Source organism: Enoplosus armatus, chromosome 17, assembly GCF_043641665.1.
Source record: "Enoplosus armatus isolate fEnoArm2 chromosome 17, fEnoArm2.hap1, whole genome shotgun sequence".
Lineage (NCBI taxonomy): Eukaryota > Metazoa > Chordata > Actinopteri > Centrarchiformes > Enoplosidae > Enoplosus > Enoplosus armatus.
Genome location: NC_092196.1, coordinates 14289475 through 14419552, shown reverse-complemented (window position 1 = coordinate 14419552; position 130078 = coordinate 14289475). Strand labels below are relative to the sequence as shown.

The 130078-nt window shown below is 42.0% G+C and overlaps 8 protein-coding genes and 1 pseudogene across 8 annotated transcripts in view; 6 read left to right on the top strand and 3 right to left on the bottom strand.

Moving 5' to 3' along the window:
* The first annotated feature begins 8594 nt into the window (after positions 1 to 8594).
* rdh8a (retinol dehydrogenase 8a) lies at positions 8595 to 15323 on the top strand. Its single transcript, XM_070922841.1, has 6 exons — positions 8595 to 8711; positions 11124 to 11285; positions 12468 to 12647; positions 13607 to 13700; positions 13790 to 13973; positions 14132 to 15323. The coding sequence occupies exons 1-6, from the start codon at positions 8606 to 8608 to the stop codon at positions 14357 to 14359; spliced, it is 954 nt and encodes a 317-aa protein (XP_070778942.1). The 5' UTR covers positions 8595 to 8605; the 3' UTR covers positions 14360 to 15323.
* Positions 15324 to 47332: 32009 nt separating this feature from the next.
* notch3 (notch receptor 3) lies at positions 47333 to 73944 on the top strand. The gene is made up of 33 exons (XM_070923964.1): positions 47333 to 47393; positions 48535 to 48607; positions 59311 to 59453; positions 59557 to 59892; positions 60548 to 60670; positions 60762 to 60995; positions 61097 to 61252; positions 61365 to 61550; positions 62571 to 62684; positions 63816 to 63929; positions 64892 to 65125; positions 65427 to 65537; positions 65634 to 65826; positions 66004 to 66149; positions 66457 to 66690; positions 66803 to 66955; positions 67081 to 67309; positions 67447 to 67648; positions 67768 to 67924; positions 68025 to 68209; positions 68333 to 68465; positions 68581 to 68838; positions 68936 to 69045; positions 69169 to 69698; positions 69795 to 70121; positions 70214 to 70362; positions 70449 to 70677; positions 70822 to 70912; positions 71038 to 71206; positions 71332 to 71636; positions 71740 to 71887; positions 72021 to 72118; positions 72230 to 73944. The coding sequence occupies exons 1-33, from the start codon at positions 47333 to 47335 to the stop codon at positions 73709 to 73711; spliced, it is 7413 nt and encodes a 2470-aa protein (XP_070780065.1). The 3' UTR covers positions 73712 to 73944.
* A 2639-nt stretch (positions 73945 to 76583) lies between these two features.
* Positions 76584 to 77771, top strand: LOC139300004 (microfibril-associated glycoprotein 4-like; annotated as a pseudogene).
* Positions 77772 to 78236: 465 nt separating this feature from the next.
* Positions 78237 to 79720, bottom strand: LOC139300291 (retinol dehydrogenase 8). Its single transcript, XM_070923330.1, has 6 exons — positions 79624 to 79720; positions 79368 to 79529; positions 79097 to 79276; positions 78909 to 79002; positions 78575 to 78758; positions 78237 to 78446 (listed from the first exon to the last, which is right to left on the bottom strand). Exons 1-6 carry the CDS (start codon positions 79718 to 79720, stop codon positions 78237 to 78239), a joined length of 927 nt encoding a protein of 308 aa, XP_070779431.1.
* A 5011-nt stretch (positions 79721 to 84731) lies between these two features.
* soul5 (heme-binding protein soul5) lies at positions 84732 to 86636 on the top strand. Its single transcript, XM_070923706.1, has 7 exons — positions 84732 to 84760; positions 84864 to 84923; positions 85215 to 85296; positions 85393 to 85513; positions 85993 to 86129; positions 86266 to 86429; positions 86534 to 86636. Exons 1-7 carry the CDS (start codon positions 84732 to 84734, stop codon positions 86634 to 86636), a joined length of 696 nt encoding a protein of 231 aa, XP_070779807.1.
* A 1559-nt stretch (positions 86637 to 88195) lies between these two features.
* On the top strand, positions 88196 to 91604 carry nr5a5 (nuclear receptor subfamily 5, group A, member 5). Its single transcript, XM_070922561.1, has 7 exons — positions 88196 to 88295; positions 89102 to 89217; positions 89443 to 89584; positions 89904 to 90661; positions 90835 to 90954; positions 91059 to 91206; positions 91357 to 91604. The coding sequence occupies exons 1-7, from the start codon at positions 88196 to 88198 to the stop codon at positions 91602 to 91604; spliced, it is 1632 nt and encodes a 543-aa protein (XP_070778662.1).
* A 2611-nt stretch (positions 91605 to 94215) lies between these two features.
* Positions 94216 to 116006, bottom strand: camsap3 (calmodulin regulated spectrin-associated protein family, member 3). The gene is made up of 17 exons (XM_070922428.1): positions 115795 to 116006; positions 108891 to 109153; positions 101350 to 101490; positions 101019 to 101105; positions 99705 to 99843; positions 99480 to 99619; positions 99284 to 99368; positions 99145 to 99187; positions 98984 to 99039; positions 98654 to 98726; positions 96448 to 98566; positions 96227 to 96345; positions 95762 to 96054; positions 95556 to 95649; positions 94965 to 95089; positions 94761 to 94879; positions 94216 to 94632 (listed from the first exon to the last, which is right to left on the bottom strand). Exons 1-17 carry the CDS (start codon positions 115925 to 115927, stop codon positions 94333 to 94335), a joined length of 4329 nt encoding a protein of 1442 aa, XP_070778529.1. The 5' UTR covers positions 115928 to 116006; the 3' UTR covers positions 94216 to 94332.
* Positions 116007 to 118411: 2405 nt separating this feature from the next.
* xab2 (XPA binding protein 2) lies at positions 118412 to 125793 on the bottom strand. Its single transcript, XM_070923073.1, has 19 exons — positions 125696 to 125793; positions 125164 to 125312; positions 124747 to 124870; positions 124443 to 124640; positions 123865 to 123999; positions 123593 to 123757; positions 123263 to 123407; positions 123023 to 123174; positions 122733 to 122852; positions 122495 to 122626; positions 121830 to 121961; positions 121497 to 121610; positions 121225 to 121387; positions 120914 to 121104; positions 120166 to 120288; positions 119885 to 120056; positions 119544 to 119670; positions 119319 to 119431; positions 118412 to 119196 (listed from the first exon to the last, which is right to left on the bottom strand). The coding sequence occupies exons 1-19, from the start codon at positions 125729 to 125731 to the stop codon at positions 119135 to 119137; spliced, it is 2553 nt and encodes an 850-aa protein (XP_070779174.1). The 5' UTR covers positions 125732 to 125793; the 3' UTR covers positions 118412 to 119134.
* Positions 125794 to 128554: 2761 nt separating this feature from the next.
* Positions 128555 to 130078, top strand: part of LOC139300500 (myosin heavy chain, fast skeletal muscle) — a 10886-nt gene continuing 9362 nt past the window's right edge. The window contains exons 1-7 of the mRNA XM_070923618.1: positions 128555 to 128758; positions 128875 to 129018; positions 129179 to 129335; positions 129483 to 129510; positions 129611 to 129725; positions 129800 to 129892; positions 129978 to 130041. Coding sequence (XP_070779719.1) covers positions 128555 to 128758; positions 128875 to 129018; positions 129179 to 129335; positions 129483 to 129510; positions 129611 to 129725; positions 129800 to 129892; positions 129978 to 130041 — 805 coding nt within the window. The remainder of the gene's footprint in view (positions 128759 to 128874; positions 129019 to 129178; positions 129336 to 129482; positions 129511 to 129610; positions 129726 to 129799; positions 129893 to 129977; positions 130042 to 130078) is intronic.

Sequence of the window (130078 nt, the reverse complement as noted above, 5' to 3'; positions counted from 1 at the left end):
TCAAGTTTATTACTCGGGATAATTTGTTAGGTCCCATTTCGTAAAAGTGGCCATTACCCACGGAGGTGATGTAGAGCACAACGCTCTACCTGGTAACCTGTCAGTTTCCTGATTTCTGACGTGTATAGTCGTGTAGGCGACTGTATTATCCACAGGCTCAAGGACACAAGAGGCAAGGCACCTGAATGTAGCATCTTTGATTAAATTTGATTCGAACAAGATGTCTTGTTCAGTGATTGAATACAGTGACAGTTATCATAATATTAATGATGATGATGATGATGATGATGATGATGGAAAAATGTCAAATATCAGTATTTCATTCTTGTTATTTGGCCCTCACAGATTCCTTTCGTTACCTTTCATATGACAGTGAAGAGGTTTGACTAAATCATTTGAAGCTGGAGGATGTATCCAAGCTTTGAACTTCACACACAGCACTAAATACACCTCAACATTACAGCACCCCTGGCCATTTCAGAGAGTAAGGTTTTTGAAGACCAGGACAGGTTATCTCCACCATCATACTAATCTCAGCCCAGCACTGCTGCAGGTTCTGTAATGCTTGTTCAGGCTGGAGCTTGACCATTGTGAGGCTGGAGGCTGAAACACCTCAGGTTAAGGGTTGTGGACTGCTAGTGCAAGAGCAGTCACACCTGGCTAAAAACCATTATTTAAAAATAAATTATGTATTATTGCCAACCCCCTAACTTTAATTTGAGACAAGAAAGTTTGTACATAATTATGTGTTTTGTAATGAACGTGTTTTTGCAGGTATAACATAATATGAATTGAGTTTGCATAAAACAACAAGAAATCTTTTAATGGGGACACTGTGAACAGGAATGAGCAGAAATAATTGGTTGTGACAAGTCACCTACATCTTAATACTGCTGCGGACATCTGTCCCAATCATCTGCCAAAACTTAAGCCTGTACAGTGTTGAATACCTGTGGAGGCTGAATATAGTTCTGCCAGAAGCCTAATTAATTCTAGGAAGACTCTGGTATTCAGTTGAGACATGCTCTAAGATAAGACTCATGAAGACCTTGTCTAATTGGAAAATTACCAAAGATAACGTTTGTAGAGTCCAAGCTACAACAGGCCTTTGTGAAGTAACTGGGAGCTGAAATCCCAGAGAACATTCAGAGGAAATAAACCAAACTAAAATGTCTCAAGGGAGAAGAGTCTCAAACCACAGCAAGAGGGAGATGCACCCATTTAAAAGTCACAGTTCTCTCTTTTATCCAAAGATGCTGTTCCTTATTATTTCTAGCCAAACCCAGCTGTGAGCCACAAATTAATAGACATTAAACGTAAATGACCCACAGGCAGTGATGATGTGAATCCAAAAAATGTTAATGCTTCTTCATGGTAAATAAATTATGTCAAAAAGTTAGGTTCAGAAACAAGAAACAAAAATCTTCAAATTCTTCAAAATAAGAGACACTAGAAATATGAAAAAGAAAAGATACTTTTATTGAGCCTCAGAGAGAAAATTGTGGGAGGGTGATTAGACAGAACATAGAAAGCAATGAGAGTGAGAGATAGAAGGAGGTTCAACAGAAACATCCAGATAATTGGACAGATTGAGGTTGATCTGGTGGGTAAACAACAGACCCCCTGACCTCCCACCGTCTCCCCTCTCAGTACCAGCTTAGCCAGCCTGAGTCAGGGCCACATTCCTAGCAGCTTTTAGCAGATAGTTACTAAGAGTCCAGTGGGTAGTCTGAGCTTTGGGTGAGAAATATTTCCACAGCATGTGCTATGTACCTTTGTCCAACTACGGGACCTGTACTACTGACACATAATTAGTATCTAAAATACACAACAAACAATAAAACAAAGAACAACTCAGGTTTCTAATGTACGATGAGTTATTACTAATAAACCTGATATTAACTACACCCAGACTGTGGTTTTCCACATGATTGGCACCAAACATACATTGATTGAGCCTGGGACCCAACACATAGATTAAAATTATTACACATGACATGACTGCAATGCGCAGGAAAATTTCAATTAAAATCAAAGTCGACCCATTTGTCTTTTGCCCAGTAGTTTGTCAACTTTCATTAACCAAGAGGGTTTCATAGATCAGACTGATAATAATTCATTTAAGGTAAATAGACTCATTTTCAAGTTGATATAAACACATGAATGTTGCTAAAAAGTGCTTGGAAAATTAAGTCACGTTGGTGATCTCTTTATCCCGATAATCAATCAGCAGAAACCAACAGAGCCTCTTTGTTTTGTACACACTGTCAGTGGTGTATTAGCCATCTCTGCTAACACTTATAAATCATGTGGAAACGCCAAGATACTAGATTATTCTTCATATGTGTTTTGACATGTATTTATGGATAAGCATTAAAAAAAATCATAGATGGAGTTTGGCAGGAGATGAATCTATCACAGACTTTGTAATTTCCCCTATTTTAGCTTCAGTCTGTTGTCATTTTTATTTATTGATTCTCTAATTCCTCAGAATGGCATAAATTATGCTCACAGTATTAGAGTTTGACGTTTATCTCAGACATTTGATATGGTGTTTCATATTCGAAGTATCTCTCTCTCCCTCTGCAGGTCATTCTGTGCTGATAAAATATGGTGGATGTTTCTTATCATTTGATCACTGAGAGGATGGAAGGTGAAATGAAGTGATCTGTCATCACCATATTTTGAGCCTTGTGAAACATAATGAAACCTTATCAATCCTCAGGAGGAGCTGATGAGCATTTAGGATTAGTGACCCTAAGATGGGCTTTCAATTGAGTCTGCCTCCGGTCTGCTCGTGTGTTGAAGAACATGCCAGAACAGGACAACAGGCCAACTGTCAGGAAAAATATGCATGTGAAGTTTGAGAAGTAAGAGGCAATTGACTCTTTAAGCTTGCCAAAAAATTTATTTATGTCTGTTTAAAAGGAAAATTTGCTTTTTTTCTACGCATTCATTATGAAATAACCACCTCATGAATCATTTCAGTTCTAACACTACTGCTTCCTAATGGGCTTGTGATGTCATTTAGTTGTATATTGTGTGATGAACATTGTTATTACTTTCTGTCATTGTGATATAATGAGGATTTAAAGATCAGTGTGAATGATGATTGCGTATCTAAGTTTTGGGGGGGTTTGTGTGGTGTGTGTGTGTGTGGTTCATGTGTGTGTGTGTATGTGTGTGCGGTGGAGCCTGACAGCTAATCCATTGTCACTCCATTTCACCGTTTAAAGCAGTTTTTTTCTGCACATAGAGATTCTAAGAAACAGCCAACATCTGTCTGCAATACATGTCACATGCAAGAAAACTTATGTGGTCTCTGTGCTAATGGTGAAAAAAAGGTATTTTATGCAGGATGGTATTAAATGTGGGTTTTGTCAGTGACTTCAAAACAAGAAAGAAACGTCTGACATCTCTGACTTATCAAAAGTACAAGTATAAAGGCAAGAAAAGACACAGGCATTGAACAAATGCACATTTTGCTTGTGAGGGGAAATGAAGGTTAATCTGTCAGAAGCTGGTAAAACCCCTGATCTGTGAAAGCACCTCAAGAGAAATGTGACAGTGCCACCCACTGACTGCTGATGATAGTATCTCCATATATCAGACAGCATGTGTTCTTACATAAGAGCTTTCACCAAACCACATCCTGTGACACAAATCCACCCTGCAACAGGTGTTCCAGGTTTCCCTGCCTGCAGTACAGGAGGGCAGAGTGAGCACATCAGACTGGATACGATTGACTGCTTGGTATTTCATCACCACCGCACTTACCTTAACCAATTATGGCATTTGGAATTTGAAAAAGAGCTGTATATGCTTGAGCCTTGTTGAAAGGAGCAAGATCACCATTAGAACCAAAGCTGAGCAGGGACTGGATGCAGAGCTGTGTTATCAGACAGATCACTCCACACAGTCAGTAGTTAAACACTGTAGCAATTAGGTTACCAAACCAGGGATGTGACCACGAGAAAGCATGTGGAAATTTTCCCTTTTTGCACTGGGCCAGTAAGGGGAACTGCCAGTCTGGTGATAATTATAATATTTAGAGATGACGGGAGGCTAAGCTAATTAACATCTAAGGACCATGTCTGTTAAATGAACTGCTCAAACAAACAGACTAAATAAACTCAACCTGTGACCACATTCGAGCTTACCCTGCTGTGTACCCTCCTCTTCACTGTCAGTTTACAGCACAAAACACGCTTGTGTTTTGATCTCTAAACAGCAAGGCAATTAGGTTTCAGGGGCACATAAGGTGAATCCAAACACTGACGCCAAATATGATTCAAACCAGCATCTCTTTGGACTTCGCTTCTGTGTGGGAATACATGAGGACTTATAGAATAAGCAAATCATTTGGTCAGAAGAGTTCTGCAACATGGTGCCGTAGTGGCTAAGTGGACAGCCCCCTGGGAATCCATATGTGTACTAAGATCAGATGTAACTGGCACCATGCTGTTGTTTCTCTTTGCTCACTGCTCGGAAAACCTTTGAATAACCTATGAGTATCAGTGTTCTTTATGTTTCACCAACAGTTATAACTCCTCTCTTTCTCTGCTCGTGGGCAACTCTTTTAGCACTTTCTCTCAATTAACGGTGTTAACGCTGTCTGCCTCTGAACCCCACAAAACACTTTCCCAGCTCACTCATTTCTAAGTCTTTGCACCCATTCTTTCTCTGTTTTTAAGTCTCCCTCCCGCCCACCGACCCCCAGCTACTCTTTCCCTTCGTCCCTTTTATTCTCATGAAGTTTGCATTCCACACCTCCTCTGCAGACTGCACACAAAAGAGCAGAAAGCGCCACTCCTGACCTGTGGCAAACATTCCAGTCCTCTGGGCCCTTTCACACAGCCAGAGTCTGTCTCTTGTCCAATGCTACTGTATGGAGATGCCACCAACAGGAGGGACAGACAATTAGGGATACTCACTCTGATGCACTTGCTGTATGAGGAATATTACTGTAGAAATGTTTTGTACAATTTGAAAAAAAAATGAGCATGCATTAAGATTTAATATTTTGAAGCATAAAAAATGTTTGTTGAAGTATTAGATATGCAGTGTACACATTCATTTGCTATGAAAAATAGTTTAATGTGCATTGAACATTTAGAGCAACATCTCTACCTAATCACACAATTCCATCTTTAATTATTATGAGTAAAAACAGACATTGGCTTCATAAAGTCAGCTGGAAAAGCAGTGAGGGTTCCAGGAGCATCTGCTCATGTATCCCTAAGGTCAGACCACAGGAAATTGACTATTAAGCTATAAAAGTGGGTTTAGTGGGGTTGGGGGTGTCTATGAATTAGACTTCGATAAAGAAATTAAGGATGACTTGGACCCAGGTGTCAGGGGGAACAGGTGAAAGCTCTGAAAAAGGAAAGCTGATAGCTACAAGGAGTCGGTTGGATACTGTAGGTACAGAAGTTTGTTGTGAAAAGGGGAGGAGAGTTTACAACAAAACATTAAAGGCAGAGAAAGCACGAGTCATGGAAAAGCATGTATGGGCTTGTATTATCCCCACCTCTTTGTCTCTTTCCTCACTCCTTCTGTGTCTTAGTGCCTCAGTCTTCTGAAATTCCACAGCAATAGCTTGGAGGCGTGGTAGACATCACTGGCTGCCCAGCACCCCACCTCATCTCCATCCACACCTGTTCACTTTCTCCGGAGGCACAAGGGAAAGCATGCCAGGAACGGCCCTGACCTTACTCCACCGGCTTAGTCCGGCCCTTCTAGCAGCATGTGCACTGGTGGATGGTTATTTTTTGATTGTTGGGTCAGTGTTGGTGGGTTGGTCTGGGTCAAAAGTTCATGTTATTTTTCCTTCTCTGGCCATGACATTTTCTCAGACAAGCACCTGCTGATCTTCCATAAAAATACTAAAAGTAACATGTGGATCTTTGCACTCACATTAATAGTGTACAGGGCCACTCTTTTCATGTATGACTTTTTGGTTGCTTATGATTTTGGTGATCTATTCTGCCTTTACACTCAATTGTGGATTACTCAAAGATTGTCAGCCGAATGCTTAAAATCTGAAATGTAGCCAAATATAATTATATAAACTAAAATGTCACCGCAGTGCATGTTGTTTTTCACACTGTCAGCTTGGATTTAAAGCTGCTTTATCTGACAATGCAAATTATACTTTTATTATCTCATTGTAAACTTCTGCTTTCCTGTGAGAGAAATGGGTCATAGCTTAGGGATGTTTTAAATAAGCAGACATCAGCTTTGTGAGACAGCAAGAGGAAATTGGGCCTGAACTCTATGTAAGCTGGCAGTCTGCTCTCTGTTGTCAGCATAATAGACAGTTTATCACAAGCAGTGATGATTGGAAGTATATGAAAAAGATTTTTCATTATGTATTCTCATATGTTGGGTTATATATGCATCACATGCTCGAGGTTGCTTTTTCACAGTAAAGCTAAACCTGTCTTCACGCCATCAGCCTGCTGGCTATTGGCTGACCCTTAATGGATCAGGCCAAGACTCCACTCATTGTTAAAGTATGTCTTCCCTGTGGGAGAATCTCTCCTTTCAAAGTTATGACAGAAATGGATAGCTACTTTTGACGATGGAGGCCTGTCGATAAGTAACCTCAGTTTACCCTCAGAGGGGACAAACAGGCTAGAAGACTCGGTAACCCGTCCCTCCCACTGTTCCCTCTACTGGTCTCTATGTGTGTGAGTGGATACCCTCTGCTTTCACCTATTCTCTTGTGTTGTCCTCATAGTGACCTTGATGCTTCACACTGTGTTAACATGTTAAAAGGGGAATGTGGTTAAAGCGGTTAACCAGGGAGGATTAAAACGGAAATGTTTTGTGTCAGAAAATAATCATGAATGACATGCAAGTTGAAGCTGCATCAGTGGAAAAATAATCAGGTTTCAAAAGCTGGGAAGTAAAAATCAACAGAGAATACATCCATGTTACTTGTGTAGAGCAAATTTATAGCTGTATGTATCAGACTGATTATTATATTAACCAATTAACAGGTACCTGAGGTGAGAAGATCCGTCATATAATCCCAGTTAAATTCAATTCTTAAAAACAGAAACAAATGTTCTAATTATTACATTATTTAAAGAACGCATTAAATACATCAAATATTTTAAAGCATTAAACTTCTTTCACTCACTTATCTATCCAGAATGCTCTTTGGACCATCATTCACTCATTCCTGCTTGGGTGTTATGAGGATCACATGAAAAACATACATTTATAGTCCTCCACCATACCTTTTACAGTTTGCATATTGTTGCACCACATTTAGCAACATGTCCAAACACGGCAGACTCTGACTCACACTATGGCTTTTCATCAGAGAAACAGAAGCAAGTCTGGTTTAAGATCTTATCAAAGGTACTTTGACCCCTTATAACATCAGTCAAGATTAGGGTCCACTGGTCACCATAACATGCCCTTGCTAATGGCATCACTGACTAACCAAACTAAAATGATAACAACTCAAGCCATTCCTCTTACATTCTTATATATGTTTAATAATTGGATTACAGTGATGCAATTAGCATTATTTATTTGATGAAGGTGGGAACTGTTGGGTCTCTGTAATAACATATAAAGAGTCGGTCTAGACCTGCTCTATCTTGTAAAGTGTCATGAGATGACTTTGTTGTGATTTGGCGCTATATAAATAAAATTGAATTGAATTGAATTGAATTGAATTGAATTGAATTGAAGATGCTTTCAGTAAGCCGGAGTGCCTCTTAAGTGTGCTGCACATTTCCTTACCACCAGATGGCAGCACAACGCAGCGCATTAAGTTTCTATACTACTATATGACTACATTCTAAAATTAAGGTAAGCATGGCGTGACTAGTTTTATAAATAAATCAACAAGAACCAAACACCAAGTGCTTAATTTGGGTTAAACTATGGACTGGGCAACAGCAAAGAGCATAATAATAATAGTAATAATTATAATCATAATAATATGAATAAATATGATTTGTTACTCAATGATATGTGCAGCCCAAATATTTATTCACTCATTTAAAATAGTGTGATTTAATTAATCAAGTTTAATTTAATTGTATTAGATTTAATTATAAAAGATGAACTAATAATAAAAAGAAAAGTTGGGTAGACTACCATAAAATATATCCCGGTAAAACTAGTCCTAAGTAAGAAAGTCCTATTAAGAATATCAGCAGTAATGTGGTAGTGAACCGGAAACACCATTAGGTAAGAACAAAGCATTGGGTGAATACTGTATGGATATTACAGTTATTTGTTGTTGGGGTCACCAGCTCAGAAATCAAATAAGCACTGCCCCCTCTACAACACGCACGTGCGCGCATGCACGGCCACGCACTTTTTTAAGGAATTAACTTCACATTCAGGGCAGGCGGCACCTATCAAGTTTAAAATCTTGTCTACAAGGGGTGTTTTAGATGCCACGTCTTTCTCTGGTTACTGATTTTATTGAACATGTGACTGAATTAGACGCTCACATGGCTGCAAAGGCTGCATGATCCGCTTTAGTGCTTTAAAGTCCGGTGATCGGCAGCTCCCTCGGCAGCGACCATCCGGAGCAGAGGACCGCTGAAAAACACAGCGCCTACCCGGACAAATCATGGCGAACAGCGGGCAGAAAGTTGTGCTGATCACCGGCTGCTCCTCCGGCATCGGGTTACGAATCGCCGTCACGCTGGCCAGAGAAGAAAAGAAGCGTTACCATGGTAAATGCGCTTTCTTCTACATTGTTTCTTTGATCGGACCTGTTAGTAGCAATCCTGTAATAGTGTGGTTCGCTTGAAAACCTATTCCGTGTTTACTTTTCCCTGCAGAGCTCTGCTTCTGCCCCAAGCCTCCTTTACGCACAAAGTTCGGTTGAGTTTCATGCGCAACTCTTTAACGCTTTAACGCAAATAAGTGCTTTGGTGTAGTGTCCATTGAAATTGCTAACCCTAGTGATATCGGATCCATATCCTTTTGTAAAGACTGGGATTCAGTCGCCCCTTTGGTTCACCTATTATCATCTGAAAGCGCGGTTTCCAGGGTAGGGCTCTGCAAGGATGCCGCTTGCCAGGCGGAATCATAAAAGGAGTCTTGTCAGTTCTCTTTCAAGTGACTTCTCCAGCACAAAGCCCCCTTTTATCGCAGTGAATTGTAGACCGCCTGCTCCGGTTTAGTGCCGTGTCTAATGTGCCTATAGTCCCCTCACTGGAGCGAGTGTTGAAAGGGGGACAAAGTTTGAGACCTGTACAAGCGAGGGTTCACTCTAAAGCAAGGGCCTCGTTTGAAGTCTTCATTGGAGCACAGTGGAGTTAGGGTGTCCCACTTTGACATTGTTGGTCTGAGCGTCTCCTCTCCTGCATCCCAGCCATCATTAATGTCACTGTAGGAACTGGAGATCTAAAACCTTTACATGTCATGGAGCCTCAGACAGAATTACATTAGACCACCTTCCCACCCCCACCCCTGTTGGTGAGAGTTTGCCTTCAAGACCCCCCCTGTTGTTTGATCTGACTTTTTGCGGAATTACACAATTGGGTGTAGGCCTTCATTCAGTGAGTGAAACCCATGATTTCAGTAGTCATCTTATGTATTCTCTAAGTAAACTCATTTTAGCCAAGTTAAGTAATTACTGCTGTCCGTTTGCCACTTTAGGAACCACTGTGCAGGGGTTAGTTAAGGTTTTCTTTTTCTTTGGGGGTCACCAGAACCTGATGGGATTTATAACCGTGAAATAGATGAGCAAAACAATAGTGATTAACTGCTCCCTTAACACTGGTGTGAGCAGATTTTTTTCACATTGTGACCTGCTTTCAATAAGGCCACCTCTGAGCAATGAAGCTTTTCCCAGGGTCTTTAGGAAATCCAACAGAGATTAAGTATTGCATTGTGCATAAAGTAATAATTAGTTGCAGTAACATGCACCAAACTCAGAGAAACCCCCAAAAGCCCTCTGTGTGTGCAGTGCAATGTGGTTCATTCAAGAATGTTTAAGCAGCCCAAGAGTAATTCCTGAAGGAGCCCGAAGAACAATGGATCTCTTGTTCACTTCTCTACCAATACATAAATCTCTTAGTTGCTTCATGGACACACAGTTCTCAAATCATAAGATTAGACTTAATTAGACTTAATTAGACTTCATAAGACGTCATTAATGCATAGTGTGTATTTGACTACTTGCAAAGACACAAACATGTTACATGACACTTACACAACAGCATTCTCAAAAATTGGGCCTAGTTTCCTTACTATACATAATGAAATGTTACATCAATAACATGGCATGGTAGTGCAAAACCTCTACAGCATAGCAATCCCTCTTTTAATCTTGTTTATCTCACCCTGTCTCTGTTCAGACAAGAATCAGGTGAGGGTTTGCCTTTATCTGTCAAGGACAGCAGGTAGATTCAGATGAATATGTGTTGTTTACTCCCACTGATTGCCATTGTGCAACAGCACTGTCTCTCTTTTCTCTGCTAGATAACGTCAGTCAGCAAAGTGTTAGCACAACACACAACATGGAGGAAGCCATGAAAGCCAAGTCAACGTGGTGCTGATAGCTGCTGTCACTGGCCATGATAGATTCCTGTGCTGTATGTAGGTTAATGTTGGCCAGCGTGTAAAGTTCAGAGGAAATCAATTCTGTGTTCTGTAAACTGACAGGCGTGGTCATTGCTAGGAACTCTGACCTGCACGTCTGACTCTAACACAACTCTGAGTGTGTGTGTGTGTGTGTGTGTCTGTGTCTGTGTGTCTGTGTGTTAAGGAAGTCATTTAGTGGTGGACTCACAGATCAGAGGTTTCACGTTCTTGTGTGTCACTTCATTAGTGTGACAATGGGTCAAGAGTTTTTTCTTTTATCTACAGAAAATAATTATTCACTTTCTTAATGATTCCCTATCAGATGATGAACAGTGAAAGTATAGTGTGATATTAAAAAGAATGTACTGAAAGTGACTCAAATAGTATCTTAACTCTGACATTTGCTCCACACACTCCTAAGCATTTTTTTTGCGATTTTGCTGTAGAAGTCTAAAGAACCATTTTCTGGTATTATAGAGGCTCTTTTTGTGAAGTTTGAAGCCACGTCATTCAAGTAAGATAACATTTTCCACTTTTCTGTCTCCCTCTATCAGTCATTGCCACCATGCGGGACCTGAAGAAGAAGGACAAGCTGGTGGAGGCAGCAGGAGATGCATATGGCAAGACCTTGATGTTGCTTCCGCTAGACGTGTGCAGCGACGAGTCCGTCAAGCAGTGCATCAACAATGTTAAGGACCGCCATATTGATATCCTGAGTGAGTGGGACACACCTGAAACTAGGCCTGCATCTCCCATTCGAACCTTTCCACAGCTTTGAATGACATGGCGTCTTTGATCTATCCCCTGTATGCAGATGAATATATGAGTATCAATGTATTTTGTTTCTTTTATTATATATTTTAGAACAATTGATAAATAGATTTAGTGTATAACCTAAAATCATTAAGGAATGTATTGTATGACCTTATTCAATTCCTTATCTGTATGTAGCAATGATAACCAAATGCACAGAGCACTAACCCTCAACCTTCCTGCTATAGAAGCATGTATTTAACACAAACAGTAATGTCATACTTTCAAGAGAAAGAGTAACAGTAAAAATCACTCTACAGTGTTCTTCCTGTAATAATAATACAACTTTAGGACAAAGTTTTTGAAATGTTTTTAATCAGTGGTCACTCTCATGTAGCTCTGTCCCCCATGGTTTTGCAGTTCTGCAGACATTAAGAGTAGGTGGGGGGAGGAGATTGGGAGAGTCTTGAAATTCCAGTGGGCAGATAGATTCTGCACCAAAACAGAAATGATCACCATACTGTAATATATAGCTGTCTGCCTATGGCACATTATTTTGCTTGTTCTTTTTCTGAAGGGGGGTCCTTACAGCTAAAACAAAACCAAAGATGTATTTTGAAACCGAGAAATCTCAGCACATCACCAACAACTCATTGGGCGGTACTGATCAATCACTATATTAAACCCCATAAGTCATTTTATGGTCATTTTGTGTTATAGGGTCAGTAAATTATATGTTGCTAGAGTAATAACTTGTGAGTAGGTGAGTCTTTTCAATTCTTGTGTTTAAACCTAGTCTGGATAAAGGTTCTGTTTATAAGCCTGCCTCCATCTTACTCAAAATCCAGCATTACATCCCCCTTCACCTAATTACTCAAGACCCAGAAGCCATTCAACATGGACTGGTGTTACATCACACCTCTCAAATGTCAGTGTGTTGTCACACACTGACATCTGGTGGCAATATCAAGTAATACCATCTGTAATATATCAATTAGGAATCTATTTATTGTTGTAGAAAGGCCAAGTGAACAGATACAGATATCACTTCATATTGAGTCAACAATATCTGAAGTTTTGACACTTGACGCAATGTTGGAGATACAAGTAGTGTGTCACCTCTGTGCCTGTGTGTTTCCTGTCAGTCAACAATGCAGGTGTGGGCTTGCTGGGACCTGTGGAAAGCATCAGCATCGAGGAGATGAAAAGAGTATTTGAGACCAACTTCTTTGGTGTTGTTCGCATGATCAAAGAAGTGATGCCAGACATGAAGAAAAGGCGTTCAGGACACATCGTGGTCATGAGCAGTGTTATGGGTCTTCAGGGTAAGATGTGTGTGTTTTTAACAATACAGAATAAAACCTGCAATCCAGTGAAGTTTGATCCAGGGACACAGAAAAAGATAATAACAATTCTAACCAACTGTGAAAAGACGTGTTATAAGACTGTTTCAAACCAGTTTAGTGCATTTTCAGTTCTAAAAAATACTTTTGATTGTAACTCTGACACCTTTCGTTACAGTAGTCTGAGGCTCAGTTGAAAATCAGGAGAATTGAATTCTAAATTTCTGCAAGCTACAAAACAACATATGCTGATTATCTATGGTGACCTGCAAATGTTTTGGGCAGACCAGTGCAGAGTCTGCAATCTTCAAAATCACTCATTGAGCTGTAAATCATAGACTTTGTTCTGTGCTTTAGGATCTATTAAATTAGGGAATTCGGAAATCAGAGTTTATTGTACCATGTAAAACTATTTCAGTGTCACTTAACAAACTTGAAACATTATAACTGAATTAAGTTTTATTACATAACAGAATAATTTTATGGTCAATGCTAGCAAGCCGTTTTTGTTTAAGGTTATATGAAAATGCTTGACTGATATGTATTTTAAAAACATAACTTTATTTTATTTATTAGCTGCCTATGCCTTACATTTCCAGTAAAGGTCTGCCAACCTGATTTGAGCCAAATAGCAAGCAGTTGCAAAGAATTTTTGTGTTTGTTTGAACTTGTTTGAAGTGCCAGATGGGTGGGGTTTACCAGAACAAGTTAAAGAGTATCTGATAAGTCGTCAATCACTAGCAAGTAAGCTAAACTGACTTATTCTGTCTGGCAATTGTATTGTCCCATGTGACATCTATCTGTTACTTGGTTGATTCAAGTAGCTTAGGCCTTTATGTGTTAATGATGTTTGACTCGTGTCTGCTGTTAATTAAGTACTGTGAAATTTGATAATACTATGCAGTGATGCCGTCCTTAATCTCTCTGTTTTGTTGGTTTAGGAGTGGTGTTCAATGATGTTTACACAGCCTCTAAGTTTGCCATGGAAGGTTTCTGTGAGAGTATGGCCGTGCAGCTGATGAAGTTCAATATCCGGTTAGATTACCCTCTTTCCCTTCACATCTGTCTTTACTTTGTACTGTACATGCTCCCTCATGCGCCTTTCTGCATCTGACTCCCCACAGGCTGTCCATGATCGAGCCTGGCCCAGTGCACACTGAGTTTGAGACAAAGATGATGGAGGATGTGGCCAAGATGGAGTATCCAGGAGTAGATGCCGACACAGTTCGTTATTTTAAAGATGTTTACCTACCATCATCCATAGATATATTTGAAGCCATGGGCCAGATGCCAGAGGACATAGCCAAAGTAAGGGAAAAGGGTTTCTTAGTCACATTATATCGAATCTATCTCAGGATTCAAGAATCAGTGTTGTGTTTCTCTGATCACTAACTGGTACAAACATTCCACCGGCCTGCATAGCAATAAAATCAATCAAATCTTTCTTTTCCTTCTCATCTCTCCAGTGCACTAAAAAGGTCATTGAGTCAAGCAGCCCTCGCTTCAGAAATCTGACCAACAGCCTCTACACACCCATTGTGGCCTTAAAGTACGCAGATGAGACTGGTGGCCTGTCTGTCAACACCTTCTACAACCTGCTCTTCAATTTTGGCCCCCTCATGCACATCACCATGAGCATCCTCAAGTGCCTGACATGCAGCTGTCTTCGTAGACGCACCGTCTCACCTAACTGAAGAGGGTGTCCAATCCTGACCCTTACCCTCCCAGGTTGTTGCCCCACCCAGTTCCTGTTGCCTTTTCCTGGGTTTTGGGCTAAGCAGGTAGAGCAGAGCCAGTAACCCTGGAGACAGTTCAAAGACACTACCATGATAAGCTTTGCCAGACAACATGCACAATTGCACAAGACGTTGTATGCAGGATGACCTCATGTATTAACAAATACACACACAGAAACATACATACACAAAACACAACACAAGCAACACACGCATTGGATTATTGTACACATATTGTATAGCAAAGGTTATGCCTCAGTCATTGCCATATGGGAGGAAGTCAACAGATATAGTATAAGTGGTTAAATGTCTATATTGTTTTGAAGAGAATACACAGACAGGACTTGAGATACGAGCCTCATGGACCGACAACAAAGCACAAAAGATGAACTCATTTAGAGAGAGAAACAATACAATTATAGAGAAATGATAATGCTATAACTTGTAGCCTAGATAACAATACACTCAGGCTCACCAGAGTTATAACATGTATGACAGAGACAGAAAGAATATATCTGCTTTTATTGTGTTGTGCCCTTAATTTCCTGTTTGCCTTACCATAGTGTTCTCATGGTCATAACTGCTGTTAAATCATATTTTTTAATCTTTTGATAAACTGAATGTTTTTGGTTTTTAAGGGTTTGTGACGGGGTGGTTCAGATATTTTTAATCTAGCATCTTGATTTAGAAATAAAGAGATTTCTGATTTACCCTCAAAGGTATTTTTTTTATTTTTAAGGATATCAATAACTAAATTGACCATTTTGATAATGCTGATAATGCTTATTGATACTAAAAGCTCTGCAAGGTTTTTCTCTCTGATTGCAAGACTCCTTGGGTACCAAGAGGGGGCAGCATTTCACTGTTCTTTCCCTGGCAGCAAACCTTTGGATTTCACAGTATCAGCAGCAAGCTGAGTTGGAGCTGCATTGTGAAGGAATTTGTCTTCAGTGCAATAAAATTAAATAGTTTGAATCTTTAGATTGTGATTATACTTTGTTGCAAACACTGGCCATCGTGGTTTTTCTTAGCAGATTTGTTTCATTCATTGGATTTGTACACTACATATTTCAATACAATTGTCAACATCAATCCATACAGATCATTTTGAAAGGTTAATTTGGAAAGATAGATATTTCTTAGTGGTATGCATTATAGAAAGTTTTCATGCAGCTAACTTAAGCAATTGGGGCTGTATTCAGGTAAAGACCCTCATAATGCCTCTTGCAGAGCAAGTACTTGTTTTTGCATATGCATTTTTGGGAGTGTGCATGTCTGTGCACATACACACACATTAGCATGTGTTTGCATGCATGCTTATGTGTGTGTGTGTGTGTGTGTGTGTGTGTGTGAATGTGTTGTATGAGCATGTCTATGGGCCAAGTTAGTGATCTGTTGATGGATATAAAGAGGTCATGGCCTGCTCCCCATCAAAACCCCTCCCTTGAACCCCCACCCGTCTCACACACACCCTGCTTTGTGCCATGTGAGAGAATGTGACCTGGTTCCCATCCCTGAGGAGGGGTGAACCCTAATGACGGCCTCCTCAGACACATTGCGCAGCCCTGAGCCTCCCTCTCCAGCTGGCCCCCTCAGCCCATTGGGCCGGGACCCCCTGGTCCACACTGGGAGAGGCCTAGGGTCTGGCCTTGATAACCTTGTCAGTCAGAGTTTGTCCTTTCTGCACACACCCTGTCCCATCCCATCCTGCCATGCCCTGCCATGTCCTGGCTGGTTACACTCACCCGGTCCGACTGCATGGAGCTCATCATCAGAGGACAGTGCAACTGGTTGCAGACCTGTAGTTTCTGTGCAGTGTACAATGAGCGCAGCGCCTCCGCTCTGTGTATGTGTCTTCATCAGAGGCGACAGCTCCGCACAATGGAACAAAGACGCTGTCAATCACAATCAAATGGGTGTGTGTTCGGGGGGGTGGAGGGGAAGGGGGGAAGGGGATCCATGGAGGTTGGGGGAGGAGTCTGTGTGTCCTGAATGTTCAGGGGGATGCCAAGACCCAATGTGGGACGCTGAAGGCTAAGGGCAGGGGGTGGAGGGCTTTGGGGCACTGAGGGGTGGGGGTGTGCCGCATTTGGGAAAATGAGAATTGGGGTGCCTGAGCCTGAATGGAAGACCTGTTTACTAATTGAATGAACACAGGAGTTACAGCAAAGTCTCATTAAACAAGAGGTCTTATCAAACCATTGTTGTGTACCTTTGTTTCACAATCAAGAACGTAATTGCAATATAATGAGGGCAGCGGGTGGTTAGGGCTTCCCTTAATTGTAACCCTGTCATAATTACTGAGCCACTAAACATGCATAGGCTCTGTTTTCATGCACCCTTGCTGCGTATTGACTAACAAACCATTTGCATTTTTAGACAGTGAATTTGAGAGAGAAGAAATAAAGGGGAACTGTATCTTTGGCATGTTAGTATGATACATTTTTTGAAATCTGTCTGTCTTCTCTGTTGCCGGGTCATCCCTGGTTCAGCCATTTTACCGCATCCTCCTTTCACTGTCATCATCACCAGAGAACCACATCTAAGCCTGACTCAGAGAGTGACGAGAGAGACTATGGGGAGTGAGAGATCAAAAACAAAAGGGAGCTGCAAGGGTCAGAAAAATGTGAGAACTGAGTTGTGAAAATGGAAAAGAGAAAATAAGAGAGGGCAACAGATGTCTAGACAGGGTGCTTCAGCCTGATCCCAGGTCAGGATGGATCAAAAGCAGGCTGCACTTATCTGTTTCTGTTATTACTTCTCTTGCTATCAAGGATCCATTCTGAATAATTCTGAATAGTGTCACAGAATGGTAAACAGAACCACCATATGACTCATCCATGGATCAGAAAAATATTCATGGGGTAACAAGACAGATGAAAGCTGAAAAAAAGGTGGAGGTCAGCTTTCATTTAACATGGCTGCATGTGACTGGAGATGTAGCCACATGGAACATATTACTATCCATAGAACTGATCTGGAGTCTGAAGGGAGCTATAAATCTTTATATAGTCAACACAAGAGAAGCCCATGCCCTGTTGCTGGCCTGTGGCGGTCGGGTCTGTTAGGGCAGCAGAGGCCACAGGGAGAAACAAACATACAACGACTATCTCTCCTTCTCCCTCCCTCTCTGTCCATTCCCTTTCTCCTTCCTTCTCACTCACTCTCTGTCTCTCTGAGGCCCACTGTCTGTCTGCCCTCTCCTCCGTCCATCTCCATAACTCCGCTGTGCAGTGACCTCTCACAGACCCAACGTGGGTCACTTGTTTATTCACACATGGAGAGGGGGGGGGTCATCATCTCTCGTTCTGAGTGGAGCTGCTTGTTTGCAAGGCCATTCAGGATCGTTTGGAGGTCAGAATGTAAATCAAAAGAATCTTGGCTCTAGCTGGCCAGTCATACACATTGTTTTACAGACACAGAACCACTATTGTCACTATCATTACAACATTAGCGTTGTCCCCTTTCCTCACTGCTCTTCCAGAACATAAACAATCCAGCAGGAATTTCCAAACTGGGACTCGGTTTGCCCACTGCAGTATTGTTTTGTTCCGCTCTGTTCACTCTCTCAAAACTACCAGTTCCAATGACTTAAACTCTGTGATTAAATGGTTCAATCTGTGTACAAGCATTCTTATTCTCAAACAAGGGGATGATAGTAGATTATGCTGGGTTTAAAGATGATGTAATATGAGCAGGGGTAACATGATCCTCTTGCTTTTATTGTGGACAATGAGGTAAGATTGGTGTAATGTTCCACAAGAGGAGTCTGACAGCAAAGCCGTTGATGTCAATGCACAGATTTTGCTCAAAACCTGAAACTCCTGTTTTTGGGCAAGACAAGACGAAGGGGATGACGAAGTCCAAAAAGCAAAAAAACAGATGAACAGATAAGAAAAAAACTTCCACAAGCATCGCATTAGTGCACACAATGCATGCTAGTGCGCATGCACTCAAACAAAACACATTTTTCTCACCATTCTGTGCACTCACATTTCTTCCTGTAACGTATCATCTTCTTCTTGGTTTCTAACCTCTTCCACCACGGATCAGTTGTTTCCCTCTTTCAATGTTGTAATTAGATGTCTGGGAATCTAGTGCAGAGAAGCATTCATATTCTTAATTTACAGAAAAATAACCATATACTTTGCTTTCTGGTTTGACCGACACCAAGGAAGGAATATTCTCAACCGAGGGATGATTATCCTTTTAATTTGTTTCCCAAGGATGGCTGCGTTTTTCTCTTATGAACCTGGCAGCATGTGAGTGTTGATGGGTATGTGTGTATGAGTCAGACAGAGAGGACTCAAAGACAGATACTGAGTAGAGTGATGTAGATGGATAGACAGTTAGTCTTTGTGTAAAAGACAGTGACCTCATCAAACAGTCTATCAGTATTAAAGTTTGTCCTTGCCTGGCAACCCTGGCTGTACCCCAGCCTTATTTCCCTGCCAGAGAGAAAACCTTGCTCTGGACCCCATCAGCACTGCCATGGATCTGATCTATTCACTGTCGCCAACCATAAAGATGAGAAACCAAACAGGGTGCAGGCACACCCATGCCAGGAAGCCTGTCTTAGCCCAAAGAGCCCACATCATTGTTTATTCAGCTTGAGTGCATCATATCTTGGCAGTCAGGGTGAGAGTGAAGAGACATTCAAGTTTTTAGTTCATAAGAACATAATCATAACATAGCTTTTAGTAGCGGCTCACTTAAGCATGAGAAGTAATGAAAATGGCTCTTGTGCACACTTTCATGCCCATAGACTACAAAACCAGAAGGCATTTCGGTCATCTGCCTCATTCAAGAGCAGATGAACAGTAAACTTTGTGCTGCATTCATGGATCCACCGAGGCAGATTTTTTTTCCTTCATCAAAACAAAAGAATGCCTCCGTCTATTGACCGTGAAAAGATGTTCATAGATTTGTCTCCAGTGAAGAGATGTCTTTGTTGGTTATCTCCATTGGTGAGCCGCCTCCATTTGGCTCAGCCTAATCAGAGCACAAACACGCCTCTGTCATTTGGCTGCCGTCCCTCTCACCCTCCATCACTCCCTCTCTCTCAGTCTGTCTCTTATTAACTAACACTACAAATTAGATTCTATTTTCTCCCTCCTCAATTCATTTTCACTTATATTTTTTTATATCCCTCTCCTCCTTACTCTTGTTTATGGGCATATGCAATAAAAAGAAATCGCACCACACTGTTATTCTCTCTGGACCTCCTCCTCCCACTGCCTCTGATTGGTTTTCTCTCTTTCATCTTCCTTCTATCTAATCTACTCATCTAGATGGTGTGTGGCTCTCACTGAGGCACAGACGCTGAGGCCTAGCATACATTAACTTTGCTTGTCTGTGCACGGCCTGGTTTCGGTTGCCGGAGGGGAAGTGTTGCAATGTAAAGAGAATCCCTGAGGGAGAAGACCTGTGCTGGATTCCTGATGAATATGACATGGTCACAACCTGAATATGTTGAAGATAACAGTTTATACAAAAGAACCACAGTCACACTATACTGCTCATCTCCAGATCCAAACAACGATTATGTGCAGCCAAACATGGCTACAACATCAAGATACATTACAGAGAGAGAGAGAGAAAAATGATTAAAGAGAGTTTGTAATTTTTGGAAAACACTGCACATGTTTTTTTCACTTTGTCAAACCTTTGTTTGTAATTCAAAATACAACGTTACAAAGTACAGTATGTGCCACTGGGCCTGCACTTCTGAATCCTATAGAACAGTTCCTTTTAGGGTTGGAAGGTATATGACATCCCTATGCACACATGCCTGTTCTTAAGGAAATGGAGGGATGTGGTCATATTGATGTGGGAACTATCCAGAGCTGGATGTGTCACTCCAGGTCATTACAATATTTTTTCAACCAATTATTCTGCATACAGTGTAGTATAACACTGAAAATGCAAGCAAGATTGAAAAGTAGATTACTGTGTAGCTGTTCAGACCTTAAATATGACGTGTAGAATCAATAATGCATCTCAAAAACATATGTTGTAATAATACATATTTAAATGCAGGCTACTGTTTCTTATTGTGAGAGATACAGTATGTGGTGTTACTTTGGGTGAGCTTTTGAGACTAATCTTTAGAAATACATGTTACTATCCTCTTACTGTAAATATGTCCTCTTCCTCTTTCTGTAATATTTAAATATATCTTACTGTTGGTTATTTCTCAATACAGAGTTCCTGTTTTCAAAATTCATGAATACTTTACTCAGTCAAACTCAACCACCAGCAAAACCCCATGTTCAGTATCTAGAGCCCAGCTCTGGGTTCAAAAGATCCTTAAGACAGCAATTGCATATGAATACCTTTGTGAAATATATTCAAACCTAATATATTAATATATATATATATATATATATATATATATATATATATAGAAGAGGAGGAAAAGTTTATGATCATCATTCGATCAAATGTCTGATCTGGAATCAGTGAATACTGGATGCATGAAAATATTTGCCTAACATCAACAGGAAGCCATCAGGGACGCAAAGATATGAAGATATGAAGAAGAAGATATGAGGTTTAGGTATGATGTGGAAGAGAACTTGTGGCCAAATGTAGAAGAGAGTATTGATTAGTCTTGCCATGTATCTACAATATATTGTAAATGTATTGATCCTATGTATTTGTACTTTACTTGTTTAGTGCATAGGTTTTGAGTTGAAACACTCACTGGGGTCTTTTGGTGTGGAGTATCCATGTTCTCCATGTGTTCTTCTCTTTTTCCTCTGGGTGCTCCAGTTCCCAACCACCCTAAAATACATGCATATTAGGTCATATGAACACTCCTGCCATTGCCCTGAACTGCCACTGGCCGCAGAACTGGAATTGGTCCCCAGGCACTGCAGCTGCCCACTGTTCCTAAATTAGGTAAGGTCCAACTCAGAGGACACATTTGGCCGCAAGGACTAATAAAATAAAAAGACATGGTTTTTGTTATTACAGTCCTTGAATTGCTGTAGTATCATTTTGTATGTTTTGGAATTACTCTGTGCAAAAATGGCAGCAAAAAAGCATACCAAAGATGTCTTGTTTGTAATGGAATGATGGTTTAGGCAAAAACAAAAGCAGAGAGTCTTCTGTTGATAGTTTTTTTAGCATATTGTGACAAGATGAGGAAGCATTCTTGAGAGAACGTTTGTTCATGTGACGATAGGATAAGTATGCGTGTAATGCCCCAAATGTTTGTGCATTCAAAAGTCTTCAAAAATAGGCACATGAAATGAGACTGATTATATTGTTGTTGTTTTTCATTGTTTTTTTCAACCCAAAGCATCTTAGTTGGGGCCTGAAATTCAAATACATGAAGAGATTCTCTTTGGAAAAGCAAATGAATAAGATTAAGAGTCAGAGAACGATTAGCTAGATTTATATTTATTATTAAATAAAATAAATATTATTATTAGATTTCAGTCGTGATCTCACACAAATCACTACACTGTATTCAGAAAATGTGGCCCAACATGATTTTAACAAGACATGGAAATTATGCCAGTGTTGTTGGTAGTGCACTGTTCTGGGATGTTTGTGTGAAACTGTAACAGATTTTGATCTGTACAATATTTATGTCCACATCCATTAGATTTAAATGATATGATTTATATACTTGAAATTTGCTGTGTAAAAATCAACACATCAAATATAATTTGACTAATGTTATAGAATGTATATCCCATGTCTTGGAATTTAGTCATCAAATATAGCTGAAAATGAAAATATTTTGGATAGCATCAGAGCCAAATGTTTCTGTGCCATATTAGAGAGACCAGACCTTTCTCCCAGATCCAGGCCCTCTCCATATTTCCCCTGACCTGAGGAGAATGGCCTAACTGTGGCATTTGCTGAAGGTCAGGTCTGCCATGAGTACCGGGCAGGACCCCACTCATGTGATCGCCCACTTCCTTGGATTTTTGCCAGGAAAGAACAGAGTGATGTGTTTGGTTCATGGTGGGAAAAGCATCCCTTGGAATGTGAGTTTGAGGGAACCATGTGGGACCAGCAAGAGGGTCTTCCCTTTCTCAGTAAAAATGCCTCTCCTCCTGAGGTTGTGGGACTCAGAGGTCAAATGTACCCTGTGCCCACTCTCCGTAGCACACAAAACCCACAGCTGATGTTGCAACTCCACCCAGAAGCCCTCAGGGCAGCAGTGGAAACAACTGGCTACACAGCTAGACCCACAGTTCTTGCGCTTAGTCTGCAAAAACACAAATGCAGTGTGTTTGAGACTGTCACAGGGAGGAAAAGTCATTAACAATGTATGTGTTTGACACATTCATCTTTACTAGAGGTGTGATACCTCAACAGATGAGTAATGTCTACTCAGTCAGGTGAAACTAGGTCTTCAAACCGGCAGCCAAAATGTGCTAGTGTTCAAGGACTGCATGATGTAAGCTGGGATATTCTTGCATGTCTATTATGCACAGTGTATATGTGTTTTTTTTCTTTTCAACGCTTCTCCTTCATAGCTTTTTTTCTGTATCTTGTTGCCTGGGGTTAATGTCCTCCTATGTTTTGTTCCTAACATAAAGCAAACCAACCAGTGGAGCAGTCCAGGCACCTCACAAAACCACCTCCTTCCTAGTCCAAGTCTAGTAAAATAAAGGGCTTAGTATTACATGAACATTTCAGGGTCTTAACCAAAATCTGCTACAGAGAACACATGTTTTCCAGTTCTTTTCAGATTTATTTATGACTCATTTATGTTCAAAAACCCACCATCCCAGTCTCTAGAGGTATTGTCAATGAAACATGGGAGAATATTCCCTCCATCTTGACCTCCATACCCCCCTCCTTTCTCCTCTTACAACACAAGCCCTCACAGGAAAATAATAAACAGATGAGTGGGATGGGAACGGCTTCCAGCAAGAGCAGCCAGGTACTTAGGCAAGCAGGCATCACTGCTCTGGTTCCCAGGCTGGAGGGAAGAGGGCAGGCCTCAGCTTGACTGTCCCAGTCACTGAGTAGAACCAGAAAAACTGGATACAAATCACCGTTACCTGTCACTTTCATCCCCAATTTATCGGCTCTACACACTCCCTTGCACAAGTCTGGACACACAAACCGAGGAACTGGGAGTAAAACAACTATTTCTACAAAGAAACCGTCAGTGAGGATTAGTTGTTCTGTCTTGTGCAGTGTGTGGTTTTGTGACGACCAACTCTCCATGATTGGGTACTATGGCTGTTTGAGATGGGTTGTGCTCACAGTTGGGTAATCTTGGAGAGCGGTGGATTCTCCCAGGCTTGTGGGCCCAGGTCCTTGCCAGAGTAATCTGCAGACAAACTCAGACTATTAACTACTCGGTTTCACAGTAACCCCCCCTCCTCCACCACCTTTCCCGCTCCCTTGCGCACACCCACATACTGAAACATAGAACCACTTGCACAACTCTTTCCACAGCAGTTAGACAAAACCACTCGAAGGCTTAAAATGGATATGTCAGTCACACACACACATCTGAGAGATGTCCAGCCTCAGCCTTATCATTCGTGATAGAGTTCAGAAATGCAGGTCCGCTTGGCACTCAAACACACAGACAAAAGTACTGGCTTCACTTCCCCCACTCCCTCTCTCGCCTTCATTCTCTCCCTGTATTCTGGCAAGGTCCACTTTTGCAAATTAAACACAGATCTCCCATAGATGCTGGGCTGACAGCTCCAGCTACGTGCCAACACTACTAAACGTCTGGAGGTCAGAGGGTCTAGGAACACAGGATTATCCCTACTGACTCTCTTGAGCCAGACAAGCATTTCACTTGGCTCTAACTGTATATGCTTTTGTGTCACTTGGATCCATCTGTTGGCCAGTGACAGATAAACACGGTAATGATAGTGGGATGATGATGTTTGCGACAGAGTTGACATCATAGAATATTGAATTACTGACCCACACAACACTGTATAGACATGCATGCACACACACACACACAAAAACACACACACTATATACACACAAATGCAAATAGACAAGACCAAAGCGGTGTATACAAGCCTCAGAAGTGTGTAGAGACATGTAATGTAGGCGGCTGCAGGGACACCGCAGCAAAATTGAAGTGACGAAAGCAAGTGTGTCTGGACTTGATCAGTGTGTACTTGTTTGTGTGTCTATGAGTCATTCTATTGTCTAAAAGGTCTAGCTTGTGTGAGTCTCTGTCCACCAATGTAAACTGCTTCTGCACAGTCGAATTACTTCTCAGATTACTCCTTAAAGACTTACTCCCATTATCAAGAAACTGTTGCCATGTGCAACCTGCTGCTTTTTGTCTATTTGCCTAACTGTACATCTCTCTCTCTCTGTTGTTCTGAGTGTGTCTGCATGTTCGTTCCACAGCGTGTGTGTGCTTCATCACAATCAGTCTACCAGGAGCCGCTCAGTCCAGTGGAACCCAGGAACACATGCATTGAATGCAGATGCGCACTTCGAGAGAGCAGAAGAAAAGTCGGACGCCCCCACAAATACGGCTGAGTGTGCATTTAAGTGTTGTGCACACACAAGAGAGAATATCACAGAACAAAAGCACAAAGAAAATGTGTGTAAGCCACAGCAGTCTGGTCCCTGTGGCAGCAGACTGGTCACTGTGGTGAGTGTGGTGGAGGGTTTCGGCAGGGAATTGTGTACAGAGAACAGGCCCTTGTATGGTGAAATGATGCAGACCCTCATTCCTCTGGCCTTACGAAAGACTATTTTGGGTCATTTTGAACTCTCCCACGCAAGCACAACAATTTTGGGGTTAGTTCATTTATTTATCTTATATGTTTTCCATCTAATGAAGCCCAAGAGAGGGACGTGTATAGTTGTTTTTGGCCTTTAAGTCAGGGAGAGGAGGGGTGTGAGTGCGTCTGCATGCCTGAGTGTGTGAATGTAGCCTGAACAATCATTGCATTCGGCACTTTTGAGCCTTACCCCAAAGCACCACCGTGACTATGACTCAATTTTCATATCTGTAGTCTATTGCAAAAGGTGTGTCTGTTCTCCAACACCACAGAGCCTACCCCTGTTAGTGTAACAGAGTGAGTTTCCAGCTCTGTACTGGTCGAAGCTGGATGTATCTATGATTTATGGTTATTCTCATATATGGAGGAAGGGAATGGGGGTGGCGTGGGAGAGACCCTAGGGAAAGAAACTTCTCTCTCACAACCCCACTGCAGAGGGCCAAGGATGGGGTTATAACCTAAGTTTCTGTCCATGTTTTTTTTCTCTGAATGCGGGTGGGACACAACACACACACATAATGCACAGCATGAAGGGATAAAGCATAAGAACAGTACACAGTCATTGAAAAAGATCTTCTATTTTTGTAATTAATAGCTTTTGGCTTTTCTGCTAACGTTAGACTTCAATGACATGGAAATGCTTTGCGGCCCAACATTTTGGAGATGGTGACTTTGTTTCAGCGCCACTATTGTAGTGACAGCTATAAGGAGCACTCTATTATTCATTTAAGCAAGGTCATATAACTCTTCTTGGCATATTTATTTGCTGTCCTCAGATTGTTGGCGATTATTGGTGGTTTTAACAAGGGACTCCTGCATTAACTCTTCTCTACTGAGCTGCACAAAAATGAAAAATATAAAACAGATAAAAATATAATGAGGGAGAATGTTTTATTTATCATCAGTGTTTTTCCTCTTATGGACAATGCAGAATGTGTCAATGTAGCAATGCATCTTTGTCCAAAGGTAGAAAGATGAAAGGGTCACTACGGGCCATTTGGATTGTGAGTTATGGACCATGACAGACTTTATTAAATATTTCTGTTTGACTAAGACCCTCATGGAGTTGTGTGTTTTTTAAACAGTCAGCCAGATGAGACGAGGGGGGGCTTTCAGCAGCAGTGGTGTGTGACGGGCCGCTATTGGGGCTGGTGGCAGTTCTGCTGTAGCTACAAACTCTGACAGAATAATTCCAATGGGACTAGTAAACATAAATGTCCGGCAAAATGCTGACTTTCTCACCCTAGAGTTGATGATAATATATAGTTTATGAAGTGTATGACATGGTTGGTAACTATGTTGTAGTCTGTTCATTTCAGGTTATTTGTATGCCCATTTAAGGTGAAAACTATATAAAGCACGAGAACCAGGTATTTCAGCAACACTAAGCTGCACTAACACACAGCATCTGACAGCATTTGAAAGAATATGGAATTGGATGAATATTTTAAATATTTTAAAAGGAGGAAAAAGTACTCAGACACTTTATTATTATTGCATTTATGTATTTGTTTACTTAACAGAACAGAGACAGTGCACACTGCAAAAGATTTCTGTAAATGTGCCAGACTTTTCCAAAGGGCTATTTTTGACCTGTAATCCCTGGACAGACATTACAAAGTTGTTTTCATCTCATTGTTAGCAACAAAAGTACATCATATTACTGGAATATCACTGATGCATTCATGTGAAAGTAGCATTTTACTGTTGTAGTGGTTGAGGTGCAGCTAATCTTAACAAATATGTGGGCTGTTGTGTATTTTAATCTGTAACAGGGCATCATATTTTGTGAACTCATCATATGTTTCATATGGAAAATCTTAATATGAAAATTAATCAGTAATCAAAGCTTTCAGATAAATGCAGTAGAGTAAGAAGTACAACATTTCTGATTTAATTGTATTGGAGTAGAAGTACCTCAAAGTATAGTACTTGGGTAAATGGACATAGTTGCATTCCACCACTGCATGTTTTTTATATCTGAATCCAGCTGCACATTGCCCTTGCTGTTGTTCATGAAGTCTTCCTCCACCTCCTCCACTCTGTAATGTCTACTAGGGATGCTTATTCTGCTTCCTGGCCTGACCTGGCCCTTCTAGCATTAAAGCTTGTACACACTTCCATGAACCCTGATGTGGGCTTACTACATGGTACGCAAGATAAGACTGTGTTTGTAGTGTAGTCTTTCTGATGTCGACTTTATCAGAGAGGCCCATGAATGGGCCAGCATAGTTTCACTGAAAATGCAACAATAACACACCCATCACACTCCATTCCCTCTCTCTTTCTTTTTCTCTCTGCTGGGATAAGTGTGAAGGATAAACTGTCAGACTATCTCACAGAGATCAAGTTCCATACCGCACTATCAAGCCTAAAAAAACTCCCTGAGCAAGATAAAGCTTGCACTGTAGATACATTTACAAAGGGCGAGAAAATGACTCCACAATATCTGTACAGGTAAATTTTCACAGTAAGATTAATTGCTTGTACAATGACAGCCAAACTTTGCTGATTGTTTATTCAAGCTCTATATCACAAGCCATATACACAGAGTCCAGTTTCTTCTCTCCTGCTGTGCCACACTGTTGCCCAAGTTCTTACCACCCTGTAAACACTGACAGGAAGTGATTTCACTAAGTGGATCTATTTCATTCTGTGGAGGAGTCAAACTCACATATCCTCAGGGAACAGACCTCTGACCCTTTGTGCAGTCACCCAAGAGGCTCCTTCTCCATGCTCTCTTTTTCTTTTTCTTTCTTCATCCCTCCCCAGTCTACTTGTTTTCTCACTGGAAGTTCCAACTCAGTATGCATCCCATAGAACAACATTGCTGGCTTTTCTCAGAGTGTTACTGTGTTGTTGATGGGGAGAAAGACAGGTGAAATGGGAAATACGAGTAATTCTTTCACTGGAGAATTGAATTTTCCCAGTGTTTAGGACCCCCATTAGGATTGTAAGAGCGTGTGTGTGGGAGGAGGAAAAGAGAGAGAACTTATGGTTGCAATTTGAAGACGCTTTTTTTAGTCACTCTTAAATGTGGGAAGTCAAAGTCATTGAGCCTGGGGCGTCTGTGGGAAGGCAAGCTTGAGATCTGGGAGAGAAGGAAGTTTAGATCTCCTGGTGGAATTCTCTCACTTTCAACTGAGGGGGGCTTTTGGTTTTCGGGGGCCATAGGTTTGTTGAAAGTTAGGAATGCTTATTTACATTAGATTGATTCAGTTTGTCACAGTAAAGGGGGAGGCATACAAAGTTAATCTGCAGGAAACGGAACATGCAGCCCACACCACATGCAGTTCTCTGTAATGTGGGAATCCTGGACCACATGACGTGGTAAATGCTGGAAGAAGGCCTGGAACAGAACCACAGATTATAGTTTAACCAGGGGGTAAAAGTAAAAAACTTAGTGCCATTTGGTGTGATCTCGCTGTGTTTTTGAGTGTGAAAGAGAAAGAGAGAGAGAGAAGAGTGAGCAGTAGTAAGAATAAGAAAAAATAAGAATGAGATAGAGACTATGCATGGGCTTGTAGTGGTCTAAAATGCATCTTAGTCTTTCGCGCTGGTTCCCAGAGTCTGAGCCAACTGTTGAGTCCTTGCTGCACAGCTGCCCTCCAAACTGATTAGAGAGAGCTGGCTCACTTCACCAGCAGCCATTGTGCCCTTCTGTCCAATCTGAACTTGAGGAAAATGTGAAAACACAAGAAAGATTATTTTGGTGCTGTTTTTCACTGCCTATTGTACTTTGAGGATATCAGATGCGGCCAGGCGACCTACCCTTGAAATACTTGTGACTGATTGCCGTCTGTGAAGTTAGAATACCATGCGTTTGTAAACAGAGGGGATTAGTGTGAAAAATGATGCAGAGAGATTACATTTTTGAACATACATATACTTAAAAATCAACTTCAAAAGAATGTAGCTGACAGATGTGACAGTTGACCAATGACACTCCTGACATATATCCGATCCGTGCGCATGGCTTTTTAAAAAGTGGCTGAAATGCAATCTGCCCATCTGTACAGGGACCAGAGCAGTCTGCTCTCGCCGGAACACAGCACGATGAAAAGGAGCATCAAATCAGCGTGCTAATTCACAGTAAATCCTCTTAAAAGACTCCGTTCCTTCCTGTCACTCACACACATACAGGGGTCACAACCTCGAGAGTGTATGGCTACAGAAGTTTTAAAAACCAGAACGACAACGTCACAGTCCAGCCACAGGCCCCAAGCTGCAGCATAAGAAATAAGATATCCACAAAACGGACCTGCAGGGAAAAAAAAAAGCACAAAGGGGGTTTCAAAGACACAGACATGCGGATGAGGAGTCTGAGAGGAGTCATGTTGAGTAGGAAACGTGAGTTGGACTGATGTGGAGGTCACACAGGCTTTGTTGTAGAGAGCAAACCTGGGCACAACTAGGTTTGTAGCAGGTGGCAAGCAGATTTGGTTACCTGGAGCAGAAAGCGGTCATGATTTCAAAGTGCAGTTGGATGAAATTCTCATTGCCTCACCAAAAAAACAAAAAGGGATTGGACCAGGTGTAAACTTCCAATGATACGAACAAACAAGTCCACAAGGCTTGCACTCCAATGGTGTTTTAAGTTTGTTTGATTGATAGACAAACTATTCAAAACTAGTGAAAACACAAAATTAAAATGCAAGTCACATCAAAGCCAAAGGAAGATTAATAAATACCAATATTAGAAAATCAAACAAAGGAGCTATGCTACTTTTCACATTGCCCCGAAACCCACAGAGTAAATACTGATGCATTTATCACTTATGTGGTGAGAATCTAATTATCAGGTTGATGCACTGCGTCTTTCCATGACTCTGTCACTATCAGCATGCATGGTTGGTTTCAAGTTGGCTAATCAGATTCAGTGTTGGTCAAGTTGTGTTATCTGGGCTGCCACGGTCCGCCAGTCCGCCCATTCTGTGAGCTCTTAGTGGGAGTGCAGTTTCCATGCAGTCATGAACTATAAAGGGGAAGTCGTGTTGGCCTCCTGCAGTACTGTGGGAAAATGTCGCTCTTGCATCCTCTGCTTATTTGAACCAATCTGGTTATAAATGGACATTCATAAGCAGGCAGCCCTGCAAGGACAGCCCAGAGCCCTCTAGTCACATTAGCCTCCTTAATATTCCCTATCTCAAGAGACCAGAGTTCTGAGAGAGAGGCGCTGGGGGCCACGCATTTTTCCATTCAATCGAGCAGAAAAAAATCCACTTGTATGGTTTGAGTGGACGTTTAATCCGGCATGTTTACAATAGTAATTTAGACTGATTGTCTGAAACATTTAGTCCTCAGAGACCATGTCAGATTTCTGATTTACTGAGTTTTTTTTGCAATTCTTCTCTCTCCTTTTCCTCTCCTTTTTTGACTGTCGTCTCCCTATTTTTATCCAGCATATAACGAGATAAAGGGCACAAGAAAGGCTATGACTGAAAGATAACAAACAAGAGAATTAGATACAGCTCACAATTTGTGAATGTTCTGACACATGTTCTGCCTGTTGCACACTTACACAGTCTCACTGCAACTCCATAAGACTGTTTTGAAGGATTCTTGTGCAAGTTGCATTCCTGGAACCACTAGATCACCCCAGACCATATTCCATATCATTAGATTACAGGCCTGCTGAGGTCAGAGCACCGACAGAGGAGCTTCATTGTTATGTGTGGTGACAGATCAGAAGCCAGTGAGAGGGGATAGAGAGGGTCCTGGCCTCTGTTCCTGGCCAAGGTTCAGATTGGACCCACAGCTGCACAGGCAGGGTCCTGCAGAATCCTGGGCCTGAGCTGAGCCCTGACAGGTGCTGCATTAAAACTGCCCTGAAACCGCTCTCTTTGGCTTATAGTTGATCCAGTCTTGCAGACGCCTGTGGAATGGCACTTTCTTTGGCATGCTGTTAAACCTAATGCCGATCTGTGACCAAAGCACAGGCCAACATAACATCAGGCCTCCAGAAGGCCACTAAAGGAAAGAAGTTTGTACTGAGGGAAAGAAAACTGGTGCTGGCGCAAAGACACAGGTAAGCCTTGATCTAAGGATCATCCTTACTCAATTTTCCTGTCTCATCTTTTGGATGACTGACAGTGCACTCTTTCTCTGTGTGATTCATTTCATTCAGAAATCCCCATTATTTCATATCGACCTATTTATTCTCTCTTCACTTACACTTGTTCACAGTCTTATTTACTCAAACTCTGACTTGAAAAGACCAAAGTACAATTCCCCAGTCTTGTAGAGAAGTTTTGTCGATGTTCCTAGAATCCCTCAGTAGCAGCAGCTGTCACTGTCACTCTCTCTCTAGCCTGGCGCAAAACAGCATTATACTTTTAATGGGTGATTAGTGTCAGATATCTGGCTGTTGCCGCCTGGGCCTCAACTGTGGGAAATAGTCGTACTGGTTGCACCTGATGGGCTCAGTTTAGAGTTTCCTTCTATCTAAAGAGGAACACAGGGATCTAGCACACACAAAACCCGACTTAGAAGATTGACTCTACAAAATGGTTTTTTCATTAAGATAAGCACAGCTCTGCCACTCAGCCAAAGCCTTTTCAACCACCACTGGGCCAGGGGGCATGGAAAACAAGTTCACTCAAGCATTTTTCGGCCAAAAATCCCTATTTTCATTTGTTGAGTTTGGCTAGCCTTCTCTATGAAACTGCATGCATAAGGGTCAGGTGAGGTGAATTCCTTAGCCTTGATGTATGAATTCATAGCTGATGTTGAAATTAGACACTCATTCCACTCTGGTCTGTTAATAATAAGGAAAATAGAAAGGAACATTGTACACAGTCCTATTTTATTACAATTTCTTTTTGTGTTTTTGGCCAAAAGAACATCAGGGAAACTATCATCATATTAACCAGCACTGTTGTTGTTTGTCTGTTTCCTTTAAAGTTTACATCCTATTACAGATAAAACAATGGGATCCTATTGTTTTTTTTAATGTTCAATATTTAGAGGAGATCACTGTCTAACAGAACAATGGCACGGATATTCTGCTTTCACTTATCTACAGTATCAAATTTACTGGACTTGGCTTTCAGCCTTTGCATATTTCGCAAAGATTTGCAAACTCGGACCTCCAGTGTCTCCCCAACAGCAGTGGGCTGAGGCAATCACAGAATGATGAGGACCATGTGGAACAGCTCTGAGAAAGCATCGCCACCTAATCACCTGCATGTGGCACAACAGCCTCATGCAGCTGTCTAGAGAACACTGGGTGATGGAAACAGAAACACAGGCATTAATATATGCACATGCATATTGTTGTATAAGCTTGATCCTATCTCTCTGTTTTCAAGTATCTCTCTCTCTCTCTCTCTCGCTCTCTTTCTTTCTGGCTCTACTGGCACAGCAGCATGTGAATGATGCCCCTCACCGCAGCTCAGAGCGGCGGGTAGACGGCTGTCTGTGTGACGGCTGTGGTGTCCTCGCTAAGACAAAGGGAACTTGGCAAGCTGCTGGGTTGCGGCTGGATCAAACAGGCCTTGTTTATTGGACCTCTCCTTCTTTGCTCTGCGCTCATCAGAGGCTGTGTGTGAGACTGCAGTCTGAAGTGTCTGAGAGATCTGCTCACTCCTCAAAGACGGGAACCACTCAGACCACACACAGGGCCGCTTCAACCACCACAAAGGAAGACCAGAAAAGAGGCTGATACACTCACTGTGCTTATGCTCTCTGCATGACTCCTTCAGGTCACTCAGTTGGTATCTGTATTGATTTAATAATTAAATAAATCATTTCTTTCTCTTACTCTTGACCTTTTTTTTCATTTTAGCTCATGGTGTCTTATGGTCTAATTTTTTCCTCTCTGTCTCACTCGGCTCCCCTAACCAACCCCCTGCCTTTCTTTCTTTCTGTCCCTGTACTCACTCTGAGAACAATGTCCTTGCTCCTGCTCTGTGTTTTCCCATGGTGCTAGCACTGGAATGTGTGCCTGTTAAAGGTGATATATATTTGCTATCGGGCAGAGAGAGAAGACCTTCATTACTGCATAATATAGATAGAAGGGAAAAGCTGAGGTTGAACACCAGTTCCCAGAGGCATTATTCAACAGCCTTCACTCTGGGTGCAGGGATGATATCTGAGATTCATACAGTTAAGACTCCCAGTAGTAAATCTTATAACAACATGACAGCAGCAGGCAGTGAGTAGCATGCAATAAAGTGTGTTGATGTTTTTAAGAAAGTGAGTGTGATAAGTGAGAGATAATGATCAGCTTGAAGTTAGAATGGAAGATGTGGATGGAAAATCACGTATAGACAGGTTACTGTCTTATCCTTACATCTACCGCTGGGTTCCCAGAGACTCATTAGCACTCAAGGCTTACACATGTACAGTGCGAAAGATTAAAGTTATGACTTAAGGGAAGAGGAGGTTAGAGTGCCTTCCCTATCGGAGCCTCTTTCCTCTAAATGCTATGTGTTTGACTGACAGTTCTTATTCTCCCACATCCTCCTATCGCTGCCCTTGATTCCCACGCTAAGCACCAGCACTGATGGGAAAGGGACATTCTCAAATTCCAGGATTCTTGTGGTGTGTACAAATCTGTCACGCAGTTTTTAAAAAAGGAAAGAAAAAAGGACTAAATGGCACACTGCAAAAAAATGTACATTTTCAGTCTGAAAATCAGTTTAATGCATTCACAGAGAATTCTGGACATGGCAGGTTCAAAGTATTAGCGGCAAGTTGTATACAACTTTCCTCCTTAGATGAAGGAGCTTACAAGAACATATTAATGTATTGAGAGTCCTCTACCGGAGTCCTATAACACAACTACAACGTTTTAAGAGTGGGAACGTCCAAATGATGGATATTGGACTTGTATTGCACTTTTGGAACTAGAGCACAATTGTTTGGTTTCAGAAGACTCTGATTACACTGCATGGGCTGTCTGTAGTAGTTACATGGCATTTTTGGACATCTGCTGGTCACATCTGTTGTTATGGAGAAGACTGAAGTATAGCAGCAGCAATCTCTGTATGTTACTCTGACACACAACTTCACCAGTGCTTTAACAGATATGAGGGTATCTACATGATGGGAACAGTGCAATTTGTAGCTGATCTGTTCCTTAGCCCCTAAATGCTGTCCCATTTTTTGCAGTAAAGGGAGCAATTCTCGGGGTGACTTCACCACTTCTCATATTAAGGAGAAATTACAAAAACGGGGAGGAAGTTTTCACACAAGAAAAGGATTTTCATGCATGCTCAGCCAAGGCCACTGAGCACTCTTATCTCTCCCTCATCGATCCCAACCGTGGACACCAACTTTTCCCACAGTGAGTCCCCTCACCCAGCAGCATAAACAAATACACACAGCCTGCCATCTGCATGTGGAGCAGCAAAGCTAAGATGAGACGCACTGAGAGCTCATTCACTGAAACATCAGAGCTGCTGAAACCTGCACGGTGGCCTAGCTGTGATACGCCTGGTAGGGAAAGAAAAAGAAAGAGAAAGTCTCATCCGATTTTGAGGGAAGTAGTGAAGGGAGGATGTAAAGAGTTGGATGTGACTGAACAATGGAAAATATTAGAATGTGCAGGGTGCCAGGCTGAGTCACTTAGGGCCATAAAGCCAACCATTGCCCCGCACAAAGCATGTGTTTCTTTCATCAGGAGGATTGTATGCCCTGAGTGCCTGTCACTTCAGGAGTTCTTGTTGCTTTGAACATGGCAGCGTTCAGGCCACATCCCCCATCAGGACAGAGAGATGAAACAGGTTTTAGCCTTGTTAAAGCAGGGGTATAGAGCTTGTGTGAGCCACACATGTGTGTAGAGAAGACCAAACATCCAAATAACTCAAAATCCAGAGTGTGTTAATAATGAAACCCCCACCTGTTTAAAGGGTTCACTCAACTCAGTCAAGGTCAAACCTATCCCTTCCAAATATCACATTCAAGCTGCACTCTGCAGTATTACAACCAGTTTATACATTTCAATACCATTTCCCAAATGGAAAACATTGTTGGTAATGATGTTGTTGTGCTTGTGGAAGTGCACATGTCAGGCCTGGAATTTTACATCTTGCACAGCTATTCACTTTCACTCACTAAATTCAGCTATGCACTCAATGCTCCTTTGTCCAGGACATGATATTATGGAAAATGTCTTTTGTGAGGGCTGTGCTGAAAAGGAAATCCAGGCATTAGTCACTCAGGTCCCTTCAGTGCTGTCACAGGAGGGACTTTCTGACTTTCCTAAAGATTTGCCACATTTTGTTCTTCTTTGATGTCTCCTTCCTGAGTGTCAGATCTGATCACTATTTAAACAGTGCCCCGCATTCATTCATTTAGCCTTGATTTCAGCAACCACAAGGGTGGTGCTGCCTAATTGTGGTGTGTGAAATGTGGTTCGTTTTGTAAGCAAATTATAACAGATCCAGAAATTCAGTTCAGTGTTTCTGTACAATTCTCGATATTGTGTGCTGTGTTTGAAAATGAGCTCCCACTGCCTTATCCAGATCACTCCTACACACTGTCACTCGGATCCATGTTGCACATGGAAACATTAAAGTTGAGGGTAGAAACGGCACGCTCTGAGGAATGAGACCTAAACCAAAGAGTCAGGTTTCAGAAGAACTTCAAACAGTCTGGGACTGGCAGCCAATTTGCGTAAAACCACAAAAAGAACAGACCCCATGTGAAGGAGAGAAATTCCCTAGTATATGAGGGCGTGGGCTACCCACTTCCCTTATTTGCAACCCCCTCACTCCTGTGCCTCAAGCCCCACTGTGATTGCACTGACCCTCTTCCTCCTTGTGCCCCTAAGGTTGCTCTTATTGTAGCATTGTGGGGCTTCAGTGCTTCCTCCTCCCTGTTTGTCCTACAGGAGCTTGGAGAGACAAGGGAATTAGAACAAGCTGTCGAAACAGTACTTCCCTGGGAGCGCAGGTCAAGGAGACCCCCAAGATGGCCTTTCTCATATATGTGGGAAATCCACCTCCAAAGCCCACTTCTAAGCAGGAAGAAGTCTGTGTCCCATATATTTAAAAAGATGATTAAAAAAAATTTAAGTTCCAACAGTTCAATGTAGACGTTCAATGTTACTGATCTGACCACAGCAAACGCAACATGTACATTTGACAATTTGATGGCACTGCAAAATGAATTACATTAGTCACCTCTGACAAGACATTGGGAAATCTTGTGTTGTGTGGGTGACAATCTGCGCTGTTTACTGTATATTCAGCATGTTATTGTAGTAGCATGTCTGAGTGCATGCATGTGCATTGGAGGCAGGAGAAGGAAAATAAATCAGTTGGCATCCCCTAGTTTGAATCACGGAACGATTCCTAGCAATTATGTCCCTTAACGGAGCCAATAGTGTAATTAGGGGTTTGTACGGAGCAGAGCATGGACCACATCTAGGATCCCCCAGGGAATTCGTGTCTCAACATGTTCACCAGAGTGTGAGAACCTCAGCCCATAAGCACACCTAAACACACAGAGTTGTTCCAAACACAGCACCACATCATGATCTCACATAATAAGTTTTATATCAAATGATAGAGTTCAATTTTAAAAATCTTCCATCCAATTTACTCACATATTTATAAGATTCCGTTGGCACTCCAGCTACACTGTTTTTTTTCTTTCAAGTTAGGCTATGTTGGGAGGAAGCCAGGGCAATGTGAGAAGCCTCTGAGACACGGGATCTCATGACACACAGTGCAATCATGACTCTTTGCTTTGATTACAGGAATATGAATGAATCAAGCAACAGGTGATTCCAGGACTGTTTTCTTCTCAAAGCAGCAGGTGCCTGCCTCAGTCCAAACAATCCAGCAGGAGCCTTTGCTTTCCAGTGTGAGAACCACAAAGACGGTCCAAGTATACATGAGAGCTTCACTGCTCTCGGACATTTCCAGCAATCTCTGAACCTATTCTGATAAAGTTTGGCCATGCACACATTAATGCTGATAGACTTGAAACACAGTTTGCAAGTCAAAGGTTCCACATACAAATGGCAAAACAAACAAAAACTGCCTAGATCTCTTTATTTTTCCACCAAACATCTTACCACTGTTTCCATAGCATTTTGTTATTTCCAGAGCTAGTGTGAAGAACTGATTGTGCCAGCAGAAGATCCTGAACTATTAGACAAGAGGTCAATATTTTAAAATGGGGGGGGGGGGTTATATAATAAATCCTGAAGAAAGGTTACTTGATAACTGAGTGAAAAGGAACATTGGGAGATGTACTTCCAAATTATACAAATTAGTGTGGAACAGGTCTTAGTGGTTGATGGTGCCCAAAGGGTATAGGTGCATGTCTCTTATGAGGACCATCACTTAAATGACTCCTGTTTTTACTGCTGGGGCATGCAGTGACTATCCCCGGTCCTATAATCTAGCCTCCATCCTACCTGCCACAGGTGTTCTGCTGAGAGTCATTGCCGCAACCTTGGAAAGTGTGATAGGGGGCATCAGTGCTCCTCACACACATCGCCCCCACCTCCTTACCCAGCTTTGATGGTTGAGGGTTTGCAGGGCCTGACAGCTGTTCTTAAATTAGAGAGTAAGAGAGAACACAACAGGACCCAGGAATGTCTGGATTGCCTTTCTCTTCCGCAGAATCCTGGGAAGATGGCTGCAGCTAAGTCAAAGTTTTGTCAGGATGCTGGATAATCCAGTCTATGCATAACGCATTCCTGACCTTATATTCTGAACATTCCTTTGGAAATGCCAGCTGGCTAGGAAGCATCAGGGGGGCACGTATGCAGGCGGTGAATATTGGAAGATTAATAAAAATGAACAGCAGGGACAGAGGAATTGAACGTGTCAGTTATTTGTGACAGACTGATGATATCTGCCCTGGGCCCAATAGTAAGGCCATCCTGAGGTGAAACCTCCTCTCTCACGCATTATCACACCTCCTTCATTAGTTGCTGGGGAGACAGTGACCAGGTCACTGGGGTCAGTGCGGCCAGAGGCATGGTTGTAAAATTGCCCAGACAATAAAGTCAGCCTCAATAATGGTGTAGTCACCATTCAGCAGAGATTAGCACTACACAGCCTGGGATCCACCCAGGAACACAACCTTTACCTAAAGCCACAGGACGCCAGGCAAAACACAGGACAAGATAGGCAGTGAGGGAGGAGCATCACAGAGTTTCCAGACAGCAAAATCTGTGGGCTTGCAGTTGTGAGGAGCTCACATGAGGTGGATGAACATAGATAGCAAGGCCATGAGAGAGGAAATGGAGGAACAAGAGATTGACAGAGTGGGGGCGAGAGGATGGGCGGGATAGAACATGAAGAGATTAAAGGAGTGGGCTGAGTAGTGATGGCTGGGCAGCTGTTTGAGCAACAGTAGATGGAGTTGGAGAAGGAAGATGGGAATGAATAAAGAAAAAAATGGAATAAGAGCACAGAGAGGAGAAGATGAAACATTCATGAAAGCATCGAGGCACAACCCTCCAGATAGTGAGAGGGTGGTTGGATCCAGCCGTCATGCTGATTTTCCCCTCCTCCTGCCATAGACCAGCATGTTGTTTCTTCAATACATTTTAATAAAAGTGGAATTACTGCAAGCCCTCTTCTCTCCGCTGCCCCGGGTGGTGTGGTGTGGAATGTCTGCTGCTGTCAGCCACCCCTTCCACCCACTCTGCACCACAACCAAGCCTTTCTGAATAGGGCTACTATTTGCTTCAAACACACACTTGACCCATGAGACCCATATATAAAGAGCAAAATAATATCAGTAACAGGATAACAGTAAGCTGGACTTAAAATTCCTATGGCCCATGTTTCATCAGAATATATGAAAACAAAGCAATGAAATGAGAATTATCCGCATACAAACATTAACTCTCTTTCTCAATGAGAGAGGCTAAGAAGGCCCTGTCGCAACAGATAATCTATCAGGGTAGTTTCTGAGTGTGTGGATGGTGTATTTGAAATAAACTACAAACAGAGTCAAAATTCCTTTAAGAGTTTCCTTTTTAAAGCAGGATAGCAAGCCCTCAGGCACAGAGCACTTAAGCCATGTCGACCCCAAACACTTCACTCTAGTCCCACCCTGTTTTATTCCATTATTGCCTTCCTTATCACTCAAGTGTGCCTCTAGGCTAGCCATAGTTTGATGAAGGAATGTGGCATGCACCTTTCAATCTGTATCTAGTAAACCTGCCATTTATCAAATTCACCACTTTTTCTTGACTTGATCCTTGCATTCAGTCCCTAAGCTGCCCACAGAGCATCATCAGCCACTTTTTAATGAAGTACAACAGCTGCTATGGCGTGTCTGTGTACGATAACATCTTTGACCGGATCTAGTAGTGCTGCTGCCTTCCACAACCCATCCAGTGTGATGAAGAGGAGGATGGTGGGGGTAATAACCACACATGTAATCTCACACCGCTTCAGTGGGCTCGGACAAAAGGGCCGGGGGCTTCCATGACGGATTTAGCGATCAGACACTGCTTGGCCGACAAAGCAAGCAGTCCTGTTGATTTTGGCAGGGAGTCAGTCTCAAATTGGACAGTGTTGGCAAGATTCATGCCAGACACTCACAAATAGCCGCTGTCCATCTACAAACATAATAATAATAATAATAATAATGGTGATGATGATGATAATAATAATATCATAGAAGCATACAAAAAAAACAGACAGGTCACCTCGGCAAAAACACACAAACAAGAAATGTTTGGCCTCTTACAGTAAGACCTCAGAAAAATTAAATTGCTGTATGACATCTCTGATGTAGGGTGCATGGAAATGTATGTGTTTGTGGCAAAAAGCACTCTCATTTCAAACTATGTGCATGCATATGTATAGATGGAGGAGGAGGTGGGTTTGGGGGGTATGCAGGTACAGGCTAATTATCCCATTCTTCGTAGTTTTAGTGGTAATTATATCTTACTGGTGCACTGGCATTGTTACTCACTGGCTGTTGTTTTGATTGCGCACTAGCCAGGTTTAGTGTTTTCTCCCTGTCCTTTTCTTAAGGAAGATCCTGGCTCAGGAGTGCTCTGCTGGGACACGTAAAGGCACAGGTGGGGCTGCGGGTGCAGCCTCTCTCACCTCAGTGTGTAAGTGTGGGAACCACTCCACCGCCAGTAGTGCATGAGTAAGGACCCTGAGGGAGTGTGGCGTAATCTCCAGTCTCCTCTCTTTCTCTCACACAGTGGAACACACACATTCACTCAGAAGACACAGCCAGTACACTCATGCATTGATCTCAATAAGCATGCATTTGCAAACAGCAATCTTCAAATAGAGCTCATTCTGAAATCACATAGACACAGACATATTTGTATTGTAAATACAGTCACAGCCAGGTAAATAATACCTTGCGTTGGTTCCATTGTGGGACCAAAATCTCTGAACTTTGCTGAAGGAGTTTGCATGACAAATCACATCATAAAAATTAACCATTTAGCCAAGTATGTGACATAAATTTGGAGCTTGGTTAGATTTTAGTGGGAGCATCATTATCTCCAATACATATAAACCAACTTGAGATTGGACAAAGCGGACAAGGGGGTATAGATAATGTATGGATAGATTAAATAAATAAAACGGTCTAATAATCCTTGTCATGATTCTCTCATGTCTTTCTTGATATAAAAAGGATTACTGCTTTTCCAGATGGGAGAAGATGTTGTACTATTAAAGAATATTATAGTGTATAAATCAGCAGGCCATTAAGCCTTGGTTTCATCCTATCAGATTATACTATCATCTTCAGCTCTGGGAAGAGCACTGGAATAAGGCATCAAAATAACTACAACTCAGCCACCCACTGAGAGCAAAATTACATAATTGCTAGTCAAGTGCTAAGGAAAAAATGGATGATGAATAACATTTGCAAAACCATGTGCCACAGAAAATTACATACATTCATTTTTACACACATTCACTACACACAGTATACTGTGCTCCAGTGAAAATAATTGATTATGCTGTGTAATGTAGCCATCTTTGTGAAGGAATGTAAAGGAATGACAATAAATTGCTGTTCTAATACAGATTTTATAGAGCTGTGTTGGAGGGGTGGTTGGGGGCAGTGGGCTGGCAGCTGTTGCTGCTGTGCGGGGGCCCTCAGATCTCGGCCTACCCCTAATGGCCAGACCAGCTGTCGGAGTTCTGTCTGTAGCGGCGCAGGGCTTCAGGAGGCGGGGAGGGCATGAGAACTTCAACCCCCCTGTCCTGGGGGGCGGGTCCCCGCCTTGTCTGCCCTCCTCTGAAAGGAGGTGATTGATGGCGCAGGGTTGACACCATGCTTCCCCAACAATTGACTCAGGAGGGACAGAGGATGAACAGAGAGCTCGGGACCCCTCCACTTCTTTCTCCTCTGGTTTTCAGAGGCAAATGTGGGATCAGTCGCAGTTATAATTCAGTCATTTTTCTCAATATGTCTTTTATTTGACATTTTAGTGGAGCATATGCCACCCGAATCACTTTTCAAGGCTGTCACTGCAATAATTCTGCAGGGAAACTCAAGTTATTTTCTGCTTTATTTGTCAGATTACATGGATTTGAACATGGTTTTGTCAAATGGCTTAAATGACCCTCTGCCTTTCGTTAAGATAAGCCCTCTTGTTGCAGCAGGCCTTCAGTGCCCTCTTCCTTACACCAGTTCAATTAATCCTGACAACAGATTGGAGATCCATGGGTGACTCCAGGGTGGACAGCACCCCGGCCTCGAGCGTGTGTGTCGGGTCATCAGTGGGTATCAGCCCCAAGTCTCAGCACCGGGGCCTGCCAACACAGACCTGACCTTTTGCACTAAACCCCAGGATACTCCCTGGATCCCTTTCAGCAAGTCGCCAACACCTCCGTTCTCCTTCAAGATTTACAGCCCCACGGAGGGAGAGAGGAGGTGAAGGGGGGGGGGCACTGTCCGGCAGCTGTTCACAGTGGTCTTAAGTAGCTATTTCACACGGAAACAGAGTCATAGCTTTCTGAATTCCTCCAGCTGGCTAGTCTCCAGCTCTGTCTGCAATACATTCCTGCACAGAGATGTCTATTGCACTCTTTGCCCTCCATTCTCACTGCTCTGTGGATGCAAATGCCTCCAGTCCTTCCATTGAGTCTCAGTCCAGCCCTCCGTAGATTTATATCTCAAAGGGAACAAAAATTCTCCCATTTTGATTAGTGACAGAGGATCCTGAGCTTAGAAAGAAGGACATTATTCCTACAAATTCCATAAGATCTCTATGTGTCGTCCCACTGTCTTCTAGGGCAACACATTTTAGCAAGAAACACGACACTGAGACTGAGAAAACAAAAGATTCCCATAGGTAAAAATTCTATTTCCTTCCCTTCCTTCTCTCTGTCCCTGTCCTCTGCAGAAACAAGACTTGTGTACACATACAGGATCTAATAGCCGTTTAGAGAGCTTGTGTGAAAGTCAAACACTTTTTCCCACAATCCAAAGAAAGATCCATCATTCACATGTGTTTACTTTAGGCAAAAAGCCCCGGTCTGTGTGTGTGTGTGTGTGTGTGTGTGTGTGTCACAGAAAGTGGATGGAAGGAAAAGAAGAAAATAATCACGGTGAAAGAGGAAACAGAAAGTATGAATACACACACAAATCCGGTAGAAACCTCAATTTTTTTAGTGAGCTTGATGACAAATTTATTAATCAGGGACTGGGGACAATGTAAGCAAGGAAGATGTCCTGTTTCTGAAGCAAACTAAACAAGAAAATCCCATTATATTGAGAGAAAGAGATGTTGTTAAATGGTTTATTCAAAACATTTTGACTTGACAACACAATGACATCAGGACAAAATAAAACCAAAAGTGATATATTACATAAATACACACTTTTCACAATATCATCAAAAGGCATTAATCAAAATACTTGCTTGCTACATTCAATTAGCTTTTAAAATAAAAAACCTACATGAACACAGACACCACAGGAATATCTTCTTCAGGCTGTGTCTTTGCTGTGTACCTTTTTGTGTGGAAAGGGGGATGAACTAACTAACTACTAAAAGTGTAGAACAAAATTGTAGGTTCCAACTTCCCAGAACAGAGCAGACACACAGAGGAGTTATCACTGTGGGATACAGTTGAGCGCGTTGTGTGCATGTGTTCATGGGGGCTGCTTGTGCCTTTGAGACAACATTAGAAGTGTGCCGATTATCTCTTCAAACCTCAGAATCCCGCTACACTTGAAGCTGAAGCGCTTACCCACAAACCCTAAATGATAAAGAGATCATACAATTATGAAGCAGCGATAAAGAAGACAATCCAGATCATCAACCTAAATGCTGCGCTGCAATTGGCCCCGACATCTTTCTGTAGGGGGTCTCAGCTGCTGATTGGCCATGACCGGTTTTGAAGAGGGGCTTCTAATCCTCTCCACACTCTCTGTGGGTGCTCTTAGGGCTTTTCCCACATAAATCAGTCTGGCCTGGGTGGTAAAGTCATCACGTCCACTGTGTCCACAAACACTGCCTGTTAGCACCCCTATCACATGGAGCGTGCTAGCAGTGAAAGGCCACCAAGCATGAAAAGAGGACGCTGGCTGACCACACTATATGTGTAGGCTCATATACTCTATGAACATTTTGATTTTATTTTTTTAATAATTTTTTTTAAATTTCCATCTGCACAGCTAACATGAGCTTTATCTTATACCATGAGTATGGTATGCGAACTGTTACATTATGTTTGGTCTACGTGACCCCTGCAGTGTATGGACACACTCCCCTGCCTTGTGAGTGCAAAGCAAGGGTGTGTTAAAAAGGACAGTGAAAGCGTGAGTATACCATTTTGCCTTTCACCCATGGGTGGTCTTCATTTAATGGGCCCCTCAGCTTTCACTCTTGACACTGCAAACATACAGTATCATTCACATGCAGTTCTGGATAAAAGCCTTTCAGTTAGCAATGTGCATCACAATAGTGCATGTTATCCCAAAGTATCAAATGCTCAATGGGAGGAATTACAGAGTACTTTGTACAGCTGGGTATACAAAGGCAGAAAGGTGGTGCTAGAAAGGCAGGTTCTGAATTAAATGTGTACTCTAAGATGTCCTGATTAAATGCAGTCCTGCTATTTCTTCACATTTAGATCTATTAACTCTGAGCAATGCTAACAACTGTTCAAAGAGGAGTGCTGCTCACTTTCCAACAGAGAACAGAGTTATAAATCCTGACCTGTCACATCTTTGTTTGTGTGATTGGAGATTCCCCCTGAGTCCTGCGCGAGAACTTTGTCGCCAGGGCTTCCACTCTCACACTTTCTCTCCACTACAAACAAAACACTGACTTATTTCTTCTGTTGAGTGTGCAGAGAGAGAGAGAGAGATGGTGAGAGACAGAAGAGATAATGAGAAAAAGATCTGACATGATCAAGAATTCATTAAAATTACAATTTACAAAGTATGAAAAATGTCCCACAAAGAAACCAGAGGCTGTTGTTCACACAAGATTAAGTTCACTGTTCTCTTTCATTTCTGAAACAATCAAGGAAAGGTCACATTTCAGGAGGGAAAGGCTGGAGCAGTCACTTCCACTAATGAGATCAGAGCAAAAGAAGACAAACTGGAATTTTCTCAGTGGCTCTTTAGTTTCTGGAGTCAAGCAGCGTAGATTCTAATCCTCTCAAACAAAGCATTTTAGCTTGTGAGTGAAGAAAATTGGACGTCTTGTGCACCTTTCAGTAGCAATCTTCAATGCAGCATTGCTGAAATGCCTGACATTATTATTTTAATTATTCTATTTAATTTGATGCCTGTTTCTTTGTACTGTAATCAATGATTATTTTGTGCTCTTCAAAGAAATTGAAAGATACACATATCCACAATCCTGATCATGCTGGGATATTTAATACATTCTTCTCTGAGAAGTTGTGTTGCAATAATATGTTGATTGATAACAGCCTCAACTTGTGATATTTTTGTTGTGAAAACATTGTTAGACATGAAGAATCCAGCAGCTGTTTTTCATGGAATGATCAAGGCTTTCAGTTTTTCAGGAGAATGAGACACATGAGGCATTTGTAGACTTTGGGTGCCTAGATAGCAACATACTGTAAATACAACTGTCTGTCTGTCCCTGAGCACGCTGAGAAATCTCTCCCTGGGACCTTCTCCAACTGGAAGCCAGTCAAAATACTGCCAGCACTTGCCAGAGTGAGCTGGGAGTGCATCTACTACATCCCCGGGGGGTGAAAGACATATCTCACAGCCAGATGAAAACACAAAAACACAATTTGTCACGCCTATTTGTAATATACCTAAATTCTATTACACCTTCCTCCTTGTCGCTATCTAGTTTTCACTTGCAGGTGGAAACACAGTTAGAAGCACCTGCACGCATCATCTTGCATACAAGCCTGCGTTAAGATGGAATGACCTGGTGAGATTCTAAAGAGGATTTTTAATCAGTTGCAGTAATTTCCAAGTGCTAATGAAGAATACAGGACTAAGTAATCATGTCATTGTGCACTAAAAGCTGAATCCAGCTATAGAAAACTTTACACTGCCCAACTTTCATCACACGGTGGGTGCCAAATTAAGCAGGTGTCTGTGGGGCCTAACAAGCTCTTTTCACTGACCCCTATAGATGACGTCACATGCACTAACGAACTTCACTCCAAACCAGCCTGCTACATTCATGGCCCTACCCATGCCAGTAATTTATTCAAGGCCAGTACCAGGAATAGTGTGATTGAGAGGGGGAGACAGTGGTGTCGGGGCAGTGTGCTTGAATATTAGTGTGCTGCCCTCCCCTGCAGAGAGAAACTGTGTCATAATGCCGGACTCCTTTTATGATTCAAATCAAGGCTATTGTCTCTGTAAGCGACCGGCTCCGCTCTGTGCCGCAGAACAACCGAGACACTATACGCCGGCTGCAGAAAATGAGTCCACTGCCATAGGCTGAGGAGGTGCAGGCTGAGAGAGCAGGACTGCAACTCAGTACATGGGCCGTGGGGATAACAGGAATGTCTACGCTCTCTGCTATCATGTAAACACAATCCACTCTCGTATCTGCAATTCATCAACTGTAAACACACAAACAAACAAGTAAGCTTGCACATAATAGGAAACCTTTCAGTCGACTGCCATAATACAGAAGCTACTTCTTGAAAGACATAATCTAGAAGTCTTTGTTGTCTTCTACTACTAATTTTGAATCTACTCATAGATTCAAAATTAATGTAAATATTTGATTTGAAGCAATCACTTTTCTGTCAATGCATTAGTAGCATTTCACAGCCTACATTTTGATATTTAAAACTCTTTGAGCTCATACCACTGACAGTTCCATTAGTTATGTTGCTAGCATATCAAATAACCACCAACCTCCGGAGTCCTTATATCAAAACAGGTCCTCTGTGGTTCAGGATTTGCAGAAAAGAATCATAAATCAACATGAGATAGTGGTTTTCAGGTTTCAGGTGTTCGGGACAATTCTTGAAATGTTTGGCCTTCCTAAGGTTGTTGTCAGTTGCAGTTGTGCTAGGTCTATCAGCTTAACTTCTTAAAAAATAGTTCTATGTGTTCACAATCCCAAAACTGAGTTTGATAAAGTATTTCTGATTCTGATATATGGCTCTAAAATAACCCACAGAAACCTGTTGATTCAGTGCAGAGGCTAGAGAGATACGTTCTTTCTGTCAATTCTGCATGTTGTGTTAAGATAAAAGCAGCTTTTCAATTAATTTCTCAGCAATGTACCTATTTCTGTTGGTAGATTTTGTCCAGACTGTCTCAATTGTGGTTCTCTGATCAGTATATTTTCCTGGCTCCATTCTCTAAATTTTTTGGGAGTGAACTAAATGAAAGTACTCCGTTTTTGTTTGTGTGTGTGTGTGTGTGTGTGTGGTGGGGGTAGTGGTCCCTGAAGGGCCCAATGTTGGGAAGCTCTGCGCACGGACTATCTCGTGTGGGGGTGAGAGCGAGCGAGCAAGAGAGAGAGAGAGAGAGAGAGAGAGAGAGAGAGAGAGAGAGGAGGCGGAGTAGCTCCAAACGCTGGGACAGATCGGGAAGGAAAAGTTTTTCAAAAGTTTCAGGAGGTTTACCGAGAATCACAGCAGCCGTGGCCGAGCTGCGGAGGATAATACGGGATTGGGACCTAACGCTACGGTTTCCGGCTGACTTTATGAAAAATTCCCCATCGACTTTGGAGCGTTTATTTTTATGTGAACTCATTAAAGGATGTATTTCTACTAAAAGCCCAACTTGAAACGCTGGAAACGTTTCCATCGAAATGGAAGGGAATATTCCATGGATTATTTTGTCATTTTTATTGTTTATGCATATTTGTGAAGGTAAGTCAAATTCATTAACTTTAACAATCAATCGGCTATTCGTGTCATACATGTGGGCTCTACATCCAGGTACACTGGACATGTCTGGACAGTCCATCCCTACAGTTCCAAATAAAATTGGTGCTATCCTTGATTATCAAGGCTTCCAACGAGCACTGACATGTTTACGTGCAAAATTTATGTTTTACTTTTTATTTGTTTCTTTTATTTAGTAGTTTATTAGTTACAGATATCAACGGGCAATCTACAAAGTTTTTCAAAATCCTTTGGAACGATTGAACCGCAACAGATAATGGTAACAGACACCGTAGACGTTTACTTTCACTTTACGTTTAGTTTTTACGAACTTTTTCGGGATTAAACCTCACACTGCAGAATGGGGAAAGTAGATTTCTTCTTCTGCAATGGTTTGATTTCTTTTGTTGGAGAAGTCTGGTGGCTCAGTATGAGCACTGCTGCTCCACCGAGTTAACTAAACCCGACGTGAAGTAGCTCCTGTAACATCAGCAGCACTTTAACAGTGTCCGAGGAGCGTGGGCTTGTGCAATGATGTTTCACATAATACGTTTCCAAAATTGCATTTATTGTTTGTGGAGGGGCAGGGTGAAAATGTGTTTAAGCTAAAGCAGGGGCTGAAGAGCCGAAGTTACCCCCTCCCCTACTGAACAAAGACCTTTTTAAGTGAATATTTTTCCCTCGAAGCGGTTGAGCAATGACTGAGATATGATAAATGACTGTCTCCAAGACAAACTTGTTTCCAAGCAGAAACAATCTCTTTATATTTGCATGAAGCTCTGTCAAGGATACACTACATTTTGTCTGCTTTTGACAAAGTAAACAACAAACATGCCACTGTGTCTGCAAGATGCCACAAGTGGCAATGGCCTGCTAGAAAGACATGTTTGAAATCTGCATCAGTGAGTTTAAATGGGTTACATCCATTTGAGTGTCTCCATGGTCGGATATTTTACAGAGTTTATTAAGATCCTCTACACCTTTTACTGTTTTACATTATTTGTAGTTTTTCTGGGATTTATTGCTTGTAGGATTAGGCTTCATGTGCCTCTTCAGGTTAAAATGGATGACATCAAGTAATTTGTCACTTGTGTGGTTCTCTAACTAATTTTTCCACTTTCCACAGGGTTCCGTTGCATGGATAAATACAGACCTTGCGAAAATGGAGGGACATGCTTAGATTCAACTTCTCGATGCATGTAAGTTGAACATAATGTAATAATGTGCCAGGAGTTTTCTTTTAGCAAAGCCTCCAATCTGAGTTTCTCCTGCCTCAACACTTCATAAACTAAAACGTTTTTGATAGGCATTCAAACCATAAGTGTAGGTTTTGTGTGTAAATTCATTTAATAGGCTATTATTTGTCAGTTGGTTCTTCAAAGGTTCAGGAGAACGATTAATTTCCAGTCTGATACTCAGTCTTAAACAATGAAGTGAATATGCCCTCTTTAAATCCTGTTGGTTGTTAAGTTACAACATTCACATAAAAGTGGTGAAAGATAGGACAAATTGATTAGGTCTACACAGATGAGCGTCAACGAGCCTCAACATGTTTGGCTGCCACACTCATCTCCTGCACCTGTTTAAGAGCTTTGTCAGACATAAATCACAGCACTATGCTGCACATAGTGTGAGTTAAGTTTTCCTTCTGTGTTTTTACCCTTTTGTTTTTTTGTTATTTTCAACTTCATATATATTTGTTTGTTGTTAGGTTACATTTTACTAGCAATAGGACTTAATTTCAAGGCTTTGAAAATACTTTTTTGATGAACTGTCTTTGTTTCTGCGTGCTTTGGGCATTTTTGAGCTGTCATCTTTTGACAGTGATAAGGCTTTTGTTTTTCAAATTGGTGGGGGGGTTGTGTGGGAACCTATTACAATAGCCAAGTTAAATAGCCTACAGTGTCTTGCCTGAGGGTCATTTGTCCTTTTTAAAAACCCTTTAGCTAAGGAAACATGCCTGAGTGTTTCAGATGGAGGAGATACAGTCATTGATAGAACAAAAACCAGCCAGCTGCTTCCCTCCAAAACAGTACATTTATTATTTTATTGGAGTTATTTGCAGTTTACAATACTATGAATGGGGTCAAAGTTGAGCCAACACCATGAGTACACATTTCACAAGCAAATAATGAGACAAATGTTTTTTTTTCATATATGTACTTTTTAAACATAAAAGTAATTACATAGATTATTCTGACAATAGCCGCCATCACACACTAGCCAATGTGTAACTTGACTGCACGTGGAACTACCACCCACATTTTTTCAATCATTAGCTGGAGCCAAGAGGGGTGAGTAAATGTATAATTCTATGCTGCCAGATACTTTTTCTGAGCAAATCATTTATTTTCAACACCACACTGAAATAGTACTTCCCTACTACTAGTGGAAATTAACACAACACACTCAATGCTTAGCCTGATTTAATATCATCTCATCACAGGGAATGTGTTTTCTTTTGGAAGACACCATTTATTCATCCTTTGTGCTCCTTTAGTCTTTGTGCTGTGTACATGTATGTGTACATATGTTGGGAGTTGGGCATGTGTAATCACTACGCTGGCTCAGCGCCAAGAAAGAGAAGCACTTAGAGTGCAAAGGGAAACAATTTCTAATGGAAGGGGACATCAAATGTCTCACCACACAGAGTAAAAAGAGTCCCATAGCATGGCAGAGCAGTGGAGTGGAGCATGGCCACATGAGAGTGGTCAGACCAGTCGTAGACAGAGGTGAGTGGTGGAGCCACCCCACCCCTTCCCTTGGGAGCCTACAGAAACAGGAGATCCAAAATAGCAGAAAAGATCCTTTCTTCTACCAGATACCTGCCTGTAACCAGGCACCATCAGAACAGGGCATGGAGAGGGAGAGAAGAAAGGCCACAGCAAAGTGAAGCCAATACGGAGCAAAAGGACAGAAACAAAATGCAGATACAGATACACGTTTTGGCATTTGAATGGAATTTGGAGAACCAGTAGAAAACAACCTTGCTTGAAATCACCACTGTTCCTCAGAACCACGCACATTGTTCTGTGTAGAGAATGTTCAACTGTTCTTGCTTGTTTACCAGCCACTGTGTTATTTAATTTTTTTTACAACAGATAGCTTCTCAAGTGACAGTAATACTGTGTGTGGCAGCTACCTTTTGTTACTGTCCCAGATACCAATGTATCCTGTGTCTTGTTGACAAACATGCTATGATACCACAATATAGCTTTAACATGGAAGCAATCTCAAAGTTCTCTCATAATTCTCTATCTTGTAAGTTTCTTTATGTGTCTCTCAGTCTGGTGGCTTCCTTAGGTGACTTAGTAAAGGTTGCAGGCCAGAGTTGCTGATAGGGGATTACAGTAGTAATCCTTAGTAAACTGTTCAAGTGAACAAACTCTCTGATACCTGTTTCAGTGACCCAGTGAAAATCAGTTAATGCTTGTAGTCTGATTGGGTTGAGTATTCAAACCTGGCTCCATGATCCCACTCCCAACCTATACTAACTTGCAATAGATATTGGCTGCAACTGCTAGTCAGCCATAAATTCCTTTCTTGACAATTGCAAAGATGGTTGAACATGATGTAGAATGAGTGGTTCACTATTCCGAAAGTGATCAAATAAAAAAGTTACACAAAACCATCTGCACATGCATGTGCCACTTTGAAACTCCAGTGTACAAACACTGACCATTGTATCGTTATCAAAGTCTGAGGTTATTTTTATTGGTGAAATAAGTGCAACAACAGTTGTTAATCAGGGTCTTGTGTGGATAGAGAAATTCAGTATTTACCTATGAGTCAGTTTGTGTAGAGCTCATAATCCATGTCATATATAGGTTTGTGTGAGACATGGTTTAATAAAGGCAGGCAAAATGAGTTTGATGAAGATGATTTCCATTGACATGGGAGCCCTTCATAACTGTGTGTCTGAGTCTGCAAACATGTTTGTATTGACACATGCACTGGTGGGCATTTCCAAACCAGAATGTAAAAACTTAAAATACACAAGCAGTTTAACCCCAAAATATAAACCTATGGGCAAAAATAAATTAGAAAAAAATCGTTAATATACTGCACCACAATTTAAGTATTGTTCGGTGTTCGTCCAACCCCAGAGCTACTGAATATCCTTCCCTGTTCAACCAGTTGGGTTTGTTTGAGGGCTGCTGATAGTGTAGGTGAGATTTGGTAGTTCTGCAAGCTCTGCAAACCAACCAATCTTTTCTAGTTACTATGATGATGACCATTTTACAAGTAACAACATGGCATAGATTAAAAATACAAACCTATCTTGCAATGTGTGGTTTAATCTACATTTTCTGACACACAGTAAATATTTTTGAAGTATTCTTTCTATGTTCTTACTGTGGCCCAGAGTTTTGAACTTGACAGTGAAGGGTTGATAGTGTCACAGAGAGTGCGGCCTTCTAGGTGAGCAGTCAGGAAGTCCAGTTGAAGAGCCTTTGGCCCCTCAGCCCCGCCCTGTGAGCAGAATGTGCTGCAAGGGCCACAGCGGCGTGGCTGGAGGAGAGGTAATTAGGCAGATTGAGAGGGTGTCATTCAGAGAGGATCCAGCTGGAGGGATCGGACTGGGGGTAGGGAATTGGTAGAGGGAGGCTGGGTAGGAGGGAGTGGGGGACGGGGGGGGGGGGGTAGAGGACAGCTGGTGGATGTTGTGATGGTAATCCAGTGAAGTCAGATCTTGACAAAGGGGAAGCATAGGGCCAGGTGCTGCCATTGAGCAGTCAGCCGCCCCCTTACTGTGAGAGACAAGCTCGTGGAGGAATGAAGCCGGTAGCTCACAGTCCCTCTAGCACATGTTGCCTCTCTCACAGTGCAGCGGCAACCAGGTCCAGTTTTTCTCTCTCTGCATGTTGTCCCAGCTCTGGCGGCTCATCCTCTGCCTCTGTCTCTCAACACAGTGGCAGATCGCAGATTATGACCAAGTCTTTCCTCTCAGATCCTCTGAGCTGAAAGGAAATAAATGTGGTGCTTCTCCGCTGTGTGAGGCCCATGGATGGATACAGTGGTCCTCTTTATGTTATAAATGTTTTACCCTTGGCCTCAGTAGCAGAGTTAGCATATAAATTGTGAGTGTCTTGTTATGACCCTGTAGCAACTCCCAACCTCTTAGACCATGATGAAAGAGGATATCTCTGACTTTGATAGGGAACAGACTGTCCAGCGAGTGTGGAGTGCTGTTTCTGTAATAAAATGTTTGTATATGCCTATTTCACTTTTGGAAAATAGCTAGACATGTACATGTGTTTGAGGAGAAAGGACACTTACTGTTTCTCCTTTTTAAAATAATGGAGAATACAATTTTCTTAGGGGAGAGTACAGCCTCTCCAAATGGGAAATGTGGTACCTACAAGTTAATTCACTCAAAAACAGATGAAAAATGCATTTTTGAGGAACACAATTCACTAAGAAGTAGAAATATACACACATGCCAAGACACATATTTACTGACAGACCGTAGCAAAGAGACAGATTATATTGTTGGCTTAGTTCAGAGCACCTCAGGGCAAGTGTTTTCTTTGGCATCTTTATGGTGGATTAGAAAGGAATGCTTAGTAAGATTCCTCCTGTCCCTCTGGTGCTTTCACGTTATTGTCCATACCTCCCATCCATTCACCCTGGTAGCCACTTCAGGAATGTCTTTAACAATACTGTCAGTCTAGTCTCATTGAAATTGGGATGTTTGAAATGACTTGTTTGATTTGCAATTGTTACTTTGCAGTTTTGTGAGGCAACATATAGCCCATATCACTCATGCTGTCCCAATGGGCAGATGGAGCCATTGTCGTGTCATTATCCAGAAAAACTGATGCACTGCAGATCCAGTAGTTTCAAATTAGATTAATAGGACATCGGTCATATCCATGAGGAGAGTACTATCTTACCAAGAGGTTACACCATCATAGTGAGGAAGATTTGGGTTTGTTGTCCCGTCTTCTCTCTGGGTCATGACTGGAGACTGGGAGCTGTGGTTCCCAGGCCCAGTCACAGGAAGTGGTGCCTTTTGACCTCCCTGCTACGCACATCCTGTCTTATTGGAGAAGCTTAAGCAGCTTACTCAGTGCATCCAAGTCTCCATGCTCCTCATTCTCAAAATTAAATTTTGTGTGCTAGCTTGCACGTCACACATATCCAGAAATGAATCTTGTGTGCTAATTAATGTCAGCTTTGTCATTTAGTTGGTACAGGAACATCCAGTTGAGATTTGTGTATTATTCTTTTTGGAGTCGATGTATGTCTGAACCACATGCTTATGCAGGGATAAGCTTGCCTCTGAAGTCTCATCCCCTTGCTGTTTGTTCTTATCCAAGAGATGATGGCTTCCGAAGAGATATTCAGGCAGGCCTGATTGGAATAACTGAGGTCTGCCAGCAAAATCTCCCTCCCTTGTAAAAGAGGAAGGGATGGGTCCATCATTAAATGATTCAGGAAAAGGCATTCACTTTTCCACTGAGCACACTTTCCACAGATATCTTGAGTCTAACCAGGCAGCATTTTGCTAATGTTTACCTTTTCCTAATTTAAGATTTATCAGAGGTTTTGGGACAAAATTGCTACAGTTATAATTTGTTTTAGTTTTATGAAATGTTTCTCCTTAGTTTATCACTAAAAACCTTCTCCAGTACACCATAACCAAATCTCATTGTTTCAGGACTAAAGGCATGTGAGTGTCTGTGCTGGTCTCACACAGTTTCTGTCAACATTATTAAACTGGAGTCATTTTTTTTAATCAAATGTTTTTGTAGTTCTATTCAATCCACATTCATTGTGCAGCAAATATTTGCTTTGAAATGAATAGCAATACAGACCATTAGAAGGTCTAATATATCTTTTCTCACATTATGCTGTTTACTGTTAAGGCTTACATGTTGAGACAAAACATTGGACAAGGCATTGTAGTTGGTCTTTCATGTTAGGTTGGGGATGGGGTCTTCCAAATTTCAGTTTCAAAGTTTAACGAAATCTGGTTCAGTTTAGGTGGTTGGGTGGGGTTTTGTGGTTGAGTTCAGTGGAGAATGCTTTGAAAGACCTCGACCCTGGGATTCATGCAATGTGGTTATGGGCAAACGCGTCGTTATTTGAAAAATGTCAGGGAGTATTCTTCCAAAAATCTGTTGACACTTGAGGCAAAGTTGTTCAAATAGTGTATGAACTGAAAGTGTAAAAACTACGAGCTCTTGTCTGCCCTTTTCAAAGCAGTATAACTGAACACTTAGCAAGAAGAATACATTTTTATTCTCTTGGTGCAGAAGATCTGTGTAGTCCCCACTGTATTCTGGATTTATATTCTTATACATGTAGATCTGAGTGTTGAGGGGCTATCGTCTGTGAGAAGGATGCACTGACAGCCTTCCTAGCTTTTTAGTCAGATTCATTTCTGCTTTTCCTCAAGAGAAAGTTAAATGTCCTTATATTCACATGTTTAATATTCAAGCTCTGGAGGTGCTCTGGAAACCTCCCTCTGGAGATTTCAATACCTCCATTGTGTGTCTAAGCACAATTGTTGAAACAAACTTTGCACTTTAAACTGTGAAACACGCATCCTTTTAGACATGATCGTACTTAATTACCAGACTGAAATGCTCCTGCACGGTGCCCAGTGCTACCTGCATATGTACGAGATCAGTCCTCTGAAGTGCTCCAACTGTCCTTACGAAACCCTGTCTACCAACACCCCCTTTTTTCTCACTCTCTCTCACCATGGGTTACTGTTGCCAGGCTACGGCCCAGGCCTGTTGGTCCGTGTAAGCCCAGGCCTGAAAGACTAGCTGTTTGGGTCACTGCTCCCCCCCAACACTTTCATACAAAGGAGTTCTGACTACTTTAGCTCTTTTATTTGGGCCACAAAACACTCCCCAACCCCCAATCTGGCTCTTTGCTGAGAAAGGAGAGCCAAGCTGAGGAGAGCAGAGCAGAAGAGGCTGTTGGAAGGAGGGGGGATGTGGATGGGCTCCTGTTGGCAGTGTGGTGTCAGTATAGTCTCACATAAAGGAGTAGAGCTGGTTCCTGCTTGCTTGTGCAAGGAGGGGGTGAGGGAAAGAGGCCTGTGTTGAGAGAAAGAAACACTGTTTGAGAGTTTGAGAGGACTATATGAAAATAGGAAAATATGCAAAACTTCAATTAGCTCTTGTCATGCAATATAGAAGTTGAAATCTTGCCCCAAGTCAAAAGATGGCAGTTCTGTTGTTGTTACTCTTCCTCTCCATTTAGGTAGGAAATGCCCTCTGAGATAGGAAGACTCCTCTATACTTGTTGCTTTGTGGGGCATGACTGTGTGTATGAACCGTGTCAGAGATTACAGCCTCTTTGTTAACAGGTGAGCCACCTTTTGACCTCTGGCAGAGTAGCTGCTATTGTATAGGAGAGGATGAGCTCAGGTTACCCTGCTTCAGTGACCCTGAAAGCAGGAAAACTGGCATTGTGTTACACAAGTATAGGTAACAGAACTTACTTGCGTAAATCAAAAGGGGTTTCAGTCAGAAGATCCTCCTACATGAAGCAGAACAACTGAGAAATCACAGCATATTCCATATCACAAAAATGTTTTACAAGGTCATTTGCACTTTAAACGCTTCTTCATTAAATGTTTGACAATTGCCTTCTCTTTCTTTTATGGTTTCACGATACTTCCCTCAGACGCTGAGGCTGGTTGTAAGTTTCTTTTCTTTGTGTTTGGGTGTGTAGTGATTGCATGTCTTTGCTTTGTTGCAGTGGTGCCTCTGTGTAACAATCTTGAAACTGTGTTAAGAGGAACTGTTAATGCATGTGTTTGTGAAGGATAACCACATCTCTTGAGTGGTGTGAAATGGCCAATGTGTGTTTGTGTGTGTGTGTTGGTTGCTGGCCTTGTACCATGAGCAAAACAGTACAGTTGTTTTGGCTTAAAGTCTGGCAGGAGAGGTAGATGGCAGACACCCAGCGGTACACTGACATATGTGGACAGATGCATGGTGCCGGGCCTGCAGCTGGCAAAAGTCCTCATATGTGTTGACACGGAGAGATTACCCACTAAGGCCATCCCTCCGCTGCACTCAAAGACCTCCTCCTCCTCATCTGCTGCTCTCTTCCTCAAAGGTCAGAAGTCGACACTCACTAAATATGACTCAGGGGCCCATTGCACAACAGCAGCCTGCACCTGCCCTCCACATCCGCCACAAATAAGGCTGGGCAAAGGCACAGTTTCTGCCCTGTTGTTCCCAGAGGCAGTGGAACCCACAAGGTTGTAAAGAGCCTGATAAGGAGACTCTCAGGTGCTCCAGGACAAAGTTGCGCGTCTCTCACAGTCTCTGCACTGATAGCATTCTGATTTGTGTGTTATGGGAGTAACATGTTGGCAATTAGTCAGGTCTAGACAAAAGAATGTGTGTTTTGGCTGCTTCGATCAGTGTGCATTTGTAAGGGAGGACAAATAATTTATCAGGCATAACTACTATCGTCATTCTTTCACACCCACACACACACGTACACTAGGACACACACAAATAAACACCAATGCACTTCATTCTCACAGTAAAACACACATTCCAAATACCTAGTTTTAGTCTCTGTAGTGCAACATTGACATGCAACACTTCCTGGAATGAGTTGTAATGAGTCGTCCACAGAGAGTCACGATGGTCTACAACAACAGCCTGTCTGTAGCTCTTTGGCTTTGTCTGTAGCAGTCAAATGCACCACATTACAGAGTGGCTCCAGAGTCAGTCTGTGTTGTGTTTTTCAGCTCTATAAGCAACTTTCTTCCTCAAGCCGTCTTTGTGCCACGTTTGTGTTTCATTTTTTAGTGACACCCTAGATTCCAGACATAGTTAATTTGCCTCTAAATAAACCCAGCCAAGCCATGACAAATAGCCATGGTGACCAAAGGTGGGGGGTGGGGAGGGGTGATTGGTTGGGTGTCAGGCTTGCTTGTTCATCTGTGAGGTTGCTAGGGCAACAGGGATCGTGTATTCGGAGTGAGTGTGGTGTTTTCAGAGCAAGGGACGAGGGATTACAGGAAATATGACATGACATTCTTGCTGGACCAGACCACTCTCTCCTCCTATTCTGTCGCCCTCTCCACCAATTCCACCTTCTAAAGACAATCTGTCCTGCAGAGCAGCCCCACCCCACTCCCTGCAGCCTGAGTGACATTATCATCACAATTAGACGGGGGACCTCTGACATTTGACCTCTCAGCGCGTGAGAGGAGGGGTTGTTAGGGGGAAAGCCAAGCTGGCGTTTGGGGGGCTTTATAAGATGGAAGAGTCGCTGTAATAGCTGAAAACGCTCTTTCAACATCGGTGCTCCAGTGCTGCTTCACTTTTACTTCCAGATCAAGTCTCAGTGCCTTTGTGTTGACCTCGTACTGTACGCTTTGTCATGGGAAAATCTTCATTCCCAATGGCATTTTAAGCATTCATTTCATTTCATTTTAGGTACCAATAAACCTATACCAACATACTTTGGAAACATGTTACTTTTTCTGCTGTTTCTGTGTATGTGCGGATATGTCCGTGTGCCTGGCTTCTTCTTGCTCATGAAGTAACGAATCACTAAATTTGTTTTAGTCTTTGTTATAGTTTATTAGGCGGGGAGCGCATCAAAAAAGCAAAAGATGAACTAACACCAGAGAAGTGGAGATGCTCCTGTAAAAGAGAACAGATGAAAACCCATTGTTGATCCTGCCCCGGGGTTCCTCTGCAATGAAAGAGAAGACAGAGCCCAAGGGCGGGCCAAAACCCAGCCGTCACTGCCCTGTCATCAGCATCAAACAGCCTGTTTGAAGAGGGGGCTTGTACCCAGCCAGGGGCTCCACTGTGGGTTTAGAGTTACCAGCTCATACTGGACTCTCTAGTAAGTCCAGGCCTTGTCTAAACTCCCATAGGACATCTGCAGAGAGCTATAGGATGCCTTGTTTATGTTTATCTCTACTTCTTAGTAGAACAGGTTTAGGTCAGGCTTACACAATGTCTACACAGCCTGCATAGCAGAGCAGCAGCAGGAGCTTCAGTCCTCCACCTATGCCTACACAGGATGCGTTCAGGCACAGTATTGAGTGTAGAGTGTTTTTTCTCATGTATGGGCTCAATAGGACATTACACAGACTTTGTACTAAGTCTGGTTAATGTCCGGTTCAACTGATTCAGACATTTGCGTTCACACATACATGATTGATTAAAATAGAAGCATATCTGTTCCCTCAGATGCGCGTGAGACAGACTACTGAAACCTCTCCTTATGTGTAGACAAGCCGTTTGTGTTTCATCGAGATAATGCACTGTTCAATTAGAATACAGTCACTGGGAGGGGGATGCGTTGTTTCATTCAAAAACCACAGCTGCTTCTGTGTGCTGTGTGTAGTCCTCGTTTTTCTCATGTCAGTATTTGTTGGCAATTGTTAAGTTTCCAGACTGCTGTTTCTGGGTGTGTTCTTTTACATATATAAGAACAGAAACAAGAGCTGAGGTGCGGAAAAACTGTAACACTGAAGGAATGTTAGCTGACATGGAGAAACTGAAGCTTTCCAGCTGGAAATAAGTGTGTGTAATAAGACACAGAAAGATGGCCTCCCTCCATCTTCATATTTTAAAGTTTGTTTGTGAGTGTATGTGTGTCTCATTACATGAACAATGTATTGCATGATTAGTACTTGTGGGGTAAGATATGTTAATACTAATTCGGTCCAGGGCCCAGAAGCATTACTCATGCCAAGGTATGAGTCAGGCAGCAGGCCTTGCCATGGTGTCATTGGTCTCTGATTACCAAACCCAGAACTTAATGGGAATTGGGCTACACTGGAGTTGCAGTGTCACAACTCTGTCTTAAATACGTTTACTTGTCAGCCTGACATCCTACATGTCAGATTGACATCCTAATGTGTGTGTGTGTGTGTGTGAATCTGTTTTTTTAGATGTCGTCCTGGATTCATTGGTCCTCTCTGTCAGCATCAGGATCCCTGTCATCGATCACCATGTCTGAACGGAGCAGCTTGCAAGAGCCAGATGGTCAATGGTATCCCACAATACACCTGCGTGTGCCAGAGAGGGTTCAGAGGTACATCTATCACACCTTGTCTTCATTAGAAAGATCATCATCATCAGAAAGGAGATTGAAAGTTCCTATTTTAACTGAATACAATTCACTATTTAATCTCCAGGCCAAGACTGCTCCCTCATTGATGCCTGTGCCACAAGTCCCTGTGCCAATGGGGCCCGTTGTGCCAATTGGAATAACCACTACAACTGTTCCTGCCCACCTGGCTTCCAGGGAAAGAACTGCCGCAATGATATTGAGGAGTGCCGCAAGCCAGGCGTGTGCCTCAATAGTGGCCTCTGCATTAACACCCATGGGTCCTTCCGCTGCCAGTGCCAACCTGGATACAGCGGGCGCACATGTGAGGTGTCCACCCTTCCCTGTGCCCCATCTCAGTGCCTTAATGGGGGCACCTGTCGACAGACCAGTGACCATTCCTATGAGTGTGCTTGCCTGCCAGGTATAATGCACACACACACACACACAAACACAAACGAAATCAGAGTCCGTGTGTAGGCCCCGCTGTTTTCCCAGGCCCCCAGCACGGTGTTGCAGTCATATAGATTTTCCCAGCCTGATGACGTAGTTGTTAGTGCTGTTGCTGGGATTTACTCCTCTGTCCCAGGTCAGCTTCCTGTCTGCTATTAATAGCTACTGATGGGAGATGGGATGGTGGGAGAGTTGAAGAGGCAGCCCGTCGGCACTCTACTCCACTCCACTCTGTTCACAACAGAAGGAATTTACTTTATGGTCCTTCTGGTTTCCCACTGGGGAGCTGACAGGAAATGTCTCTTGCCAGAGAGGAAGTCATTGAAACTGTGAGAGATTATAAAACAAGCAAACACTGTGGGGAGTGTGGACCTCTGAAGCAGTCAGGAGTCACGGCTGTTGCTGGCATCGTGTGGGAACCATCATGAGAAGATGTAAACAATCAGACACCCACTGAACCTTTTTACTGCCCCATACCTCCTCTAGTGTGGGAAATATGACTCAAGGTTTTGAGCAGAAATGCTTATAGTATAGAACAGGGCCCACTGAGTGTTTAATAAACTCTCTTTTGTGAGTTGTTACTGTGTCTGCGTATCATAACTCTTTTCTCTCTCCCTCTGTCTCAGGGTTTGAGGGACACAATTGTGAGAATAATGTGGATGACTGTCCAGGTCATAAGTGTATGAATGGAGGAATATGTGTGGACGGAGTCAACACCTACAATTGCCAGTGCCTCCCAGAATGGACAGGTACAGCTCTATTTACATCATATTTGAAACAAACAAAATATTTATATCATGGTGAGTATGTGTGATCCAATATGTCACCTAACCACACTAGGGCAATACTGTGCTGAGGACGTCAACGAGTGTCTCATGCAACCAAACGCCTGCCATAATGGGGGTACGTGCTTCAACACTATCGGTGGTCATACCTGTGTCTGTGTTAATGGTTGGACTGGAGATGACTGCAGTGAGAACATTGATGACTGCGCCATAGCCGTTTGCTTCAATGGTGCCACCTGCCATGACCGTGTAGCATCCTTCTTCTGCGAGTGCCCAGTTGGAAAGACGGGTAAGTCAAATGTTTGTCAAATGGCCTCTGTGCACCTCTGAGTCCGGACTGCTAAATTGTCAATAACTGGCATATGTTTTATTTCTGTGCTTTCTCCACAGGTTTGCTGTGCCACCTTGATGATGCATGTGTGAGTAACCCCTGCAATGAAGGGGCAGTGTGTGACACCAACCCCCTTAACGGACGCGCCATTTGCACCTGTCCCGCTGGTTTTGTAGGAGGTGCCTGCAACCAGGACATGGATGAATGTTCAATTGGTAAATCTGCAAAAAATAATGTGTTTTTTAATTTGTCAGTGCTGTGGTCATATGCTCGTATACTTTCATTTGAGAGTGTCTCATAGACTGATCCCCAGCATTCTACCTGCAGGTGCCAACCCGTGTGAGCATTTTGGGAAATGCGTGAACACAGAGGGCTCCTTCCAGTGTCAGTGCGGCCGAGGATATGCCGGCCCCCGTTGTGAGATTGACATCAACGAATGCCTGTCCATGCCCTGCCAGAATGATGCCACTTGCCTGGACCGCATCGGAGAGTTCACCTGCATCTGCATGCCAGGTAGTCAGACCTGTATTTCAGTACTGATATTAAACAATACAGGATACCTCAATTCAGCCTGATGTCATCCACATGGTGCAGCCCAAAACCAATAGCAGAGTGGAACAACTGATGATTTAAACTTGACCTTCTAAAATAGCTTTACCTACAGTGCTACTATACTGACTGCCAGTGTAGACTGTTATGTAATACATTCCCATTGATGTTGGGGGTATGGAGGCACTGCTCTACTCTCAGTGCACTGTACCGCCAGACAGGGTATTAGTTTGGACTAAGTGATGGTTTTGACAAAAACACTGTGGAACTCTCACGCACAGTCCTACATGCATCCTGGGGTTTTGGGAACTATACAAATTAGAGCTGGGAGTCGGGTCTATAGGACTGGATGTGAGAGAGGGCGAGCAGTTAGGGGGAGGAGTGTGCTGTGAATACTAATGAGTGGTAGAGTGGTGGGAATGGAGCGGAACAATAGGGCCCCTCTGTGCTCCACTTTGCACCCCTCATACACACAGAGAGGGAAAGAGGCCTTTTCCCAGAGCCTCTCCCCCTCCCCCGTCATTTCCAGAGACAGGCCCTTCCTCTTCACCCTCCTCATCATCAGCCAGCCTGGCAAAGCTCACGTGGAGCTGCCGATTATTTCTGATTCCACGCTAGCCTCTCCCCAGGGGCATCACTCTGATCCACACCTCAATGAAGGTCCATAGTTAGTAGCAAATGCAGAATGTATAACATGCAACTGGTGAATGGGACACTGAGCTAGGGAGCGGTAATGCTCCACGGACAGTAGGGTGTGGTGATTTCAGGTCAGTAGATTGGGAAAACTGGGGATGCTCTAGGGATCTTTTATTCCATCCTGTGGTTCAGCAGAGACCAGTGTCAAAAACTCTGACGCCTCCCATGAGAGAAAAGTTTCCCACAGATCCTTTTCCCATCACAAAGAATACACACAATTACATGGACACCATGCTGTCTTCAACTGCAATAATGTATGTGAATTCACTTTGAAATTCTGTCTTCCAGGCTACATGGGGACTTACTGTGAGATTGACGTTGATGACTGTGAGAGCAACCCATGTGTGAATGATGGCATCTGTCGGGACATGGTCAATGGCTTCACATGCACCTGCCAGCCAGGTAAGACTGTTTTGACTGACCTTTATTTCTATTGCCTTTGTTTACTTCTATCCCTGTTAACAACTCCCAACTCAGTGACAGGAGAAGTAAGAACAGAGCCAAAGTTTAAATGTCCCCAGAACCAGAGGAGGGAGGGTCAGCCTTGCTACTTGTGCCTGCTGGTGTTTAGAGCCACCGCTCATATAAAAAGGCAGGCCCAAAAGGCTGCCTATCCTCTCCTCTTGCCTGAACAAAGACACTATTGTGACCCCCGCCCCCCTCCTCTGTGGAATGTGGAAGGGACGGCAGTCTCCCTCATCCTGCCCTGGTGGTGGTGGGGAACAGCAGTCCTGCTAATGAGATTCTTTTCCAGGTCCGCAATTTACATCTGGGACAGACGTCCCCCCTCCACCCCCCATCTAGCTATTGAGCCGGTGGAGCTGATGCAGGAAGGGGAGGGGGGGTTCCCTAAAAGAGAAAACAATCCCACCGTCTCCTCTAACCCCCCCTTTAGCAGCCCAAGCACCAACACACAGACCATCTTGACACTGTTAATCAACTGAGCAGTGTGCTTCCAATGCACCAATTCACCCCTGTCTGGGCACTGTGCCCACTGATTTCAAGCCTGCTCAGTTTCTCAAGCTTTTCAGGCTAGTAGATTTTAGATATTATTACTGTTATTACAGTTATCCTTTTTGTTGTTGTTGTTGTTATATATATATATATATATATATATATATATATTCCAGTGTAGAGTAGGCATCATGCAGACCAGAAATGTACCATAACCTGAAGTGAGCTCCATAAGTTGCATTTTGCTGCCCAGATATTCCACACCACCTGATAGCAATATTAATTTATTTTCATATCCACCTTGTAGGCATTAGATTGTAAGTCCCTCCTCAAAAACATTATCAAGGTCACAGGCTTTCCATTGCATTTTTAGTGGTCATCTCAGCATTGGTCCAAGTGCACAGATGACATGTCCTTAACCAGTCGAGACGCTCTTAAACCCAACCTTAGCCAGACGTCACTAACTATCCAAAGACCTCTGCCCTTCTAAGAAGAGACAGAACTGCCCTCTGACCTGAGCATGGACCCTTCCACTGGACGTTCTTTCTGACCCTTCACCTCTCTGTTTGTATGTCCCAGGGTTTACTGGCACCATGTGTCAGATCGACATAGATGAGTGCGCCAGCACACCCTGCCAGAATGGAGCAAAATGCTACGACCGGCCCAATGGGTTCGAGTGCCGCTGTGCTGAAGGTAAGGGCCTTATAGTTGTCACTGGATAGTTCTTAGACAGTACACAGCTCAAGATATATTCCCAGGCAGAAGAGTAGATGAGACTTAACCACTTGTTGGGCTATGTTTGGTCTTTGTTAAGTGTTCAGTGTTTTGGGGGGGTCAGCTATTTCTCTGGACGTCTGCTGGCCAAGCAGACTGACTTGAGGCCCCTAATCCCACTCTTTCCCTCATCGGCTCTCAGGATCATGGGGTCATTGAGGAGCAGCAGTTGCCAAGAAAGGAGCCTTGGTCATCACCCCGACATCTGTTCATCTGTTAACCCCCCCACACCACCTTATGCTGCATCTTAACCTTCATTCCTTCACATTCAGTCATGTCCATGTTTGAAAACAAGCCCAGATACAGTGAGCTATAGTAAAGTTTGTCACCAAGGCTGCATGTGTGAGCTGACTGTGTGTATACATTGATATTTTACATGTTTGTTTGGACCTATGCCTACGGAGGAGCCTGCTTCATTGTTTCAATGGCCAGCTGCTTGGTATTCCCTGTGTTTGTGGGCCCCTTCTGTTGAGTGAAGTGGCCCTGTTTGACGTGGTGCAGTCTATTGTTCCCTCTGCCACTGAGAACAAAAGCAGGACTGGGAGGCCTGTGTAGGGCCCTTCTTTACTGCTTTGCCCAACTCAGCACTGCACTACACACATACCACACAAATCAACACTTACTTGCCCAGCACACAGACACTGTTGACATGGAAACCAAAGTGATCAGAACCCAAAGCTGTAGAAGCTTTTATAAAGAAAAAGGGGGAAACAGAGGGAGTTCAACAAAAAAACAGGAGAGACAAATTCTTCTGAAGAACAGATGGAAAAGGGAAAGCCAACATCAGGTTGTCAGGCAACAAAAGATTAAAGCTTGGCTGCATAAAATGACCAGATAAATGTCATAACATCAATATCCATTTATGCTTTTTTCCTCTTCAGGTTATGAAGGGACACTCTGTGAGAGTAATATCAACAACTGTCAGCCCGACCCATGCCACCACGGTACTTGCATAGATGGCATTGCCAGCTACACCTGTAACTGTGATGCTGGCTACACAGGCTATCGCTGTGAGAACCAGCTCAATGAGTGCCACAGCAATCCTTGTCAGAATGGCGGCAAGTGTGTGGACCTGGTAAATAAGTACATCTGCCAGTGCCAGCATGGAACCTCAGGTAAGAGGAAAAACTCCATAAACACATAGTCAGACCTTGTGAATTCAAACCTTTGAATTCATATTTTAAAAAATTAAAAGCTAGTCAAAATTTACAGCAAAATTACTACAACTATAGGCTAAATCCTGCTGTATGCTCACACATCTGAAAATTATTTTACTGTTGAGGGTGATAACAATATGTAATAAATATATCATAATATAATATAATTTTTATTGGCATTAGCAAATGTTCTGCCATTGTTAAAATGTTGACAATAATTCTACAAGCCTAATGTAAAAACTCTTCTTTGTCAACACAGGCACAAACTGTGAGATAAACTTTGATGATTGTGCCAGTAACCCATGTGACTATGGCATCTGCAAAGATGGCATCAACCGCTATGACTGTGTTTGCAAACCTGGCTTCACTGGTAAGGCCCTCTGAAAATGAAACCACAAACTTGAGATGAAAAATCTATCCTCATTGGAAATTTTGAGAAACATACTTTATGTCCAATATCTCCTAGGTCCCAAGTGCAATGTGGAGATAGATGAGTGTGCATCGAGCCCCTGTAGGAATGGGGGAACATGTGTGGATGAAGAGAATGGATTTCACTGCCAGTGTCCTGAGGGCTTTAAGCCCCCTTACTGTTACTCCCAGGTGGACGAGTGTGGCAGCAGCCCATGTGTCCATGGCTCATGCAGGGATGACATCAACGGGTATGCACTGTTTAAAGTGACTCACATGGCTACGGGATATCAAGGAGAAATCTGGCATGACCACCTTGCAAACTTGTTGCTAATCCTACAGGTTTCAACTTGTATATCAGTTCATTGTTATTTCACTTATACAACTTTGAATATTTTAGATTATTCACTGTACTCCTGTATTTCCAGTTACCGCTGTGACTGTGAGCCTGGATGGGTGGGAAAGAACTGTGACCTGGACAGGAACGACTGTTTACCAAGTCCTTGCCAGAATGCTGGCACATGTATCGACCAGCTCAATGGCTTCACCTGCAAGTGTCGCCAAGGCTTCAGAGGTGAGACGGTGGCATAGTAGTACAACAAACAGTAACCTCCGGTTACAACATCAACATCAAAAAGTACATTACAAAGAGAGGAATACACACATGCAGCACATGCAGTAACTGAAGTCATAAATGAGTATCTTATAGACTTTATAGACGTCTTTTAGTTTTCTACCATGTCCTCCATCATATTCCTCCTCCTGAATGACGATCGTCTACCTCCCCCTAGTGGTGTATTAAAAATGTGCAGATCAGGCCACCGACGCTCATCAAAATTCACTTATGTAATATGTTTTAATGTCTTCTGCCCCTCCGACAGGTAACCTCTGCCAGGTGAACATCAACGAATGTGCATCTAGTCCCTGTCTGAACAAAGGCAGTTGTGTGGACGGTGTGGCAAGTTTCACCTGTCTATGTGAGCTTCCTTACAGTGGACCCACTTGTGCTGAGGTCCTCACCCCTTGCTCCCCTAACCCCTGTGCCAATCATGCTGTCTGCACACACACACCAGACTACTTGGGCTATCAGTGTAACTGCCAGCCAGGGTGGCAAGGTTAGCAAATTTTGTACTTATCAGTCCCTTCTCAACTATTGTTAGATAATCTGTCTGGAAGCTTACAGATCTTGAGTTAAACTTTATTGTTCCCTTCTTTTGCATTCTTCAGGTCAGTTGTGTAACATAGATGTGAACGAATGCATCTCAAACCCCTGCAAGAACCGTGGGACCTGCACAAACACACTTGGAGGCTTCCTGTGCTCCTGTAGAGCAGGATATACTGGGCTCACCTGTGAAACAGATGTCAATGACTGTGCTCCCAGTGAGTGGCCACGTAAAGTGAACGTGTTGAATTACTATAATTGTCTGTTGCTGTCAAGTACAATACCAAGTCTGTGTACATTTATTGTACTTGACCAAAGTTGTCCTCTCCATTTGTGTTATCAGATCCATGCCTAAGTGGAGGTTCCTGCACAGATGGTGTGAACTCCTTCCACTGTAGCTGCCTGCCAGGCTTCACTGGGCCCCGCTGTGCTTTAGAGATCAATGAATGTCAGAGTTCCCCCTGCAAAAATGGAGGCACATGCACAGACTATGTTAACTCCTATACCTGCACTTGTAGGCCTGGCTTTACTGGCATCCACTGCGAAACCAACATCCCTGATTGCACTGAAAGGTGAGTGTGTGTGTTTTGAGTCATGGAGTTATCTCATGTTGTACTTTATCAACCTGCTCATATACACATGTATATAATTACTGAAAATGACAAGAAAGCGTGAAGATCTAAATCCGTATTTTTACTCATATTGGCAGCTCTTGCTTCAATGGAGGGACGTGCACAGATAAAATCAACGGCTATTCCTGTACCTGTCGCTCAGGCTTCACTGGCTCCCACTGCCAGTACGAGGTCAACGAGTGTGACTCCCAGCCCTGCCTCAATGGAGGTATCTGTCAAGATGCCCTGGAGTCCTTCCGTTGCTCCTGCCCCAAGGGCTACGCTGGAAACCGCTGCCAGGTACACACTTACCCACAGACACTCTTGAAAGCTCTTGTTAACGCCTTGAGTCTTCATACCTTTTATGTTTTTAGACTAATAAAAGCTGACAATTTTCCGTCTGCCTCTTGCCTATCAAGACCCCAGTCGACTGGTGCAGACGCTCATCTCCCTGCCAAAATGGAGGACGCTGTCGCCAAAAGGATGCTTCCTTCATCTGTGATTGTACTAACGGCTGGTCTGGACGTTACTGTGACATCCCAAGGGTCTCCTGTGAGACAGCTGCTCGCCAGAGAGGTATTTTTATGATCTGTACATGATATTTAATCTCTCGCCCTGTGTTTCTGTTGAAAGTGATTAATTAAAGTAACATTTTCTCCCAAATCCTTCTTATTAGGGCTCCAGACAGATGAGTTATGCCACCACGGTGGTCACTGTGTCAACACTGGAAATACCCACTATTGTAAATGTCCTGCTGACTACACTGGAAGCTATTGCGAAAGCCAAGTGGACCATTGTGAAGACAAACCCTGCCGCAATGGCGCCACCTGCAGGGGCTATGTGGGAGGGTACCAGTGTGACGTGAGTCCATTGCTTTTTCATTATTATGTGCCTCTCTGTCAGATTTTAGCAAAGTCAGTAGTCACAAGGTGCTTCATCACAATTTTATAAGATTATTTAATTGTCAACTGCATATCATTACAGTGCATGCCAGGCTTTACTGGACAGAACTGCGAGATAGAGATCAATGAGTGCCAGTCTCATCCTTGCCAGAATGGAGGCACTTGCATTGATCTGGTGGGACATTACATCTGCTCCTGCCCCCCTGGCACACTGGGTATGCAAGCACATATTCAACATAAACCTGTGTTTATTACTAACGAGACATCACTATTTGTGACTAAAAGATGATAAATATATAGTAGTACTTAATATTCCTCTCCTTTTTAAAGGTGTTCTCTGTGAGATCAATGAAGATGACTGTGCTCCGCCTCTGAGGCTACGCAGTGCTCCTCCTAAATGCCTTAACAATGGCACCTGTGTGGACAGAGTGGGTGGATACCGCTGCAATTGTCCCCCTGGATTCACAGGAGAAAGATGTGAGGGAGACATAAATGAGTGTCTCTCTAACCCCTGCAGTCCCTCCAACAGTCTTGACTGCATCCAGTTGCCCAATGACTACCAATGTGTCTGCAAGCCCGGCTTCACAGGTTAGACAACTAGAGGCTTCCCCTGGCTTCTCAATGTGCATTCTCTTTGTGTAAATACTCCAATTGTAGAGCTTTACCGTCAATATGTTGTTTTTAGGTCGGAGGTGTCAGAGCAGGTTCAGTGCGTGTGAGTCTCAGCCTTGTCAGAATGGAGGAGCCTGTTCTGTGTCCAGCTCTGCGCTGGGATACACCTGCACATGTCAGCTTGTAAGTGTCCTTTCACGTTAAGGGTTTAAACACCTAATTTGACTGAGGTTGTGGATCAAAGCTTTTCCATGTTTGTGTATTGAAAGTTCACAATCTAAGTGCATAAATGATGTCTATCTTTAGGGTTATACTGGGCCCAATTGTGAAAGAAGTATGTCCTGTCGGGAGCTGTCCTGCTATAATGGAGGTAGCTGTGCACTTACCACAAGGGGGGCGCGTTGCACCTGCGTGCCAGGTTATGGCGGGCCCCAGTGTCAGCATCGCAGTAATGAAGGCTGCTCCTCCCAACCCTGCCGGAATGGAGGGTTGTGCACTGAAGAGACCAGCTTCCCATTCTTCCACTGCCAATGTCCCAGTGGCTGGGCAGGTAAACGTTGCGAGCAGATCATCCCAAGCGTTGCACCCCCAATACCCTCATGCCCTCTAGCAGACTGTCATGGCAAAGCCAATGATGGTGTTTGCAACAAGGAATGCAACACGTTCCCTTGTCGCTGGGACGGTGGCGACTGTTCTCTAGCAGTGAACCCCTGGGCTCGTTGTGCAGACCCTCGCTGCTGGCGTGTCTTCAACAACAGCCAGTGTGATGAGTCCTGCAACAACGCTGACTGTCTGTATGACAACTTTGACTGCAGGAACAAGGAGAAAATTTGCAAGTGAGTTTACTTTTACTGTTAACAGGATTCCCCTTAGTTTCGTCTGTACTGATCTTAGAACACCTGAGCTGATCCTTCTGTTTATGTCCCTTCCAGTCCAATATATGAAACCTACTGTATCGACCACTATGCTGATGGACGGTGTGACCAGGGCTGCAACACAGAGGAGTGTGGCTGGGATGGCTTGGATTGTGCAGGGAAGGTTCCAGCAGACCTTGCTGATGGTGTCTTGGTTTTGGTAGTGCTACTACCCCCAGAGGAGCTTCTCCGCACCAAAACAGCTTTTCTGCAGAAATTAAGTGCTATCCTACACACTACACTACGCTTCCTGCCGGACCGCAATGGTGAAGCCATGATCCGCCCCTACACCCGCCGAGAGGCACGCCTCAAGCGGGAGCTGCAGCCTCAAGAAGAGGTCATCGGGTCAGTCAGACATACAGTAAACAAAAAAAGCTGAAGTTTTTCCAGTTGATCCTACGTTACACTAAACACCTGCCTCTCTGCTATTCCTGTAGCTCAAGAGTGTACCTGGAAATAGACAACCGTCTGTGCTCTCAGAGCTTTGAGGACTGTTTCCCTACTGCTGATAGTGCTGCAGAGTACCTGGGAGCCCTGTCAGCTGTAGAAATGCTCCGCTTCCCTTACCCCCTCAAAGAAGCCAGTGGTGAGTTGGGATACTTAAAGTACACAAAATGAACTAGTAACACTGAGGCACAAATGTTTGATTACTACTTTGTCTTCTTAACACAGGTGAAATGATGCCAATTGAATCTGACCCCATACCTCAATGGGGCAAGCTGATGCTGGTGGGGATAGCTTCTCTTTTCCTTTTGGTCATCCTTGTGATAGGCATGTTGATTGCTCGTAGAAAGAGAGAGCACAGTACGCTTTGGTTCCCTGAGGGCTTTTTCCTCAAAAAGGAACCCAGCAGTAACAAGAACCGCAGGGAACCCGTGGGCCAGGATGCTCTAGGAATGAAGTAAGTTATTTGTGTTCAAATGTTAACACTAATGATGTTGTTGGGACTGAATTGCTTTAGCAATGCAATTTCGAATTGCTTTAGGAATGTTTTTGAAATTGCTTCCTTGTGCTTACATTGTTTAACATATTCATCTGTAAACAGACACATGCCAAAAACTGTGGAGGAATCTCTCCTTGGAGATCACAGTGATCAGTGGATGGACTCAGACTGCCCAGAGGCAAAAAGGCTCAAGGTCAGTTACACAACGTCTTTAAATTTATAAATGGTCCTAATCAAATTATGTACACACAAACACAAAAGTGTATATGTAAATGTAAGTAAGTTATGAAACTGAGTTTTCTCGTTGTGTGAGTTTAGGTTGAGGAGCCGAGTATGCTCTCAGACAGTGAAGATGCAGTGGACAGCAGGCAGTGGACACAGCATCACCTTGCAGCTGCAGACATACGTGTGCCTCCCACCATGGCCCTTACCCCACCTCAAGGAGAGTTTGAAAGTGACTGCATGGATGTTAATGTCCGAGGCCCAGGTTAGTAGTGAGATAAATTTTAAGACTGGAACTGTGATTTGCACATTATTACTTTTTTATACTTTCTTCGTATGATCTCTTTTGTTGACATAAACTCACCCATGCCTGTTTTCATCTCCTACCAGATGGTTTTACACCGCTGATGCTGGCATCATTCTGTGGAGGCGGCTTAGAGCCTGAGGTAGCAGAGGAGGAGGAGAGTGAGGAGTGTTCAGCCAACATCATCTCCGACCTAATCTACCAGGGTGCATCCCTTGCTGCCCAAACAGACCGCACTGGTGAGACTGCGCTCCACCTGGCTGCTCGCTACGCCCGTGCTGATGCTGCTAAGAGGCTGCTGGATGCGGGAGCAGATGCCAACGCTCAGGACAACACAGGACGTTCGCCACTACATGCTGCAGTGGCTTCAGATGCACAGGGTGTCTTCCAGGTAAACAGACATCAACATATTCTGTTTATTGGCCACATTAGTGGTAGAAATACCCTTATTGTATAACTCATAATGTTGAACACAATATTTTGCATCCTCCTAGATTCTGATCCGAAACAGGGCTACAGATCTTGACTCCCGTATGTATGATGGCTCCACTGCGCTGATCCTGGCAGCACGGCTGGCAGTAGAGGGCATGGTAGAGGAACTCATCACTTGTCATGCTGATGTCAATGCAGTTGATGAATTGGGTAAGTGTGTGCAATGTTTCACTCAACTGAGTGTTCAGATGCAGATGTTCCTGTGTCATGATAATTTTCATTAATTCATTCATCCAAATTCAAAGTACAGATGTGTAATCTCATTGTTTGTCATCTTTTTTAGGTAAATCTGCTTTACACTGGGCTGCTGCTGTTAACAATGTGGATGCCACTGTTGCCCTGCTGAAGAATGGTGCAAACAAAGATATGCAAGATCTCAAGGTATGACATCCACTTACACTGTTTTAACCACATTTTTTCTGGTTTAAATAGAGACATATTTGTATCTAACACAGCCTCTGTTTGTTTTGTTGCTCTTTTTTTTCTTTTCAGGAGGAGACCCCTCTGTTCCTTGCAGCCCGTGAGGGCAGCTGTGAGGCTGTGAGGGTGCTGCTGGCTCACTTTGCAAACAGAGAAATCACAGACCATATGGACAGATTGCCAAGGGACATTGCTCAAGAACGTATGCACCACGACATTGTGCAGCTTCTTGATGAGTACAACACAGTAAGGAGTCCACAGGGCCATGGAGGGGTTGGACACCACCTCACTGGGGGACACACTCTGTCTCCTCTCATGTGTCCTCCCAGCGCCTTCCTACCTAGTCTGAAGAACACCCCACAGGGCAAGAAGAACCGTCGGCCTGGGGCCAAGGGTTCTAGCCTGGGAGGCCAACATGCTGCCAGTCTGAAGGAGTCAGTCAAGGCCCGTAATAAGAAGCTGACCTTGGACATGCAGAGTGCCTTACTGGAGAGCTCAGTTACCCTGTCCCCAGTTGACTCACTGGACTCACCCCATGGGGGAGCTAGCAATGCTGGCTACATCACCAACCCCACTTCCCCCGTGGCCATGCAGTCACCAGGGCTCTTCCACTCCTCCATGTCTGTTCCAAACACCCCAATGGTACATAATAGCATGTTAGAAGGAGGTGGCCCTTTTGCTGTGTCTCTAGCCCAGCTCAGTGACCTGGGAGCAGGAATGTCCTTGCAGGGACGCGTCTCCATGGCTTCAGATGTCAACCATGGCTATGTGCTGAGTTCAGGTCAGATGGGTCTCAACATGGGCATGGTCAGCCCTGTCAGTGTGCCCTTTGACTGGCACAACCGGATGCCCCCCTCCTCCCAGTGCGGTCAGCAGGTGGTGAATCTTGTGCAGAGTAGCCACCCCCAGAGCCCAGCCATGCAGCAGCAGCAGAACATGCTGATGCACCAGCAGATATACCGTAATTCCATGCTGCAGCCCACACCTGTTACCTCCACACCCACTATCAGCCCAGTCAAGCTGCCCTCCATTGCTGAGCAGCAGCAACAACAACAGCAGCAGCAGCAGCTCATCAACCACACCATTACCAACCAGCAGAGCATGGCCCGCATGGGCACCTCCACTCCACCGACACCCCAGACCTCCCAGCCCCCACCATCCTTCTTCCAGCAGCAGCAGATGCCTCAGCAACCTTCTCAGCCACAGCCTCTTGCTCAGCCCCCACAGGCAGCCACGCCAGCAGCCCAGCCCACTCAGGCTCTGCCCTCCCAGCCAAGTATCAGCACTGCAGGAACGGAGGATTACCCAACCCCTCCCTCCCAGCACAGCTACTCATCCGCACTAGATGCCACACCCAAGCATTACCTCCATTTGCCCAGTGAGCACCCCTACCTGACCCCCTCCCCAGAGTCTCCCGAGCCCTGGTCCAGCCCCTCTCCTCACTGCGTCTCTGATTGGTCAGATTCCACACCCAGCCCAGCAGTTGCTGGCCCTGCCCAGACCCAAATTACTCAAATCCCAGAGGCCAATGGCAAGATGCAGGTGTTTGCGTGAAGATCTCATGGCCCCTGTTTGAAAAGGGACCTGGGGTAAAAGAATTTGTGGACTGGCTCTTGGGCCTGTCTGTGTTTATATGTGTCAGCCTGTTTCCAAGATTTTCATTGGATTTGGATTGACTATGTTCATCACGAGGACCGTCTGCTAGTGGTTTTGCAGAGAAAAAAAGTAAAGGGAAATGTGTGTTGTCTGAAAAAACAGCAGACAATTTAATGAAGTAATTCTGTCACAGATGGACTTGTTTTTTATTATAAAAAAAAGTATATGAAGAAAACCAAGTCTTTCATTTCAAAGACTTAGGGATGCTCTCCTGGAAACTAACAAACATTTAAAAAGTAGATAAGAGGAAAAAGTAAAATGTTGAAGGGAATTCATTTATTTTTATTTATTGTTTTTATCTCTCTGAACTGCCTTTTTTTGGTGTTTTCTCCCTCTTTCTGTCCTAGCGTCTCACATAATGCCCCCCCCCCCCCTCCTATTTTATACGGACCGCCTACATTTCTATTTAGCCAGTGTGGCAAGTGATGGTAAAGGAATATAATTCATCATTCAGACCAGTTAACAGACAGAAAGAGGATTTTTTTAAGCTCTTGACGGATATTTATTTAGGCCAACAACAGCTGGTAAGGATGATAAACTGGTTCTAGCAAATATATATTAAAAGTTACTCAGCAGTAGTTATATCTTATGATCTAATTCAATTGTGGTAATTGATTACTTTCCATGAGTATTATGAATAAGAATGTAGATGGGTGTCTCTGAAGCACTTCAAGTGACCAGCCTCGAAGGGCAAGTGTGGGTCGAATACAACATTTAACTACAATGGATATTTATGATAAATGGGTGGCATTTCCTTATGACCTTTCAATATATATCAGCAGAGTAAAGTTTTAGGCGTAATGCTCCCATTTTAACTGTAGTTTCTCACTGACTCTACAGGACTCTTACCTCCACTTCCACTGTCAGCCCTGTTACCGTCAGTTTTGAAGCTTGTTTTCATTCATTCTAAGAGTTTTCAAACTGAATTGTTTTGCCTGTAAAATCAGCCTCTCACTGCCCTTTTATTTTATGTTTTAATTTTTTGTTTTATACTCTGTATATTTGTGAAAACCATGAATACCTGTTTTTTTTAACATCACTTCAGATGTACTAAGCCATGCTTATCAGCTGCTATTTTATATCATTCTTCCCTGCAAACATTCCTCCATGTTGCCTGTCTAGTTGAGTCTGGATGCTGTGCCTTTCATCCAACACAGGACAGAACCAGATGACAGACAGGTAGAAGTTTAATTTGAGCCCGCATCATGTCCTTCACTGGACTAAAGGGAAACATTCCTGGACTATCTGTGGCAGTTGAGGTCTCGTTGATACTCTCACCTCGTCTCTGGTAGTGTCTGCGGTGGAGTAGTGGTCAGTGTGAGGGTGTGGCTGCTGGGCTGTGACTGCTTGTGCCCTGTCACTCCTCAGGGAGGTGTTTTATGGCATGCAGTGGGACAGTTCCCCTGCATCTACAGTAGCTTCTAGTCCAGGGGCCATGGAGTTGCATCTTAAGATGGTTGTTAGAGGAGACTGAAGGAAAGAACACTACTATGTAGTGCTGCACCCTTTAACCTTTTACAAAATTCTGAGATGACACTCCCAGTCATCCAGCTAACACCTTGTGTAATGTCTGACCAACTCTTTATGTCCACATGACCTGAGTGTTCAGGATAGAGGTCATCCTCTCCTTATAATGTGGACATTTCAGCATAAAGTCAATTGATAATAGTAGAAGTGAGAAAGTAACTTTTGCATTTTCACCTCGTGACATGAACAGAAATGAGTAGGCCGCCACTCCTAGCTACTACTTTAGTGGTGACCTAACACTGCCCCTAGTTGTGTAGACTGAGTTTGTCTTTCATTCATTGTTTTATCCTGTTCACTATAGACTCAGCTACTGTTCTGTCAGACCGGGGAAACATGTTGTTGTTCACAGCCCAGTTGACATTTTACTTACAAAGAAAACAGTTTTGTTTGTTTTTTATTTTTATATATAACTGGTCTTTCTATTTCCCTACCAGGTCGCACTAAGTGTTTTGTACATTTCAACCTCCCAACTTCTGTTTGTAAATATGTTTGTTCTGGGTAGATAATTGATTGAGAAGTCTCATGTTTCTAAAATGATTATGTACTAAAAAGGACAAAAATAAAATGTACTTCATTTAGCATTATCTGAAGCTGAGGCTGTGGCTGATGTTTTATTGGTCTTGTGTTATTAGAAGAGTCATAGATATTTTCTATCATTATTAATTTCTATACTTGTTTAAAAGTAGTTCAAAATCATTGTACATAAAACCTTTCCACGGTTTTTCTTTCTACAGTCAAAAGTTGTAAAATAAGTTACTTATAATAAAAACTGTAGGGAACTACACTTTTGTGTCCTCGTGTTCAGTGATTGCTTCATATTTCAAAGGAGGATGTTCATTAATTCAGGTCCTCATAATCATAACCATTGAAATAAAACAGAAAATGCAGTTACCTGAGATGAATTTTTCAACACTTTTATAGTCTGAAATTTGACTCTTTCTGCCCAATACAACAGCCCCACAATAAATGCTCTCTTTGTGATTTCAAAAGGCAAAAATAATATTTTTTAACATCACAGTTTGTGGTAATATTGTATTGGACTGCATTATATTCGAGGTTACCTATTGTTATTTTGCATCACCTAAAACTACAGCCTAAAAAATTACCACAACGATGAATGAGCATTTATCTAATCTGTCTGCATCAACAAAATTTACATTATAAACTTCCCAATGGTAGTATTAGTTGCAGGACTCTTGTATTAGATTGAATATGTATGATATATTGTCATGATATTGTCTCTATGTCCATCCGATGTAGTTTATACTATTAAATTCAAAAAAGAGAAAGAGAGGGTTAAAATAGTTCCACCTCACCCCCTCTTTCTTAACAAGGACAAATTGAGATCTATTGTCTTATTTTTAGCTGCGACCAACAGCTGGTATTAGTCACTACACAATCCCAAGAAAACAAACAATGGGCATGTGAAGAGCACACTTGACTCCTGACTGCTGTCTTGAAGTTTAGCTTGCTTTGTTTTGCTACACAGGAGATTAAACCCAGACTGAGTCAAGTATGGTGAAAACTACAAGCAGATACCCCTATGCAGATTAAAGTTGTGCTACTTCATCGGAGCAATAATGGTAAGACTTGTACAACAGAGGTTTTGGTTAGTGGGGTTTACAGCATTTACCCAGCTGGATCAGTCTCCCCTGTCCATTTCTACTGTGACATGGGCTGTTAGGATGAATCTGACGGTAAATGGAGAGTATGCATATTTAAATATTATTTATCATCTAAGTATTTTTTTTTATCAAATGTAATTGTTAGTGCATTAAAACACTTGAGTATATTCAAGCATTGGCCGTAATAACAGATTCCACTCAAGGTCATTCAGAGAAGAAAGGACAGCACTGTTTGGGGGTGGGACCAGTACAGGACTGGGCTTGGACAAACATCTGGAGAATACTGGTTGGGTTAGAGTTGAGATTTGGTGACAGATTTTGGTGTTATTCCATGAATCCTCTAGTCTTAAGTGTTCTCCTCCTTCTCCATGGGTCCAGAGCAGGAAGGCCTCAAACTTAGTTGTGGCTTCAAAGATGGAGGAGAGAGTCTAACAGATTGTGAAACAGTCAATATCTGTATCACTAGAAGTACAAGTGTAATTCAGGAGTGCAAGGCTCAGTACCCTGTAGCCATTACAACATCCCTCAGAACTTCAAACAATCGATTTTGTTTTTCTTTTTTCCCCCTGAAATTCTCAAAATCAACATAATGGTCAGGAGTTCTCTACATTTGACAAAGACCAGGACACTCATTCTTCAAACTGCTCTTAGACCTACCTGGGAGGGCGGTGGTATGGAGAATGCCACAGAGTCAACACCAGTGGTCTTTACTTATGGCGCAACTAAACCTTCGGGAGTCAACTGGGTGTCTAGGATATAAATGTTCTTTGAAAGCCATTGCAATGAAGATAACATCCAAACAGTAATGTGAATAATTTAAAAATAGCTGGAAAATTGATTTTATTTCTTTATATATTACTTTTTTTGTTTGTTTGCCAGTCTGCCTGCCAATAGGATAGATCATATACAGCATCGTAATATTCCTTGACTAGTAATAAGATTACACCAAATCGTCTTTGTTAGAATCAATACAGAACAAATAAAACAGATGTTTTTACTCTTTTTATTGCCCTGCTCTTGTTTTCTTTAAAATTAAGAGAGAACGGAAAAAGTGCTTTTATTTCACATTGCTGTTTTACAGTATTTACCTGTACAACCAATGGAGTCCATACATTTTGTGTGCATATTTACAGTACATGAGGAACTAACGTGTCTTTTATAGTATTGCACAGACAACATCCTATGGCCTGTGCCATGTTGCCACTACCACAGTCAATCACTGTCTCTTTAAGAATAACATTTATAGTCTGTGCAACTTGACAGTAAAATCTTTATTTCTTCCCTGCCTTCCTCTGCAGCACGCGCAGCACCCCGAGAGTAGCATTGAACACGCTGTCATGTTTAAAGATCATCTTGTAGAAGGTGTCCAGAGGCAGTCGGCCGGTCGGATCTGCGTGCTTCAGTGCCGTCATGGGCATGTACAGGCGGTTGGTCTGGTGGCGCAGTGGAGGCTCCTTGGCTGTGATCACTTTAATGGTTTGCTGAATAATAAAAATGAAAATATTTCAACACTGGAGGGGGCTTCCTCATTATGCATTTTCACCGACAAAACCAAGTATTTCTTAGTGACGTTTTCAATTGAAATAGAAACGTAGCTGTCATCACTTGCCTCAGCCACTTCCTCTGGTGTCTGGCCTAATGAGGCGAAGACCTTTTTAGAGTACGGCAGATAAACTTCACGAAAGATTTTGGCGGTCTCCTCGTCTGTCCCTGATAGATCCATCTTCTCAGCATCCTCGTACACTTTTCTCTCAAACTCTGTCACCACAGGGCCAGGTTCCACTAGAGTCGTCCTTGTGACAGAGACATAGAAAAGATACATATAGGACCTGTTCCATTACAGTCAACGAGTAGTAGAAATCTTACTGATAACTCAAGTTTCCGCTGTGAGGCGGCTGCATTAAGTAGTTAAAGCTAATGTATTTTTCAGGACATGTAATCACTTGATGTTAAACTTCATTGCTTGCACTGCCAGACTTTCACAAAATCCTTCCACAGCAAATTTGGAGGCAGAGTAGACGTCGTTGAAGAGAAGCCCTGTGTAGAAACATGAGGAAACCTATGAGCATCCTCTTAACTCTCTTTTCATTGTTAACTTCTTCTGTAATTACACTGACACAAACAAACGCACCCTGTATTCCCATGACGCTGCTCATCACCACAATATGGCCGCTCTGCCTCCGCTTCATGTCGGGCAGCAGCTCTTTCACCAGCCGTGCCAGGCCAAAGAAGTTTGTGTCAAAGAGCTCCTTCATGGCAGCGACACTTTGGCACTCCAGCGGTCCAATCATGCCGACACCAGCATTGTTCACTAGAACAGCAGAGTATCATATGTCATTATATGCGGAAATTCACTTTAAAGGTGTCTATGAGAATATATATGTGAATGAGAGGAGACAAACCGAGAACATCCACCCGTCTGTCCGGCAGGCTGTTGACACACTCTCTGATGGAGGCTTCACAACAGGCGTCTAACTGTTTGATTTCCAGGGTTTTGTTTAAGTAGTCACCTGCCGCTTTCTCCAAGGGCCCCCGTTTCCTAAGATCCCTCATTGTGGCAACCACTGCCTCGGATAAACAACGAATAGACTGGCTGTCAGTAGCTGTGGTTTTTTTCTATCATCTACTCTTTTTGGTTGAGGAGAGTGAATGGCTGACCTTTAAACCGTCTAAGCTCATCCTTGGCCAGCCGTGCTGCCACAGCCAAGCCAATGCCAGAGGAGCACCCAGTTACCAGCACCCTTCTGGTCCCCATGGCTCTTTGACCTCTGACCTCAAGGCTCAGGAGGATCCTGACTGCTCAGTCAAAAAATGCTGTGAACAAGGAAATTGAATTAAAAGAATAGTTCTCTCACAATATCATATATCATCGTCATCACCACTCTGTACACCGAAGACGTTATTTACGGGTTGAAATTCACTTTTTTGTGAAGCCATTTTTACAAATGTGTCATCTGTTTCAATTATTGATTTCTTACTTTGCTTGAACACTATTTAAAAATCCCCAGAGAATGCATGAAATATAAAAAAGCAAAGAAACAATAAGGTTTTCCGGTCAATAAAAGCAAGAATTGTATTGCATGCATGGATTATGATCTAATGACATTACTGTAAGTGGAGGCAATTGGTATCTCTGCTTCTCTTTTATTTCTTTGTCATCTTTATTTCTCCCTGCATGATTACTGAATGATAGTGCAAAATAATAAGTCCTCTAAGAAGCCTTTGTTTCTCTGTGAGCTGATCTCAAATCCAAATGTTTAGGCTTTATGTTTCCAATGGAATTCCACTGTAAATATCTCAACAACCACCACTCAATGCAGTGGTCATACCTACTACAACAAATGCAGCTGTTTTTAGCAGAGAGAGGGTTCTAGGTTGAGTTTTTGCTCTAAACAATTAATTTAAATCAAAACTCAACAAATTAAGTCACTGGATGTGAGAAGCCAATGCTGCTGTGAGGCACCTGTGAGGCCAGTTCTGTGTTTGTTCAAAGACTATTGTCTCGAATCTGATTTATTTATCCTGGAATGTTTAGCCGCCTACCACAGCCAGCGTAGTGCTTTGACCAGAGAGGCCCTTCACTCACACTTGAACCCTGTAACATGTATAATCACAGTGAGTATGTACTGTATGTCAAGTGTCACATTTTAGAGATGCACAACAATTTTACTAAAGTAAAAGTAGACAAGTATTAACACCAAAATCTAAAGTAAAAATACTCTACTACTATATTATTATCACAATATTGTTCTATTATTACTGATGCCTTAGTGTGAGCAGCCTTACAGCTTGGCTCGGTAGCTTATCATTGGTATCAGTGGAGTCTGAATATTGGGTACTTTTAAATCTGAATTTGTGAACCCCTGTACAAAGTTTTGAAATTTCACAACTTTAAATCAAGTACTGAAGATAGATGGTTTTTAAAGTAAAGAATGTCCAGTGCTATAAATTCAGTGGTAAGCAAAGTATTCAGTATTGATTACATTTCAAAATAAGTATTGAGTTGCTTATTTTATGGTCACTATTTGCTTCCACAGAGGTGGAGCTAAATTTAACCACTTACAATGGATCAGGTTTCGTAAGTGACTAGAAACTGCAGCAGTAACATAAATGTAGTGGAGTAAAAATATACAGAGAAGTAGAATTATAGCATAAAATGATGATACTCATTATGAGTACCTCAAAAGTGTGGTTAGGCACAGTACACGAATAATAGTTACTTCCTACCACTGTATATCATCCAACTTGAATGTAAACTACAGTGTCGCCACTGGGGATAAAATATACATTAAGGTCTCTATAGACTGTCGAGTTAATCTCATCAAAGTCCAGACTCAGAGGCCTGCAGGTCGACTTGTAGTAGGTGTTGTAGTCTACCAACCTGTAGAGCGAGCAGCTCGTCCTCCACAGCGGCAGATACGCGAAATCAAGATTGAACTAAACCATCGATAAACTGACGTTACTGCAGCATTCAGACAGGAGGGGCACGACCAAGTCACATCGGGACATGCGGCTACATAAACCCAGCGATTACCTAAATGGGTCACATAGGCCGACTCAGTACGTGGGAGTTGTAGTTCTTTAAGTGAAGAAAAAACTGCAGATGTATGCTATATTATGGGCCACACATCGCGCTGTGTTATGTCAGTAGTCATACGATCCAAATTATTGCGATAAATAAAAAAGGTAATAAAATAAAGTTTTAAAAAGCTTAAATTCATTAATCCGTCATCTATTCCTGCTCGTCATGCAGGTTCGCGCGGGGCTCACAATGGACAGTCAACTGCAACTATTTTTAGAGTTGAGAACCTGTACGTATGTCTCAGACTCGGAGGAAAACCGGAGCACCGGGGTATGGGATAAAAACACGTTGCCCTATTGTATGATAACAAAGTACATTAGTAATACAGATACCAATAACATTAGTACTTATCGTATGGCTACTCTTATTGATAACCTTTAATAATGACAATAAGCCTCACTAACACACATCAATTTTGTCACCTCATTTTGAAAGTATTTACCGGAAGTGTATTCCCGTTGTATGCTAATGCATTGCCTCTGACTTGACGAATTTCATATTTTGCAGTTCCTAATTGTGACCACAAGGTGGCAGTAAACACTCGTGAATCTAAATAAATTCAACTGTCTCCTAGCGTGAAGGCAGACACAATACCAACATCTACATTAAACCTTTCTGTTCCTAGACACTCGTGATTTTAAATACACTCAAGTCAACCGTTAGTAACCACATTGACTGTTTCCACCTAGCTTCAAGACAGACACAACGCCATACTGGTACTTCCGGTAAAGACTATCAAAATAAAACAAACAGAAGAGGTTACCGCTGTTTTATTCCAGTAATAAACGGAACATGTGTTGTTTGCACTGGACCGGGACGTTTAGTTTAGCCACCCGGCACCACAAAAGTAAACACTCAATAATTTAGACACACTTTCAACAGCCCAAACATGCCTTTGTTTACGTCTCATTTTGCTTGCTAGCAAGATATCGATGCATTCAAGAACCAGAGGAGTTTTGTTCAGAGTAACTTCTCAACGAACAACCGCTGCTTACATGACCGCAGTTTTGTGGCACCATTCACATAAACAAGATCACATGTTTGCCTCAGAAGTTGTTATTATCGTCGACAGAATTTATTCAACACACATTGCAAGCATCAGCAGCAACCGACAACCCTCTGATGCAGTTTCATGTTGGCTGTTGGTTGTTCCCTTGACCTTTGGCAAGACTTGCAACAACAATTGGCCATACATGAAAACTTTTGTGACACTTGAGAATGAGAATTCGTGAGAGTTGGGCTGAGGCCATGAGGGAGGCTTTCTTACGTCTTCCTTGCTTTGTCATATAGAAGAAAACATCTTTTAAGTTTAAGCTGCTGTTATACTCAGGTTGCATTTTTAACGACCAGGTGAGTCCATTGTTGTGGAGTGGTTAATGGTATGTTATAATCAAGGTGCAGCAGTATGTGCACTCAGCAGAATTTAAAGCACCATTACTGATATCAGAAAGAGCATTAAGTATAATCCTGTGGACGTTTCCTGCCGTTATTTGCCATACATTAAAACTTTCGCTCTAACTTGATTCATATAAATTGTTCGTATTATTAATTACTGTCTAAAACCCCGTATGAAATATTAATCAAAGCAAGTTATCCTGAAAGGTTGTCAACCCAAAGCTGCCATTGTGAAATTTAACAGAACTCATAGTAAACTCTTTCCTCAGTGAGTTTTTAATACAGTAGACAGGAGGTAATAAAATGTCAAAATGACCATCTTTATTTTAACACAAGAATTTCATCTCATTTATGTTTAACAGGTCTCCATACATGTTCATACAAACCACTTAAAACAATCATCAGTGTCAACAGTTTTAAGCAGCAAAACACAAATGTTTAAGACAACTTCCAGAGTTACTCATCTTCACTAAGGAGATGCCATCATGTATTTATTTCCTTTTTTCATTGATAAAAAAATGTTCCAAAAAAGACTGGGGACAAGAAAAAAAAGCATTTAGTTATTTAGCAATTTTCATAGTTTTTTTGTTTTTGATTGGTATATTTTTTGCATCTTATTTTTATTGTTTTCTTTCAGTTATGGTGATCATCTAAAATCTAATTTTTACTCAGATTATAATTCAAATGAAGCATTTACTATCACCTTGAGTAACCAAGTGTATAATAACTGTAATTGTTAAAAATGTTTTCCTCACAGCGTGATTGTCATCACTCTCTCATCTATGCATTCCACAACAAGACAAAAGGTGTGATTGGACCTTTTGTCTTGTGGTTGAATGCATTTTCTTGAAATAGGAACAAACTTCAGGGATTTGGTGTTCTGCAGGTACAAAACAGGTATCATGTGGTCTGAGCCAACAAAAGGGACAATATAAGTAATTCTCTTGTGACATGAATTCTCACATAGTTAGTCCATCATTTCTCTTTTGTGTTCTCTTCTGTCTGTCTGTGTGTACCACAGCCAGGGTGGTCATTGAGGACATTCTGTACAATGTGGTGGTAAATAATATTGCATGGGAACTAGGCGTCTCGCTCATGTTAAAAGTAAAAACGTGAGCCGCCGCCTCACATGTTGTCTGTCACTGTCACACTTTGTACCACCTGATGAGGGATTGTACTGTTTATTGATTATTTAATGTGTTATTAGATTGTAGATGGACCAGAGAGAGAAATCAGGTCACATGAAAAATAATTTGTATTTTCTATTATAAACGTTTTGCTCTTTGACCAGCAATTTTCTTTTGTATCTGGTATTATACTATCAGTGACCACTTTATCCAATGCAACTAGCTAGTGCTAGTGTATTGATGTGACAGACTGTAACAATGACCAAAAATATTATATAAATTAAATCAGATTTTACCTCCCATTCTCTATTTAAGGTTTACGGTTGAACAATCTTTCCAAAGAGAGGTTTGCACAAATACTACATAAAATACATAAAAACTGAGAGTAGTCCAAACTAGATCTTTGACCACCTTTAGATCATTACCATCACAGAGATATTATTGAGGTTACAAAACATGTCAAAGACACGCACAGTCAAACGTGTCTCCCTGTTTGTTTCGTAATTCTTCCCAGTTTCACATGTCTGCTTTGGGTTCCCATTGGTCATAACACTCAATTGTCTGTTTTTTGTTATGGGTTCAGGGAGTGGCCAGTTTTCTTTTCATAACCAGAGTTGGAATAAATAGTTGCTGTGGACCAGACTGCAAAGATACAATTTGGAATGCACGGAGCCCAACAGTCTGCCACGATGTAAGTACAGTTTTACTGTTCAGATTGTCTTAGATGAAAATCATTGAAGAGAAATTTCTGGGTGTATGAACTAAGCTTTAATGTTGTTAATTGTGTGTCTCAGGATTTATCTTTCAGGGCTTGTTGGCTTTCTGCTGGTGCTAACAGCTGAGGCCAGAGTTGGGTAAGAAACCTGAATTGATCCCAATTATCCTAATTAGATTGCTGCATTTGACCAAAATTAGAGAGTAAAAAAAGTTAATGTTTTTACATTGAAGTGTTGTTGTTTTTTTGGTTGGTTAAATATGAACATTTCTAATCAGCTCATGAAGTAGATTGATGGATATGTGAGGAATTGAAGATACTAATCCCATTTTTACCCAGATCCTGGCACAGATGATTATTGCTATCAGCTTATATACCTCTTAATGACTGCATCTGTGCCTTTTTAACAGTTTCCCCTCTAATTACACAGAAACTCATCTCAGTTGAGGTTCTGTACTGAGACAGAACAATGCCTGCTGTTTGATCTGGTTTGTGAGACTGACAAATATGAGGTGAGTGTGTCAGAGGAAGGGAGAAACCTTTTCACATTTCAGGTGCAAGAGACTTTTCAAAAAGCCCACCCCACCATGTTTGTTCATGTCCCTCAGGTCCGTCACTACGACTCTGTGAGATGGGTTTCAACTGATGAGACATCCTTCTTCATGGAGATTGCAGCAATGAGAGCATTCAGACGACTGTTTGCATACATCACTGGTGCCAACAAGAGTGGTGCGTACGTACGTGTGTGTGTGTGTGTGTGTGTGTGTGCGCATCCACTTTCATTTCATTCATGTTTTATTTAATATTGAAACAGGTCGTCTCATTTTCAAGAGACTTCTGCACAAAAATAAACATGTACAGTGTAAGCATAGACAGAAAAATCAGAACAGCACACCATTTACATTCACAATACAGTGGCTCAGCATTACAGAAACAGTCACAAGTAGCATTCAAAAAGCTTTAAGCTATGTTTTAAAGTCTTCAAAACAAATGAGAGATTCAGTTTGTCTTTCCAACCTTTGTTTGAATATGTGGTACAGCTAAAATTAAAATGTCCTTTGACCTATAATTACTGTATTTAGTTGTGACCACAGAGCAGAGATAGGTTTGGCGGTTTTATTGGAAATTCAAGTCAGAACATTTGATATGTTGTGTGTTTCCTGTTTGTGACATTTCTAAAAAAAACTGTTCTGAATGTCCACCTTCAGGAAAGAAAATTGACATGACATCTCCTGTTGTTGTGAAAATGTCTCACAAGACATTTTGGGAAATGGGTGTCTACACAATGAGTTTCTTGCTGCCAGCCGAACATCAGAAGAATCCCCCCAAACCTACTGACGAGAAGGTACGCTTCTCTGACAAAACATGGCAGAAAAATAGACATCAACCTTCATCTAGTCATGATTTCCATGATCATGTTTGAATCTATTCTGTGAAGTGTACCCTCAGTTCTAATGACAATGAACTTTGCTGTCTTGCAGGTGTACATATATGACATGCCAGAAATGAACATGTATGTACAGAGCTACGGAGGATGGATGACGAGCATGTCTGACAAAAGCAACGCTGGAAGTCTGTCCTCTGCCCTTGACGCAGTTAATGCAGAATACAAAAAGGGCTTCCACTATGCTGTTGGATATAACAGGTATAACAAATGATATAACATAATTTTCTCAGTGATTATCAGAAGATGATTTTATATTCTGCAATAAATGATTGTGTGTGTGTATGTGCATTTGTTTCTTGCAGTCCAATGACGATGTTTAACAGGCACAATGAGGTGTGGTTTGTCGTTGAAGATGACCCTGTGTGTTCCAGCAGTGAGGAAATGGAGTTTTCTCCTTTCGCTTGAACATTGTGAGTCCTGTGCAATGACAGCTCACCGCAGACAGTGTACATGGAGAGATTTTGTAGCTGGACGTTGCTTCAAGTCCCAATGTGTCATTTAAATAACCTGCCAGACAGATTTGAAAAATGTTTTACACTAGCTCATCTGATGGTTTTCTGTTATATTCAATAAAGTTACCCTTTTGCATTGATTTCTTTTCGTTGTTTGATCTTAACTCATCAAAGGTCTTTGGACCTGTCCTAAAATGTGTCTAAAGCAGCTGGTCTAACAATATCTGAAGCCTGCAAAAGACAACCCAGTCCCACTCCAGTTTAGAACAATGTTACTCCACAATACCACCAGATAGCACTATTAAGTTCAAGAGTACCAATACTGCCAGGATTTTCTGAGGCACACATTATGGATTGTTGAATATTTCTCATTTCATGAAGATTTGCCTTCTGAGAGACAGTCAGTATCAGGTGTCAGGGGCTAAACTGACAATTTTATTGATGAATGTCATAATACATTTACTAGCTAATGTGTAAGAGTCATAACCATCCACCCTTGAACTGCCCTATCGCTTTAACATCACTGCGAGCTTCATAAAAGCAGCCTGTACCATCTGAGCTGTTGAATGGCACCTTATCATCACAAGCACTGGCAGCGAATGTGGAGTAATATAATCACAGTCTCTGATTTCACAAGTTGGCTAATATCGTATTGTTTAAAATCAAGGTTTTGGATTTTACTGTCCTTGAATGCAATATTAAGGTGGATAAATTATATTTTACTCAAGAATTAATAGCTGATGTTTAACTGTTAGCAGTTACAATAAAAAGTGATTTCCCCTCCTCATAGATGGTTTCATTTAAATAACTGTCCAAGACCCAACAAGGTAAACTGTTTCCTTATTTCAAAAAAAAGCAAATATAAGAGAAAAGTTTTTTAAAAAATGACTACACATTTGTGCAGCTAAACTTTTTTTTTGTCTTATTTCCCCCATCAATCATCTCACAATGTCTCAGATTTATATTGTGAACCACTTTTGACACTTAAAGAGTTTACTCATAATGGAGTATTTTTATATTATTGTACTGGTACTTTTACTTAAGTAAAGGACCTGTGCACTTCTTCCACCACAGCAGTAATTCCAATTCTACAATTCATAATAATAATGCAGGAATTAACATGAAATCTGACTGTAATTTTGACTGTGGTGAACTGCACTCTTCTGTGGACTCTTATCTTATCAGCTGAGCTCCAGGATGGCTCAATGATACCAGAGTGATTTCACTACAGTTACATTCCAGCAGGTGGATATCGGACCGTCTCCCATGGAGAGGCTGGTTGGCTGGCTGGCTGGCTGGCTTGCTGACTGACTGCGTAGGAGTGCCAGTCAGGAGAGGTTTTATGACACTCAGTGCAGATCGAAGTCCACTTGTGGGCCTCAAACAACCATCAGTCCACCGGGGCTGTTGGGCCTGCCTGCCGGCCTTTCTGTGGCTCTCCTTCGGTGTCTGTCTGGTCTCCTGCAACAATGAAGATCAGGCTGAACTGGCTCTGAAGTCCCATTAGCCAGAATGGACCTACCTGGTTATCACCCACAGCAGCCCCAGCCTCTTGTCCACCATCCTGACAACTACCTAGAGGATTTATTAACTTTGGAGGGATCATCAACATGTGAGTAAGATGGGTGGCTAGTGTCCCTTTAGGCCGATTTGTACAGTGTTATAAAGGTATCAATGTATCAAGTGTAATGCAAGTGTCTGAAAATGAATATTATGAAGTAGTGCAGAAATTATTTTGATCACGTCCATGTTTTAATCCACATTTATAGAAGTAAAGGCATGAATGTGGTTAATTGTTATGCTACGGATTTTCATTTGGGAGACTGGGAAGTCAAAACCAGTGATCTCTGGGAATTATGTAAAGGTCATATCTCTGATCACAGTCAAGCAAATCAAGCTGAGTGATAAGGTACTGTCTGCAAGGTCCTGTACTGCCCACTTTTCTCTCAACAGCTGAGCAATAAACCTTATTAGATGACACACTTACATGTCAGCTGCATGGCATTCAACCACTGAGTATTCTACAGTACTTTAACTCAAATCTGAGAGTGTTTCTGTTGTCATTCCAGATGTATTATGAATTAAGAATCTTTTTTGTGGCTGATTTGAGATATTACCTGCACTGATGCAAAAGAAAAGAAACACAAGACAGTGGGAAGTCCACTCACCTTTAGCATCTCTGTGTTTTACTAAAAGTAAAGAAGAAATAGAGAGAAGAGGGAAGGTTGGAGCAGGATTTGCTCTCTGGTCAATGGACGTATGTGTTTTCAATAATTTGGCACATCGCCATAACAATCTACATTGAACAGTCAGCACTTGTTATCTCACCTTTTGCCTCATTGGTCACCTTTAGTATCAGAAGTCTGTGTCATACTGTGCATTGGACATTTAATGTGTAATTTTGATGTCATTCTCCAGCTCAGGAGTTAAAGACAGAGTCAGACAGCAGGCCAGAGTCAGGGGAGAGCTGTCCCATATGTGGAGACAAAGTGTCGGGATACCACTATGGACTGCTCACTTGTGAAAGCTGCAAGGTAAGGGATAGGATTTGGACAGTCCATGAAAAAGTATGTATTCGCCAATGGTACCATAGGGCACTTTGGTATTGTAATATACATCAAATAGCCACATTCAACTACTATAGAACTTAGACATACTATTTCTGTAACTATAATGATGCATATTTTATACTGTAACTCAGGATTGTCTTGTAATTGGCAGAGAATGAGGCAACGGCCTTACAGTCTCTCTCTCTGCAGGGCTTCTTTAAACGCTCAGTGCAGAATAACAAGCATTACACCTGTGCAGAACAACAGAGCTGCCCCATGAACCTTTCACAGAGGAAACGTTGTCCTTACTGCCGCTTCCAAAAGTGTTTGGCAGTGGGCATGAAGAGAGAAGGTGCAGTAAATAGCCCCCACCCTCCACACAGAAACATACACACATACACTCATGCCTTTGTAATTGTATTCTGCTCCATTGCGACATGCCTTGTGTTCCACTGACATGCATGTTCTTTTCTCCCATATGACTTATCTAGGAAGTCATAAATCTGTGCTGTAATGACCCAGATTATATATGATGACTTTGTGTTGTGGAGCCAATCTGATCCCTCAAAATGGAGTGGGCATATTATTAGTTTTCTAAACTAAACCATCTCTGGCAGTGTCTGAAATCTTGTTGTAAAACCTTGATTATTTGTTTCATGTTCTGTCAACAGCGGTAAGAGCAGATCGTATGAGAGGTGGCAGGAATAAATTTGGCCCTCTGTACCGGCGGGACAGGCAGATGAAACAGCAAAAGGTGTATCACCAGACAAACACTGCTCCCTACAGGATTAAGATAGAAACTACCCAAACACACCGGCCCACAGCTCCAAATGACCTTCACCAAATGAGCAGTCACACAAGTGCCCCATTGTCCTCTGATGCTTTTCATCAGTCCAACATGTATCCCTCTGGCATGGGGCAGTCAGGTCCACCCATGCCTCTGGACTGCAATCTGAGCGCAGACAGGGTGCTCCCTCCTCCATCCCTGCCTTACCCTGGACTGTACCACCTCACCTTCCCGGGATACCTCCAGGAGAAAGGAGAAATGCCTTTTACCTACAGCTCAGCTGCCGCAAACTATCCAATGCACCCAACTCAGAACAATTCATTCACTCCAAGAAGCACACCAGCATCATCCCCATGCTCAACACCAAGCTCAACCACCCCTCTCTCCCAGGCTCCCACGCAAACTCCAGACACCCCCCCATCGGCCACTCTCGCACATAACTTCCTAAGCCAGCTCCTTGAGGGGGAGCAGGATGAGAGCCAGCTGCGTGCCAAGGTCCTCGCTAGCCTGCAGAGAGAACAGGCCAACCGAGGCAAACACGACCGCCTAAATACATTCAGCATCATGTGCAAAATGGCAGACCAAACTCTGTTTGGGGTTGTGGAGTGGGCCAGGAACAGTTCACTCTTCAAAGAGCTCAAGGTGATGAATCATTCAAAGTTAAAATTATAAAGTTACATAACCCTTTTCAGAATAGTAGAAATCTCTAATTAACTGTGTGAGCGGCCCTATGACATTTATTCTTTGCTATGTGTTGGGTGCTTTACTGGAGGTCAAAAGTCATCAGATCAGTTTTTTTTTTTTGCTTCCCACAGGTAGAGGACCAGATGGTGCTGCTGCAGAGCTGTTGGAGTGAGCTGCTGGTCCTGGATCACCTCTGTAGACAGGTGACCTACAGCAAAGAGGGCTGCATATATCTGGTCACAGGACAACAGGTGAAGTTTAACTTGAACTGCATCAAATGCAGAATTCTTAAGATCATCAAAAATGTCTTTGAATATGACAGTGTGTGCACCACCTTTCTCTTATTCTGGTGCAGATTGAGGTATCGACCATCATCTCTCAGGCAGGAGTGACATTGGGTGGCCTGGTATCGAGGACCCAGGACCTGGTGTCCAAACTGAAGGCACTCCAGTTAGACAGACATGAGTTTGTCTGTCTCAAATACTTGGTGCTATTCAACCCTGGTGAGCTTTTTGATCAACTTTGTGAGCTTTTAGTTGTGCATTTTTCTTTTCATGTTACTGTCATGCATGAAGCTTCTGTAGGCATTAAACAGATATGCATGTATGTATTATGTGTTGATGAATGTGCTATGTTTCTTCTTTCTGCTCTAGATGTGAAGTCAGTACAGAGCCGCAGGCAGGTGGAGCAGACTCAAGAGAGGGTGAACAGGGCCCTGATGGAGCACACCCAACGCACTCATCCAGGACATTCAGACAAGTTCGGCCAGCTGTTGCTCCGGCTGCCTGAAGTACGCAGCATTAGCTTGCAGGTTGAGGAGTATTTGTACCAGCGCCATCTTCTGGGGGATTTGCCCTGCAACTCTCTACTCACCGAGATGCTGCACACCAAACACAGCTGAGAAAATGCTGCTATATCTGGTGAAACAAGAGTGGCACAGCCAGGTTGCTACTGTGAATTTTTGTACCTACTTTTCAGACCCAACTGTGCTTTTTACTTTTGTTGATTGTTGCAAATAGTCAAGAGGGATGCTCCAACAGCCCTTACAGATTCAATCACAGAAGTGAGGGGAAATATGTGATCCAAGATCAGCAATGAAGGGGGATATTTACTAAACCTGTGTCATGCTTCACCAAGTGCCTATTGTTAACAGTATTACCACATCCAAACAGCCCAGTAAATGTTTTTTTCTGTATTGTTGGACGGATTTGAGATCCAAGCACAGCCATGTTTTTAAGAAGGAAAAGGCTTAACTGTGTACAGAAAAAAAGTATCACTGAATAAAGAAATTTGGTTTTTGAATATGCCTATGTGTACTCAGACCCCCTAACTGAGTGTGTATCAACATTATAACATATCATTGTCACTGTTTCTGCAGCAAGATTTTGCATTCACTCACAGGCTAGTGGCTCTAACTGATATCAACAGCACCCATTCAAAATTCCAATAACAAACCATGCAAATGGGAAAATAAAGATGGGAATGAAAAAACATATGACGATGATTTAAAAAGGATTTTTATTTGTCTGGTCCAGTTGCCAAGGATAGTCAATTTATGAAATGAACATACATAATGTGCTGGCACATATTTAAACAGAAAAGAAAGAAAACAAATGTTATGACAAAGCCTATGAAATGAATGAGTGACTTACCATTTTAACCAAAAAAAGACATAAGTAGAACCTGAAACTAAACATCAAATGCACCATCTAATGCAAACCAAATAAATACACCTCTGGGTGACGTGGGGGTTTCTAGGGCAGAATTGCACAGAATCAAAATATAGTGTTTAACTACCACATACTACTCTTTACAAACACATAAATACAAACACCCACTAATTCCACATGCACTCCTCCACTCACACTTTCAATCATCTTACCATTTTTCCTAAATGCTGTTCTTGACATTGTTTTTTTCACATTGGAATCTCATTCAAACAACACATTTGTTAAGAGGCAGTCAGTGATTTGAAGGAAGACAGCTGCACCACGGCAGCTGCTGTAGTGCTTAAGACTGCAAAGGAATTGAAGAAGGCCAATTTCCCACAGATTTTGTGGTGATATTGACCTGATCACAAGCAACTGCAAGGTCAAGTGTTTTTCCTAATAGAATGGACACACTGGCAAAAAAAGAAACAGTTTGGCGTTTTACATTCCCCCAGTTATACATGAAGGTGTCTCTAGAGACTGTGTGGGGAAGATGAGGGCTGTTACAGTCCGGAATGATCCTTCATTAAGAAACCTACTGTTTATATGCAGGAACACACAAACAGGGAATCATATAATAGGAAACAGACTCCTAGTGACCTAAAGGATTTATTAATCATATCAATCCCTAGGCAAAAGGTTTTAGCAATTTTTAGCTGTTCATCAATTTCTATTCATTCTCATTCACTCGTTCTCATTTCAAACATACATCTCACTAATGCTTAAGCAGCAGGCTAGCTTATTCGTAGCTTTACAAAGGTCAACTTACTTTTTACAAATCATTGTCAAAAAATCAAAGTAATCAGCATTCAGTATATATTAAATCAGCATTGATTATCATTTTCACACAGAGCTGTATCCAAGTAATGATAAACATGATAAAGCCCTCCTTCAGGTTTCCAGTATTGTTTTTCAAGATAAGCTCAGATAACATTTCAATTCATCACGTGTTGAAAATGAGAAAAGCAAGTTAAGAGGAAAACGTCACATGAATTCCATTCTTCTTTCAGCTCTCAAAGGCCGAAGCGATTTGTCCAGCAAAACATGTCAAAATAGTATAAAAAAAACATCCAGATGTCTACAGCTGAAGGAGAGTTGGAATGGAGTGGAACGCACAAACTATGGGGGCACAGGCAGTTTCTAGGTGTGCAAGTCCATTGACAACCACAGTAGCCACCACCAGTGCAGCCCAAAGAGGAACCACCCACTATGGTATTTTCTGGTCCTGACCAACCAGCGAAAACACCCCTGAATGGAATGAGTTGTTAGTGTGTGCCCTACATTCATATGAGAGCAGCGTTACCTGCTATTGATTTTCAGCTGAGATCTCCTATCAGAACTGAGAGCTGAGCCACTTGTTTCAGTAGAATGGAGAGAGAGAGTGAGCCCTGGAAGAAGAAGAAAAGGCAGCAAAAGGAAAAGCAAGCAGAATTGAGAGGGGCAGGAACTACTTTGGCCCAAAATACTGTTGTGCGGGCAAAGGCAGTGTGGTTGTCCCCTCTTTTTCTTACCTAAGAGTCGCAAAAATGACTCCGGGGCAGGGTAAGGCAAGGCATGAGGAGGCAGGGTGCAAGGTATAGAGAATTCTTCATCCTACCAGAATGAGTCGGATTACATTTTACAATCTAGGTGGATCAGGCAGAGTCAATCAGAAGCTCTCAAGAGAAAAACTATTGTAACTACATTGGCTGAATCAGTGAGTGATTGGCCCTTTCTCTTGGCATGTAGAGTTGACTGGATTATTCTCGGGGTCCAGGTTAATAGCTGGCCAAAAGCCTAATCAGTCATGCTGTCCACTGCTAGTCTAACTGGGTAATGAACAATCTCAAGTGTCTCACTGGCCAAAATAGAGGACAATAGGAGTCAAGTTGGGAGTTGGTTCCCTGAATGGTAACATCTCTACCCATCTTGGGTATGTCTTTATTTGGGAGTGCCAAGCTTCTTGGGAGTTCCTGGGCGCTTTTGCCAAAAGTGGCCGGGGATGGTGAAGGCGTCAACACTCATGGACATGGTTTTGGACGGGATGACGGTGAACTGCTTGCGGTCAGAGCTGTACTTGTAAATGGACTCAACCATCTCAGGTGCAATGATCCGGGGGCCAATGCCAGTGAGCCGTACCATCTCCTCAGTTTCAGGGTTCATGGTGTAAACTGCTCTGAACTGGCAGCTGGTATCTCTGAAGAGGATGAGGAAGTGGTTGGCTGTGCTCTTCTCCATATCCTGAAGAGGGGAAGACAGAAAAAGAATAAAACACAATGTAAGTGCAGCTGACAAAAGAAATCACAGTAACTTATAGCCTAGTTAGGGGGGATCTCTTTGTTGGACTCTGACACGGCAGTATGGCTTACCTCTACAATCTTGTTTTTCTGTGGTTCATTGACCTTGCCGGCCAGGCAGCAGCGAGTGATAGCATTATGGATGATGAACTTGTTGGACTTAAAGCTAGGCTCCTTGTACAACTTTGGTCCTGTAAGTCACAGCATTTCCAAATGTCATTAACTCAACAAAACAATGCTCACTGGATTGATTTTCTCTCAGTTTGGAACACTGACCTGTGTATTCTGGGATTGAGGCCGGGGAGGAAATAGTGGAGCCGTTCTCCCAGTCCTTTTCTCCGTTCTGAGCACTCATTCGTCTGGTGCCTGGTGACATTAGCCGGGAGGGAGAGTGTGAACGGCTAGAGGGAGTCAAAAAAAAGAGTTTAGTGAGGAAAGTCAGTTATAGACCTTGAGGCTGTGTGTACATACACCTTTAACCCTGATGACACTGATAACAGCTACCACAAGACCTGTAGTTGGTATATAATAACACACAAACACATTGAATACCTTGATAAATATTTACAGACACGTTTTGAAAGATGATCAATAATAATGTGGTCATAATCAACAAACACACAGAGGTGTTCATTTTACTTCGCTAAATCACAGTGAATCTCATATAATGATATCAATATCATAATGATATATTGCCCAGCTCTACTTTATGAGAGGAAATGTACCAACATTGTGAAAAAGAATTTTTTTATTTATCTGGGACTTGATAATCTTGACACTGATTTTGGCTTAATTATGTGCCTGCAACTTTCCAAGCACTGATGAAGAAAATACAAGCCATCATCACCATGCAGGTGGTCACTATACCTGGGAGACTTCCTGACAGTCAGGCCTCCAGAGTCATTAGCCATGGAGGACAGGTTCATGGTTGAGTGGGAGTACACTTTGTTAAGCTTGGTGCCTAGAAGGAGGAATGGAAAAATACATTATACTGAGAAACCAAACACACGTGAGTGTAAGAAGAGGGCATCCAAAGACTAAGACCAGTGTGTGTAAACATCATAACTATTTACCCATGAAACCCTTGACAGGGCTATGAGAGAGGACGGAGTCATCTCTGAACACAGTCTTAGGTCTCTGCTTCTTGACACCACGAACCGTGGTGGGTTTCTGCCTCAGCACCTTGTCCAAGTCTTCCATAATCTTCAGCTGGTGTCTCCTCTCATACTCCTGCCTAGTGAAGTCTCCTCTGCGCTGGGGAGTCCCCTCTACTGGTGGGGTGCGTGATGCTGGAGGGGTTCCAGGGGTCTGGGGTCTGTCCTCACTCTTATTCCCCCACCCCTCGATGACCATCCACTGAGGCTTGCTAAAAGTACAGTACGATAATGTGTAAAACTTTCAATGTGTGACATTGACATTGCAAAACCAATGATAAAAACATGAGGAGACTGATGTATCAGACAAATAATAGCAACAATAAATCAATAAACCCTAACCATTTGGTTATGAATGCAGGTATTTGAATAAAAAGGTCTCACTTTGATTCTTTTTCCTGCTCAAGTTTGCGTCTTTTCATCTCTTCTGCTCTCTTCTGTTGTTTCTCCAGCAAAGCTGCTCTTCGCTGGGCCATCTCATCCTCCGGTCGCTCCTTGTCATCCTTATAATAAAAACAGAAATAAAAAAGGCATGAATGTGCTGACCTTACAAAACAGCATTTTTAGAATGGCACATACAGGAATAGTAATAATCAGTCACCTACCTTGAAAAAGAATCCAACCCCTCCTTTCGCCTCCGGCTCTGTCCGGTCACTCATCGAGTCAGAGAAAGCATCAGGTACTTGGTCATCCTCCTCCACATCTCCTCGCAGAGCAGACAGCGAGATCTCTATCAGGCTACTGCGTTTGCCATTCAACATCCCTGCAGGGACATCACTCTCGAAGGAGCACTCTGATGCGGCACCAGAGCTGCAGCCCCCACCTACAAGCCCTTCCTTCTTAGCTGAAGGACCATGCAAGGGCTCGGCCTCCAGGTCCATACTAAATATACTATGATCGTCATTGGAGCCTACCTCTGACAGGGTGTCATCTGCAGCAGGACGGGGAGTTGGTATAGGGGTCGGTGTAGGCGTGGGGACAGGAGTCGATGTAGATGAGCGCAGCTCATCTAGGCTGTCAGAGTCACCAATAGAGAATGAAGACGAAGTCTGGACTTGGGATTGCCAGGGATTTACACGACGAAGGTGGGGGATGCGGTCCACGTTTTGAGGTGGGTTGAGAACCCTCGACAGGGTTGGGACCTTAATGTCCAAGGGACGACTGTGTTGGTGGTGTTTGGGGCTTTTAGGGGGCACAGATTGGGCTCTACGGTGGACTTGAGGAGATTTAGGAGAAGTGTGGTTTGTGATTTTGCGAGATGGAGACGGAGAAGAGGAGGCTGAATTGAAATCTCGGGTGGATTCTCGAGGCAGGCGTGCAGAGGGAGGGGCTGGGGTGGAGGTTTTAGGGCTGGCTGGAATGACCCAGGATTTGTTGCTGGAAGCTGGAGCTTTCTTGTTGATTAGCTGGTTCTGCTGCTCAGTAAGCCGCTGCATGTCACTTTGCAAGGAGGTAAGAGCTGCAGTGAGCTTGGATACAGCATTGTTATAGTCCCCTAGTGGTGCTACCATTTTCTCACCAGGTGTCCCAGAGCCCTTCTCTCCTGGTGTACCTGCCTTTTCTTTGGAGTGACTGACCTGTTTGTTGAGGATAAGTCCTCCCTTGACATTACCCTCATCCTCCACTGAGGGGCGCTGTTCATCTTGTTCCTGCTGCTCTTCCTCTTCCATTCGTGCTAGCTTTTCTTCCAGTGTCAAGCGAGAGAGGTCTTCTTCTGTGGATGAGGTGCTGAACTGGCCATCCCCTCCTTCTCCCTCACCTTCGCCCTCACGCTGCTCCTTCTTTATCTGCAGAAAGGCACTCTTCCCCAGTCTTTGCCGGTGCTTAGCAAAAATTGCCTCAATGCGTTTCTTCTGGGCTTCAATAGCCTTGCGCTTTTCTTCGAGCCGAACCCCTAGCTCAGACATCTCATTATTGAGTTGTGGGCTCTTGTTGGGGCTTTCTTCAGACTTTTGTGCCCACGTGGTCATCTGAGGAGAAGAAGGGTCACTGGCTTTGGGAGAATCCATAATCTGCTTCTTTTTGCGTTCTGCAAAGCTGGTCATCTTCACACCACTGTCAGGCACCTCTTTGCCATGGCCTCTAGCAGAGTGTGCACCAGCAGCCGGTGTGGTTGGAGTGGACTGGGCCTTAGGCAGGTCTTCTGATGCATCCGAGTCCACACTGCCGTCTCTCAAGACCGAGTCATCATCTCGTGAACACTCAGAGGTGTTTCTGGTGCGAGTGGGCTCCCTGGACTCTCCTGTGGGCCGGTACATCATTCCTGAGCGTGAAGGGGCAGAGCAGCTGATGGGTGCTGAGTTGTTGTTATGTCTAGAACTAGAAGGGTCATCAGGAGAGTGGAGGTAGAAGCCATCAGGAGCCCCATCAGGGTGTAAACGAGGCTCCATCTTGCTCTCGTTGTGGATAATTTGGAGAGCCTCTTCAATGGTAGGCAGCTCTCCTGTTTCACTCGCCGCAAGGCCGTTCTCCTCTGCCAACCTTGGAATACTGGGAGTCTGGGTGGCCCAGGAAGCTCTCTGTGGACCGTTGGGGCCAGGGGGTTTGTTCAGCAGATGGCTGAGGTCTTCAGGAGGTGTGTAGGGCACCTGGGTCATGTTTTGGCCTGCTGGGTTGAGTTGGTCTGAGCTCACAGAGCGGGTTATCACAGGGTTGCCCATCACAATATCTACATCACTGTCCAGGCCAAAAGGAATGCTGAAGGATACTGCTGACAAGGGGCGGCTAAGAAGCAAAAAAGCAAGTATAAGTACAATAAAGTTAAGTTAAAAAAAAGCAGTGTTTAAATGGTACTGAATATATGGGTTTTACCTGAGAGGTTTCTTGCTCCATGTCTTTCCAACTCCTTCTATATGAGACATTGAGGTAGACTGAGTCAAAGATCCTGAGTACAATGGGACACACACATAGACATGTAAAGGCATGCACACCACACAGGGATGCACAAATTAACCAAGCAGTCACCAAAAAGTTTCAAATATCCATAAAAATAAGAAAACAAGACTACCATACAACACGAAACACAACTAAAAGACAAACAAGGATTGAGGGAAATAGGTGAATCACATTGTAAAATGATAGAAACACATACAAAACACTGTAGCTTGATGTAATGATGACAGGACACAGTCTTAATCTTACCTGACGCAGGAGAGGAGATGGGGAGGAAAGGCTTCTTGAAGATAGAAGGGGAAGTACTGTAAGGCAGAGAACCAACCTTTCAGTTGAAACAAACAATATCCAACAAAGAATATGCCAAAGACTATGACAAAAGAAAAATCATATTCAGAGAGCTTCTGTACCTGTTACCACCCAAGCTGCTTGGTGTTACTGGTGTAGATCCATCTAACAAAAAAGAAAACACCCAATAAGATTACAGATATTCAATGTTATTATCTTACTGGTGGGATTAAACAGGACCACCAAATTGGTGACACTTACCTAACATGTCCATTGGCTGAACAAAGTCTGGCCTTTGTACTTCAAACCAGCTAAGCAGTTCTGCTAGGAAGCTCAACAAGTTAAGCTAAACAGACCACAGAGAATAAATCAGGCATTAAGAAAACAATACTGTACTCGAAATGTTTGTTAATGTGTCGATCATTCGATTAATGATCAGGAGTGTGAATGTAAGTACCTGAAGCTCCTGTGGTGTGTATAGCATGTCCTCTAGTGCCAAGTGACAGCAGCTCTTCAGACAGCTGTCACAGAATTCATGGATGAACTGGAGGTTGTACAGGCTGTCTGCTGCAGACATGGACTCCTTCATACAAACATCTTACAGGGAGGAAAAAAAGTGTTAAACTGACATAAACACATTAAGTACTAAAATACTGTTTGTGGTTACAATGTTTCTTGGTACCTTCAAGTCTTAGCAGGCCAGGGCAATAGTAGTGTATGACTGCAGCAACAGCACAACCACTGGACAGGTCTTTGACTTCATTCACCACTGGAAAGATAGGCTTTTGTTTGGACTGAATTTTATCCTTCCTGTAGCGGAGCTAAAAACCAACAACAAACAAACAAAACAATCAGATACTGCAGTGTGACCTTCATGGTACTTTGACATATAAGTTAATGTTAACACCATCATCAAAGGCAAAGTTTTCCAAACATGGGTGGATACTATAAAGTCTATATGCACTTTGATACATAACAGAAAATGTTTCTAAAATAATTGAAGTATGAATGCAAGAAAAGTGAACAAATAAAAGGTCATGCTAATGTGAACAAATGGCAGATGCAAAGGCAGTGACATAATCAGAGCACAGAGAAGGAAGGTTTTGTCAGGAGAAAGTGAAAAGTGAGGGTCTCGGGAGGGAAGAGAGAGAAAATGTTTCAGGTATAAACACAGTATATAGACAAACAGCCCACTGTCAGCAGGGACCAGCTGACTAGAAGCCTGTCTCTGTTAACCCCCCAGCCATTCACACACAAACACCTCTGTCGTACAGAGGACCAGAGGAACCGGTTGTGCATGGCAGTTTCAAGGCCTGATTGAGTACCAATTGTGATTCATGCACCACTCGTGTGTCAACAAACAATGCCTTTCGCGCCCCTGCACGTCCCCGCCCTATGTTATTTATGCTATGACGTGCAATTTAATGCAGACTACGATGTGATGCACACTAGCATTCTCACACCAGCATATGGAGAAAAAAAACACACCTGACCATCAGATATTTGCTGATACATTTGATGAAGACACTTGAGGGATGGAGGGACAGGGGGAAGGAGCAGAGGAAAGGAGGGAACTTACAGGAACAAGTTTCCAGTACCAGCGAGTGGGACACTGTCAGAGAGGAGGAGGAACAGGAAATAGAGAAAGACAGGGAAATGTAGAACAGGAGCACAAGGAGAGGTATTAAGCCTACAGTGGAAGAACTAGACAAACAAGAGAAAGGGTTGTGATGACAGTACTTTCTTGAAATGACAAGACAACCTTGTTGACAAAGCAATGACGCCTCCCTTAGTTTTATTGTGTCAACCAATACTGGTTGTGCTTGTAGAGTACGAAGTGCAGCAGAACCAACAGTATGAGCCTAATCCACAGCACTTCGGTTGCTTTTTTATAGCACTAAGTGCATAATCCCAGACAGATTATCATGTGTGTTTGGATGTAATGTAATATAATAAAAGAGACAGAAATACACTGGATGTGTAATGCAATACTCACAGAGGGTTGAACAGGTTGGGGCTCTGTAATGGCCTGAGACGTGTCACTCTGGGCTCCTTCAATACGTTCTTTCAACTTCTGGTTTAACTGAGAGCATACCAAGAAGACAAAATAGTTAAGACACATAAATCACAGATTTATAGTATACTATGTGCCTTTTTCAGACATAGTGGGTTAAAGTATTACAGCATCTTTCTGTAGCCAAACAGACACTGGATCATCTACAACAGAGGTTTTAGGAAGATCAAAGTCTGAACAGTGTGTAATTTCTGGGTACAATAAAGATGCATGCTTGAAACAAACATTATTTTCTCTCTGGCTTGCTCCTTACCCCATTAACCCAATGAAGCAGAGCATCCTCCCAGCTGGAGGCTCCACCCAGTAGTTCAGCAGAACCACATGTCTTCACCGCAGTCACTGTCTCCATGGCTCCCATGGCCATCAGGGCATCTATCACTGCCAGGTGAGCACTCTGCACCAATCACATGGGAGAAGGAAGAGGAACTGTCAGAGGTGGGACCATCCACAGCGAAGGCCAGAGAGCCCAAACAGCATCAATTACAGCTAACACAATAATGCAGGACACTGACATTTCCACTGTTCTAGCAGGGCACCACTTACTGCAGAACTGAGATCACCTCTAACTGCGGCAGCACTACCCTCATTTATCAGCAGCATCCTCTAGAGGTCACCATAAGCCAGCTGTGAGTCAGCAGAAACACTGTCAAGAGCTTTCAGCAAGCAAACACACACAGCAGGAGATATGGGTGAACTTTGGACCTATGTTTGAACAATCATTAAATAGGCAATGGACCTGTAATATGAGAACACGTGTGTCCCAAGACTGTCATTCCTCAGCTGCTTTAACTTTATTTGCCTTCTCTTTAGCATGCTTCCCTTCCCTCATGCGCAGTGAAATTTCTGTATGACTCATGTGTAACAGACTACAGGATAAAATGAGGTGTTGTAACTAGATCACCAGGAAGCAAAACAATGAACAGCATTCTCTGTAAGAAACAGGTGTTCCATGTCTTTTCTGCAGTTTTGGTGTATGAAATGTGTTTTGATTCAGATTTTCAGATATTAATTCAGATATTGTTTTTTCCCCACACAAATACAACAATCAAACAATTAATACTCTTGCTTACACATATTTGACATTTGTATCCAACAAACATAAGTGTATTTCCTTATACAAACATAAGTGTATTTCCTTATACTTGAGCCCTTTTTAATGGCTAGAGCCCATTAAAATGCACCACCAACCTTATCAGCTCAGTCAGAGAGAGCGCCTTAACTATATAAACCTGTTAGCTCATTAGAAGTTGTGCTCGGTTTGTGCCATGGGGTTACAACTAACACTACTTTATATGTCTAAAGTCTATATTGTTATAAAGGATTAAGAACCATTTAAGCGCATTTAATTCATATAGACAATTGGCAAATAAATTAAATCTTGGGTTTATTCACAATAAATCAAGTACTCCTGTCCTTTGTCCAGTTTTCTTTTTTTGTTGCAATTATTAAGATGTACACAGTAGCTGGTAAATAAAGTTCTTTCGAGTTTTGGAAAGCCTCAGCAGGACCATAGCTCATTAACAAAGTCAGGACTGCAGGGCTAGAAAAACTGGAGGGGGAAATGATTAGCCTGGTTATACTATAAACAACTCTTCCTCCTTATGCAGTCATGTATTCAAAGTATGATACTTCTATCTCTGTCTTCTCTATTTGTATCACTGCCATCTAACAGCAGTACCAAAGCACCTCTCTCCTCACTATTGGCTAACTGCAACAAGCTCCTTGTTATAATAATTAATTCTGGCCAACAGAGAGGACAGACAGGTCACAAACAACACATTCCTGTCACGGGGCCACCTCCTTCAATCTCCAATCTTCAGTTTTGAGCCTAATCTGTGCAAATCAGTGCCTGTTCCCTTTTACTACTTACAAATTCCATTTTAGAGGCCAGACATTCCTACTCTAACCTCTTACGTTGCCCCAGATGAAGGCTGGTGGCAGTCCAGCTGTGTGCATCAGCCCTGTCTGCATGTCTGCCTACTCAACCCTGATATAAAGTGCTGACCTGGGCAGACCCAGTGCTGGAGAGGGCAGGGCAGGCTATGCCAGCAAAGGCTTGTCAGAAAGCATTGGGCCAAGCTCTCTGGATGTGCTGCCGTCAGTCTCTGTGGCCCTGGCTGGCCTGCCCTCCCTCACTGTTACCAAGACTAGTGCTGCTGCTTGTGTGTTTGTGACATGGGGCTTCTCAAGGCTAGCCACAATCAGACTGATACAGAGCACTATTACTTAGCAAGGATAACTGAAACACTGTAGGGCTGGGCACAAATCAAATGACATCATATATCAACTTTCATACTATGATTATATGAATATGTTGTATTTGCAAACTTCTGTGGTCCAAAAACAGCTCTGCCACATGTTCTACCTTTATGAAGCTTATAATGGATAGTTTGTTAAAACCTAACCTTATGCTTATCAGAATCGGGTTTATTGCCAAGTAGGTTTTGCCTTGGTATATTAGTGCATAACAATAAAGATAGTAAGTAGAAAATATAAAGAAAGGTACTGCAAGCACTGCAAGTCAAGAAGCTTAAATAGAAAACTGACAATAAAATGTGAAACAATATTATAAAAAATTATACAAATTATGTACAATATGACTTTAAATGAAAGAGCTGTACAGTTTTGTGCTGGGATGTGCAACATATTGACCAGAGAATGTGCAAAAGTTCACAGTATGAAGGTTAAGAATGTTTGCAATGTGCAAGATAGTAATCCATTATCACTGCAGTTGTTGTTAGTGGTCATGTTATACTAGACTGCATTTTACTGAAATGTATTTCTAATATTCTTCCCCCACATGTTTGTCAATGGGGTGGGCAAAACATTACAAGCACCTATCAATATTATGCAGTCCAGTTGAACACCAGTGCAAACTACAACCTCAATAAAACAACAAGTAGTTAAATGAATACCTTGAGTGTCAATAAAAACTGAACATTATCTTTGTAAAGGTACAATTTATGGCTGAGCTGTTGTATTGGATTGCATTAGATTTTACGAGTGTAAAGCAGCTACAGAGTGTTTATCAATAGAAAAAATACTCATTGATATTGATTTCAACCATTTCTGTTCTCAGGTCTCTGAGGCCTGACAAAAAGAAACAGACTGCGTATAAATTCTTCCAGTAGCTGTGTTTTTGGTGATTTAAGGTAGCAACATACTTTTGCATTTAGCCACAAAGTGTAATTATAGGTTGGAGCTACTGACACAGTGTGAAAGAAGACAGGATGACTGAGTGAAAAAGAAAAGAACAAAAAAAGAATGACAGACCTTGTGAAAGTGGCCAACCCTGTTGTCATGCTGTACAGTAGTTATTCAGTGGAGAGAGTGGAAAGTAATTCATGATAAAAAGTGCAGAATGAAAGGGGAAGAAGGGGGGCTGCTAGTGGATTTCCCGTTGTAGACCCAGTAGAGCTTGCTAAGCTAAATCACAAGTCTCCCTAATGAGAGGGGAGAGGAGCAACTCATGAACACCCAGCACAGAGCCTGCCAAATCACCATAACAACCAACCAGCTGACCCACAATGCATCTCAAAACAAGCCTGAGCGCAGCATTGCTCCGTGCCCCTGGCTTAACACCGGCTCTCTGCTCGGAAACATCCAGCCAGCAAACAGTTTGCACCCCTCAAACCGATGTAACAAAAGGAGGAAAAATTAATACCCCTCCATCATTTAACCCCATCAACATGAAATCTTTATGGCTCTATTTGACAAATCTGCTTGTATAAACGTGTCAAAAACGGAGTCAAACGAAGAATGCAAAGGCATATTGTGGATCATTATGATGGATTATGATGAGGGCAAAATCTGATTGTCTGAAATATGACTTAACCCCATCCCCCTTGCTGCCTACTGAGGGGGAGACAAACAGGGGGATCAGGCAGGTCTGGGGCCCAGCAGGGGATTTTAGACAGGAGGTGTTCTCAAAGCACATGGTATGTATATGAACGGTATGCTTAAACTCAGAAACCCAGTCTAGAATAGCTTAACACCAAACTCGTTTAACATATGGTAGATAATTTAATTACTACTCCATATTAGTTTCTCATCAGCAAAGGCCCAAATCTGAACAAATAGTGTAAGATGATGGTTAGCATTTCTGATAGTCTGCCTCTTCTATTTTCAACTAAGCTCCTGACTGATGCTCACTTGACCAGAAACCTGCCAACACAGCAGTATGATTTAAGACAAAGTGTCAGTGCCTATCCAAAACCAACAGGGGACCGGGAAGAGGGTTAGCTGCATTATGGCTACATGACTTACTTTGTCACTGTGGGAACAAATGCTTAAGCCCTATTTCTAGTGTAATCAAATGATATGAATGTATGTTTGAAATGGATAATTATAATTATATTCTACTGTCGCAACCAAAAATAAATGTAACAAATTAGTTTGATGTTGAGAGACATGTTAGGTGCATGGTGAGTCAGTGGTCATCTCTGGTGTGTCATCCAATCGTGGATGATGACGTTCAGTCTGCATGGCAGATTATCTCTAATCTGGGCTGGGCCACCACCAGAAGGACAGTTACCAGTAGGACACACAAACACACACATATACAACAATGAGGGGATGGAGGCAGCTGGAGGCTCCATTGCTGAGCCCCAAGGATGAGCCATCTACAAAGCTTTCCTTTCAGGACAACCCTGGCCTGTAAAGACACTGGTGCTAGCCTGGGCTGCAGGAGCACTGCCACTGACTTAGTTTCAACAACTTCATACATTCTGCACACTCTCAAAGGAGGGCAAAAACATATGCATCAAGTGTTGAATTAACCAAAATCAATGTACCTACTTTTTCTATATAATAGATCATATCTAAGATATAACTCATAGCTTCTAAAATTATTGTCATGTATATAAATATGTCAAGGGTTTACGACACACCACAACTTAAAATGAACTACATCCAAAATTGGAAGTGATACCACAAAATTCTTCATATAAATAAATGTGAAAATTTTGACTCTCATTTTTCACATTGACCTAAATTAATAGGTTATAGATATAGTACACAACAACATACAACAAACTAAAATGCCTTCTTTTCTGAACTTATTTTGTCAAAATATTTCATTTTAGACTTGACCCTCTCATATTCATTCAATTCAGAGGAAAATTGGACTCACTTTCCACTTGTCCCAGATCACACACCATGTATTTTCTTCCTGAATATTTTTGAATCTAAGACATTTCAAGGTCTATAAGTACGGACAAACAGCAAATCCTTCTTCCATCCAATCCATCCTCTAGCAGTAACATACAAGTTTGATGAGGAGAATAATTACAGTAGTTAATATGTGTTAGGTGAGCTATGATGGGTCTGTTTTTGCCCTACTTTGATCATAGCACCGACTGTGTGGTTTTATAGAGAGTAGGTCATTGGCTGGTGCAGCATATAGTTAACCTACATCCTTGGATTTATACATGAGCCAAATTTCACGCTTATCAGCAATGAACAGCAAAGATGTAAGATGTGTGATGTATCAATAACAAAGTGAAAAATCATCAACAGTGCATGACAGATTAACTGGCAGTACTGTGAATTTGTCAGCAACAAGCATGACTCAACGCAATTTTATGTATATGTGCTATTTGCTATCCTCTTGTCTGACACAGATATGCTAAGCTTTAATATACAGCAGTGCTGCAGCAGACTGCTGCTGCTCCAAAGCCGTTTACTGGCCAAGACCCACATTGATGCTCCATCCTTCTAATGCTGCTGCAACATGACCCACTTTCTTTGCTTGCCACACTGTAGCTACAGTGCCAGTCAGAGGGAGACAAGCTCAGAGAGCTGCCTAGGGCCAAGCAGCGACTGGAGGGCTCATATTCCAAAGTAGCAAACAGCAAATGCAGCATTAACAGTAACAGCCAAAAAAACAGTTTAATGATTAGGATTTACAGCTGAGATGGTGCCTGTTCTGGCCTGGAAACATTGCCCAGAACTGAGACACACACAAGCAGACAAATTCACGCTCACACAAATTACAGCAACATCATGCATGAAAAAGATCAACTGTGTCATTAGACCATTACTGCTGGTGCTGTAGTTTTAATGTGATGATGATGATGATGGTGATGAAATTGTACATTGACTACAACTTTTACAATCTTTCATGCTTTTGCTTTTTAAAATATTTTTGCCATTGAATGCCTTGTTTGTGCCTTGGTGTGAAATGGCACATCTCTCGGTGCAGGTGGTAATTATCAGAGATCCTACAAGGGCATGCAGGTGTGGAGTTTAGAGAAAACAGTCCTGCACAGACCTCTAGTAGGAGGACAATATGACCTCACATTCAGTGCAAGAGGACGGTGCTTGTGACATGCTTTAGGCAGTAAGCTTTAGCAAAACAATAAACCAACGCACCATGAACACAGCAGCACTGAGAATTACTAAAATGGATGGCAGAACATTGAAATAGATACTGAGACTTAGAGCAGAGGTAGTACAGGATAAGGCAAAACACCAGGTAATAATAAATAGAAAGGAAATCCCCATTAAAAGGAACCTTCAACACGGTCCTAACCAGCATTCTTCCTGTGCTGTGCCTTTCATCTATCTGTCCGGTTCCAAAGAGCAACTTGTAACAATGTGAACCAGTATTTACATGAATGTTTTCATATTAGGTATAGCTATGCCATGATATTACATTAACCAACATTAAAATGCCCATATGGTCACACAATTTCCATGCTATTTAGTTAGAAAACCTCACAGATGCATGCACACCTTTTCAAGCATACAATTAAGCTAATAATCACAAGAGCACCAGCAGTGCCGCACCTGCTGCAGTAGCCAGTACACAGCAGCAGTGGAGCAAACAGCTTTCACCTAACAACAACACTATCCATGCAGATCCCTAGAGACTCCCTACTTAGCTTTCAAAAACAGTGTGTATGTGCATGAACGAAGGTGGCCGGGGAAATGCAGTTGTATGCCATTTTTGAGGACGATAATAATCACTATACAGGGAGGTTTTGTAGGAATACTTCAAAATTAAGTCACAGTGAGTCGTCATTGTGTCCGCTGAAGCAGAAAAGCAGTAAATGTTCCTTTCAGACTATTATACCTTATTTGAAAATAAACTTTTTGTAGGTTTTCAGGCTGAAGAACTTAAGACTATATTATGTGTCTACGAGAGAGAGAGAGAGAGAGAGAGAGAGAGAGAGAGAGAGAGAGAGATCCATTGTCAAGGGCTGAGAGGACAAACCAGTTTCTCTTGATTTAACTCACTGAGCCTGCCCTGAGTATTCTCTCAACGCAGTATCTAAAGTTTCACCAGAACTGTTTAGCTATTGTTCAGCAACTGATCTGGACCATCTATTGAATCTAGACTCTCCCTTCCTCTCACACCCTGGAATTAAAGTAGTCTTCCCTTGTGTCACCATGACTGCCCTTGTCCTAGCAGCTGGATCCACTCATCCTTTAGGATCAGCTGGGGGCAGCATAGGGGGAAGGGGGTGGGGTTGAGTGAGTGGGGGTCTTTTTGATGTCCTTTAATCCCTAGAATCAAAGCATAAACAAGCCCCTATATCAACAATGAAGCCCACTATGCCTCGTTTTTCTACAGACTCCCGTATAGAAGAGCATCTGGTTCCACAGGAGGAGACATTCACTCCTTAGGGTGATAGACAAACATAAAGCAGTTTATGTTTTACTACCCAAACAACAGTTCTGACATCTCCTTGAATTAATTCATGCAGGCCACTACCCACAAAGTCACATGCCAACTGGTGTGACATCATCACCTATGTGTTTACTGTTCCCATAGTCAAAACAGAACATTACCATTTTGATGGGTTTATGTCTGAGGTCTGCATCAGTCACTGGTGTGTCCTGGTCTTTGGAGACTAGGCCTCTCTGAGTGAGGAGCTGCACCAGGGTGGCGTTGTCTTTGGGCTGTGTCTCGACTCCAGTGCCCCCTAGTAAAAGGCTGTAGGTGCGGCAGTAGAGCTCTGAGGACTGCAGGAGGCGCGTGACTGGTGGTTTAAGGTGCTCCTGCTCATACTGGTCACAGTAGAAGGGGTCACGCAGCTCTGCAGGGACATTCTCTACCAAGAGAAAAAACATACAGACACAGTTAGACAAGTTCCTGGAGCAGTGGTGCTACAACAGAAGTGGTTGAAAAATCTAACAAACAATATGTTGAGGGAGATGTACTGTATACATAGGATGAATTTCTGAATGTTCTGAAAATGAGATTCCCTCATCAGCAGTCCCGTTATTTCTTCGGTCAAAGATCATGTTGAGCATGTTCTATTGTTGCTGGCTTGGAAACCAGCTTTCTGCCAGGTTCAGGTGGCAGATGAAGACAGCTTGTTTATACCCAAGAGCTATAATCATATGGCTGAGTAGAGCAGAGCAAGCATCAAGGTCAGTGGGGCATGATGAGCTCAGAGGTTGGCATCTGTAGATTACAAGATGCTCTGCCACTCACTCATTTCTTCTCTCTTTTTAAACCCCTTGCTTAATTTTTCTACAAAGCTTCAGTGAGAATTGCTCTTGATCGTCACAAAGATTATGTAAATCTCAGTAGTAGTAATTAGCAACCTGATCAAAACCTACCTAAAAACTATCAAAAGAAAATGAGAAAATTGTCTCAACTAAGAAAACGTGTAGTAAGGCAATATAGCACTATTAGTGGCTAGCTAAAGATAGTTAAAAAATCTGTTCGGACTGGTCTTTCTGTAAATAAGTTCACCGCAAACATTATCCTAAAAACACACACACTAGACACACCTCCTGTGAAACTGGTTTCTCTACATCCAGAACAAACCAGCTGTAAATTCAATAGTCTGTGTCTCTGGTCAAACATACTGGAATAGGTGTCTCACTGTTTTAAAGGGCCTTTGGGAAAAAAGTTGACAAGCTGAAATACCAGCAGTCTGCCTGAAGAGAGAAAGGAGGAACGTATGAGTGTCTAAGATTGTGCCTAACAGAGAAACAAAGGGGTTATTAGAAGGGAGGTGTCACTATGTTTTTGTATCATTATAAAGTCATGTAATGGATCCACTGACATCTGACAACAAAACAAAACGCCCAGCTTCAGAGGTTAGACAATGCCTTGCTCTCTGTCTCTCACTCCGCGATGACTATAACTGTCAGACACGCCACATGGTCCATTTTGTTGTAAATATGCTCTTGTGTGCCAAAACTACAATGCTCACTTTAGTGCTGTAAACACTGACACACCAACCAAAATGTACACCTCTAGTCTTAGCTCCATGTATTTACATAATACATGTAAAAGAAAAAAAGAAAAAGTCTTCCCATGATGACGTGTTAAAAAAAAAGAAGAAAAAAACCCAGAAGGCAAAGCAGGATGCAAATGCCACAACTCAGTGAGACGAGAGAGATCGATAGGAGCATGATTTCCCTATGAGAGAGTCTGGCCATGAATGATAACTTTGTGTGTCATATACGATACAGAAACAAACTTAGTACAAATTTGAGGTCACAAATTCATGCACAATTTTCAAAAACTATGACCCCGCACATCAAATTTATTTATCATCATTCATCATTTATTTATCATTTGATAAAGCACACACCTAATAGTAAAAAACTAAAAGGAAATAAGAGGCAATAAAAGTAATTACTAGTTGGAAACTCAAGTGCAACTACGCCCAAGCAAAAAGGAATGTGATGCCTCCATAACATTGACATCAATAGACCTCCAGGAAAATATTTAGATAAAAACACAAGTCTCTGTGTTTGCATAAACTAGAGCAACAGCCTCTCTGTCACTTTCACAGGTCATGGGGTCAATGCTTATCTACTGGTCTGAGTAAGACATTCTCATACTGGGTGAGCAGGGAGATTACTCTTCAAGTAGAGGTACAAAAGCTGACACAAGCATTTGCCATTTACTGAGGAGATTTTGACCAATGACTTAATCCATAACACCTGCAGGTGCTCTGTGCTGTAACTGACCCTGAGTACAAGGAAAGCAAACTGAAGTTTTCTCTACAGCAGTGTCACATTATTGTTGTTATCATCATCATCATCATCACCATCACACAAAAACAAACCGAGAAAGACCACAGCACCATTTCAGGGATGAACTTGTATGCACAATATTTAGTCACTAAAACTGGATATCCTATTGAAAATATATTATCACTGATGCAGCTTGCCATCATGGCTGTACTCAGTTCAGCTGTGTTAGCTCCTATCTGTACTGACCTGCATTGCTTGATAGCCTGCTGATAACAGGAGCCATGTGTCTTTCTACTTCATTGACTGATTGAGCTAGCATGCTGGTCATGTCACATCACCACACATGTCTGACATTAATCATCAGACACAAAGCAACATAAACACATCCAAATAATGGTTGGTGGAAATCAGCCAATTTAAACCAAGCTGGCTCCTTTGGGAAAAAATGTTAGACAAGACCCCAGCCCCCACCCTTCTCACTTTACATTTAAGTGGAACAATCAGCATTGGATTTCAAGAAGGTTGTCACAGTAACAGTGAACATTAAGTAGCTCTCTCTATTAATACAGGGCACAGCAGTTTGCAAACCGGCTGGATTTGACAATCTAAACTGTCAGGCTACTTACTGGAACCCTTCAGAACCCCTGGCACAGATTAAGTCATAATTAAATAAAAAAGATGAGCTACTTCCACCCCCAGGTCATGTTTAGACATCAGTGCATACCTGCCCAATCAAAAATCCTGTTCAGTGACAATGTTTTTCTTATTATGCCACCTCTGGAAGACATTTTACAACATGGATAACTTAGCATTACATGTGTTTTGATAAGGCTACTGGCTGTGACTTCTGAATCCTCCTTGTAAAAATTGAGCTATAAACATCTTCATCATGTGGTGGAAAAGATCAAATAGATGATTATCATCATTTCATCATATCATTTCTAGAACAAAGCAGGTACTGTTTTGTTGCCCCAAAATCTAGCAGTGGTGATAGGGGCTATATTAATACCCTACCTACCCTACATGTGACCATTACTTCTGAGTAAAATTCTAACGCCAACATAACCACTACAGGTTAGATGTCTCAGAAAAGACTGAAAGAGACACAGTCATTAGACCTGTCTAAATGCTAAGACTGTACTATTCCATTCCAATTTCAGCATATTTCAATAGCCAACTCTAAAACATACAAAGATGCATTTATCAGATGGTGTATGGATGATATACTGGCTTGAAGAAATATCTCATCGATAAACATCAATTGCACTGATTTGACTATTCATCTGTTCCATTTCCTTAGTCAATCGCTGAAACAGAGAAATATACATGCATGCAAATTAACAATACTCATGATCAATGAACCAATGTCTGACAGTATGTTCTCATAGGGAGCAAGCAAACTTCAAGCACTACACATGAGGTGTCTCCCATCTCCCTATACATTGACAGGTCCACTTACCATAAATATGACATTACTAACAGCTTTGTATATCCTGTAACACATCACCACAGACAGCGCTCTAGTATGACATAAGCACAGTAGCTTTAAATTGCATTAAAGGGCCAGTGTACACAGAAGCACATCCTGGAGACAGAGAGTGTGATTACATTGTGAGTGCTTGAGAGTCTAATAGGACAACATTGGATGACAGAGTGACAAAGTGTGCAGGATGCATTCGTCTGAGCAAGTATGCGCCTTGCAGAAGTGTCCTCAACTTAGACATCAACTCCAAACCAGATCTTTTTATACTGTTCTGTAGCTTAGTGTGACCTTTGACCTACCCGTGTGGTGTGGTAAATGACTTCTCTTCTACTAAAGTACATTATCTTGAAACCCACTGTGCAATTCTTGAGTAAACACTAGGGAAGGAAACATCCTCCTCAAGTCCCTTGTTGACTCTCCATAGTTACAAATGATAGGGAGAGGATGAGTAATCTTTCAATAGGATTTCAGTATGATCCAAGGAGCTTTGTACATAGGTGGAGCTAACATGCTAAAAAAAAAAAAAACGTTTTGAAACATGCAGGTACAAGGTGGTTTGGTTTCACTGCTAGAAAAAAAATGTCAGGTGAGGATACCAAAGAGACTGATGACCAAAACAGGGAATGTTTAAGTTGGGCCATAAGCTGTGTAGTGAGTGGTAATTAAGTTAAAAACAGAATTCACACATATCATCCCTATGAGCATGTCAGTTTATATAAGCAAGTTTCTCCCAAGCCTACAAACTAGTGAATCAAGAGTTTCTAGTGTCATTCTAATGTAAAAGGCACCAACTAGTCTGACTCAAACGATCTGTCAAGTCATCTGTCACAACAACTACAAGGGCATATCATAAATTACATCCTTGCCAAACCACTTTCTTTCACCTTGATGGAAAACATTATACATAAATGACATGTCAAGGCATTACAAAAGATCATAAAACACTGTCTTGGTACTGAGCAGCCAAATATCTACCATGCAAGTCTTAAAATACATGTAACCTAATAAATATAGAAAATATGAATAGGCCTGTAGGTGACAAAAACAATAAAATACGTATTTAATTACTTATCATCTATGATATATAGAAACCAACACAAACTAATTACAGTATATTACAGCATGTAATGATGAGATTTTATGCTTCTTAACAATGGTATTATGAAACTCCAAACGTAATGTTACTAGGCGGATCAAACAGAGTCTACAGGGAACACCCACATTGGGAGCCGTCTATTGCTAGAGCAAGGATGATCACCTTTCCTTTCGTAAAGGATGGTTCTGTGTTTTCTTGGCTAAAGGAGACAGGAAAAAAATTACAGCAGCTCTTTTCTTTAGCAATTTCACAAGGTTTAAGTATTATGTTTCAAACTGTTATGCTTAGGCATGGTTGTAAATTATTATATTTAAAAAAAATTGAGATGGTTAACTTTACACTATGGGTTTGGTTGTGTTGAAGATGAGGATAACAATCTTCTGGGAACTTTGTTTAAAACTGCATTCTATGCACTTGTTCCTCCACTCCTAGCTTCTAGCCTTTTTTTCATGCTTTATTACAGTACAAGCCTATAAGCAGCTTTCAGATTATCATGATTGCACATGGATTCATTTTAGGGTAACCTATATAAGACTAGAGATCTTTTTTGATTTATGTCATTAGGCCCTTGCCAGCTCCCATTAAAAGCTACTGTCTGACATTTTAAGATTCCTCTATCTAAATAAGGACCTGAGATGTATACAGTGTGTGGTCCATGTGAAGGTCCACATGGTATTGCAACAACTCAGAGATTTAAAATGTTGCCTATTGTCATCATTAGGTTAAGTGACCTGGAAGAGCTAGATGACCCGGTCTGGCTCCTGCTGTGCTATCTGTTGTTCTACACAGCTGAGTTTTTGGGAAGGAACTTGATGATGTCATCTTGACTTGGCAGAAATCTATCAGTGAGGCAATTGAGTTAATTAAGACAAAAACTGCACATGAACATAGTCATCATATTCCTGTAGCTTGGCATGGAGAGGGACTTTAACCAAAGGGCGTGGTTGAGGTGCTAAACAGGGCACACAGAGGCTGCAGCAGCCTATAGTCCTGGACCTAAGGCCTGAGATTGTGTAACACGCAAGTCATGTTGTCAAAGTGAAATAGATTTTCACCCCACACCCCTTTACAGCAGAAGCTAAGTAAAGTCTGTGATTAAAGCCTTGACCATTAACCTCTAAGTATTTATTTACATGCACATCCCAGGAATAAAAATGTTGTTTTTTCTTGTCTTGTGTTATTTTACTGAATGTACCCGAGATTACTTAGAAAACAGTGCCCTATCATTAGACTACAGTGTGCACTCTCCTTGAAATATAAAGTTAAAATGAAATGCAAAGGGTCATGTCATCAAGCCTTTCTCAAACATGACTGTTTTGGCTCGTCTTTGTGGGATCTAATCTTTACCAGATAAGGCTCCAACGTTAAAACAAAAGAGACTTGGTACCACCTCAGGGTCAAAGATGACGCTGTTCTAAGACTTGTCTCAAGAAACCCAAGGCAAAACCATGTCTTATGATAAGTGTGCTCTATGCAACAAAATCATTGTCTTAGGTGGGTGTGTTTTGCATCATAGAGGCAGGATGGTTTCTCACAAGCGCCTCTTGAGGTTTGTTGACTAAGGATATTGGAAGAAACCCCCTGACAAATTGCGATGGTATTACAGTCTATTCACTAAGTGCACAATGAACTCTTGCACGCAGCTATTTTATCCTGATTATGAATTGCGGAAAAAAGTGGTGTTCACATCGACTACTAGGGGCTGTCATCACCGAGAGTGAAGAACGGTGCTGAAAATCATCTACGCCCCATATGCCATGCCTGTGTAACCGGATTAAAAACATACCCAGTAGCCTGCAATTTGTGACTGAAGCCTGGCGGCTAGAAATACGACAAAATGGGTTAGCGTGATAAGGCCTAGGGAGGAGGCCCGTTTCTCTGACACACACATACCTAGAAAATGTGACCACACATTGAGTGAGAACAAATGACATGTGTCAGAGTCAAAAAATGCATACCGTGCATGGACCCCCTTTCATATGCTGGTCTTTGTGCTGAAAATCGCTGAGCTATACACAGACTGTAGTTTGCCTAACGTTACATGCATGTGCTCTCGCTACTCTGCTGAACAGAATATAAATATATTGCTAGAAAACAAAATGATGGTGGTCTTCATACGACCTCTCTAAACAATATTTTAACTCCACAGGCCTGCAGCCTAAACTAAAACCTACCTGCACTGCCGTACGACTTTGCCAATAGCCATCCGACACTTGCGCATATTTTTGCTTTAGTAGAGTCATACAAATCCAATGGCTTTATGTCTGGGACCACAAAAGTCTTCCTCATGGTAGGGGAGTCCACCATAGCGAGTCTGTAAAAAATGGGAAGCGGTGCTGGCAAAAAAAAGGCTACAAGACAGTATAAAAATATTCAAGCAATCATTCTTTTAGCTGTCTATTCCACACGACCGGGGCTGGGAATACGACTGTGGGAAAGGGTTTTGTCGGGAAAATATCCGCCCCGGAGATACTTCCAAGCCAGTTAATGTCCTTTTCTGTGTGGTTTAAGAGACGAAATCCCTGTTAAATTACGCCCTACGCCCAAGCAAAGCCCCGACCCGCCGGCTTGTTAGAGAAAACCGGACTATTCCCCTCGTTTTTGCCCTCCTTCGTCGGCATTGCTATGTAGTCCGTTCACTGTACGCAGCTTCACTGAGGACCCCGCCGATGACTGACTGCCAGGTGCTCCACACTGGCATCACTCACTCATCCCGCCGTCCAATAGAAATAGAGCTTGAGCAATGAGGGCGGGATCTCCCTGTGTGAACACAGACAGCAGGTAGAGGTGTGGTGTGACTTTTGCTACAGGTTCATCTGCTGGTACACACACACACACACACACACACACACAGGCCAAAGGGGCATTTTGACTGGAAAAGTCTCACAACTAAAGTGACCTAGTAATAGAAATATTACCGTGACACCAACTTTATAGATGTATTCTTTTGTATATAAACGCTGACCAGTGGTGGAGGAAGTAACCTATTTAGATCCTTCATTTAAGTAAAAGTAGTAATACCACCATGTAAAAATACTCCATTACAAGTACAGAACTGGCTTCAAAATGTACATGAGTAAAAGAAGCATTATGAGCAAAATGTACTAAAAATGTCAATTACTGTCAGTGATGTGTTAAAATATAATTTAGAACCTGCATTGGCCACCCACATACAGCATATTTTCACTTATTTTGCCTCAACTACCTCAAATTGTATGCATGTAAAATGATAGACTAAATGTACTTTTCACCACTGATGCTGACCTTACCTGCAGTTCCTGTTATTATTATATTTTTGGTTATGACTGTCTGAGGTGGTTGACCCTGGTTCAAAACCATAAAACACCAGCCCTGCTGCAGTAGGCAAACTCCGTCCGTTAGCATGACCCTAACCACTGACCTCTTCACAGTTCAGACCTAAGATCACAATATGGTCTGACAAACCAGTTCAGACCATAGTTTTTGTTGAGATGCAGACACTTGCACCCAGAGGCAGCTTGTGTTAGTTAACACCTATATATTAATAATATAATAGTAAATAATTAAATACTTAATGTCCGTAATTAAAGTACAAGATTAAGTCATATTTCAGCATGGAAATAAAAATGCATGTTTATAAATCCTTTATTTGTTCTCCTCCAGAGCCCATCAACGCGCCAAAAAAAAGCAAGGCATATGATGATCACATTATCAAGGAAGGATTTAATTAGATCAGAACTATTCATATCAGCTTCTGATCAAATAATAGTTACTGTCTAGTATAGATCAGCACCATGTCAAAAGCCTGCAGATACAGTATGTTCACTTGCTTATATACCTTACTGCACCTTAAAAGCAGCCTGCAATATATACAAAAAGGCTGCAATGAAAGGAACAGAGTAAACATACTACTACTCTACGTAAATCTATGCAGAAAGGAAAAATGGAAATTAAGTTAGGAAAATAGTTTAGTTGTTTGCTTCTAATTGTGACTCGAGACACTTTCTTTCCAATTGTTTTTGAAGTCGTTTCCAGGAGCACCATCCACATTTCATCACATGATGTTGCTCTAAGTTCCAAGAGCACTTCAATGCAGTAACTTTGTAAGAAGATTATCTCTCAGCTATTTTAATCTAATTATGAAAGAAACACTTTCTTCCTAGTCAGTACTTTTTCCAGTCTTCTGCCAATTTAACTCTTATGATCGGGTGGCAATGATTAAAAGCATGAGGCCTTTTCCATTAAATACTAAAGTAGATCTACATCACATTTAATCTTTAAAGCAATTCCCCCAGGGATACATGGGTTGCATATACATTATGAGAGGACAATGCTAATGTGTTTAGTAATGTCTAAATGAGTTTTGCGACACATCCCGCATGTTACATCAACAGTATGAGACTTGAATACTTAGCTTTTGTTTCAAAGAATTGTTCCTTTTGAAAGAATCCAAACTCATACCCAGTGTTTTCTGGAGCAGTCTCCTCTGTCATATACATTTCACTGTATTTAACATGCATAAATCAATTTTTATTACAACCGCATTTTCAAGACAATGTAAAGAATCACAGCCAGAATTGCTGGTGCATCTTTCACAAACACGGCAAACCTGTGCAGTGTGACAACAGCAAAACTACCAAAAATCTTATTGTATACCAAAAACTGTCAGACTGCAGTGGGTCACAAGTAGCCCCTTGACAGCGATGACTAGGGTTACTAGGGACTGAAAAACATTTATTACTACATACAGCCTCAAAAATGATTAGTGAGCCAAGTGAACACCTGCAACTGTAACAAAAAAAAGGCATTAGGAACTCTTCCAAGTTAGCATTTAATGCAGGGCTATTGAATTATACGTTTGCAAAATGTTTACAGCACTCTTATTATTCAATCAGTTGTACAAACGGTTCCTTGAGTGCACTTACAATATTACATGGACAACTAGAGCCTGATTTTAATATTTGAACAGTGACATGTGTATACAAGTTATGAAATCTTTTCAGAAACATTGGGTTGCAAGACACCCACCTTCTAGTGATCCTCAAGCCAACAATGTGAGGCTTGAATGCTCAGCTCCACTTTCAAATGAATGCCCCCTGTTGAAGAAACTATGCTCCTCCCCTGTGTTTTCTAGGGCAGAGCTTCCAGTCAAAGAAAGACCTCTGCATTTAGTATGTGTATAAAAAATGTTTTCACTGTTAACTCTTTTACAAAATGTTGTTTGGAAACAAAGTCAAACTACATCAGACTTCAGTTACAGTTATCATGTAACAACATATTACACAATTATCTTGAGCTTCATACTTGAGAAAGACACCATATGGCCAATACTAATAAGATATGTTTGTATACTGTACTACAAACATCCACCAGGAAAATACACAGAAGGTATAAATGCTGCCTTTCTGTGACTAATGTCTTATTCTACTGAAATAAAATGGATACAACTGAGCATTTACACAAACAGCCTATTCAATGTCTACAAGAGGAAATCAAAGACTGCATTTTTGCTAAATTCAGTAAGGGAGGTCTCTTTCAGTCATCTTTAAGCCCTCCGAAGACAGCTGTGGGGACACTCTTCTGTTCAAGCTGCACCTCTGGAAAGGCCAAAATGAGAAGACAGTTAGCACATACATGTTCATGAATAAAACATGTTTTAACAAACACTAAATGTTTCTGTTTTACTGCTGAGGCTGGGCCTGCAGCGTCAGTGACTCACCATCTGGTCCCTGGTTTTCATCATCTTCATCCTCGTCATCATCATCAATATCGATCTCATCAGGATTGGCTTGTTTGGAAAGCTCAGCCAACTCACTACGAGAGGTGTCACTCCTGCATAGGCAGTTGCAGAGAATAAGACTTGTGTGTCTCCTTTGGAACATGTAGTCCAATTTTATAAAAGGCACAACTTATCACACGGAGTAAAAAATGACAAAAGACAAACCTGATAAAGAGAATCTTCTCTTTGGGCTTGGGTTTGTCCTGCTCAGCCTCTGCAGCAAGCTGCTGTGCTTTCTGCTCCAGCATCTTCATGTCATCAATTCCCATTTGGCCTGGAGCAAGATCTGACACTGGACACAAGACGAAACAAATCATTGAACTAAGACAGAAACATTAGCAAATATGTAATAGTACATTAATTATTTTGCAGTTCTGGGGAGTAAGGTCAGGATTTGGAGCAAATGTGCAGCATGTTTGGCTACCATATCAATAAAATTTCATGTTCATGGTACTAGCCCAGGATGGGCTTGTCAGCAGCTAACGGGTTAGTGCAAGCTCTCTCACCAGTGCCTGTGGAGCTTGTTGTGGCCTTAAGCATCTGAGAGGACATAAAGTTGACCTGGGTGTTGTATGTGGCCTGGACACTGCGTTTGATCCTCAGCATTTCTCTAATAGTGTCCTCATTTCCATGGCGGATCTCAAATTCTTTCCAGGTCTGCCAGAAATTAGCAGTCACCTGAAAGATAAAGTTCCTTAATATATCAAGAAGAATTATGATGTACACATGACTTATAGAAATGTGACATTTTATTAAACAGGTAATGGCAGGAGGTGGTTTATCTCACCCTGGGGTCACAGATCTGGGAGCAGTAGGAGTAGATTGCTCTGGCCCGATCAATCTCACCCAGTTTACTCTCCATGTCAGCAAATCGCAGACACATGTCCCTCGCATGCTCATCAGGAAGGACCTGCATAAATATAAAAGGTACAATTCAGATTTTAGTTATTTTAATAATGAATAGAACAGAAGAACATAAAGTATTCTAGAAAACGCTTTAACTAGTGCATGCAAAGCTTTTCCAGAGATAAGAATTTGAGGAAAGTCCGGCAAATTAATAAAAATGGCTGTACAGCACAGCTTTACAACAAACCTTCTGAAACCTTGTTTTGATGGGACAGAATTTGTAGAAGGATTTGTGTAATAACCCACAGAGAATTATTTCAAAGTATCATGAAGAATAGCTTTTTTCTTCAAGTACATGTCTGAATGATGAATACATATCAAGTGTGCACACGCTCCCCTATTCTTTGGTTCACGTCACTGCACTGCTATTACAGACAATGGTTTATATGCCATTTTCTTTTTTCTCTTTTTCCAGTTAACAGTATGAGTAGTTCTGGGCGATCAAAGCAATGGTTTAAAATTCTTTAGGCAAAATACATGATTAAATACAAAAAAAGGGTATTTCATTTGATCATTAATGAAAATGAAAATGCTATCACTGATGATTATCATCTTCAGTACTGCATCTACATAAACCACCTGAAAATAAAATGTGAAGTCAACAGAAAAAAGAAGCTTTTACCATGTACCTCAATAGCTTTCTGGTAAATTGCTCTGGTATATGTGACTCCATAAATTTCAGCTGCTCTCTTGATGTAGATATTGAACATGTGATGTCTCTCCTCAGTTTCTACTGCCTGCGTTGCTCTTTCATAGACAGCCATGGCGTGTCGTGCCAATCCGTATCCCTCCTCCAATTTGGCATACAACAGGTAAATGGCTGGAAAGCAAGGCACAGTGGTACATTCGGTTTCAGCACATTTCATAAAGCAAAAAAGTAGAAACAATGTGGAATGTATTATATAAAGGTTGGCGATGCAATTCTAACAAAGCTACTTACTCTTGGCAAACTTGGCAGGGCAGCCATCCAGGGCTTGTTCAAATAAATCTCTAGCTCTCTCCAGCTTCTTGCCCCCATAACGATCAATGAACTTGGTGAGGTAAGTGTTCCAGATGTCATAAACATTTGGCCACCTGAAGAGAGCGATGCCACGCTCATATGCCTAAAGAAGGTATAGACAAAGACATTGAAGAATTGTTTAAATGGGTGGTATGTTGACCAAGGCATGAATACATATTGACATTAAATGTTAACTAGTGGTATGTTATTACTTTGAAGCTTTCCTCAAAGTAGTTGTGCTCTTCAAGGAACATGGCATAATTGATGATGATCTGTGGTGTGGCGATGCGGAGGTCAATAATGCGGTCATACACTGCTTTTGTAGACTGAGGAGAAAAAACGGAAAATGGAAGAAGAATTAGACTAAACATATACAACTCACAGAGATGAATAACAGTTCCAAAGACACAGGATTTGATCAGGATTCTAGGACCAATACTTAATTTCTGATAGTTTACCTGCCATTTGATGTATACCTACTGCATATATTTGGCTCACAAGTACTAACATACACCTGTAAACACACAGAGTTGAAGTGAACATACCTGGAAAGTGCCAAGACTCTCCTCCAAGTCTGCCAGCATAGACCAGACCTTCAGGGACTTGTAGACTCTGTTTTGAACTGGCTCAGATGCATCAAAGTATTCTGCTTTCTTGGATGGGATGGCTGTAGCTTTCTATATTCAAATCATTAAAGAAAACACGTCAACTACATCCAGAAAGCATTTATACACAACATAGTAGTCTCAAATATTTACAAAGTGCAATCAGTAATATTTTACTCTTTGCTCAAAATTTCCACAATTCATGAGCAGGGACAAGTATTGCTAATCAATACCAGTCGTCTCTCTGGCAGAGCTGCCCCAAATCTATTTTGTTGTCAATGCTCTAACCTCCCAGGGCCTAGAGTGCACTATGTACTTGGTTTTGTTTCCCCCAAATACAAGTGAACATCAAAGCAACAAACAGTATGTAATGTTTTTGTTAGTCACAAATCAAGCTCGAGTTTTTAGTTTAATAACAAATTTCTACACTACACACTATTGTGATCAATAGTCTATCAGGTCTTACAGGCTTAATCTTCATAGAGAACAAGCTTTCAAAAACCATTTGGAGGAAGACAAACTTTGCCAATGTTGTTGTACTTTCTCAGTCCTGCCACTAGATGTCACTAAATGTATATGGTGCTGCAGATGAAATAGTGTCTCACCCTCAGTATGCGCAGTGCCTGTTCATAGTTCTCATGGCGTAGCTCCATCTCTCCATATTCACACCACACTGCAGCAAGGTCATCCACCTGCTTGTAGTTCACCTTGGTAGCCTTCTCAAAAATTGTCCTGGCCTGAGTGACAGTCAGTCAATGTAAGACATATGAAGAATAGAAAAAGCACCTGATCTGAATTGCACAGGATTTCCAGAATCCCTTTGGAAAGACTCCAGTGACTTACATCATCCAGCTGCTCATTTTCCTCATAGAATTTAGCAAAGGAAACCCAGAGAGAGTGAGGCTTCCCTGTGGCCTTCATTGGATCCACAGTCTGTACTGCCTCAGTGTATGTGTTGATGATCTAGAGAAGATATGTGAGGTGAGCATGGATCCAGTAGTACAATGTGTAAGCAGTGGTGGTGTTTGTTACATTTTATACCACTGTGTATTAATTCATATTAATTATTCATAATTGAGTGTGCACTGTCCAAGTCCAAAACAAAAACATGTAGAGAATGGCCTAAAACGTACCTGCCGTGGATTGCCCTCATACAGTTTTACCCGTTTATGCCACTCATGGACATTATGAGGGTTCTGCCGAAGTAGGACACTGTTCAACAAGAGGGGCCGCCGGGCTATCAGCTGCTCAAAGCGGGCCAGTCTAAGCTCCATGTCTATGTCGTCTGGGAAGAGAGGAACAAAGAGTAAGGCAAGCATGACAAGAGATGTGACAGCAAGGACAGTTGCCAATATTAATGAATCCACACACACCATCTTCATCCTGCCCCATCTCAGCAGTGGTCTCCATCTTCGCTGCGATCATGCTCTCTTCAAACTGGGCATAACTATCAAACACTTGTGTGAAATCCCTTACTGTTACCACTGTAAGGATGGCCTCCTCATACACATCACGGGCCTGAGAAAGTAAAGACACATATAGTCATAGTCAGTCAAACCAGCACACAGTAAATTAATGTTAATGCAATTGAGCGGAACTAACTTAATATAAAGCAGAGGAGTATTTTTAATAAATAACTGTCAATATGTTGGTACGTGCTTTATGTTATAGATAAAAATTGAAGCTATTCAGAGGAAACACACCTTCTCAAAGTGACCACTCCTGATGTAATAGTCAGCTAAAGAGCACCAAAGTTTTCCAAGTTGGTCTGTGAAGCGAGTGAGGCCTCCTCGGATGATGGCTCCTACATTCAGAGAGGTCACCTTATCAGGGTTCTGGGAGATAAGGTCGCATAGCTCATGCCACAGCTGTCCAAGAAATAAATGTAGAAACGAGATTTATCAATTTTCCTGTTCAGTGTAAAAAAAAAAAAAAACACATTGGGGGGTGCTTGGGATGAGAATCAAATTCTTACTTGATAGTTAGACTTGCCCTCTTTTGACACAAAGCTTTCGTCATTGACAACAGCTGCCAGCCGCACAGCTGCTTCATCCAAGCGGCCAACAGACCTTAAGTAGTCTATGTATTCCTCTGCATTCTCTGGAGAAAGCTGCAAGGTACAAAAAGTAGACAGCACATTCTGAGGACATTTTCTTAAAAATTTAACTTAAATTTTAACATCAATCTATTGAGAGCTTTCCTTTACAGTAGTAATTTCACCTATAAATACTAATCTTATTCTCTTGTACAATACAATTTTTAGGAAATGTGTTCCCTAATCCACATTAGTGCTCTATACAGTAGGGCTGAACAATGATTTTTTCAGGGGGTCGTACTAAACAAGCACGTTCTCTTACATTTACATTACATTAATTTGTGAAGCATCCTCAAGACTAAAACAGCAAGTTCAGTAGCCTTTGACTTGACTTGTCTTCAGACATTTAAGTTGCCACTGAATGTGTGCAAATACAATCAGTATAATCTGAAACATTCTTAAGTGACATCCTAAATGACAACTGCTGTATGGAACTAGTTTGTGTACTGTGCTCTCACCTTAAGGTACCTGCGGTACACCCGGATGGCTGTCTCGGGCAGGGGCAGGTTGCGGACAAAGCGGAGATACAGAGGCCAGATGCGTGGGTGCTGAGTAACAGGAAGAGCTCTAAGTGCACGGTCGAATGTTTGCCGACTTCTTGTGATCTTGCATTGAGACACAAGGAACTGGCAGTAATCAAGCCATATTCTAGGCATCTAGTTTAAAGAAAGACAGGTGGTTAGTTAGTAGAAACACAACTTCCAGAGACCACAAAGTTATTTTGTACTGTGGTTCAGCATGGAGTTCGATAGGAAGTATTACCTTATGCATGAATACCAGTGCCCTTTCATGGCAATTATTGACTTCTTCATAGCCTGGTTCAGTGATACATTTCCCTTTGACTTGTTTCCGTCTTTCTCTCAGATAATTATACCACAGCTTATAGCTGTAGAAAAAAAAGGTGAGACCTGTTAGACCATAAGCAAATAGTAGTTGTACAAAATCTGGCTATCTTGGACACCATCGCCTAAATTATCCAGTTCTTCTAACAAACACAACAGTGCTAGTCACATTAGGGACGACGCTTGAAAATTGTCCCATCTCAATCTCAAGGCCAAATATTCTTGCATGTACTGATGTGGTTGCAATAATCTGTGGATTTGCAGGCATCCATAGCCACCTGCTTTTCAGTACAATGCCGATGCTTTCTTTATAACGTTCCCCTGTAATTTTAGTTACCTGCCAGGCAGCTCTTTCAGAGCCCGCTCATATATCATGTTGAGGGTGGATTTGGGTCCGTTCTGTTTAAATTCGATGTAACGCACCCAGCACTTGACAGAGTATGGGTTCCGGATAATCTCCTCTTCATAAGGCAGATCATCGTCCTCCTAACAAAGCCAGAAATCACAGCAAATAACACTTAGCTAAAATTCAACCGCATAACTTTTGAAAGAGGTACGTTTGCTAAAGCTAACATTAGCGCGGCAGTGTAACGTTACCATAAAGTTAACAATCTATCATCTGTAGATTGTAAATTAAACATGAATAAATTAACGACATTTATTGTGGGTTCAGAATTTAAATACTTTACCACAATTTAGGAGCCAAGCATGTCTGACAACAAATCTCTCTGATCCCTAGCTTACGAACCATAGCAACGAGCAAAAGAGCTAACATCAACGCTGTTACACACACTCCAATAAAAGTTAGCTAGCTAACACTCGTTGTCAACAAACGCTAAAAGATACTGGTGTGGTCTGGCGTAACTTACAAACATAACATCGGTTTGTCCGTTTAGCGAAGGCATTTCTTCCAAAAGAGAATGGCCGTCCGAGATGAAAAAAAGAAAGAAATGCTAACTGTAGCTAATGCTAGCTTGCAGACTTCTCAAAGCGTGTAGTCCTCAGTGATGCTTCCTTCCTTCCGGCTTCGTCACACAGTACGTAAAGGCGTAACACTCGACAGAACTACATCACTCAGTATGTTTGCAGTCCGAAAGTGGTGCTCAGTCAGTAACGTTAAGACCTGAAAGCTTCCTGATTTTGTGCGCACAAAATATGGATCTTGTATCAAATGTTTGATTTGTGCATGATCTGACATTTCACAAGTCTCACTTTTAAATCATATAGTGTCACCTTACCACTAGCAAAATTAACCTCATGCATAGACAGTAGGTTAGCTGAGCATACAAGCCTGCTGACATCATATGAAAATCTGATGATGATGATGTTAACAATGTAATGATATCTATGATTTTTTAGTTTTAGGTAGATTCCTGGTTGTGTGTATCATAAAGCATAATGACTGATATTGGGGTGACTGTAGTTTTTATTGTTAGAGAAAGTGATAACCTAGTAAATGTTATACTCAAGCCACCTTTTAATACATTTTTACTGCAAGGGTGAAATGTTTATCTACACAATTAGCATATGTAAGTCATTATTTTATACATTCATATAACTGAATAAACCAAGTGTGAACAGTGAAAGTGTGCTGCAGCAAATCTTGACATGTCTTAAGACTTCTAGACACAGATGATTGTGCCTGTGTGAGTAAATGGGATGCAGATATGTAAAATAAATACTATGGTGAATTTAAAGTTTAATGTTAAAAAGGCTGTAAAGTCAGTTCTAAAGTTATAAGGTTGTAAGGTTATAAACAGGTTTTTTTTTAAAAAAACTATTGTATAATTCAATGTTAATACTTCTGAAAAGCATTTTGGACAGTTGAACATTGTTTTCAGGATTATGTAGGTCATATTATTTTGGATCCAATGCCAGCAATGTCTCAAAACCAGAGTCACATAGTTTTTCAAGGACATTGAGTTTCCATAACAGCAACAACATCCTTAGAATCAAATGTAGCACGAGGATAAAGATCTTTGATATCTGAGTGGGACTTATTATAGGTCTTATCTCAGCCTGGTTGGCAAATGTTCTAGTCCTTTTAAGGCAAGGTGTAATACCACTTGAACTTTATGGAAAGGGCCCTACATTCAATTTTATTTGAGGAATATGAGATGTGCCAATGTCCTGCAACTATATACCAGCGCCTCTTGGGTGCTTCTCCAAACTGAAGTTCCATTCCTGGCTATGAACATGTTTAATTGCAAGGATAAGTAGCAACAACCTCTCATTATAAAATGATGAAATCCTTCTCAAGTAAGTCAGAATCTAAATTTGAGTAAATTATGTATTGGAGCAAATTAGTGGTTCAAAAACCTGAGTATGTATTGCATGGCATCTATTTTGGGACATACTTTGGACATTACCATCATGTTTAAGTTTAATGAGCAGAAATAAAGTCCAATACTCTATAAAACAAGTTGCATGATATTACTAATAGTACATGGCATACATAATCTTCCAAATTAATATATGGCGTGTGAGGGATTTAAAGTTACAATGCTACAATGCAAAGTTTTATTGTTTTTTATAAAAAACAAAATGGCCACAATATTTAATTTTATTGTATTTCAAAGATTTGAAATGATGTCAAGCTCTGACACTCAATACCAATGGCATCTGAGTGCATCTTACTAAGGGCAAAGGTTTATGGGTTCATAGATGATTATATGTATATATAATAAAATCATAAATATGTATTTACCAAATGAGGTATGTTTTGCTCTTATTGTGTATCATAGAGAAAGTATGATATACCAAATGTACAATGCTTCATACAATAACACAATTTTAAGCTGTTCTATAGCTTATTTTCTTGCTTTTCATTTTTGATTAGACTAAAATTCACTAAAATTCTGATCCTAGCTTGCTGGATTAATTTAGTATTTTTCTGACAGTTATGTCTTAGACACAAAAACATTTGCTTACTAAACCTGCAATGTCCCCAGAAGGGTATTAAGATGACAGGGATGCTTGACCAAATCGAGTGGTGGACTGCTGCTGACTGGGCAGTTCCAGCCTCTATAAAAGCAGTAGCTTCATACTCCTCTGACAACTGACAGGCATCCCGCACAGGTTAGTGCTTTGTGTGTGTTTATGCTTGCCTAATTTGCTTTTACTTAAAATCACATTAATGTTACATGACTCTTTGTGATCACATTTTTTCATGTCAAGTAATCTTGAAAGGATAATATTAATCAAAGATGTCACTTTCTTTAGTAAAGCAAGGAGCAAAATTAATTTTGCTACTACTCTTAGCAGTTAATTTAGAAAAGCTTTACTGTGAATCTGTTATTTGATATTCTTTGAACAATCAAAATACTTTGGAATCACTGGAGAGGCTATGAAAACGGTCTTCATAGTGGTGTAGGTACTCATATAACTGATGTTATTAAAGCTTATGGAGCCCTGAAAGGTCACTAAAATAGGTTACAATTCATGTAGTGTGACTGCTGTTTACTGTTGTAAGCACTAGGCAGTGGAAAATATTTTAATTCTGTGTCCTCTTAAATGATCACTTTCTTTAATAGCATCCTTAGACAGCAAGAGTTCTGTGGCACTCGGTTTGGGATAAACTGAGGTAAGACTGTCAGCAATAATACAACCTAAATGATATTCAGATTCATAACACCACAAAAATCATGACTTAAACTATATCACAATGTCATATATTTAAAGTAATTCAAACTCATTCTTGTCTTTTCAGTCCCCAATAAAGTGCCATCATGAGCACAGATGCAGAGATGGCGTCCTATGGCCCTGCAGCCATGTACCTCCGCAAGCCTGAGAGGGAGAGGATTGAGGCCCAGACTGCTCCATTTGATGCCAAAACAGCCTTCTTTGTGACTGTTCCTGATGAGATGTATCTCAAGGGTAAACTCATCAAAAAAGAGGGTGGCAAAGCCACGGTTGAGACAGAAACAAAAAAGGTAAGTGGATGAATGCTTTATTTGAAATTCTTGAAATAGGATGACATTAATCCCATAAAAGATTATTTGAAATACTGTCCTAGTAAAAACGTTTTTTTGCTGCATTTCCTATTCAGACTGTCACTGTAAAAGAGGACGAAATCTTTGCCATGAATCCTCCAAAGTTTGACAAGATTGAGGACATGGCCATGATGACCCACCTCAACGAGCCTGCTGTGCTGTATAACCTCAAAGAGCGTTTTGCATCATGGATGATCTACGTAAGCGATTAATTTAACACTTAGATCAGCATGAACATACAAACTTTTACTAGTGGTGGTTTCTTTTCTTGACAGCCACTACTCTACATGAAGTTCAGATTGAAATGATACATGTCAATGAATGAATGAATTTTAGCAATAAACTTTCTTCTCTTTCCAGACCTACTCTGGCCTGTTCTGTGTCGTCGTGAACCCCTACAAGTGGCTTCCTGTGTACGATGCTCAAGTTGTTGGGGCATACAGAGGCAAAAAGAGAGTTGAGGCTCCACCCCACATCTTCTCCATCTCTGATAATGCCTATCAGTTCATGCTCACTGGTAGGATATTTTATTTGGAGAAGAAGACACATACATTTGTCTTTACATGACACACAAAAGGAGACACATCAGATATGACATGAAATGTGACTGTATTTCGACCATATATGGTATTTTATGAGACATAAAAGTATTTGTTCATTTCAGATCGTGAGAACCAGTCTATCCTTATCACGTGAGTATTATACAAATAACTGAATAACATTATCAGAAATGTACAGATATGAAAAAAGAAAATAATTCTAAAACAACTCAAGACATCTCTCTCCCCCCAGTGGAGAATCAGGTGCAGGAAAGACTGTCAACACCAAGCGTGTCATCCAGTATTTTGCAACAATTGCAGTAACTGGAGGAGCTAAGAAGGCTGAGCCAACACCTGGCAAAATACAGGTAAAATGGTTAGAGAATTGTCTGTTTATGGATTCTTTACAATCTACAACATATATTCTAATATCTTTTTGTAGGGTTCGCTGGAAGATCAAATCATTGCAGCCAACCCCCTGCTGGAGGCCTATGGTAATGCCAAGACTGTGAGGAATGACAACTCCTCGCGTTTTGTAAGTGTTAAAAGGGAAAAAAATAAATATAAGCTTTTTGTGCTACATTTTAAGAATCATGCTAACTAAAATCTGATATGTTTAGGGTAAATTCATTAGAATTCACTTTGCAACCACTGGCAAACTGGCGTCAGCTGATATTGAAACATGTAAGTAATTTTCTACATTTTGGTCTGTCATCTTTGT

Bases quoted from the DNA above. Each gene is read 5' to 3' on its own strand.
- camsap3 (XM_070922428.1), bottom strand. From the start codon at position 115,927: ATGGTGGACTCCCCTACCATGAGGAAGACTTTTGTGGTCCCAGACATA. The intron at 96,346-96,447 runs GTAGGTGACTGA...TTTTATTATAAG, and splicing joins GGGTTGGATTCTTTTTCAAG to GATGACAAGGAGCGACCGGA. The intron at 94,633-94,760 runs GTAAGCCATACT...TCCCCTCTTCAG, and splicing joins AGAAAAACAAGATTGTAGAG to GATATGGAGAAGAGCACAGC.
- notch3 (XM_070923964.1), top strand. From the start codon at position 47,333: ATGGAAGGGAATATTCCATGGATTATTTTGTCATTTTTATTGTTTATG. The intron at 65,126-65,426 runs GTAAGAGGAAAA...TTGTCAACACAG, and splicing joins GTGCCAGCATGGAACCTCAG to GCACAAACTGTGAGATAAAC. The intron at 68,466-68,580 runs GTATGCAAGCAC...TCCTTTTTAAAG, and splicing joins CTGCCCCCCTGGCACACTGG to GTGTTCTCTGTGAGATCAAT.
- soul5 (XM_070923706.1), top strand. From the start codon at position 84,732: ATGCACGGAGCCCAACAGTCTGCCACGAT. The intron at 86,130-86,265 runs GTACGCTTCTCT...GCTGTCTTGCAG, and splicing joins CCAAACCTACTGACGAGAAG to GTGTACATATATGACATGCC. The intron at 86,430-86,533 runs GTATAACAAATG...TGTTTCTTGCAG, and splicing joins TATGCTGTTGGATATAACAG to TCCAATGACGATGTTTAACA.
- rdh8a (XM_070922841.1), top strand. From the start codon at position 8,606: ATGGCGAACAGCGGGCAGAAAGTTGTGCTGATCACCGGCTGCTCCTCC. The intron at 12,648-13,606 runs GTAAGATGTGTG...TTGTTGGTTTAG, and splicing joins CAGTGTTATGGGTCTTCAGG to GAGTGGTGTTCAATGATGTT. The intron at 13,701-13,789 runs GTTAGATTACCC...GACTCCCCACAG, and splicing joins CTGATGAAGTTCAATATCCG to GCTGTCCATGATCGAGCCTG.
- LOC139300291 (XM_070923330.1), bottom strand. From the start codon at position 79,720: ATGGGGACCAGAAGGGTGCTGGTAACTGGGTGCTCCTCTGGCATTGGC. The intron at 79,277-79,367 runs GTTTGTCTCCTC...CTGCTGTTCTAG, and splicing joins CAGACGGGTGGATGTTCTCG to TGAACAATGCTGGTGTCGGC. The intron at 78,759-78,908 runs GTGATTACATGT...CTCTGTCACAAG, and splicing joins GCAATGAAGTTTAACATCAA to GACGACTCTAGTGGAACCTG.
- xab2 (XM_070923073.1), bottom strand. From the start codon at position 125,731: ATGCCTTCGCTAAACGGACAAACCGATGTTATGTTT. The intron at 122,853-123,022 runs GTACGTTTTAGG...TATCTTCTCTAG, and splicing joins ATGAGGGCAATCCACGGCAG to ATCATCAACACATACACTGA. The intron at 120,289-120,913 runs GTACATGGTAAA...ATATTTATGCAG, and splicing joins TTTACCAGAAAGCTATTGAG to GTCCTTCCTGATGAGCATGC.
- nr5a5 (XM_070922561.1), top strand. From the start codon at position 88,196: ATGGACCTACCTGGTTATCACCCACAGCAGCCCCAGCCTCTTGTCCAC. The intron at 88,296-89,101 runs GTGAGTAAGATG...GTCATTCTCCAG, and splicing joins TTTGGAGGGATCATCAACAT to CTCAGGAGTTAAAGACAGAG. The intron at 91,207-91,356 runs GTGAGCTTTTTG...TTTCTGCTCTAG, and splicing joins CTTGGTGCTATTCAACCCTG to ATGTGAAGTCAGTACAGAGC.